A 144,179-nucleotide genomic window follows, 5' to 3' on the forward strand; every position below is an offset into this window, starting at 1 on the left:
AGAAACGTTACTCGATTTAGAAGGAAATGTCTTAGAACACATAGTACTCGTATTTCATAGCGACGCAATTTCCGTGTGAATTCGTCAATGTGTGGGAGTGAGGGATGCAGTAAAGAAGGATTAGTGGATCGGAAATGAGATTGTCGTATCCCAAAAGAAAATCCTGTCGTTTCCATAGAAACGTTACTCGATTTAGAAGGAAATGTCTTAGAACACATAGTACTCGTATTTCATAGCGACGGAATTTCCGTGTGAATTCGTCAATGTTTGGGAGTTAGGGATGCAGTAAAGAAGGATTAGTGGATCGGAAATGTGATTGTCGTATCCCAAAAGAAAATCCTGTCGTTTCCATAGAAACGTTACTCGATTTAGAAGGAAATGTCTTAGAACACATAGTATTTCATAGCGACGCAATTTCCGTGTGAATTCGTCAATGTTTGGGAGTGAGGGATGCAGTAAAGAAGGATTAGTGGATCTGAAATGTGATTGTCGTATTCCAAAAGAAAATCCTGTCGTTTCCATAGAAAAGTTACTCTATTTAGAAGGAAATGTCTTAGAAGACATAGTACTCGTATTTCATAGCGACGGAATTTCCGTGTGAATTCGTCAATGTTTGGGAGTGAGGGATGCAGTAAAGAAGGAGTAGTGGATCGGAAATGTGATTGTCGTATCCCAAAAGAAAATCCTGTCGTTTCCATAGAAACGTTACTCGATTTAGAAGGAATTGTCTTAGAACACATAGTACTCGTATTTCATAGCGACGGAATTTCCGTGTGAATTCGTCAATGTTTGGGAGTGAGGGATGCAGTGAAGAAGGATTTGTGGATCGGAAATGTGATTGACGTATCCCAAAAGAAAATCCTGTCGTTTCCATAGAAACGTTACTCGATTTAGAAGGAAATGTCTTAGAACACATAGTATTTCATAGCGACGCAATTTCCGTGTGAATTCGTCAATGTTTGGGAGTGAGGGATGCAGTAAAGAAGGATTAGTGGATCGGAAATGAGATTGTCGTATCCCAAAAAAAAGTCCTGTCGTTTCCATAGAAATGTTACTTGATTTAGAAGAGAAGTCATACAACCCACAGTAATTCAAAGCGACGGAATTTCCGTGTGAATTCGTCAATGTGTGGGAGTGAGGGATGCAGTAAAGAAGGATTAGTGGATCGGAAATGTCATTGTCGTATCCCAAAAGAAAATCCTGTCGTTTCCATAGAAACGTTACTCGATTTAGAAGGAAATGTTTTAGAACACATAGTATTTCATAGCGTCGCAATTTCCATGAGAATTCGTCAATGCTTGGGAGTGAGGGATGCAGTAAAGAAGGATTAGTGGATCGGAAATGTGATTGTCGTATCCCAAAAGAAAATCCTGTCGTTTCCATAGAAACGTTACTCGATTTAGAAGGAAATGTCTTAGAACACATAGTATTTCATAGCGACGGAATTTCCGTGTGAATTCGTCAATGTGTGGGAGTGTGGGATGCAGTAAGGAAGGATTAGTGGATCGGAAATGAGATTGTCGTATCCCAAAAGAAAATCCTGTCGTTTCCATAGAAACGTTACTCGATTTAGAAGGAAATGTCTTCTAACACATAGTATTTCATAGCGACGCAATTTCCGTGTGAATTCGTCAATGTTTGGGAGTGAGGGTTGCAGTAAAGGAGGTTTAGTGGATCGGAAAAGTGATTGTCGTATCCCAAAAGAAAATCCTGTCGTTTCCATAGAAATGTTACTCGATTTAGTAGGAAATGTCTTAGAACACATAGTACTCGTATTTCTTAGCGACGGAATTAGCGTGTGAATTCGTCAATGTTTGGGAGTGAGGGATGCAGTAAAGAAGGATTAGTGGATCGGAAATGTGATTGTCGTATCCCAAAAGAAAATCCTGTCGTTTCCATAGAAACGTTACTCGATTTAGAAGGAAATGTCTTAGAACACATAGTACTCGTATTTCATAGCTACGGAATTTCCGTGTGAATTCGTCAATGTGTGGGAGAGAGGGATGCAGTAAAGAAGGATTAGTGGATCGGAAATGAGATTCTCGTATCCCAAAAGAAAATCCTGTCGTTACCATAGAAACGTTACTCTATTTAGAAGGAAATGTCTTAGAAGACATAGTACTCGTATTTCATAGCGACGGAATTTCCGTGTGAATTCGTCAATGTTTGGGAGTGAGGGATGCAGTAAAGAAGGAGTAGTGGATCGGAAATGTGATTGCCGTATCCCAAAAGAAAATCCTGTCGTTTCCATAGAAACGTTACTCGATTTAGAAGGAAATGTCTTAGAACACATAGTATTTCATAGCGACGCAATTTCCGTGTGAATTCGTCAATGTTTGGGAGTGAGGGATGCAGTAAAGAAGGATTAGTGGATCGGAAATGAGATTGTCGTATCCCAAAAAAAAGTCCTGTCGTTTCCATAGAAATGTTACTTGATTTAGAAGAGAAGTCATAGAACCCATAGTAATTCAAAGCGACGGAATTTCCGTGTGAATCCGTCAATGTGTGGGAGTGAGGGATGCAGTAAAGAAGGATTAGTGGATCGGAAATGTCATTGTCGTATCCCAAAAGAAAATCCTGTCGTTTCCATAGAAACGTTACTCGATTTAGAAGGAAATGTCTTAGAACACATAGTATTGCATAGCGACGCAATTTCCATGTGAATTCGTAAATGTTTGGGAGTGAGGGATGCAGTAAAGAAGGATTAGTGGATCGGAAATGTGATTGTCGTATCACAAAAGAAAATCCTGTCGTTTCCATAGAAACGTTACTCGATTTAGAAGGAAATGTCTTAGAACACATAGTACTCGTATTTCATAGCGACGGAATTTCCGTGTGAATTCGTCAATGTTTGGGAGTGAGGGATGCAGTAAAGAAGGATTAGTGGATCGGAAATGTGATTGTCGTATCCCAAAAGAAAATCCTGTCGTTTCCATAGAAACGTTACTCGATTTAGAAGGAAATGTCTTAGAACACATAGTACTCGTATTTCATAGCGACGCAATTTCCGTGTGAATTCGTCAATGTGTGGGAGTGAGGGATGCAGTAAAGAAGGATTAGTGGATCGGAAATGAGATTGTCGTATCCCAAAAGAAAATCCTGTCGTTTCCATAGAAACGTTACTCGATTTAGAAGGAAATGTCTTAGAACACATAGTACTCGTATTTCATAGCGACGGAATTTCCGTGTGAATTCGTCAATGTTTGGGAGTTAGGGATGCAGTAAAGAAGGATTAGTGGATCGGAAATGTGATTGTCGTATCCCAAAAGAAAATCCTGTCGTTTCCATAGAAACGTTACTCGATTTAGAAGGAAATGTCTTAGAACACATAGTATTTCATAGCGACGCAATTTCCGTGTGAATTCGTCAATGTTTGGGAGTGAGGGATGCAGTAAAGAAGGATTAGTGGATCTGAAATGTGATTGTCGTATTCCAAAAGAAAATCCTGTCGTTTCCATAGAAAAGTTACTCTATTTAGAAGGAAATGTCTTAGAAGACATAGTACTCGTATTTCATAGCGACGGAATTTCCGTGTGAATTCGTCAATGTTTGGGAGTGAGGGATGCAGTAAAGAAGGAGTAGTGGATCGGAAATGTGATTGTCGTATCCCAAAAGAAAATCCTGTCGTTTCCATAGAAACGTTACTCGATTTAGAAGGAATTGTCTTAGAACACATAGTACTCGTATTTCATAGCGACGGAATTTCCGTGTGAATTCGTCAATGTTTGGGAGTGAGGGATGCAGTGAAGAAGGATTTGTGGATCGGAAATGTGATTGACGTATCCCAAAAGAAAATCCTGTCGTTTCCATAGAAACGTTACTCGATTTAGAAGGAAATGTCTTAGAACACATAGTATTTCATAGCGACGCAATTTCCGTGTGAATTCGTCAATGTTTGGGAGTGAGGGATGCAGTAAAGAAGGATTAGTGGATCGGAAATGAGATTGTCGTATCCCAAAAAAAAGTCCTGTCGTTTCCATAGAAATGTTACTTGATTTAGAAGAGAAGTCATACAACCCACAGTAATTCAAAGCGACGGAATTTCCGTGTGAATTCGTCAATGTGTGGGAGTGAGGGATGCAGTAAAGAAGGATTAGTGGATCGGAAATGTCATTGTCGTATCCCAAAAGAAAATCCTGTCGTTTCCATAGAAACGTTACTCGATTTAGAAGGAAATGTTTTAGAACACATAGTATTTCATAGCGTCGCAATTTCCATGAGAATTCGTCAATGCTTGGGAGTGAGGGATGCAGTAAAGAAGGATTAGTGGATCGGAAATGTGATTGTCGTATCCCAAAAGAAAATCCTGTCGTTTCCATAGAAACGTTACTCGATTTAGAAGGAAATGTCTTAGAACACATAGTATTTCATAGCGACGGAATTTCCGTGTGAATTCGTCAATGTGTGGGAGTGTGGGATGCAGTAAGGAAGGATTAGTGGATCGGAAATGAGATTGTCGTATCCCAAAAGAAAATCCTGTCGTTTCCATAGAAACGTTACTCGATTTAGAAGGAAATGTCTTCTAACACATAGTATTTCATAGCGACGCAATTTCCGTGTGAATTCGTCAATGTTTGGGAGTGAGGGTTGCAGTAAAGGAGGTTTAGTGGATCGGAAAAGTGATTGTCGTATCCCAAAAGAAAATCCTGTCGTTTCCATAGAAATGTTACTCGATTTAGTAGGAAATGTCTTAGAACACATAGTACTCGTATTTCTTAGCGACGGAATTAGCGTGTGAATTCGTCAATGTTTGGGAGTGAGGGATGCAGTAAAGAAGGATTAGTGGATCGGAAATGTGATTGTCGTATCCCAAAAGAAAATCCTGTCGTTTCCATAGAAACGTTACTCGATTTAGAAGGAAATGTCTTAGAACACATAGTACTCGTATTTCATAGCTACGGAATTTCCGTGTGAATTCGTCAATGTGTGGGAGAGAGGGATGCAGTAAAGAAGGATTAGTGGATCGGAAATGAGATTCTCGTATCCCAATAGAAAATCCTGTCGTTACCATAGAAACGTTACTCTATTTAGAAGGAAATGTCTTAGAAGACATAGTACTCGTATTTCATAGCGACGGAATTTCCGTGTGAATTCGTCAATGTTTGGGAGTGAGGGATGCAGTAAAGAAGGAGTAGTGGATCGGAAATGTGATTGCCGTATCCCAAAAGAAAATCCTGTCGTTTCCATAGAAACGTTACTCGATTTAGAAGGAAATGTCTTAGAACACATAGTATTTCATAGCGACGCAATTTCCGTGTGAATTCGTCAATGTTTGGGAGTGAGGGATGCAGTAAAGAAGGATTAGTGGATCGGAAATGAGATTGTCGTATCCCAAAAAAAAGTCCTGTCGTTTCCATAGAAATGTTACTTGATTTAGAAGAGAAGTCATAGAACCCATAGTAATTCAAAGCGACGGAATTTCCGTGTGAATCCGTCAATGTGTGGGAGTGAGGGATGCAGTAAAGAAGGATTAGTGGATCGGAAATGTCATTGTCGTATCCCAAAAGAAAATCCTGTCGTTTCCATAGAAACGTTACTCGATTTAGAAGGAAATGTCTTAGAACACATAGTATTGCATAGCGACGCAATTTCCATGTGAATTCGTCAATGCTTGGGAGTGAGGGATGCAGTAAAGAAGGATTAGTGGATCGGAAATGTGATTGTCGTATCCCAACAGAAAATCCTGTCGTTTCCATAGAAACGTTACTCGATTTAGAAGGAAATGTCTTAGAACACATAGTACTCGTATTTCATAGCTACGGAATTTCCGTGTGAATTCGTCAATGTGTGGGAGTGAGGGATGCAGTAATGAAGGATTAGTGGATCGGAAATGAGATTCTCGTATCCCAAAAGAAAATCCTGTCGTTACCATAGAAACGTTACTCGATTCAGAAGGAAATGTCTTAGAACACATAGTATTTCATAGCGATGCATTTTCCTTGTGAATTCGTCAATTTTTGGGAGTGAGGGTTGCAGTAAAGGAGGATTAGTGGATCGGAAATGTGATTGTCGTATCCCAAAAGAAAATCCTGTGTTTCCATAGAAATGTTACTCGATTTAGAAGGAAATGTCTTAGAACACATAGTACTCGTATTTCATAGCGACGGAATTTCCGTGTGAATTCGTCAATGTTTGGGAGTGAGGGATGCAGTAAAGAAGGATTAGTGGATCGGAAATGTGATTGTCGTATCCCATAAGAAAATCCTGTCGTTTCCATAGAAACGTTACTCGATTTAGAAGGAAATGTCTTAGAACACATAGTATTTCATAGCGACGGAATTTCCGTGTGAATTCGTCAATGTGTGGGAGTGAGGGATGCAGTAAGGAAGGATTAGTGGATCGGAAATGAGATTGTCGTATCCCAAAAGAAAATCCTGTCGTTTCCATAGAAACGTTACTCGATTCAGAAGGAAATGTCTTCTAACACATAGTATTTCATAGCGACGCAATTTCCGTGTGAATTCGTCAATGTTTGGGAGTGAGGGTTGCAGTAAAGGAGGATTAGTGGATCGGAAAAGTGATTGTCGTATCCCAAAAGAAAATCCTGTCGTTTCCATAGAAATGTTACTCGATTTAGAAGGAAATGTCTTAGAACACATAGTACTCGTATTTCTTAGCGACGGAATTAGCGTGTGAATTCGTCAATGTTTGGGAGTGAGGGATGCAGTAAAGAAGGATTAGTGGATCGGAAATGTGATTGTCGTATCACAAAAGAAAATCCTGTCGTTTCCATAGAAACGTTACTCGATTTAGAAGGAAATGTCTTAGAACACGTAGTACTCGTATTTCATAGCGACAGAATTTCCGTGTGAATTCGTCAATGTTTGGGAGTGAGGGATGCAGTAAAGAAGGATTAGTGGATCGGAAATGTGATTGTCGTATCCCAAAAGAAAATCCTGTCGTTTCCATAGAAACGTTACTCGATTTAGAAGGAAATGTCTTAGAACACATAGTACTCGTATTTCATAGCGTCGCAATTTCCGTGTAAATTCGTCAATGTGTGGGAGTGAGGGATGCAGTAAAGAAGGATTAGTGGATCGGAAATGAGACTGTCGTATCCCAAAAGAAAATCCTGTCGTTTCCATAGAAACGTTACTCGATTTAGAAGGAAATGTCTTAGAACACATAGTACTCGTATTTCATAGCGACGGAATTTCCGTGTGAATTCGTCAATGTTTGGGAGTGAGGGATGCAGTAAAGAAGGATTAGTGGATCGGAAATGTTATTGTCGTATCCCAAAAGAAAATCCTGTCGTTTCCATAGAAACGTTACTCGATTTAGAAGGAAATGTCTTAGAACACATAGTACTCGTATTTCATAGCGACGGAATTTCCGTGTGAATTCGTCAATGTTTGGGAGTGAGGGACGCAGTAAAGAAATATTAGTGGATCGGAAATGTGATTGTCGTATCCCAAAAGAAAATCCTGTCGTTTCCATAGAAACGTTACTCGATTTAGATGGAAATGTCTTAGAACACATAGTATTTCATAGCGACGCAATTTCCGTGTGAATTCGTCAATGTTTGGGAGTGAGGGATGCAGTAAAGAAGGATTAGTGGATCTGAAATGTGATTGTCGTATTCCAAAAGAAAATCCTGTCGTTTCCATAGAAACGTTACTCGATTTAGAAGGAAATGTCTTAGAACACATAGTATTTCATAGCGACGCAATTTCCGTGTGAATTCGTCAATGTTTGGGAGTGAGGGATGCAGTAAAGAAGGATTAGTGGATCGGAAATGAGATTGTCGTATCACGAAAATAAGTCCTGTCGTTTCCATAGAAATGTTACTTGATTGAGAAGGAGAAGCCATAGAACCAATAGTAATTCATAGCGACGGAATTTCCGTGAGAATTCGTCAATGTGTGGGAGTGAGGGATGCAGTAAAGAAGGAATAGTGGATCGGAAATGTGATTGTCGTATCCCAAAAGAAAATCCTGTCGTTTCCATAGAAACGTTACTCGATTTAGAAGGAAATGTCTTAGAACACATAGTACTCGTATTTCATAGCGACACAATTTCCGTGTGAATTCGTCAATGTTTGGGAGTGAGGGATGCAGTAAAGAAGGATTAGTGGATCGGAAATGTGATTGTCGTATCCCAAAAGCAAATCCTGTCGTTACCGTAGAAACGTTACTCGATTTAGAAGGAAATGTCTTAGAACACGTAGTACTCGTATTTCATAGCGACGCAATTTCCGTGTGAATTCGCCAATGTGTGGGAGTGAGGGATGCAGTAAAGAAGGATTTGTGGATCGGAAATTAGATTGTCGTATCCCAAAAGATAATCCTGTCGTTTCCATAGAAACGTTACTCGATTTAGAAGGAAATGTCTTAGAACACATAGTATTTCATAGCGACGCAATTTGCGTGTGAATTCGTCAATGTTTGGGAGTGAGGGATGCAGTAAAGAAGGATTACTGGATCGGAAATGAGATTGTCGTATCCCAAAAAAAAGTCCTGTCGTTTCCATAGAAATGTTACTTGATTTAGAAGGAGAAGTCATAGAACCCATAGTAATTCATAGCGACGGATTTTCCGTGTGAATTCGTCAATGTGTGGGAGTGAGGGATGCAGTAAAGAAGGATTAGTGGATCGGAAATGTGATTGTCGTATCCCTAAAGAAAATCCTGTCGTTTCCATAGAAACGTTACTCGATTTAGAAGGAAATGTCTTAGAACACATAGTACTCGTATTTCATAGCGACGGAATTTCCGTGTGAATTCGTCAATGTTTGGGAGTGAGGGATGCAGTAAAGAAGAATTAGTGGATCGGGATTGAGATTGTCGTATCCCAAAAGAAAATCCTGTCGTTTCCATAGAAACGTTACTCGATTTAGAAGGAAATGTCTTAGAACACATAGTATTTCATAGCGACGCAATTTCCGTGTGAATTCGTCAATGTTTGGGAGTGAGGGATGCAGTATAGAAGGATTAGTGGATCGGAAATGAAATTGTCGTATCCCAAAAAAAAGTCCTGTCGTTTCCATAGAAATGTTACTTGATTTAGAAGGAGAAGTCATAGAACCCATAGTAATTCATAGCGACGGAATGTCCGTGTGAATTCGTCAATGTTTGGGAGTGAGGGATGCAGTAAAGAAGGATTAGTGGATCGGAAATGCGATCGTCGAATCCCAAAAGAAAATCCTGTCGTTTCCATAGAAACGTTACTCGATTTAGAAGGAAATGTCTTAGAACACATAGTACTCGTATTTCATAGCGACGCAATTTCCGTGTGAATTCGTCAATGTTTGGGAGTGAGGGATGCAGTAAAGAAGGATTAGTGGATCGGAAATGTGATTGTCGTATCCCAAAAGAAAATCCTGTCGTTTGTATAGAAACGTTTCTCGATTTAGAAGGAAATGTCTTAGAACACATAGTATTTCATAGCGACGCAATTTCCGTGTGAATTCGTCAATGTTTGGGAGTGAGGGTTGCAGTAAAGAAGGATTAGTGGATCGGAAATGAGATTGTCGTATCCCAAAAAAAAGTCCTGTCGTTTCCATAGAAATGTTACTTGATTTAGAAGGAGATGTCATAGAACACATAGTACTCGTATTTCATAGCGACGGAATTTCCGTGTGAATTCGTCAGTGTTTGGGATTGAGGGATGCAGTAAAGAAGGATTAGTGGATCGGAAATGTGATTGTCGTATCCCAAAAGAAAATCCTGTCGTTTCCATAAAAACGTTACTCGATTTAGAAGGAAATGTCTTAGAACACATAGTATTCGTATTTCATAGCGACGCAATTTCCGTGTGAATTCGTCAATGTGTGGGAGTGAGGGATGCAGTAAAGAAGGATTAGTGGATCGGAAATGAGATTGTCGTATCCCAAAAGAAAATCCTGTCGTTTCTATAGAAACGTTACTCGATTTAGAAGGAAATTTCTTAGAACACATAATATTTCATAGCGACGCAATTTCCGTGTCAATTCGTCAATGTTTGTGAGTGAGGGATGCAGTAAAGAAGGATTAGTGGATCGGAAATTAGATTGTCGTATCCCAAAAAAAAAGTCCTGTCGTTTCCATAGAAACGTTACTTGATTTAGAAGGAGAAGTCATAGAACCCATAGTAATTCATAGCGACGAAATTTCCGTGTGAATTCGTCAATGTGTGGGAGTGAGGGATGCAGTAAAGAAGGATTAGTGGATCGCAAATGTGATTGTCGTATCCCAAAAGAAAATCCTGTCGTTTCCATAGAAACGTTACTCGATTTAGAGTGAAATGTCTTAGAACACATAGTATTTCATAGCGACGGAATTTCCGTGTGAATTCGTCAATGTGTGGGAGTGAGGGATGCAGTAAAGAAGGATTAGTGGATCGGAAATGTGATTATCGTATCCCAAAAGAAAATCCTGTCGTTTCCATAGAAACGTTACTCGATTTAGAAGGAAATGTCTTAGAACACATAGTACTCGTATTTCATAGCGACGCAATTTCCGTGTGAATTCGTCAATGTGTGTTAGTGAGGGATGCAGTAAAGAAGGATTAGTGGATCGGAAATGTGATTGTCGTATCCCAAAAGAAAATCCTGTCGTTTCCATCGAAACGTTACTCGCTTTAGAAGGAAATGTCTTAGAACACATAGTACTCGTATTTCATAGCGACGCAATTTCCGTGTGAATTCGTCAATGTGTGGGAGTGAGGGATGCAGTAAAGAAGGATTAGTGGATCGGAAATGTGATTGTCGTATCCCAAAAGAAAATCCTGTCGTTTCCATAGAAACGTTACCCGATTTAGAAGGAAATGTCTTAGAACACATAGTACTCGTATTTCATAGCGACACAATTTCCGTGTGAATTCGTCAATATTTGGGAGTGAGGGATGCAGTAAAGAAGGATTAGTGGATCGGAAATGAGATTGTCGTATCACGAAAATAAGTCCTGTCGTTTCCATAGAAATGTTACTTGATTGAGAAGGAGAAGCCATAGAACCCATAGTAATTCATAGCGACGGAATTTCCGTGAGAATTCGTCAATGTGTGGGAGTGAGGGATGCAGTAAAGAAGGAATAGTGGATCGGAAATGTGATTGTCGTATCCCAAAAGAAAATCCTGTCGTTTCCATAGAAACGTTACCCGATTTAGAAGGAAATGTCTTAGAACACATAGTACTCGTATTTCATAGCGACACAATTTCCGTATGAATTCGTCAATGTTTGGGAGTGAGGGATGCAGTAAAGAAGGATTAGTGGATCGGAAATGTGATTGTCGTATCCCAAAAGCAAATCCTGTCGTTACCGTAGAAACGTTACTCGATTTAGAAGGAAATGTCTTAGAACACATAGTACTCGTATTTCATAGCGACGCAATTTCCGTGTGAATTCGCCAATGTGTGGGAGTGAGGGATGCAGTAAAGAAGGATTTGTGGATCGGAAATTAGATTGTCGTATCCCAAAAGAAAATCCTGTCGTTTCCATAGAAACGTTACCCGATTTAGAAGGAAATGTCTTAGAACACATAGTACTCGTATTTCATAGCGACACAATTTCCGTGTGAATTCGTCAATGTTTGGGAGTGAGGGATGCAGTAAAGAAAGATTAGTGGATCGGAAATGAGATTGTCGTATCCCAAAAGAAAATCCTGTCGTTTCCATTGAAACGTTACTCGATTTAGAAGGAAATGTCTTAGAACACATAGTACTCGTATTTCATAGCGACACAATTTCCGTGTGAATTCGTCAATGTTTGGGAGTGAGGGATGCAGTAAAGAAGGATTAGTGGATCGGAAATGTGATTGTCGTATCCCAAAAGCAAATCCTGTCGTTACCGTAGAAACGTTACTCGATTTAGAAGGAAATGTCTTAGAACACATAGTTGTTCATAGCGACGCAATTTCCGTGTGAATTCGTCAATGTTTGGGAGTGAGGGATGCAGTAAAGAAGGATTAGTGGATCGGAAATGAGATTGTCGTATCACGAAAATAAGTCCTGTCGTTTCCATAGAAATGTTACTTGATTGAGAAGGAGAAGCCATAGAACCCATAGTAATTCATAGCGACGGAATTTCCGTGAGAATTCGTCAATGTGTGGGAGTGAGGGATGCAGTAAAGAAGGAATAGTGGATCGGAAATGTGATTGTCGTATCCCAAAAGAAAATCCTGTCGTTTCCATAGAAACGTTACCCGATTTAGAAGGAAATGTCTTAGAACACATAGTACTCGTATTTCATAGCGACACAATTTCCGTGTGAATTCGTCAATGTTTGGGAGTGAGGGATGCAGTAAAGAAGGATTAGTGGATCGGAAATGTGATTGTCGTATCCCAAAAGCAAATCCTGTCGTTACCGTAGAAACGTTACTCGATTTAGAAGGAAATGTCTTAGAACACATAGTACTCGTATTTCATAGCGACGCAATTTCCGTGTGAATTCGCCAATGTGTGGGAGTGAGGGATGCAGTAAAGAAGGATTTGTGGATCGGAAATTAGATTGTCGTATCCCAAAAGATAATCCTGTCGTTTCCATAGAAACGTTACTCGATTTAGAAGGAAATGTCTTAGAACACATAGTACTCGTATTTCATAGCGACACAATTTCCGTGTGAATTCGTCAATGTTTGGGAGTGAGGGATGCAGTAAAGAAGGATTAGTGGATCGGAAATGTGATTGTCGTATCCCAAAAGCAAATCCTGTCGTTACCGTAGAAACGTTACTCGATTTAGAAGGAAATGTCTTAGAACACATAGTACTCGTATTTCATAGCGACGCAATTTCCGTGTGAATTCGCCAATGTGTGGGAGTGAGGGATGCAGTAAAGAAGGATTTGTGGATCGGAAATTAGATTGTCGTATCCCAAAAGAAAATCCTGTCGTTTCCATAGAAACGTTACCCGATTTAGAAGGAAATGTCTTAGAACACATAGTACTCGTATTTCATAGCGACACAATTTCCGTGTGAATTCGTCAATGTTTGGGAGTGAGGGATGCAGTAAAGAAGGATTAGTGGATCGGAAATGAGATTGTCGTATCACGAAAATAAGTCCTGTCGTTTCCATAGAAATGTTACTTGATTGAGAAGGAGAAGCCATAGAACCCATAGTAATTCATAGCGACGGAATTTCCGTGAGAATTCGTCAATGTGTGGGAGTGAGGGATGCAGTAAAGAAGGAATAGTGGATCGGAAATGTGATTGTCGTATCCCAAAAGAAAATCCTGTCGTTTCCATAGAAACGTTACCCGATTTAGAAGGAAATGTCTTAGAACACATAGTACTCGTATTTCATAGCGACACAATTTCCGTGTGAATTCGTCAATGTTTGGGAGTGAGGGATGCAGTAAAGAAGGATTAGTGGATCGGAAATGTGATTGTCGTATCCCAAAAGCAAATCCTGTCGTTACCGTAGAAACGTTACTCGATTTAGAAGGAAATGTCTTAGAACACATAGTACTCGTATTTCATAGCGACGCAATTTCCGTGTGAATTCGCCAATGTGTGGGAGTGAGGGATGCAGTAAAGAAGGATTTGTGGATCGGAAATTAGATTGTCGTATCCCAAAAGAAAATCCTGTCGTTTCCATAGAAACGTTACCCGATTTAGAAGGATATGTCTTAGAACACATAGTACTCGTATTTCATAGCGACACAATTTCCGTGTGAATTCGTCAATGTTTGGGAGTGAGGGATGCAGTAAAGAAGGATTAGTGGATCGGAAATGTGATTGTCGTATCCCAAAAGCAAATCCTGTCGTTACCGTAGAAACGTTACTCGATTTAGAAGGAAATGTCTTAGAACACATAGTACTCGTATTTCATAGCGACGCAATTTCCGTGTGAATTCGCCAATGTGTGGGAGTGAGGGATGCAGTAAAGAAGGATTTGTGGATCGGAAATTAGATTGTCGTATCCCAAAAGATAATCCTATCGTTTCCATAGAAACGTTACTCGATTTAGAAGGAAATGTCTTAGAACACATAGTATTTCATAGCGACGCAATTTGCGTGTGAATTCGTCAATGTTTGGGAGTGAGGGATGCAGTAAAGAAGGATTAGTGGATCGGAAATGAGATTGTCGTATCCCAAAAAAAAGTCCTGTCGTTTCCATAGAAATGTTACTTGATTTAGAAGGAGAAGTCATAGAACCCATAGTAATTCATAGCGACGGAATTTCCGTGTGAATTCGTCAATGTGTGGGAGTGAGGGATGCAGTAAAGAAGGATTAGTGGATCGGAAATGTGATTGTCGTATCCCAAAAGAAAATCCTGTCGTTTCCATAGAAACGTTACCCGATTTAGAAGGAAATGTCTTAGAACACATAGTACTCGTATTTCATAGCGACACAATTTCCGTGTGAATTCGTCAATGTTTGGGAGTGAGGGATGCAGTAAAGAAGGATTAGTGGATCGGAAATGAGATTGTCGTATCACGAAAATAAGTCCTGTCGTTTCCATAGAAATGTTACTTGATTGAGAAGGAGAAGCCATAGAACCCATAGTAATTCATAGCGACGGAATTTCCGTGAGAATTCGTCAATGTGTGGGAGTGAGGGATGCAGTAAAGAAGGAATAGTGGATCGGAAATGTGATTGTCGTATCCCAAAAGAAAATCCTGTCGTTTCCATAGAAACGTTACCCGATTTAGAAGGAAATGTCTTAGAACACATAGTACTCGTATTTCATAGCGACACAATTTCCGTGTGAATTCGTCAATGTTTGGGAGTGAGGGATGCAGTAAAGAAGGATTAGTGGATCGGAAATGTGATTGTCGTATCCCAAAAGCAAATCCTGTCGTTACCGTAGAAACGTTACTCGATTTAGAAGGAAATGTCTTAGAACACATAGTACTCGTATTTCATAGCGACGCAATTTCCGTGTGAATTCGCCAATGTGTGGGAGTGAGGGATGCAGTAAAGAAGGATTTGTGGATCGGAAATTAGATTGTCGTATCCCAAAAGAAAATCCTGTCGTTTCCATAGAAACGTTACCCGATTTAGAAGGAAATGTCTTAGAACACATAGTACTCGTATTTCATAGCGACACAATTTCCGTGTGAATTCGTCAATGTTTGGGAGTGAGGGATGCAGTAAAGAAGGATTAGTGGATCGGAAATGTGATTGTCGTATCCCAAAAGCAAATCCTGTCGTTACCGTAGAAACGTTACTCGATTTAGAAGGAAATTTCTTAGAACACATAGTACTCGTATTTCATAGCGACGCAATTTCCGTGTGAATTCGCCAATGTGTGGGAGTGAGGGATGCAGTAAAGAAGGATTTGTGGATCGGAAATTAGATTGTCGTATCCCAAAAGATAATCCTGTCGTTTCCATAGAAACGTTACTCGATTTAGAAGGAAATGTCTTAGAACACATAGTATTTCATAGCGACGCAATTTGCGTGTGAATTCGTCAATGTTTGGGAGTGAGGGATGCAGTAAAGAAGGATTAGTGGATCGGAAATGAGATTGTCGTATCCCAAAAAAAAGTCCTGTCGTTTCCATAGAAATGTTACTTGATTTAGAAGGAGAAGTCATAGAACCCATAGTAATTCATAGCGACGGAATTTCCGTGTGAATTCGTCAATGTGTGGGAGTGAGGGATGCAGTAAAGAAGGATTAGTGGATCGGAAATGTGATTGTCGTATCCCAAAAGCAAATCCTGTCGTTACCGTAGAAACGTTACTCGATTTAGAAGGAAATGTCTTAGAACACATAGTATTTCATAGCGACGCAATTTCCGTGTGAATTCGTCAATGTTTGGGAGTGAGGGATGCAGTAAAGAACGATTAGTGGATCGGAAATGAGATTGTCGTATCACGAAAATAAGTCCTGTCGTTTCCATAGAAATGTTACTTGATTGAGAAGGAGAAGCCATAGAACCCATAGTAATTCATAGCGACGGAATTTCCGTGAGAATTCGTCAATGTGTGGGAGTGAGGGATGCAGTAAAGAAGGAATAGTGGATCGGAAATGTGATTGTCGTATCCCAAAAGAAAATCCTGTCGTTTCCATAGAAACGTTACCCGATTTAGAAGGAAATGTCTTAGAACACATAGTACTCGTATTTCATAGCGACACAATTTCCGTGTGAATTCGTCAATGTTTGGGAGTGAGGGATGCAGTAAAGAAGGATTAGTGGATCGGAAATGTGATTGTCGTATCCCAAAAGCAAATCCTGTCGTTACCGTAGAAACGTTACTCGATTTAGAAGGAAATGTCTTAGAACACATAGTACTCGTATTTCATAGCGACGCAATTTCCGTGTGAATTCGCCAATGTGTGGGAGTAAGGGATGCAGTAAAGAAGGATTTGTGGATCGGAAATTAGATTGTCGTATCCCAAAAGAAAATCCTGTCGTTTCCATAGAAACGTTACCCGATTTAGAAGGAAATGTCTTAGAACACATAGTACTCGTATTTCATAGCGACACAATTTCCGTGTGAATTCGTCAATGTTTGGGAGTGAGGGATGCAGTAAAGAAGGATTAGTGGATCGGAAATGTGATTGTCGTATCCCAAAAGCAAATCCTGTCGTTACCGTAGAAACGTTACTCGATTTAGAAGGAAATGTCTTAGAACACATAGTACTCGTATTTCATAGCGACGCAATTTCCGTGTGAATTCGCCAATGTGTGGGAGTGAGGGATGCAGTAAAGAAGGATTTGTGGATCGGAAATTAGATTGTCGTATCCCAAAAGATAATCCTGTCGTTTCCATAGAAACGTTACTCGATTTAGAAGTAAATGTCTTAGAACACATAGTATTTCATAGCGACGCAATTTGCGTGTGAATTCGTCAATGTTTGGGAGTGAGGGATGCAGTAAAGAAGGATTAGTGGATCGGAAATGAGATTGTCGTATCCCAAAAAAAAGTCCTGTCGTTTCCATAGAAATCTTACTTGATTTAGAAGGAGATGTCATAGAACACATAGTACTCGTATTTCATAGCGACGGAATTTCCGTGTGAATTCGTCAATGTTTGGGATTGAGGGATGCAGTAAAGAAGGATTAGTGGATCGGAAATGTGATTGTCGTATCCCAAAAGAAAATCCTGTCGTTTCCATAAAAACGTTACTCGATTTAGAAGGAAATGTCTTAGAACACATAGTATTCGTATTTCATAGCGACGCAATTTCCGTGTGAATTCGTCAATGTGTGGGAGTGAGGGATGCAGTAAAGAAGGATTAGTGGATCGGAAATGAGATTGTCGTATCCCAAAAGAAAATCCTGTCGTTTCTATAGAAACGTTACTCGATTTAGAAGGAAATGTCTTAGAACACATAATATTTCATAGCGACGCAATTTCCGTGTCAATTCGTCAATGTTTGTGAGTGAGGGATGCAGTAAAGAAGGATTAGTGGATCGGAAATTAGATTGTCGTATCCCAAAAGAAAAGTCCTGTCGTTTCCATAGAAACGTTACTTGATTTACAAGGAGAAGTCATAGAACCCATAGTAATTCATAGCGACGAAATTTCCGTGTGAATTCGTCAATGTGTGGGAGTGAGGGATGCAGTAAAGAAGGATTAGTGGATCGCAAATGTGATTGTCGTACCCCAAAAGAAAATCCTGTCGTTTCCATAGAAACGTTACTCGATTTAGAAGGAAATGTCTTAGAACACATAGTACTCGTATTTCATAGCGACGGAATTTCCGTGTGAATTCGTCAATGTTTGTAAGTGAGGGATGCAGTAAAGAAGGATTAGTGGATCGGAAATGAGATTGTCGTATCCCAAAAGAAATTCCTGTCGTTTCCATAGAAACGTTACTCGATTTAGAAGGAAATGTCTTAGAACACATAGTATTTCATAGCGACGGAATTTCCGTGTGAATTCGTCAATGTGTGGGAGTGAGGGATGCAGTAAAGAAGGATTAGTGGATCGGAAATGTGATTATCGTATCCCAAAAGAAAATCCTGTCGTTTCCATAGAAACGTTACTCGATTTAGAAGGAAATGTCTTAGAACACATAGTACTCGTATTTCATAGCGACGCAATTTCCGTGTGAATTCGTCAATGTGTGTTAGTGAGGGATGCAGTAAAGAAGGATTAGTGGATCGGAAATGTGATTGTCGTATCCCAAAAGAAAATCCTGTCGTTTCCATAGAAACGTTACTCGATTTAGAAGGAAATGTCTTAGAACACATAGAACTCGTATTTCATAGCGACGCAATTTCCGTGTGAATTCGTCAATGTGTGGGAGTGAGGGATGCAGTAAAGAAAGATTAGTGGATCGGAAATGAGATTGTCGTATCCCAAAAGAAAATCCTGTCGTTTCCATTGAAACGTTACTCGATGTAGAAGGAAATGTCTTAGAACACATAGTACTCGTATTTCATAGCGACGCAATTTCCGTGTGAATTCGTCAATGTTTGGGAGTGAGGGATGCAGTAAAGAAGGATTAGTGGATCGGAAATGTGATTGTCGTATCCCAAAAGAAAATCCTGTCGTTTCCATAGAAACGTTACTCGATTTAGAAGGAAATGTCTTAGAACACATAGTATTTCATAGCGACGAAATTTCCGTGTGAATTCGTCAATGTTTGTGAGTGAGGGATGCAGTAAAGAAGGATTAGTGGATCGGAAATGAGATTGTCGTATCCCAAAAAAAAGTCCTGTCGTTTCCATAGAAATGTTACTTGATTTAGAAGGAGAAGTCATAGAACCCATAGTAATTCATAGCGACGGAATTTCCGTGTGAATTCGTCAATGTGTGGGAGTGAGGGATGCAGTAAAGAAGGATTAGTGGATCGGAAATGTGATTGTCGTATCCTAAAAGAAAATCCTGTCGTTTCCATAGAAACGTTACTCGATTTAGAAGGAAATGTCTTAGACCACATAGTACTCGTATTTCATAGCGACGGAATTTCCGTGTGAATTCGTCAATGTTTGGGAGTGAGGGATGCAGTAAAGAAGGATTAGTGGATCGGAAATGTGATTGTCGTATCCCAAAAGAAAATCCTGTCGTTTCCATAGAAACGTTACTCGATTTAGAAGGAAATGTCTTAGAACACATAGTACTCGTATTTCATAGCGACGGAATTTCCGTGTGAATTCGTCAATGTTTGTAAGTGAGGGATGCAGTAAAGAAGGATTAGTGGATCGGAAATGAGATTGTCGTATCCCAAAAGAAAATCCTGTCGTTCCGATAGAAACGTTACTCGATTTAGAAGGAAATGTCTTAGAACACATAGTATTTCATAGCGACGGAATTTCCGTGTGAATTCATCAACGTGTGGGAGTGAGGGATGCAGTAAAGAAGGATTAGTGGATCGGAAATGAGATTGTCGTATCCCAAAAGAAAATCCTGTCGTTTCCATAGAAACGTTACTCGATTTAGAAGGAAATGTCTTTGAACACATAGTACTCGTATTTCATAGCGACGCAATTTCCGTGTGAATTCGTCAATGTGTGGGAATGAGGGATGCAGTAAAGAAAGATTAGTGGATCGGAAATGAGATTGTCGTATCCCAAAAGAAAATCCTGTCGTTTCCATTGAAACGTTACTCGATTCAGAAGGAAATATCTTAGAAAACATAGTACTCGTATTTCATAGCGACGCAATTTCCGTGTGAATTCGTCAATGTTTGGGAGTGAGGGATGCAGTAAAGATGGATTAGTGGATCGGAAATGTGATTGTCGTATCCCAAAAGAAAATCCTGTCGTTTCCATAGAAACGTTACTCGATTTAGAAGGAAATGTCTTAGAACACATAGTATTTCATAGCGACGCAATTTCCGTGTGAATTCGTCAATGTTTGGGAGTGAGGGATGCAGTAAAGAAGGATTAGTGGATCGGAAATGAGATTGTCGTATCCCAAAAAAAAGTCCTGTCGTTTCCTTAGAAATGTTACTTGATTTAGAAGGAGAAGTCATAGAACCCATAGTATTTCATAGCGACGGAATTTCCGTGTGAATTCGTCAATGTGTGGGAGTGAGGGATGCAGTAAAGAAGGATTAGTGGATCGGAAATGTGATTGTCGTATCTCAAAAGAAAATCCTGTCGTTTCCATAGAAACGTAACTCGATTTAGAAGGAAATGTCTTAGACCACATAGTACTCGTATTTCATAGCGACGGAATTTCCGTGTGAATTCGTCAATGTTTGGGAGTGAGGGATGCAGTAAAGAAGGATTAGTGGATCGGAAATGTGATTGTCGTATCCCAAAAGAAAATCCTGTCGTTTCCATAGAAACGTTACTCGATTTAGAAGGAAATATCTTAGAACACATAGTACTCGTATTTCATAGCGACGGAATTTCCGTGTGAATTCGTCAATGTATGGGAGTGAGGGATGCAGTAAAGAAGGATTAGTGGATCGGAAATGAGATTGTCGTATCCCAAAAGAAAATCCTGTCGTTTCCATAGAAACGTTACTCGATTTAGAAGGAAATGTCTTTGAACACATTGTACTCGTATTTCATAGCGACGCAATTTCCGTGTCAATTCGTCAATGTGTGGGAGTGAGGGATGCTGTAAAGAAGGAATAGTGGATCGGAAATGAGATTGTCGTATCCCAAAAGAAAATCCTGTCGTTTCCATAGAAACGTTACTCGATTTAGAAGGAAATGTCTTAGAACACATAGTATTTCATAGCGACGCAATTTCCGTGTGAATTCGTCAATGTTTGGGAGTGAGGGATGCAGTAAAGAAGGATTAGTGGATCGGAAATGAGATTGTCGTATCCCAAAAAAAAGTCCTGTCGTTTCCACTGAAACGTTACTTGATTTAGAAGGAGAAGTCATAGAACCCATAGTAATTCATAGCGACGCAATTTCCGTGTGAATTCGTCAATGTGTGGGAGTGAGGAAAGCAGTAAAGAAGGATTAGTGTCTCGGAAATGTGATTGTCGTATCCCAAAAGAAAATCCTGTCGTTTCCATAGAAACGTTACTCGATTTAGAAGGAAATGTCTTAGAACACATAGTACTCGTATTTCATAGCGACATAATTTCCGTGTGAATTCGTCAATGTGTGGGAGTGAGGGATGCAGTAAAGAAGGATTAGTGGATAGGAAATGAGATTGTCGTATCCCAAAAGAAAATCCTGTCGTTTCCATAGAAACGTTACTCGATTTAGAAGGAAATGTCTTAGAACACATAGTATTTCATAGCGACGGAATTTCCGTGTGAATTCGTCAATGTGTGGGAGTGAGGGATGCAGTAAAGAAGGATTAGTGGAACGGAAATGAGATTGTAGTATCCCAAAAGAAAATCCTGTCGTTTCCATAGAAACGTTACTCGATTTAGAAGGAAATGTTTTAGAACACATAGTACTCGTATTTCATAGCGACGCAATTTCCGTGTGAATTCGTCAATGTGTGGGAGTGAGGGATGCAGTAAAGAAGGATTAGTGGATCGGAAATGAGATTGTCGTATCCCAAAAGAACATCCTGTCGTTTCCATAGAAACGTTACTCGATTTAGAAGGAATTGTCTTAGAACACATAGTACTCGTATTTCATAGCGACGCAATTTCCGTGTGAATTCGTCAATGTGTGGGAGTGAGGGATGCAGTAAAGAAGGATTAGTGGATCGGAAATGAGATTGTCGTATCCCAAAAGAAATTCCTGTCGTTTCCATAGAAACGTTACTTGATTTAGAAGGAGAAGTCATACAACCCACAGTAATTCATTGCGACGCAATTTCCGTGTGAATTCGTCAATGTGTAGGAGTGAGGGATGCAGTAAAGAAGGATTAGTGGATCGGAAATGAGATTGTCGTATCCCAAAAGAACATCCTGTCGTTTCCATAGAAACGTTACTCGATTTAGAAGGAATTGTCTTAGAACACATAGTACTCGTATTTCATAGCGACGTAATTTCCGTGTGAATTCGTCAATGTGTGGGAGTGAGGGATGCAGTAAAGAAGGATTAGTGGATCGGAAATGAGATTGTCGTATCCCAAAAGAAATTCCTGTCGTTTCCATAGAAACGTTACTTGATTTAGAAGGAGAAGTCATACAACCCAAAGTAATTCATTGCGACGCAATTTCCGTGTGAATTCGTCAATGTGTGGGAGTGAGGGATGCAGTAAAGAAGGATTAGTGGATCGGAAATGAGATTGTCGTATCCCAAAAGAAAATCCTGTCGTTTCCATAGAAACGTTACTCGATTTAGAAGGAAATGTCTTAGAACACATAGTACTCGTATTTTATAACGACGCAATTTCCGTGTGAATTCGTCAATGTGTGGGAGTGAGGGATGCAGTAAAGAAGGATTAGTGGATCGGAAATGAGATTGTCGTATCCCAAAAGAAAATCCTGTCGTTTCCATAGAAACGTTACTCGATTTAGAAGGAAATGTCTTAGAACACATAGTACTCTTATTTCATAGCGACGCAATTTCCGTGTGCATTCGTCAATGTGTGGGAGTGAGGGATGCAGTAAAGAAGGATTAGTGGATCGGAAATGAGATTGTCGTATCCCAAAAGAAAATCCTGTCGTTTCCATAGAAACGTTACTCGATTTAGAAGGAAATATCTTAGAACACATATTACTCGTATTTCATAGCGACGCAATTTCCGTGTGAATTCGTCAATGTGTGGGAGTGAGGGATGCAGTAAAGAAGGATTAGTGGATCGGAAATGAGATTGTCGTATCCCAAAAGAAAATCCTGTCGTTTCCATAGAAACGTTACTCGATTTGGAAGGAAATGTCTTAGAACACATAGTACTCGTATTTCATAGCGACGCAATTTCCGTGTGAATTCGTCAATGTGTGGGAGTGAGGGATGCAGTAAAGATGGATTAGTGGATCGGAAATGAGATTGTCGTATCCCAAAAGAAAATCCTGTCGTTTCCATAGAAACGTTACTCGATTTAGAAGGAAATGTCTTAGAACACATAGTACTCGTATTTCATAGCGACGCAATTTCCGTGTGAATTCGTCAATGTGTGGGAGTGAGGGATGCAGTAAAGAAGGATTAGTGGATCGGAAATGAGATTGTCGTATCCCAAAAGAAAATCCTGTCGTTTCCATAGAAACGTTACTCGATTTAGAAGGAAATGTCTTAGAACACATAGTACTCGTATTTCATAGCGACGGAATTTCCGTGTGAATTCGTCAATGTGTGGGAGTGAGGGATGCAGTAAAGAAGGATTAGTGGATCGGAAATGAGATTGTCGTATCCCAAAAGAAAATCCTGTCGTTTCCATAGAAACGTTACTCGATTTAAAAGGGGAAGTAATAGAACCCATAGTAATTCATAGCGACGCAATTTCCGTGTGAATTCGTCAATGTTTGGGAGTGAGGGATGCAGTTAAGAAGAATTAGTGGATCGGAAATGAGATTGTCGGATCCCAAAAAAATGTACTGTCGTTTCCATAGAAACGTTACTTGATTTAGAAGGAGAAGTCATAGAACCCACAGTAACTCATAGCGACACAATTTCCGTGTGAATTCGTCAATGTGTGGGAGTGAGGGATGCAGTAAAGTAGGATTAGTGGATCGGAAATGTGATTGTCGTATCCCAAAAGAAAATCCTGTCGTTTCCATAGTAACGTTACTCGATTTAGAAGGAAATGTCTTAGAACACATAGTACTCGTATTTCATAGCGACGGAATTTCCGTGTGAATTCGTACATGTGTGGGAGTGAGGGATGCAGTAAAGAAGGATTAGTGGATCGGAAATGAGATTGTCGTATCCCAAAAGAAAATCCTGTCGTTTCCATAGAAACGTTACTCAATTTAGAAGGAAATGTCTTAGAACAAATGGTATTTCATAGCGACGCAATTTCCGTGTGAATTCGTCAATGTTTGGGAGTGAGGGATGCAGTAAAGAAGGATTAGTGGATCGGAAATGTGATTGTCGTATCCCAAAAGAAAATCCTGTCGTTTCCATAGAAACGTTACTCGATTTAGAAGGAAATGTCTTAGAACACATAGTACTCGTATTTCATAGCGACGGAATTTCCGTGTGAATTCGTCAATGTGTGGGAGTGAGGGATGCAGTAAAGAAGGATTAGTGGATCGGAAATGAGATTGTCGTATCGCAAAAGAAAATCCTGTCGTTTCCATAGAAACGTTACTCGATTTAGAAGGAAATGTCTTAGAAGACATAGTATTTCATAGCGACGCAATTTCCGTGTGAATTCGTCAATGTGTGGGAGTGAGGGATGCAGTAAAGAAGGATTAGTGGATCGGAAATGAGATTGTCGTATCCCAAAAGAAATTCCTGTCGTTTCCATAGAAACGTTACTTGATTTAGAAGGAGAAGTCATACAACCCACAGTAATTCATTGCGACGCAATTTCCGTGTGAATTCGTCAATGTGTGGGAGTGAGGGATGCAGTAAAGAAGGATTAGTGGATCGGAAATGAGATTGTCGTATCCCAAAAGAACATCCTGTCGTTTCCATAGAAACGTTACTCGATTTAGAAGGAATTGTCTTAGAACACATAGTACTCGTATTTCATAGCGACGCAATTTCCGTGTGAATTCGTCAATGTGTGGGAGTGAGGGATGCAGTAAAGAAGGATTAGTGGATCGGAAATGTGATTGTCGTATCCCAAAAGAAATTCCTGTCGTTTCCATAGAAACGTTACTTGATTTAGAAGGAGAAGTCATACAACCCACAGTAATTCATAGCGACGCAATTTCCGTGTGAATTCGTCAATGTGTGGGAGTGAGGGATGCAGTAAAGAAGGATTAGTGGATCGGAAATGAGATTGTCGTATCCCAAAAGAAAATCCTGTCGTTTCCATAGAAACGTTACTCGATTTAGAAGGAAATGTCTTAGAACACATAGTACTCGTATTTTATAACGACGCAATTTCCGTGTGAATTCGTCAATGTGTGGGAGTGAGGGATGCAGTAAAGAAGGATTAGTGGATCGGAAATGAGATTGTCGTATCCCAAAAGAAAATCCTGTCGTTTCCATAGAAACGTTACTCGATTTAGAAGGAAATGTCTTAGAACACATAGTACTCGTATTTCATAGCGACGCAATTTCCGTGTGCATTCGTCAATGTGTGGGAGTGAGGGATGCAGTAAAGAAGGATTAGTGGATCGGAAATGAGATTGTCGTATCCCAAAAGAAAATCCTGTCGTTTCCATAGAAACGTTACTCGATTTAGAAGGAAATGTCTTAGAACACATAGTACTCGTATTTCATAGCGACGCAATTTCCGTGTGAATTCGTCAATGTGTGGGAGTGAGGGATGCAGTAAAGAAGGATTAGTGGATCGGAAATGAGATTGTCGTATCCCAAAAGAAAATCCTGTCGTTTCCATAGAAACGTTACTCGATTTGGAAGGAAATGTCTTAGAACACATAGTACTCGTATTTCATAGCGACGGAATTTCCGTGTGAATTCGTCAATGTGTGGGAGTGAGGGATGCAGTAAAGATGGATTAGTGGATCGGAAATGAGATTGTCGTATCCCAAAAGAAAATCCTGTCGTTTCCATAGAAACGTTACTCGATTTAGAAGGAAATGTCTTAGAACACATAGTACTCGTATTTCATAGCGACGCAATTTCCGTGTGAATTCGTCAATGTGTGGGAGTGAGGGATGCAGTAAAGAAGGATTAGTGGATCGGAAATGAGATTGTCGTATCCCAAAAGAAAATCCTGTCGTTTCCATAGAAACGTTACTCGATTTAGAAGGAAATGTCTTAGAACACATTGTACTCGTATTTCATAGCGACGGAATTTCCGTGTGAATTCGTCAATGTGTGGGAGTGAGGGATGCAGTAAAGAAGGATTAGTGGATCGGAAATGAGATTGTCGTATCCCAAAAGAAAATCCTGTCGTTTCCATAGAAACGTTACTCGATTCAAAAGGAGAAGTAATAGAACCCATAGTAATTCATAGCGACGCAATTTCCGTGTGAATTCGTCAATGTTTGGGAGTGAGGGATGCAGTAAAGAAGAATTAGTGGATCGGAAATGAGATTGTCGGATCCCAAAAAAATGTACTGTCGTTTCCATAGAAACGTTACTTGATTTAGAAGGAGAAGTCATAGAACCCACAGTAATTCATAGCGACACAATTTCCGTGTGAATTCGTCAATGTGTGGGAGTGAGGGATGCAGTAAAGTAGGATTAGTGGATCGGAAATGTGATTGTCGTATCCCAAAAGAAAATCCTGTCGTTTCCATAGTAACGTTACTCGATTTAGAAGGAAATGTCTTAGAACACATAGTACTCGTATTTCATAGCGACGGAATTTCCGTGTGAATTCGTCAATGTGTGGGAGTGAGGGATGCAGTAAAGAAGGATTAGTGGATCGGAAATGAGATTGTCGTATCCCAAAAGAAAATCCTGTCGTTTCCATAGAAACGTTACTCGATTTAGAAGGAAATGTCTTAGAACAAATGGTATTTCATAGCGACGCAATTTCCGTGTGAATTCGTCAATGTTTGGGAGTGACGGATGCAGTAAAGAAGGATTAGTGGATCGGAAATGTGATTGTCGTATCCCAAAAGAAAATCCTGTCGTTTCCATAGAAACGTTACTCGATTTAGAAGGAAATGTCTTAGAACACATAGTCCTCGTATTTCATAGCGACGCAATTTCCGTGTGAATTCGTCAATGTGTGGGAGTGAGGGATGCAGTAAAGAAGGATTAGTGGATCGGAAATGAGATTGTCGTATCCCAAAAGAAAATCCTGTCGTTTCCGTAGAAACGTTACTCGATTTAGAAGGAAATGTCTTAGAAGACATAGTGTTTCATAGCGACGCAATTTCCGTGTGAATTCGTCAATGTTTGGGAGTGAGGGATGCAGTAAAGAAGGATTAGTGGATCGGAAATGAGATTGTCGTATCCCAAAAGAAAATCCTGTCGTTTCCATAGAAACGTTACTCGATTTAGAAGGAAATGTCTTAGAACACATAGTACTCGTATTTCATAGCGACGGAATTTCCGTGTGAATTCGTCAATGTGTGGGAGTGAGGGATGCAGTAAAGAAGGATTAGTGGGACCGAAATGAGATTGTCGTATCCCAAAAGAAAATCCTGTCGTTTCCATAGAAACGTTACTCGATTTAGAAGGAAATGTCTTAGAACAAATAGTATTTCATAGCGACGCAATTTCCGTGTGAATTCGTCATTGTTTGGGAGTGAGGGATGCAGTAAAGAAGGATTAGTGGATCGGAAATGTGATTGTCGTATCCCAAAAGAAAATCCTGTCGTTTCCATAGAAACGTTACTCGATTTAGAAGGAAATGTCTTAGAACACATAGTACTCGTATTTCATAGCGACGGAATTTCCGTGTGAATTCGCCTATGTGTGGGAGTGAGGGATGCAGTAAAGAAGGATTAGTGGATCGGAAATGTGATTGTCGTATCCCAAAAGAAAATCCTGTCGTCTCCATAGAAACGTTACTCGATTTAGAACGAAATGTCTTAGAACACATAGTATTTCATAGCGACGCAATTTCCGTGTGAATTCGTCAATGTTTGGGAGTGAGGGATGCAGTAAAGAAGGATTAGTGGATCGGAAATGTGATTGTCGTATCCCAAAAGAAAATCCTGTCGTTTCCATAGAAACGTTACTCGATTTAGAAGGAAATGTCTTAGAACACATAGTATTTCATAGCGACGCAATTTCCGTGTGAATTCGTCAATGTTTGGGAGTGAGGGATGCATAAAAGAAGGATTAGTGGATCGGAAATGAGATTGTCGTATCCCTAAAGAAAATCCTGTCGTCTCCATAGAAACGTTACTCGATTTAGAAGGAAATGTCTTAGAACACATAGTATTTCATAGCGACGCAATTTCCGTATGAATTCGTCAATGTTTGGGAGTGAGGGATGCAGTAAAGAAGGATTAGTGGATCGGAAATGTGATTGTCGTATCCCAAAAGAAAATCCAGTCGTTTCCATAGAAACGTTGCTCGATTTAGAAGGAAATGTCTTAGAACACATAGTACTCGTATTTCATAGCGACACAATTTCCGTGTGAGTACGTCTATGTGTGGGAGTGAGGGATGGAGTAATGAAGGATTAGTGGATCGGAAATGTGATTGTCGTATCCCAAAAGAAAATCCTGTCGTTTCCATAGAAACGTTACTCGATTTAGAAGGAAATGTCTTAGAACACATAGTATTTCATAGCGACGCAATTTCCGTGTGAATTCGTCAATGTTTGGGTGTGAGGGATGCGGTAAAGAAGGATTAGTGGATCGGAAATGTGATTGTCGTATCCCAAATGAAAATCCTGTCGTTTCCATAAAAACGTTACTCGATTTAGAAGGAAATGTCTTAGAACACATAGTACTCGTATTTCATAGCGACGGAATTTCCGTGTGAATTCGTCAATGTGTGGAAGTGGGTGATGCAGTAAAGTAGGATTAGTGGATCGGAAATGAGATTGTCGTATCCCAATAGAAAATCCTGTCGTTTCCATTGAAACGTTACTCGATTTAGAAGGAAATGTCTTAGAACACATAGTATTTCATAGCGACGCAATTTCCGTGTGAATTCGTCAATGTTTGGGAGTGAAGGATGCAGTAAAGAAGGATTAGTGGATCGGAAATGTGATTGTCGTATCCCAAAAGAAAATCCTGTCGTTTCCATAGAAACGATACTCGATTTAGAAGGAAATGTCTTAGAACACATAGTGCTCGTATTTCATAGCGACGGAATTTCCGTGTGAATTCGTCAATGTGTGGGAGTGAGGGATGCAGTAAAGAAGGATTAGTGGATCGGAAATGAGATTGTCGTATCCCAAAAGAAAATCCTGTCGTCTCCATAGAAACGTTACTCGATTTAGAAGGAAATGTCCTAGTACAAATAGTATTTCATAGCGACGCAATTTCCGTGTGAATTCGTCAATGTGTGGGAGTGAGGGATGCAGTAAAGAAGGATTAGTAGATCGGAAATGTGATTGTCGTATCCCAAAAGAAAATCCTGTCGTTTCCATAGAAACGTTACTCGATTTAGAAGGAAATGTCTTAGAACACATAGTACTCGTATTTCATAGCGACGGAATTTCCGTGTGAATTCGTCAATGTGTGGGAGTGAGGGATGCAGTAAAGAAGGATTAGTGGATCGGAAATGTGATTGTCGTATCCCAAAAGAAAATCCTGTCGTTTCCATAGAAACGTTACTCGATTTAGAAGGAAATGTCTTAGAACACATAGTACACTCCTGGAAATTGAAATAGGAACACCGTGAATTCATTGTCCCAGGAAGGGGAAACTTTATTGACACATTCCTGGGGTCAGATACATCACATGATCACACTGACAGAACCACAGGCACATAGACACAGGCAACAGAGCATGCACAATATCGGCACTAGTACAGTGTATATCCACCTTTCGCAGCAATGCAGGCTGCTATTGTCCCATGGAGACGATCGTAGAGATGCTGGATGTAGTCCTGTGGAATGGCTTGCCATCCCATTTCCACCTGGCGCCTCAGTTGGACCAGCGTTCGTGCTGGACGTGCAGACCGCGTGAGACGACGCTTTATCCAGTCCCAAACATGCTCAATGGGGGACAGATCCGGAGATTTGCTGGCCAGGGTAGTTGACTTACACCTTCTAGAGCACGTTGGGTGGCACGGGATACATGCGGACGTGCATTGTCCTGTTGGAACAGCAAGTTACCTTGCCGGTCTAGGAACGGTAGAACGACGGGTTCGATGATGGTTTGGATGTACCGTGCACTATTCAGTGTCCCCTCCACGATCACCAGTGGTGTACGGCCAGTGTAGGAGATCGCTCCCCACACCATTATGCCGGGTGTTGGCCCTGTGTGCCTCGGTCGTATGCAGTCCTGATTGTGGCGCTCACCTGCACGGCGCCAAACACGCATACGACCATCATTGGCACCAAGGCAGAAGCGACTCTCATCGCTGAAGACGACACGTCTCCATGCGTCCCTCCATTCACGCCTGTCGCGACACCACTGGAGGCGGGCTGCACGATGTTGGGGCGTGAGCGGAAGACGGCCTAACGGTGTGCGGGACCGTAGCCCAGCTTCATGGAGACGGTTGCGAATGGTCCTCGCCGATACCCCAGGAGCAACAGTGTCCCTAAATTGCTGGGAAGTGGCGGTGCGGTCCCCTACGCACTGCGTAGGTTCCTACGGTCTTGGCGTGCATCCGTGCGTCGCTGCGGTCCGGTCCCAGGTCGACGGGGACGTGCACCTTCCGCCGACCACTGGCGACAACAACGATGTACTGTGGAGACCTCACGCCCCACGTGTTGAGCAATTCGGCGGTACGTCCACCCGGCCTCCCGCATGCCCACTATACGCCCTCGCTCAAAGTCCGTCAACTGCACATACGGTTCACGTCCACGCTGTCGCGGCATGCTACCAGTGTTAAAGACTGCGATGGAGCTCCGTATGCCACGGCAAACTGGCTGACACTGACGGCGGCGGTGCACAAATGCTGCACAGCTAGCGGCATTCGACGGCCAACACCGCGGTTCCTGGTGTGTCCGCTGTGCCGTGCGTGTGATCATTGCTTGTACAGCCCTCTCGCAGTGTCCGGAGCAAGTATGGTGGGTCTGACACACCGGTGTCAGTGTGTTCTTTTTTCCATTTCCAGAAGTGTATTTCATAGCGACGAAATTTCCGTGTGAATTCGTCAATGTTTGGGAGTGAGGGATGGAGTAAAGAAGGATTAGTGGAACCGAAATGAGATTGTCGTATTCCAAAAGAAAATCCTGTCGTTTCCATAGAAACGTTACTCGATTTAGAAAAAAATGTCTTAGAACACATAGTACTCGTATTTCATAGCGACACAATTTCCGTGTGAGTACGTCAATGTGTGGGAGTGAGGGATGCAGTAAAGAAGGATTAGTGGATCGGAAATGTGATTGTCGTATCCCAAAAGAAAATCCTGTCGTTTCCATAGAAACGTTACTCGATTTAGAAGGAAATGTCTTAGAACACATAGTATTTCATAGCGATGCAATTTCCGTGTGAATTCGTAAATGTTTGGGAGTGAGGGATGCATAAAAGAAGGATTAGTGGATCGGAAATGAGATTGTCGTATCCCTAAAGAAAATCCTGTCGTCTCCATAGAAACGTTACTCGATTTAGAAGGAAATGTCTTAGAACACATAGTATTTCATAGCGACGCAATTTCCGCGTGAATTCGTCAATGTTTGGGAGTGAGGGATGAAGTAAAGAAGGATTAGTGGATCGGAAATGTGATTGTCGTATCCCAAAAGAAAATCCTGTCGTTTCCATAGAAACGTTACTCGATTTAGAAGGAAATGTCTTAGAACACATAGTACTCGTATTTCATAGCGACGGAATTTCCGTGTGAATTCGTCAATGTGTGGGAGTGAGAGATGCAGTAAAGAAGGATTAGTGGAACGGAAATGAGATTGTCGTATCCCAAAAGAAAATCCTGTCGTTTCCATAGAAACGTTACTCGATTTAGAAGGAAATGTCTTAGAACACATAGTACACTCCTGGAAATTGAAATAGGAACACCGTGAATTCATTGTCCCAGGAAGGGGAAACTTTATTGACACATTCCTGGGGTCAGATACATCACATGATCACACTGACAGAACCACAGGCACATAGACACAGGCAACAGAGCATGCACAATATCGGCACTAGTACAGTGTATATCCACCTTTCGCAGCAATGCAGGCTGCTATTGTCCCATGGAGACGATCGTAGAGATGCTGGATGTAGTCCTGTGGAATGGCTTGCCATCCCATTTCCACCTGGCGCCTCAGTTGGACCAGCGTTCGTGCTGGACGTGCAGACCGCGTGAGACGACGCTTTATCCAGTCCCAAACATGCTCAATGGGGGACAGATCCGGAGATTTGCTGGCCAGGGTAGTTGACTTACACCTTCTAGAGCACGTTGGGTGGCACGGGATACATGCGGACGTGCATTGTCCTGTTGGAACAGCAAGTTACCTTGCCGGTCTAGGAACGGTAGAACGACGGGTTCGATGATGGTTTGGATGTACCGTGCACTATTCAGTGTCCCCTCCACGATCACCAGTGGTGTACGGCCAGTGTAGGAGATCGCTCCCCACACCATGATGCCGGGTGTTGGCCCTGTGTGCCTCGGTCGTATGCAGTCCTGATTGTGGCGCTCACCTGCATGGCGCCAAACACGCATACGACCATCATTGGCACCAAGGCAGAAGCGACTCTCATCGCTGAAGACGACACGTCTCCATTCGTCCCTCCATTCACGCCTGTCGCGACACCACTGGAGGCGGGCTGCACGATGTTGGGGCGTGAGCGGAAGACGGCCTAACGGTGTGCGGGACCGTAGCCCAGCTTCATGGAGACGGTTGCGAATGGTCCTCGCCGATACCCCAGGAGCAACAGTGTCCCTAAATTGCTGGGAAGTGGCGGTGCGGTCCCCTACGCACTGCGTAGGTTCCTACGGTCTTGGCGTGCATCCGTGCGTCGCTGCGGTCCGGTCCCAGGTCGACGGGGACGTGCACCTTCCGCCGACCACTGGCGACAACATCGATGTACTGTGGAGACCTCACGCCCCACGTGTTGAGCAATTCGGCGGTACGTCCACCCGGCCTCCCGCATGCCCACTATACGCCCTCGCTCAAAGTCCGTCAACTGCACATACGGTTCACGTCCACGCTGTCGCGGCATGCTACCAGTGTTAAAGACTGCGATGGAGCTCCGTATGCCACGGCAAACTGGCTGACACTGACGGCGGCGGTGCACAAATGCTGCACAGCTAGCGGCATTCGACGGCCAACACCGCGGTTCCTGGTGTGTCCGCTGTGCCGTGCGTGTGATCATTGCTTGTACAGCCCTCTCGCAGTGTCCGGAGCAAGTATGGTGGGTCTGACACACCGGTGTCAGTGTGTTCTTTTTTCCATTTCCAGAAGTGTATTTCATAGCGACGAAATTTCCGTGTGAATTCGTCAATGTTTGGGAGTGAGGGATGGAGTAAAGAAGGATTAGTGGAACCGAAATGAGATTGTCGTATTCCAAAAGAAAATCCTGTCGTTTCCATAGAAACGTTACTCGATTTAGAAAAAAATGTCTTAGAACACATAGTACTCGTATTTCATAGCGACACAATTTCCGTGTGAGTACGTCAATGTGTGGGAGTGAGGGATGGAGTAAAGAAGGATTAGTGGATCGGAAATGTGATTGTCGTATCCCAAAAGAAAATCCTGTCGTTTCCATAGAAACGTTACTCGATTTAGAAGGAAATGTCTTAGAACACATAGTACTCGTATTTCATAGCAACGGAATTTCCGTGTGAATTCGTCAATGTGTGGGAGTGAGGGATGCAGTAAAGAAGGATTAGTGGAACCGAAATGAGATTGTCGTATCCCAAAAGAAAATCCTGTCGTTTCCATAGAAACGTTACTCGATTTAGAAAGAAATGTCTTAGAACAAATAGTATTTCATAGCGACGCAATTTCCGTGTGAATTCGTCATTGTTTGGGAGTGAGGGATGCAGTAAAGAAGGATTAGTGGAACCGAAATGAGATTGTCGTATCCCAAAAGAAAATCCTGTCGTTTCCATAGAAACGTTACTCGATTTAGAAGGAAATGTCTTAGAACAAATAGTATTTCATAGCGACGCAATTTCCGTGTGAATTCGTCATTGTTTGGGAGTGAGGGATGCAGTAAAGATGGATTAGTGGATCGGAAATGTGATTGTCGTATCCCAAAAGAAAATCCTGTCGTTTCCATAGAAACGTTACTCGATTTAGAAGGAAATGTCTTAGAACACATAGTACTCGTATTTCATAGCGACGGAATTTCCGTGTGAATTCGTCAATGTGTGGGAGTGAGGGATGCAGTAAAGAAGGATTAGTGGATCGGAAATGTGATTGTCGTATCCTAAAAGAAAATCCTGTCGTTTCCAAAGAAACGTTACTCGATTTAGAACGAAATGTCTTAGAACACATAGTATTTCAAAGCGACGCAATTTCCGTGTGAATTCGTCAATGTTTGGGAGTGAGGGATGAAGTAAAGAAGGATTAGTGGATCGGAAATGTGATTGTCGTATCCCAAAAGAAAATCCTGTCGTTTCCATAGAAACGTTACTCGATTTAGAGGGAAATGTCTTAGAACACATAGTACTCGTATTTCATAGCGACGGAATTTCCGTGTGAATTCGTCAATGTGTGGGAGTGAGAGATGCAGTAAAGAAGGATTAGTGGAACCGAAATGAGATTGTCGTATCCCAAAAGAAAATCCTGTCGTTTCCATAGAAACGTTACTCGATTTAGAAGGAAATGTCTTAGAACACATAGTACACTCCTGGAAATTGAAATAGGAACACCGTGAATTCATTGTCCCAGGAAGGGGAAACTTTATTGACACATTCCTGGGGTCAGATACATCACATGATCACACTGACAGAACCACAGGCACATAGACACAGGCAACAGAGCATGCACAATATCGGCACTAGTACAGTGTATATCCACCTTTCGCAGCAATGCAGGCTGCTATTGTCCCATGGAGACGATCGTAGAGATGCTGGATGTAGTCCTGTGGAATGGCTTGCCATGCCATTTCCACCTGGCGCCTCAGTTGGACCAGCGTTCGTGCTGGACGTGCAGACCGCGTGAGACGACGCTTTATCCAGTCCCAAACATGCTCAATGGGGGACAGATCCGGAGATTTGCTGGCCAGGGTAGTTGACTTACACCTTCTAGAGCACGTTGGGTGGCACGGGATACATGCGGACGTGCATTGTCCTGTTGGAACAGCAAGTTACCTTGCCGGTCTAGGAACGGTAGAACGACGGGTTCGATGATGGTTTGGATGTACCGTGCACTATTCAGTGTCCCCTCCACGATCACCAGTGGTGTACGGCCAGTGTAGGAGATCGCTCCCCACACCATGATGCCGGGTGTTGGCCCTGTGTGCCTCGGTCGTATGCAGTCCTGATTGTGGCGCTCACCTGCACGGCGCCAAACACGCATACGACCATCATTGGCACCAAGGCAGAAGCGACTCTCATCGCTGAAGACGACACGTCTCCATTCGTCCCTCCATTCACGCCTGTCGCGACACCACTGGAGGCGGGCTGCACGATGTTGGGACGTGAGCGGAAGACGGCCTAACGGTGTGCGGGACCGTAGCCCAGCTTCATGGAACGGTTGCGAATGGTCCTCGCCGATACCCCAGGAGCAACAGTGTCCCTAAATTGCTGGGAAGTGGCGGTGCGGTCCCCTACGGCACTGCGTAGGTTCCTACGGCATTGGCGTGCATCCGTGCGTCGCTGCGGTCCGGTCCCAGGTCGACGGGCAAGTGCACCTTCCGCCGACCACTGGCGACAACATCGATGTACTGTGGAGACCTCACGCCCCACGTGTTGAGCAATTCAGCGGTACGTCCACCCGGCCTCCCGCATGCCCACTATACGCCCTCGCTCAAAGTCCGTCAACTGCACATACGGTTCACGTCCACGCTGTCGCGGCATGCTACCAGTGTTAAAGACTGCGATGGAGCTCCGTATGCCACGGCAAACTGGCTGACACTGACGGCGGCGGTGCACAAATGCTGCACAGTTAGCGGCATTCGACGGCCAACACCGCGGTTCCTGGTGTGTCCGCTGTGCCGTGCGTGTGATCATTGCTTGTACAGCCCTCTCGCAGTGTCCGGAGCAAGTATGGTGGGTCTGACACACCGGTGTCAGTGTGTTCGTTTTTCCATTTCCAGAAGTGTATTTCATAGCGACGCAATTCCCGTGTGAATTCGTCAATGTTTGGGAGTGAGGGATGGAGTAAAGAAGGATTAGTGGATCGGAAATGTGATTGTCGTATCCCAAAAGAAAATCCTGTCGTTTCCATAGAAACGTTACTCGATTTAGAAGGAAATGTCTTAGAACACATAGTATTTCATAGCGACGCAATTTCCGTGTGAATTCGTCAATGTTTGGGAGTGAGGGATGCAGTAAAGAAGGATTAGTGGATCGGAAAAGAGATTGTCGTATCCCAAAAGAAAATCCTGTCGTTTCCATAGAAACGTTACTCGATTTAGAAGGAAATGTCTTAGAACACATAGTATTTCATAGCGACGCAATTTCCGTGTGAATTCGTCAATGTTTGGGAGTGAGGGATGGAGTAAAGAAGGATTAGTGGATCGGAAATGTGATTGTCGTATTCCAAAAGAAAATCCTGTTGTTTCCATAGAAACGTTACTCGATTTAGAAGGAAATGTCTTAGAACACATAGTATTTCATAGCGACGCAATTTCCGTGTGAATTCGTCAATGTTTGGGAGTGAGGGATGCAGTAAAGAAGGATTAGTGGATCGGAAATGTGATTGTCGTATTCCAAAAGAAAATCCTGTCGTTTCCATAGAAACGTTACTCGATTTAGAAGGAAATGTCTTAGAACACATAGTACTCGTATTTCATAGCGACACAATTTCCGTGTGAATTCGTCAATGTGTGGGAGTGAGGGATGCAGTAAAGAAGGATTAGTGGAATCGAAATGAGATTGTCGTATCCCAAAAGAAAATCCTGTCGTTTCCATAGAAACGTTACTCGATTTAGAAAGAAATGTCTTAGAACAAATAGTATTTCATAGCGACGCAATTTCCGTGTGAATTCGTCATTGTTTGGGAGTGAGGGATGCAGTAAAGAAGGATTAGTGGAACCGAAATGAGATTGTCGTATCCCAAAGGAAAATGCTGTCGTTTCCATAGAAACGTTACTCGATTTAGAAGGAAATGTCTTAGAACACATAGTATTTCATAGCAACGCAATTTCCGTGTGAATTCGTCAATGTTTGGGAGTGAGGGATGCGGTAAAAAAGGATTAGTGGATCGGAAATGTGATTGTCGTATCCCAAATGAAAATCCTGTCGTTTCCATAAAAACGTTACTCGATTTAGAAGGAAATGTCTTAGAACACATAGTACTCGTATTTCATAGCGACGGAATTTCCGTGTGAATTCGTCAATGTGTGGGAGTGGGTGATGCAGTAAAGAAGGATTAGTGGATCGGAAATGAGATTGTCGTATCCCAAAAGAAAATCCTGTCGTTTCCACAGAAACGTTACTCGATTTAGAAGGAAATGCCTTAGAACACATAGTATTTCATAGCGACGCAATTTCCGTGTGAATTCGTCAATGTTTGGGAGTGAGGGATGCAGTAAAGAAGGATTAGTGGATCGGAAATGTGATTGTCGTATCCCAAAAGAAAATCCTGTCGTTTCCATAGAAACGATACTCGATTTAGAAGGAAATGTCTTAGAACACATAGTACTCGTATTTCATAGCGACGGAATTTCCGTGTGAATTCGTCAATGTGTGGGAGTGAGGGATGCAGTAAAGAAGGATTAGTGGATCGGAAATGAGATTGTCGTATCCCAAAAGAAAATCCTGTCGTTTCCATAGAAACGTTACTCGATTTAGAAGGAAATGTCCTAGAACAAATAGTATTTCATAGCGACGCAATTTCCGTGTGAATTCGTCAATGTGTGGGAGTGAGGGATGCAGTAAAGAAGGATTAGGGGATCGGAAATGTGATTGTCGTATCCCAAGAGAAAATCCTGTCGTTTCCATAGAAACGTTACTCGATTTAGAAGGAAATGTCTTAGAACACATAGTACTCGTATTTCATAGCGACGGAATTTCCGTGTGAATTCGTCAATGTGTGGGAGTGAGGGATGCAGTAAAGAAGGATTAGTGGATCGGAAATGTGATTGTCGTATCCCAAAAGAAAATCCTGTCGTTTCCATAGAAACGTTACTCGATTTAGAAGGAAATGTCTTAGAACACATAGTACACCCCTGGAAATTGAAATAGGAACACCGTGAATTCATTGTCCCAGGAAGGGGAAACTTTATTGTCACATTCCTGGGGTCAGATACATCACATGATCACACTGACAGAACCACAGGCACATAGACACAGGCAACAGAGCATGCACAATATCGGCACTAGTACAGTGTATATCCACCTTTCGCAGCAATGCAGGCTGCTATTGTCCCATGGAGACGATCGTAGAGATGCTGGATGTAGTCCTGTGGAATGGCTTGCCATCCCATTTCCACCTGGCGCCTCAGTTGGACCAGCGTTCGTGCTGGACGTGCAGACCGCGTGAGACGAAGCTTTATCCAGTCCCAAACATGCTCAATGGGGGACAGATCCGGAGATATGCTGGCCAGGGTAGTTGACTTACACCTTCTAGAGCACGTTGGGTGGCACGGGATACATGCGGACGTGCATTGTCCTGTTGGAACAGCAAGTTACCTTGCCGGTCTAGGAACGGTAGAACGACGGGTTCGATGATGGTTTGGATGTACCGTGCACTATTCAGTGTCCCCTCCACGATCACCAGTGGTGTACGGCCAGTGTAGGAGATCGCTCCCCACACCATGATGCCGGGTGTTGGCCCTGTGTGCCTCGGTCGTATGCAGTCCTGATTGTGGCGCTCACCTGCACGGCGCCAAACACGCATACAACCATCATTGGCACCAAGGCAGAAGCGACTCTCATCGCTGAAGACGACACGTCTCCATTCGTCCCTCCATTCACACCTGTCGCGACACCACTGGAGGCGGGCTGCACGATGTTGGGGCGTGAGCGGAAGACGGCCTAACAGTGTGCGGGACCGTAGCCCAGCTTCATGGAGACGGTTGCGAATGGTCCTCGCCGATACCCCAGGAGCAACAGTGTCCCTAAATTGCTGGGAAGTGGCTGTGCGGTCCCCTACGGCACTGCGTAGGTTCCTACGGTCTTGGCGTGCATCCGTGCGTCGCTGCGGTCCGGTCCCAGGTCGACGGGCACGTGCACCTTCCGCCGACAACTGGCGACAACATCGATGTACTGTGGAGACCTCACGCCCCACGTGTTGAGCAATTCGGCGGTACGTCCACCCGGCCTCCCGCATGCCCACTATACGCCCTCGCTCAAAGTCCGTCAACTGCACATACGGTTCACGTCCACGCTGTCGCGGCATGCTACCAGTGTTAAAGACTGCGATGGAGCTCCGTATGCCACGGCAAACTGGCTGACACTGACGGCGGCGGTGCACAAATGCTGCACAGCTAGCGGCATTCGACGGCCAACACCGCGGTTCCTGGTGTGTCCGCTGTGCCGTGCGTGTGATCATTGCTTGTACAGCCCTCTCGCAGTGTCCGGAGCAAGTATGGTGGGTCTGACACACCGGTGTCAGTGTGTTCTTTTTTCCATTTCCAGAAGTGTATTTCATAGCGACGCAATTTCCGTGTGAATTCGTCAATGTGTGTGAGTGAGGGATGCAGTAAAGAACAATTAGTGGATCGGAAATGTGATTGTCGTATCCTAAAAGAAAATCCTGTCGTTTCCATAGAAACGTTACTCGATTTAGAAGGAAATGTCTTAGAACACATAGTACTCGTATTTCATAGCGACGCAATTTCCGTGTGAATCCGTCAATGTGTGGGAGTGAGGGATGCAGTAAAGAAGGATTAGTGGATCGGAAATGTGATTGTCGTATCCCAAAAGAAAATCCTGTCGTTTCCATAGAAACGTTACTCGATTTAGAAGGAAATGTCTTAGAACACATAGTATTTCATAGCGACGCAATTTCCGTGTGAATTCGTCAATGTTTGGGAGTGAGGGATGCAGTAAAGGAGGATTAGTGGATCGGAAATGTGATTGTCGTATGCCAAAAGAAAATCCTGTCGTTTAGATAGAAACGTTACTCGATTTAGAAGGAAATGTCTTAGAACACATAGTATTTCATAGCGACGCAATTTCCGTGTGAATTCGTCAATGTTTGAGAGTGAGGGATGGAGTAAAGAAGGATTAGTGGATCGGAAATGTGATTGTCGTATCCCAAAAGAAAATCCTGTCGTTTCCATAGAAACGTTACTCGATTTAGAACGAAATGTCTTAGAACACATAGTATTTCATAGCGACGCATTTTCCGTGTGAATTCGTCAATGTTTGGGAGTGAGGGATGCAGTAAAGTAGGCTTAGTGGATCGGAATTTGAGATTGTCGTATCCCAAAAGAAAATCCTGTCGTTTCCATAGAAACGTTACTCGATTTAGAAGGAAATGTCTTAGAACACATAGTATTTCATAGCGACGCAATTGCCGTGTGAATTCGTCAATGTTTGGGAGTGAGGGATGCAGTAAAGAAGGATTAGTGGATCGGAAATGTGATTGTCGTATCCCAAAAGAAAATCCTATCGTTTCCATAGAAACGTTACTCGATTTAGAAGGAAATGTCTTAGAACTCATAGTATTTCATAGCGACGCAAATTCCGTGTGAATTCGTCAATGTTTGGGATTGAGGGATGCAGTAAAGAAGGATTAGTGGATCGGAAATGTGATTGTCGTATCCCAAAAGAAAATCCTGTCGTTTCCATAGAAACGTTACTCGATTTAGAAGGAAATGTCTTAGAACACATAGTACTCGTATTTCATAACGACACAATTTCCGTGTGAGTACGTCAATGTGTGGGAGTGAGTGATGGAGTAAAAAAGGATTAGTGGATCGGAAATGTGATTGTCGTATCCCAAAAGAAAATCCTGTCGTTACCATAGAAACGTTACTCGATTTAGAAGGAAATGTCTTAGAACACATAGTATTTCATAGCGACGCAATTTCCGTGTGAATTCGTCAATGTTTGGGAGTGAGGCATGCAGTAAAGAAGGATTAGTGGATCGGAAATGTGATTGTCGTATCCCAAAAGAAAATCCTGTCGTTTCCATAGAAACGTTTCTCGATTTAGAAGGAAATGTCTTAGAACACATAGTATTTCATAGCGACGCAATTTCCGTGTGAATTCGTCAAAGTTTGGGAGTGAGGGATGCAGTAAAGAAGGATTAGTGGATCGGAAATGAGATTGTCGTATCCCAGAAGAAAATCCTGTCGTTTCCATAGAAACGTTACTCGTTTTAGAAGGAAATGTCTTAGAACACATAGTATTTCATAGCGACGCAATTTCCGTGTGGATTCGTCAATGTTTGGGAGTGAGGGATGCAGTAAAGAAGGATTAGTGGATCGGAAATGTGATTGTCGTATCCCAAAAGAAAATCCTGTCGTTTCCATAGAAACGATACTCGATTTAGAAGGAAATGTCTTAGAACACATAGTACTCGTATTTCATAGCGACGGAATTTCCGTGTGAATTCGTTAGTGTGTGGGAGTGAGGGATGCAGTAAAGAAGGATTAGTGGATCGGAAATGAGATTGCCGTTTCAAAAAGAAAATCCTGTCGTTTCCATAGAAACGTTACTCGATTTAGAAGGAAATGTCTTAGAACAAATAGTATTTCATAGCGACGCAATTTCCGTGTGAATTCGTCAATGTTTGGGAGTGAGGGATGCAGTAAAGAAGGATTAGTGGATCGGAAATATAATGGTCGTATCCCAAAAGAAAATCCTGTCGTTTCTATAGAAACGTTACTCGATTTAGAAGGAAATGTCTTAGAACACATAGTACTCGTATTTCATAGCGACGGAATTTCCGTGTGAATTCGTCAATGTGTGGGAGTCTGGGATGCAGTAAAGAAGGATTAGTGGATCGGAAATGTGATTGTCGTATCCCAAAAGAAAATCCTGTCGTTTCCATAGAAACGTTACTCGATTTAGAAGGAAATGTCTTAGAACACATAGTATTACATAGCGATGCAATTTCCGTGTGAATTCGTCAATGTTTGGGAGGGAGGGATGCAGTAAAGAACGATTAGCGGATCGGAAATGTGATTGTCGTATCCCAAAAGAAAATCCTGTCGTTTCCATAGAAACGTTACTCGATTTAGAAGGAAATGTCTTAGAACACATAGTATTTCGTAGCAACGCAATTTCCGTGTGAATTCGTCAATGTTTGGGAGTGAGGGATGGAGTAAAGAAGGATTAGTGGATCGGAAATGTGATTGTCGTATCCCAAAAGAAAATCCTGTCGTTTCCATTAAAACGTTACTCGATTTAGAAGGAAATGTCTTAGAACACATAGTATTTCATAGCGACGCAATTTCCGTTGAATTCGTCAATGTTTGGGAGTGAGGGATGCAGTAAAGAAGGATTAGTGGATCGGAAATGAGATTGTCGTATCCCAAAAGAAAATCCTGTCGTTTCTATAGAAACATTACTCGATTTAGAAGGAAATGTCTTAGAACACATAGTATTTCATAGCGACGCAATTTCCGTGTGAATTCGTCAATGTTTGGGAGTGAGGGATGCAGTAAAGAAGGATTAGTGGATCGGAAATGTGATTGTCGTATCCCAAAAGAAAATCCTGTCGTTTCCATAGAAACGTTACTCGATTTAGAAGGAAATGTCTTAGAACACATAGTACTCGTATTTCATAGCGACACAAATTCCGTGTGAGTACGTCAATGTGTGGGAGTGAGGGATGGAGTAAAGAAGGATTAGTGGATCGGAAATGTGATTGTCGTATCCCAAAAGAAAATCCTGTCGTTTCCATAGAAACGTTACTCGGTGTAGAAGGAAATGTCTTAGAACACATAGTATTTCATAGCGACGCAATTTCCGTGTGAATTCGTCAATGTTTGGGAGTGAGGGATGCAGTAAAGGAGGATTAGTGGATCGGAAATGTGATTGTCGTATCCCAAAAGAAAATCCTGTCGTTTAGATAGAAACGTTACTCGATTTATAAGGAAATGTCTTAGAACACATAGTATTTCATAGCGACGCAATTTCCGTGTGAATTCGTCAATGTTTGAGAGTGAGGGATGGAGTAAAGAAGGATTAGTGGATCGGAATTGTGATTGTCGTATCCCAAAAGAAAATCCTTTCGTTTCCATAGAAACGTTACTCGATTTAGAAGGAAATGTCTTAGAACACATAGTATTTCATAGCGACGCAATTTCCGTGTGAATTCGTCAATGTTTGGGAGTGAGGGATGCAGTAAAGTAGGCTTAGTGGGTCGGAATTTGAGATTGTCGTATCCCAAAAGAAAATCCTGTCGTTTCCATAGAAACGTTACTCGATTTAGAAGGAAATGTCTTAGAACACATAGTATTTCATAGCGACGCAATTTCCGTGTGAATTCGTCAATGTTTGGGAGTGAGGGACGCAATAAAGAAGGATTAGTGGATCGGAAATGTGATTGTCGTATCCCAAAAGAAAATCCTGTCGTTTCCATAGAAACGTTACTCGATTTAGAAGAAAATGTCTTAGAACACATAGTATTTCATAGCGACGCAAATTCCGTGTGAATTCGTCAATGTTTGGGATTGAGGGATGCAGTAAAGAAGGATTAGTGGATCGGAAATGTGATTGTCGTATCCCAAAAGAAAATCCTGTCGTTTCCATAGAAACGTTACTCGATTTAGAAGGAAATGTCTTAGAACACATAGTATTTCATAGCGACGCAATTTCCGTGTGAATTCGTCAATGTTTGGGAGGGAGGGATGCAGTAAAGAAGGATTAGTGGATCGGAAATGTGATTGTCGTATTCCAAAAGAAAATCCTGTCGTTTCCATAGAAACGTTACTCGATTTAGAAGGAAATGTCTTGGAACACATAGTACTCGTATTTCATAGCGACACAATTTCCGTGTGAGTACGTCAATGTGTGGGAGTGAGGGATGGAGTAAAGAAGGATTAGTGGATCGGAAATGTGATTGTCGTATCCCAAAAGAAAATCCTGTCGTTTCCATAGAAACGTTACTCGATTTAGAAGGAAATGTCTTAGAACACATAGTACTCGTATTTCATAGCAACGGAATTTCCGTGTGAATTCGTCAATGTGTGGGAGTGAGGGATGCAGTAAAGAAGGATTAGTGGATCGGAAATGAGATTGTCGTATCCCAAAACAAAATCCTGTCGTTTCCATAGAAACGTTACTCGATTTAGAAGGAAATGTCTTAGAACAAATGGTATTTCATAGCGACGCAATTTCCGTGTGAATTCGTCAATGTGTGTGAGTGAGGGATGCAGTAAAGAACAATTAGTGGATCGGAAATGTGATTGTCGTATCCTAAAAGAAAATCCTGTCGTTTCCATAGAAACGTTACTCGATTTAGAAGGAAATGTCTTAGAACACATAGTACTCGTATTTCATAGCGACGCAATTTCCGTGTGAATCCGTCAATGTGTGGGAGTGAGGGATGCAGTAAAGAAGGATTAGTGGATCGGAAATGTGATTGTCGTATCCCAAAAGAAAATCCTGTCGTTTCCATAGAAACGTTACTCGATTTAGAAGGAAATGTCTTAGAACACATAGTATTTCATAGCGACGCAATTTCCGTGTGAATTCGTCAATGTTTGGGAGTGAGGGATGCAGTAAAGGTGGATTAGTGGATCGGAAATGTGATTGTCGTATGCCAAAAGAAAATCCTGTCGTTTAGATAGAAACGTTACTCGATTTAGAAGGAAATGTCTTAGAACACATAGTATTTCATAGCGACGCAATTTCCGTGTGAATTCGTCAATGTTTGAGAGTGAGGGATGGAGTAAAGAAGGATTAGTGGATCGGAAATGTGATTGTCGTATCCCAAAAGAAAATCCTGTCGTTTCCATAGAAACGTTACTCGATTTAGAACGAAATGTCTTAGAACACATAGTATTTCATAGCGACGCATTTTCCGTGTGAATTCGTCAATGTTTGGGAGTGAGGGATGCAGTAAAGTAGGCTTAGTGGATCGGAATTTGAGATTGTCGTATCCCAAAAGAAAATCCTGTCGTTTCCATAGAAACGTTACTCGATTTAGAAGGAAATGTCTTAGAACACATAGTATTTCATAGCGACGCAATTGCCGTGTGAATTCGTCAATGTTTGGGAGTGAGGGATGCAGTAAAGAAGGATTAGTGGATCGGAAATGTGATTGTCGTATCCCAAAAGAAAATCCTATCGTTTCCATAGAAACGTTACTCGATTTAGAAGGAAATGTCTTAGAACTCATAGTATTTCATAGCGACGCAAATACCGTGTGAATTCGTCAATGTTTGGGATTGAGGGATGCAGTAAAGAAGGATTAGTGGATCGGAAATGTGATTGTCGTATCCCAAAAGAAAATCCTGTCGTTTCCATAGAAACGTTACTCGATTTAGAAGGAAATGTCTTAGAACACATAGTACTCGTATTTCATAACGACACAATTTCCGTGTGAGTACGTCAATGTGTGGGAGTGAGGGATGGAGTAAAAAAGGATTAGTGGATCGGAAATGTGATTGTCGTATCCCAAAAGAAAATCCTGTCGTTACCATAGAAACGTTACTCGATTTAGAAGGAAATGTCTTAGAACACATAGTATTTCATAGCGACGCAATTTCCGTGTGAATTCGTCAATGTTTGGGAGTGAGGCATGCAGTAAAGAAGGATTAGTGGATCGGAAATGTGATTGTCGTATCCCAAAAGAAAATCCTGTCGTTTCCATAGAAACGTTTCTCGATTTAGAAGGAAATGTCTTAGAACACATACTATTTCATAGCGACGCAATTTCCGTGTGAATTCGTCAAAGTTTGGGAGTGAGGGATGCAGTAAAGAAGGATTAGTGGATCGGAAATGAGATTGTCGTATCCCAGAAGAAAATCCTGTCGTTTCCATAGAAACGTTACTCGTTTTAGAAGGAAATGTCTTAGAACACATAGTATTTCATAGCGACGCAATTTCCGTGTGGATTCGTCAATGTTTGGGAGTGAGGGATGCAGTAAAGAAGGATTAGTGGATCGGAAATGTGATTGTCGTATCCCAAAAGAAAATCCTGTCGTTTCCATAGAAACGATACTCGATTTAGAAGGAAATGTCTTAGAACACATAGTACTCGTATTTCATAGCGACGGAATTTCCGTGTGAATTCGTTAGTGTGTGGGAGTGAGGGATGCAGTAAAGAAGGATTAGTGGATCGGAAATGAGATTGCCGTTTCAAAAAGAAAATCCTGTCGTTTCCATAGAAACGTTACTCGATTTAGAAGGAAATGTCTTAGAACAAATAGTATTTCATAGCGACGCAATTTCCGTGTGAATTCGTCAATGTTTGGGAGTGAGGGATGCAGTAAAGAAGGATTAGTGGATCGGAAATATAATGGTCGTATCCCAAAAGAAAATCCTGTCGTTTCTATAGAAACGTTACTCGATTTAGAAGGAAATGTCTTAGAACACATAGTACTCGTATTTCATAGCGACGGAATTTCCGTGTGAATTCGTCAATGTGTGGGAGTCTGGGATGCAGTAAAGAAGGATTAGTGGATCGGAAATGTGATTGTCGTATCCCAAAAGAAAATCCTGTAGTTTCCATAGAAACGTTACTCGATTTAGAAGGAAATGTCTTAGAACACATAGTATTACATAGCGATGCAATTTCCGTGTGAATTCGTCAATGTTTGGGAGGGAGGGATGCAGTAAAGAAGGATTAGCGGATCGGAAATGTGATTGTCGTATCCCAAAAGAAAATCCTGTCGTTTCCATAGAAACGTTACTCGATTTAGAAGGAAATGTCTTAGAACACATAGTATTTCATAGCAACGCAATTTCCGTGTGAATTCGTCAATGTTTGGGAGTGAGGGATGCAGTAAAGAAGGATTAGTGGATCGGAAATGTGATTGTCGTATCCCAAAAGAAAATCCTGTCGTTTCCATTGAAACGTTACTCGATTTAGAAGGAAATGTCTTAGAACACATAGTATTTCATAGCGACGCAATTTCCGTTGAATTCGTCAATGTTTGGGAGTGAGGGATGCAGTAAAGAAGGATTAGTGGATCGGAAATGAGATTGTCGTATCCCAAAAGAAAATCCTGTCGTTTCTATAGAAACATTACTCGATTTAGAAGGAAATGTCTTAGAACACATAGTATTTCATAGCGACGCAATTTCCGTGTGAATTCGTCAATGTTTGGGAGTGAGGGATGCAGTAAAGAAGGATTAGTGGATCGGAAATGTGATTGTCGTATCCCAAAAGAAAATCCTGTCGTTTCCATAGAAACGTTACTCGATTTAGAAGGAAATGTCTTAGAACACATAGTACTCGTATTTCATAGCGACACAAATTCCGTGTGAGTACGTCAATGTGTGGGAGTGAGGGATGGAGTAAAGGAGGATTAGTGGATCGGAAATGTGATTGTCGTATCCCAAAAGAAAATCCTGTCGTTTAGATAGAAACGTTACTCGATTTATAAGGAAATGTCTTAGAACACATAGTATTTCATAGCGACGCAATTTCCGTGTGAATTCGTCAATGTTTGAGAGTGAGGGATGGAGTAAAGAAGGATTAGTGGATCGGAATTGTGATTGTCGTATCCCAAAAGAAAATCCTTTCGTTTCCATAGAAACGTTACTCGATTTAGAAGGAAATGTCTTAGAACACATAGTATTTCATAGCGACGCAATTTCCGTGTGAATTCGTCAATGTTTGGGAGTGAGGGATGCAGTAAAGGAGGATTAGTGGATCGGAAATGTGATTGTCGTATGCCAAAAGAAAATCCTGTCGTTTAGATAGAAACGTTACTCGATTTAGAAGGAAATGTCTTAGAACACATAGTATTTCATAGCGACGCAATTTCCGTGTGAATTCGTCAATGTTTGAGAGTGAGGGATGGAGTAAAGAAGGATTAGTGGATCGGAAATGTGATTGTCGTATCCCAAAAGAAAATCCTGTCGTTTCCATAGAAACGTTACTCGATTTAGAACGAAATGTCTTAGAACACATAGTATTTCATAGCGACGCATTTTCCGTGTGAATTCGTCAATGTTTGGGAGTGAGGGATGCAGTAAAGTAGGCTTAGTGGATCGGAATTTGAGATTGTCGTATCCCAAAAGAAAATCCTGTCGTTTCCATAGAAACGTTACTCGATTTAGAAGGAAATGTCTTAGAACACATAGTATTTCATAGCGACGCAATTGCCGTGTGAATTCGTCAATGTTTGGGAGTGAGGGATGCAGTAAAGAAGGATTAGTGGATCGGAAATGTGATTGTCGTATCCCAAAAGAAAATCCTATCGTTTCCATAGAAACGTTACTCGATTTAGAAGGAAATGTCTTAGAACTCATAGTATTTCATAGCGACGCAAATTCCGTGTGAATTCGTCAATGTTTGGGATTGAGGGATGCAGTAAAGAAGGATTAGTGGATCGGAAATGTGATTGTCGTATCCCAAAAGAAAATCCTGTCGTTTCCATAGAAACGTTACTCGATTTAGAAGGAAATGTCTTAGAACACATAGTACTCGTATTTCATAGCGACGGAATTTCCGTGTGAATTCGTTAGTGTGTGGGAGTGAGGGATGCAGTAAAGAAGGAGTAGTGGATCGGAAATGAGATTGCCGTTTCAAAAAGAAAATCCTGTCGTTTCCATAGAAACGTTACTCGATTTAGAAGGAAATGTCTTAGAACAAATAGTATTTCATAGCGACGCAATTTCCGTGTGAATTCGTCAATGTTTGGGAGTGAGGGATGCAGTAAAGAAGGATTAGTGGATCGGAAATATAATGGTCGTATCCCAAAAGAAAATCCTGTCGTTTCTATAGAAACGTTACTCGATTTAGAAGGAAATGTCTTAGAACACATAGTACTCGTATTTCATAGCGACGGAATTTCCGTGTGAATTCGTCAATGTGTGGGAGTCTGGGATGCAGTAAAGAAGGATTAGTGGATCGGAAATGTGATTGTCGTATCCCAAAAGAAAATCCTGTCGTTTCCATAGAAACGTTACTCGATTTAGAAGGAAATGTCTTAGAACACATAGTATTACATAGCGATGCAATTTCCGTGTGAATTCGTCAATGTTTGGGAGGGAGGGATGCAGTAAAGAAGGATTAGCGGATCGGAAATGTGATTGTCGTATCCCAAAAGAAAATCCTGTCGTTTCCATAGAAACGTTACTCGATTTAGAAGGAAATGTCTTAGAACACATAGTATTTCATAGCAACGCAATTTCCGTGTGAATTCGTCAATGTTTGGGAGTGAGGGATGGAGTAAAGAAGGATTAGTGGATCGGAAATGTGATTGTCGTATCCCAAAAGAAAATCCTGTCGTTTCCATTGAAACGTTACTCGATTTAGAAGGAAATGTCTTAGAACACATAGTATTTCATAGCGACGCAATTTCCGTTGAATTCGTCAATGTTTGGGAGTGCGGGATGCAGTAAAGAAGGATTAGTGGATCGGAAATGAGATTGTCGTATCCCAAAAGAAAATCCTGTCGTTTCTATAGAAACATTACTCGATTTAGAAGGAAATGTCTTAGAACACATAGTATTTCATAGCGACGCAATTTCCGTGTGAATTCGTCAATGTTTGGGAGTGAGGGATGCAGTAAAGAAGGATTAGTGGATCGGAAATGTGATTGTCGTATCCCAAAAGAAAATCCTGTCGTTTCCATAGAAACGTTACTCGATTTAGAAGGAAATGTCTTAGAACACATAGTACTCGTATTTCATAGCGACACAAATTCCGTGTGAGTACGTCAATGTGTGGGAGTGAGGGATGGATTAAAGAAGGATTAGTGGATCGGAAATGTGATTGTCGTATCCCAAAAGAAAATCCTGTCGTTTCCATAGAAACGTTACTCGGTGTAGAAGGAAATGTCATAGAACACATAGTATTTCATAGCGACGCAATTTCCGTGTGAATTCGTCAATGTTTGGGAGTGAGGGATGCAGTAAAGGAGGATTAGTGGATCGGAAATGTGATTGTCGTATCCCAAAAGAAAATCCTGTCGTTTAGATAGAAACGTTACTCGATTTATAAGGAAATGTCTTAGAACACATAGTATTTCATAGCGACGCAATTTCCGTGTGAATTCGTCAATGTTTGAGAGTGAGGGATGAAGTAAAGAAGGATTAGTGGATCGGAATTGTGATTGTCGTATCCCAAAAGAAAATCCTTTCGTTTCCATAGAAACGTTACTCGATTTAGAAGGAAATGTCTTAGAACACATAGTATTTCATAGCGACGCAATTTCCGTGTGAATTCGTCAATGTTTGGGAGTGAGGGATGCAGTAAAGTAGGCTTAGTGGGTCGGAATTTGAGATTGTCGTATCCCAAAAGAAAATCCTGTCGTTTCCATAGAAACGTTACTCGATTTAGAAGGAAATGTCTTAGAACACATAGTATTTCATAGCGACGCAATTTCCGTGTGAATTCGTCAATGTTTGGGAGTGAGGGACGCAATAAAGAAGGATTAGTGGATCGGAAATGTGATTGTCGTATCCCAAAAGAAAATCCTGTCGTTTCCATAGAAACGTTACTCGATTTAGAAGAAAATGTCTTAGAACACATAGTATTTCATAGCGACGCAAATTCCGTGTGAATTTGTCAATGTTTGGGATTGAGGGATGCAGTAAAGAAGGATTAGTGGATCGGAAATGTGATTGTCGTATCCCAAAAGAAAATCCTGTCGTTTCCATAGAAACGTTACTCGATTTAGAAGGAAATGTCTTAGAACACATAGTACTCGTATTTCATAACGACACAATTTCCGTGTGAGTACGTCAATGTGTGGGAGTGAGGGATGGAGTAAAGAAGGATTAGTGGATCGGAAATGTGATTGTCGTATCCCAAAAGAAAATCCTGTCGTTACCATAGAAACGTTACTCGATTTAGAAGGAAATGTCTTAGAACACATAGTATTTCATAGCGACGCAATTTCCGTGTGAATTCGTCAATGTTTGGGAGTGAGGGATGCAGTAAAGAAGGATTAGTGGATCGGAAATGTGATTGTCGTATCCCAAAAGAAAATCCTGTCGTTTCCATAGAAACGTTTCTCGATTTAGAAGGAAATGTCTTAGAACACATAGTACTCGTATTTCATAGCGACGGAATTTCCGTGTGAATTCGTCAATGTGTGGGAGTGAGGGATGCAGTAAAGAAGGATTAGTGGATCGGAAATGAGATTGTCGTATCCCAGAAGAAAATCCTGTCGTTTCCATAGAAACGTTACTCGTTTTAGAAGGAAATGTCTTAGAACACATAGTATTTCATAGCGACGCAATTTCCGTGTGGATTCGTCAATGTTAGGGAGTGAGGGATGCAGTTAAGAAGGATTAGTGGATCGGAAATGTGATTGTCGTATCCCAAAAGAAAATCCTGTCGTTTCGATAGAAACGATACTCGATTTAGAAGGAAATGTCTTAGAACACATAGTACTCGTATTTCATAGCGACGGAATTTCCGTGTGAATTCGTCAGAGTGTGGGAGTGAGGGATGCAGTAAAGAAGGATTAGTGGATCGGAAATGAGATTGTCGTTTCAAAAAGAAAATCCTGTCGTTTCCATAGAAACGTTACTCGATTTAGAAGGAAATGTCTTAGAACAAATAGTATTTCATAGCGACGCAATTTCCGTGTGAATTCGTCAATGTTTGGGAGTGAGGGATGCAGTAAAGAAGGATTAGTGGATCGGAAATATGATTGTCGTATCCCAAAAGAAAGTCCTGTCGTTTCTATAGAAACGTTACTCGATTTAGAAGGAAATGTCTTAGAACACATAGTACTCGTATTTCATAGCGACGGAATTTCCGTGTGAATTCGTCAATGTGTGGGAGTCTGGGAAGCAGTAAAGAAGGATTAGTGGATCGGAAATGTGATTGTCGTATCCCAAAAAAAATCCTGTCGTTTCCATAGAAACGTTACTCGATTTAGAAGGAAATGTCTTAGAACACATAGTATTTCATAGCGACGCAATTTCCGTGTGAATTCGTCAATGTTTGGGAGTGAGGGATGCAGTAAAGAAGGATTAGCGGATCGGAAATGCGATTGTCGTATCCCAAAAGAAAATCCTGTCGTTTCCATAGAAACGTTACTCGATTTAGAAGGAAATGTCTTAGAACACATAGTATTTCATAGCAACGCAATTTCCGTGTGAAGTCGTCAATGTTTGGGAGTGAGGGATGGAGTAAAGAAGGATTAGTGGATCGGAAATGTGATTGTCGTATCCCAAAAGAAAATCCTGTCGTTTCCATTGAAACGTTACTCGATTTAGAAGGGAATGTCTTAGAACACATTGTATTTCATAGCGACGCAATTTCCGTGTGAATTCGTCAATGTTTGGGAGTGAGGGATGCAGTAAAGAAGGATTAGTGGATCGGAAACGAGATTGTCGTGTCCCAAAAGAAAATCCTGTCGTTTCCATAGAAACGTTACTCGATTTAGAAGGAAATGTCTTAGAACGCATAGTATTTCATAGCGACGCAATTTCCGTGTGAATTCGTCAATGTTTGGGAGTGAGGGATGCAGTAAAGTAGGATTAGTGGATCGGAAATGTGATTGTCGTATCCCAAAAGAAAATCCTGTCGTTTCCATAGAAACGTTACTCGATTTAGAAGGAAATGTCTTAGAACACATAGTACTCGTATTTCATAGCGACATAATTTCCGTGTGAGTACGTCAATGTGTCTGAGTGAGGGATGGAGTAAAGAAGGATTAGAGGATCGGAAATGTGATTGTCGTATCCCAAAAGAAAATCCTGTCGTTTCCATAGAAACGTTACTCGATTTAGAAGGAAATGTCTTAGAACACATAGTACTCGTATTTCATAGCGACACAATTTCCGTGTGAAATCGTCAATGTGTGGGAGTGAGGGATGCAGTAAAGAAGGATTAGTGGATCGGAAATGTGATTGTCGTATCCCAAAAGAAAATCCTGTCGTTTCCATAGAAACGTTACTCGATTTAGAAGGAAATGTCTTAGAACACATAGTACACGTATTTCATAGCGACGGAATTTCCGTGTGAATTCGTTAATGTGTGGGAGTGAGGGATGCAGTAAAGAAGGATTAGTGGATCGGAAATGAGATTGTCGTATCCCAAAAGAAAATCCTGTCGTTTCCATAGAAACGTTACTCGATTTAGAAGGAAATGTCGTAGAACACATAGTACTCGTATTTCATAGCGACACAATTTCCGTGTGAGTACGTCAATGTGTGGGAGTGAGGGATGGAGTAAAGAAGGATTAGTGGATCGGAAATGTGATTGTCGTATCCCAAAAGAAAATCCTGTCGTTTCCATAGAAACGTTACTCGATTTAGAAGGAAATGTCTTAGAACACATAGTATTTCATAGCGACGCAATTTCCGTGTGAATTCGTCAATGTTTGGGAGTGAGGGATGCAGTAAAGAAGGATTAGTGGATCGGAAATGTGATTGTCGTATCCCAAAAGAAAATCCTGTCGTTTCCATAGAAACGTTTCTCGATTTAGAAGGAAATGTCTTAGAACACATAGTACTCGTATTTCATAGCGACGGAATTTCCGTGTGAATTCGTCAATGTGTGGGAGTGAGGGATGCAGTAAAGAAGGATTAGTGGATCGGAAATGAGATTGTCGTATCCCAGAAGAAAATCCTGTCGTTTCCATAGAAACGTTACTCGTTTTAGAAGGAAATGTCTTAGAACACATAGTATTTCATAGCGACGCAATTTCCGTGTGAATTCGTCAATGTTTGGGAGTGAGGGATGCAGTAAAGAAGGATTAGTGGATCGGAAATGTGATTGTCGTATCCCAAAAGAAAATCCTGTCGTTTCCATAGAAACGATACTCGATTTAGAAGGAAATGTCTTAGAACACATAGTACTCGTATTTCATAGCGACACAATTTCCGTGTGAGTACGTCAATGTGTGGGAGTGAGGGATGGAGTAGAGAAGGATTAGAGGATCGGAAATGTGATTGTCGTATCCCAAAAGAAAATCCTGTCGTTTCCATAGAAACGTTACTCGATTTAGAAGGAAATGTCTTAGAACACATAGTACTCGTATTTCATAGCGACACAATTTCCGTGTGAAATCGTCAATGTGTGGGAGTGAGGGATGCAGTAAAGAAGGATTAGTGGATCGGAAATGTGATTGTCGTATCCCAAAAGAAAATCCTGTCGTTTCCATAGAAACGTTACTCGATTTAGAAGGAAATGTCTTAGAACACATAGTACACGTATTTCATAGCGACAGAATTTCCGTGTGAATTCGTTAATGTGTGGGAGTGAGGGATGCAGTAAAGAAGGATTAGTGGATCGGAAATGAGATTGTCGTATCCCAAAAGAAAATCCTGTCGTTTCCATAGAAACGTTACTCGATTTAGAAGGAAATGTCTTAGAACACATAGTACTCGTATTTCATAGCGACACAATTTCCGTGTGAGTACGTCAATGTGTGGGAGTGAGGGATGCAGTAAAGAAGGATTAGTGGATCGGAAATGTGATTGTCGTATCCCAAAAGAAAATCCTGTCGTTTCCTTAGACACGTTACTCGATTTAGAAGGAAATGTCTTAGAACACATAGTATTTCATAGCGACGCAATTTCCGTGTGAATTCGTCAATGTTTGGGAGTGAGGGATGCAGTAAAGAAGGATTAGTGGATCGGAAATGTGATTGTCGTATCCCAAAAGAAAATCCTGTCGTTTCCATAGAAACGTTTCACGATTTAGAAGGAAATGTCTTAGAACACATAGTACTCGTATTTCATAGCGACGGAATTTCCGTGTGAATTCGTCAATGTGTGGGAGTGAGGGATGCGGTAAAGAAGGATTAGTGGATCGGAAATGAGATTGTCGTATCCCAGAAGAAAATCCTGTCGTTTCCATAGAAACGTTACTCGTTTTAGAAGGAAATGTCTTAGAACTCATAGTATTTCATAGCGACGCAATATCCGTGTGAATTCGTCAATGTTTGGGAGTGAGGGATGCAGTAAAGAAGGATTAGTGGATCGGAAATGAGATTGTCGTTTCAAAAAGAAAATCCTGTCGTTTAAAAAAGAAAATCCTGTCGTTTCCATAGAAACGTTACTCGATTTAGAAGGAAATGTCTTAGAACAAATAGTATTTCATAGCGACGCAATTTCCGTGTGAATTCGTCATTGTTTGGGAGTGAGGGATGCAGTAAAGAAGGATTGGTGGATCGGAAATGTTATTGTCGTATCCCAAAAGAAAATCCTGTCGTTTCTATAGAAACGTTAATCGATTTAGAAGGAAATGTCTTAGAACCCATAGTACTCGTATTTCATAGCGACGGAATTTCCGTGTGAATTCGTCAATGTGTGGGAGTCTGGGATGCAGTAAAGAAGGATTAGTGGATCGGAAATGTGATTGTCGTATCCCAAAAGAAAATCCTGTCGTTTCCATTGAAACGTTACTCGATTTAGAAGGAAATGTCTTAGAACACATAGTATTTCATAGCGACGCAATTTCGGTGTGAATTCGTCAATGTTTGGGAGTGAGGGATGCAGTAAAGAAGGATTAGTGGATCGGAAACGTGATTGTCGTATCCCAAAAGAAAATCCTGTCGTTTCCATAGAAACGTTTCTCGATTTAGAAGGAAATGTCTTAGAACACATAGTACTCGTATTTCATAGCGACGGAATTTCCGTGTGAATTCGTCAATGTGTGGGAGTGAGGGATGCAGTAAAGAAGGATTAGTGGATCGGAAATGAGATTGTCGTATCCCAGAAGAAAATCCTCTCGTTTCCATAGAAACGTTACTCGTTTTAGAAGGAAATGTCTTAGAACACATAATATTTCATAGCGACGCAATTTCCGTGTGGATTCGTCAATGTTAGGGAGTGAGGGATGCAGTAAAGAAGGATTAGTGGATCGGAAATGTGATTGTCGTATCCCAAAAGAAAATCCTGTCGTTTCCATAGAAATGATACTCGATTTAGAAGGAAATGTCTTAGAACACATAGTACTCGTATTTCATAGCGACGGAATTTCCGTGTGAATTCGTCAGTGTGTGGGAGTGAGGGATGCAGTAAAGAAGGATTAGTGGATCGGAAATGAGATTGTCGTTTCAAAAAGAAAATCCTGTCGTTTCCATAGAAACGTTACTCGATTTAGAAGGAAATGTCTTAGAACAAATAGTATTTCATAGCGACGCAATTTCCGTGTGAATTCGTCAATGTTTGGGAGTGAGGGATGCAGTAAAGAAGGATTAGTGGATCGGAAATATGATTGTCGTATCCCAAAAGAAAGTAATGTCGTTTCTATAGAAACGTTACTCGATTTAGAAGGAAATGTCTTAGAACACATAGTACTCGTATTTCATAGCGACGGAATTTCCGTGTGAATTCGTCAATGTGTGGGAGTCTGGGATGCAGTAAAGAAGGATTAGTGGATCGGAAATGTGATTGTCGTATCCCAAAAAAAATCCTGTCGTTTCCATAGAAACGTTACTCGATTTAGAAGGAAATGTCTTAGAACACATAGTATTTCATAGCGACGCAATTTCCGTGTGAATTCGTCAATGTTTGGGAGTGAGGGATGCAGTAAAGAAGGATTAGCGGATCGGAAATGTGATTGTCGTATCCCAAAAGAAAATCCTGTCGTTTCCATAGAAACGTTACTCGATTTAGAAGGAAATGTCTTAGAACACATAGTATTTCATAGCAACGCAATTTCCGTGTGAATTCGTCAATGTTTGGGAGTGAGGGATGGAGTAAAGAAGGATTAGTGGATCGGAAATGTGATTGTCGTATCCCAAAAGAAAATCCTGTCGTTTCCATTGAAACGTTACTCGATTTAGAAGGAAATGTCTTAGAACACATAGTATTTCATAGCGACGCAATTTCCGTGTGAATTCGTCAATGTTTGGGAGTGAGGGATGCAGTAGAGAAGGATTAGTGGATCGGAAACGAGATTGTCGTATCCCAAAAGAAAATCCTGTCGTTTCCATAGAAACGTTACTAGATTTAGAAGGAAATGTCTTAGAACGCATAGTATTTCATAGCGACGCAATTTCCGTGTGAATTCGTCAATGTTTGGGAGTGAGGGATGCAGTAAAGTAGGATTAGTGGATCGGAAATGTGATTGTCGTATCCCAAAAGAAAATCCTGTCGTTTCCATAGAAACGTTACTCGATTTAGAAGGAAATGTCTTAGAACACATAGTACTCGTATTTCATAGCGACACAATTTCCGTGTGAGTACGTCAATGTGTGGGAGTGAGGGATGGAGTAAAGAAGGATTAGAGGATCGGAAATGTGATTGTCGTATCCCAAAAGAAAATCCTGTCGTTTCCATAGAAACGTTACTCGATTTAGAAGGAAATGTCTTAGAACACATAGTACTCGTATTTCATAGCGACACAATTTCCGTGTGAAATCGTCAATGTGTGGGAGTGAGGGATGCAGTAAAGAAGGATTAGTGGATCGGAAATGTGATTGTCGTATCCCAAAAGAAAATCCTGTCGTTTCCATAGAAACGTTACTCGATTTAGAAGGAAATGTCTTAGAACACATAGTACACGTATTTCATAGCGACGGAATTTCCGTGTGAATTCGTTAATGTGTGGGAGTGAGGGATGCAGTAAAGAAGGATTAGTGGATCGGAAATGAGATTGTCGTATCCCAAAAGAAATTCCTGTCGTTTCCATAGAAACGTTACTCGATTTAGAAGGAAATGTCTTAGAACACATAGTACTCGTATTTCATAGCGACACAATTTCCGTGTGAGTACGTCAATGTGTGGGAGTGAGGGATGGAGAAAAGAAGGATTAGTGGATCGGAAATGTGATTGTCGTATCCCAAAAGAAAATCCTGTCGTTTCCATAGAAACGTTACTCGGTGTAGAAGGAAATGTCTTAGAACACATAGTATTTCATAGCGACGCAATTTCCGTGTGAATTCGTCAATGTTTGGGAGTGAGGGATGCAGTAAAGGAGGATTAGTGGATCGGAAATGTGATTGTCGTATCCCAAAAGAAAATCCTGTCGTTTAGATAGAAACGTTTCTCGATTTATAAGGAAATGTCTTAGAACACATAGTATTTCATAGCGACGCAATTTCCGTGTGAATTCGTCAATGTTTGAGAGTGAGGGATGGAGTAAAGAAGGATTAGTGGATCGGAATTGTGATTGTCGTATCCCAAAAGAAAATCCTGTCGTTTCCATAGAAACGTTACTCGATTTAGAAGGAAATGTCTTAGAACACATAGTATTTCATAGCGACGCAATTTCCGTGTGAATTCGTCAATGTTTGGGAGTGAGGGATGCAGTAAAGTAGGCTTAGTGGGTCGGAATTTGAGATTGTCGTATCCCAAAAGAAAATCCTGTCGTTTCCATAGAAACGTTACTCGATTTAGAAGGAAATGTCTTAGAACACATAGTATTTCATAGCGACGCAATTTCCGTGTGAATTCGTCAATGTTTGGGAGTGAGGGACGCAATAAAGAAGGATTAGTGGATCGGAAATATGATTGTCGTATCCCAAAAGAAAATCCTGTCGTTTCCATAGAAACGTTACTCGATTTAGAAGAAAATGTCTTAGAACACATAGTATTTCATAGCGACGCAAATTCCGTGTGAATTCGTCAATGTTTGGGATTGAGGGATGCAGTAAAGAAGGATTAGTGGATCGGAAATGTGATTGTCGTATCCCAAAAGAAAATCCTGTCGTTTCCATAGAAACGTTACTCGATTTAGAAGGAAATGTCTTAGAACACATAGTACTCGTATTTCATAACGACACAATTTCCGTGTGAGTACGTCAATGTGTGGGAGTGAGGGATGGAGTAAAGAAGGATTAGTGGATCGGAAATGTGATTGTCGTATCCCAAAAGAAAATCCTGTCGTTACCATAGAAACGTTACTCGATTTAGAAGGAAATGTCTTAGAACACATAGTATTTCATAGCGACGCAATTTCCGTGTGAATTCGTCAATGTTTGGGAGTGAGGGATGCAGTAAAGTAGGCTTAGTGGGTCGGAATTTGAGATTGTCGTATCCCAAAAGAAAATCCTGTCGTTTCCATAGAAACGTTACTCGATTTAGAAGGAAATGTCTTAGAACACATAGTATTTCATAGCGACGCAATTTCCGTGTGAATTCGTCAATGTTTGGGAGTGAGGGACGCAATAAAGAAGGATTAGTGGATCGGAAATATGATTGTCGTATCCCAAAAGAAAATCCTGTCGTTTCCATAGAAACGTTACCCGATTTAGAAGAAAATGTCTTAGAACACATAGTATTTCATAGCGACGCAAATTCCGTGTGAATTCGTCAATGTTTGGGATTGAGGGATGCAGTAAAGAAGGATTAGTGGATCGGAAATGTGATTGTCGTATCCCAAAAGAAAATCCTGTCGTTTCCATAGAAACGTTACTCGATTTAGAAGGAAATGTCTTAGAACACATAGTACTCGTATTTCATAACGACACAATTTCCGTGTGAGTACGTCAATGTGTGGGAGTGAGGGATGGAGTAAAGAAGGATTAGTGGATCGGAAATGTGATTGTCGTATCCCAAAAGAAAATCCTGTCGTTACCATAGAAACGTTACTCGATTTAGAAGGAAATGTCTTAGAACACATAGTATTTCATAGCGACGCAATTTCCGTGTGAATTCGTCAATGTTTGGGAGTGAGGGATGCAGTAAAGAAGGATTAGTGGATCGGAAATGTGATTGTCGTATCCCAAAAGAAAATCCTGTCGTTTCCATAGAAACGTTTCTCGATTTAGAAGGAAATGTCTTAGAACACATAGTACTCGTATTTCATAGCGACGGAATTTCCGTGTGAATTCGTCAATGTGTGGGAGTCTGGGATGCAGTAAAGAAGGATTAGTGGATCGGAAATGTGATTGTCGTATCCCAAAAAAAATCCTGTCGTTTCCATAGAAACGTTACTCGATTTAGAAGGAAATGTCTTAGAACACATAGTATTTCATAGCGACGCAATTTCCGTGTGAATTCGTCAATGTTTGGGAGTGAGGGATGCAGTAAAGAAGGATTAGCGGATCGGAAATATGATTGTCGTATCCCAAAAGAAAATCCTGTCGTTTCCATAGAAACGTTACTCGATTTAGAAGGAAATGTCTTAGAACACATAGTATTTCATAGCAACGCAATTTCCGTGTGAATTCGTCAATGTTTGGGAGTGAGGGATGGAGTAAAGAAGGATTAGTGGATCGGAAATGTGATTGTCGTATCCCAAAAGAAAATCCTGTCGTTTCCATTGAAACGTTACTCGATTTAGAAGGAAATGTCTTAGAACACATAGTATTTCATAGCGACGCAATTTCCGTGTGAATTCGTCAATGTTTGGGAGTGAGGGATGCGGTAAAGAAGGATTAGTGGATCGGAAACGAGATTGTCGTATCCCAAAAGAAAATCCTGTCGTTTCCATAGAAACGTTACTCGATTTAGAAGGAAATGTCTTAGAACGCATAGTATTTCATAGCGACGCAATTTCCGTGTGAATTCGTCAATGTTTGGGAGTGAGGGATGCAGTAAAGTAGGATTAGTGGATCGGAAATGTGATTGTCGTATCCCAAAAGAAAATCCTGTCGTTTCCATAGAAACGTTACTCGATTTAGAAGGAAATGTCTTAGAACACATAGTACTCGTATTTCATAGCGACACAATTTCCGTGTGAGTACGTCAATGTGTGGGAGTGAGGGATGGAGTAAAGAAGGATTAGAGGATCGGAAATGTGATTGTCGTATCCCAAAAGAAAATCCTGTCGTTTCCATAGAAACGTTACTCGATTTAGAAGGAAATGTCTCAGAACACATAGTACTCGTATTTCATAGCGACACAATTTCCGTGTGAAATCGTCAATGTGTGGGAGTGAGGGATGCAGTAAAGAAGGATTAGTGGATCGGAAATGTGATTGTCGGATCCCAAAAGAGAATCCTGTCGTTTCCATAGAAACGTTACTCGATTTAGAAGGAAATGTCTTAGAACACATAGTACACGTATTTCATAGCGACGGAATTTCCGTGTGAATTCGTTAATGTGTGGGAGTGAGGGATGCAGTAAAGAAGGATTAGTGGATCGGAAATGAGATTGTCGTATCCCAAAAGAAAATCCTGTCGTTTCCATAGAAACGTTACTCGATTTAGAAGGAAATGTCATAGAACACATAGTACTCGTATTTCTTAGCGACACAATTTCCGTGTGAGTACGTCAATGTGTGGGAGTGAGGGATGGAGTAAAGAAGGATTAGTGGATCGGAAATGTGATTGTCGTATCCCAAAAGAAAATCCTGTCGTTTCCATAGAAACGTTACTCGATTTAGAAGGAAATGTCTTAGAACACATAGTATTTCATAGCGACGCAATTTCCGTGTGAATTCGTCAATGTTTGGGAGTGAGGGATGCAGTAAAGAAGGATTAGTGGATCGGAAATGTGATTGTCGTATCCCAAAAGAAAATCCTGTCGTTTCCATAGAAACGTTTCTCGATTTAGAAGGAAATGTCTTAGAACACATAGTACTCGTATTTCATAGCGACGGAATTTCCGTGTGAATTCGTCAATGTGTGGGAGTGAGGGATGCAGTAAAGAAGGATTAGTGGATCGGTAATGAGATTGTCGTATCCCAGAAGAAAATCCTGTCGTTTCCATAGAAACGTTACTCGTTTTAGAAGGAAATGTCTTAGAACACATAGTATTTCATAGCGACGCAAATTCCGTGTGAATTCGTCAATGTTTGGGAGTGAGGGATGCAGTAAAGAAGGATTAGTGGATCGGAAATGTGATTGTCGTATCCCAAAAGAAAATCCTGTCGTTTCCATAGAAACGATACTCGATTTAGAAGGAAATGTCTTAGAACACATAGTACTCGTATTTCATAGCGACACAATTTCCGTGTGAGTACGTCAATGTGTGGGAGTGAGGGATGGAGTAAAGAAGGATTAGAGGATCGGATATGTGATTGTCGTATCCCAAAAGAAAATCCTGTCGTTTCCATAGAAACGTTACTCGATTTAGAAGGAAATGTCTTAGAACACATAGTACTCGTATTTCATAGCGACACAATTTCCGTGTGAAATCGTCAATGTGTGGGAGTGAGGGATGCAGTAAAGAAGGATTAGTGGATCGGAAATGTGATTGTCGTATCCCAAAAGAAAATCCTGTCGTTTCCATAGAAACGTTACTCGATTTAGAAGGAAATGTCTTAGAACACATAGTACACGTATTTCATAGCGACGGAATTTCCGTGTGAATTCGTTAATGTGTGGGAGTGAGGGATGCAGTAAAGAAGGATTAGTGGATCGGAAATGAGATTGTCGTATCCCAAAAGAAAATCCTGTCGTTTCCATAGAAACGTTACTCGATTTAGAAGGAAATGTCTTAGAACACATAGTACTCGTATTTCATAGCGACACAATTTCCGTGTGAGTACGTCAATGTGTGGGAGTGAGGGATGGAGTAAAGAAGGGTAAGTGGATCGGAAATGTGATTGTCGTATCCCAAAAGAAAATCCTGTCGTTTCCATAGAAACGTTACTCGATTTAGAAGGAAATGTCTTAGAACACATAGTATTTCATAGCGACGCAATTTCCGTGTGAATTCGTCAATGTTTGGGAGTGAGGGATGCAGTAAAGAAGGATTAGTGGATCGGAAATGTGATTGTCGTATCCCAAAAGAAAATCCTTTCGTTTCCATAGAAACGTTTCACGATTTAGAAGGAAATGTCTTAGAACACATAGTACTCGTATTTCATAGCGACGGAATTTCCGTGTGAATTCGTCAATGTGTGGGAGTGAGGGATGCAGTAAAGAAGGATTAGTGGATCGGAAATGAGATTGTCGTATCCCAGAAGAAAATCCTGTCGTTTCCATAGAAACGTTACTCGTTTTAGAAGGAAATGTCTTAGAACACATAGTATTTCATAGCGACGCAATTTCCGTGTGAATTCGTCAATGTTTGGGAGTGAGGGATGCAGTAAAGAAGGATTAGTGGATCGGAAATGTGATTGTCGTATCCCAAAAGAAAATCCTGTCGTTTCCATAGAAACGATACTCGATTTAGAAGGAAATGTCTTAGAACACATAGTACTCGTATTTCATAGCGACGGAATTTCCGTGTGAATTCGTCAATGTGTGGGAGTGAGGGATGCAGTAAAGAAGTATTAGTGGATCGGAAATGAGATTGTCGTTTCAAAAAGAAAATCCTGTCGTTTCAAAAAGAAAATCCTGTCGTTTCCATAGAAACGTTACTCGATTTAGAAGGAAATGTCTTAGAAAAAATAGTATTTCATAGCGACGCAATTTCCGTGTGAATTCGTCATTGTTTGGGAGTGAGGGATGCAGTAAAGAAGGATTGGTGGATCGGAAATGTGATTGTCGTATCCCAAAAGAAAATCCTGTCGTTTCTATAGAAACGTTAATCGATTTAGAAGGAAATGTCTTAGAACCCATAGTACTCTTATTTCATAGCGACGGAATTTCCGTGTGAATTCGTCAATGTGTGGGAGTCTGGGATGCAGTAAAGAAGGATTAGTGGATCGGAAATGTGATTGTCGTATCCCAAAAGAATATCCTGTCGTTTCCATTGAAACGTTACTCGATTTAGAAGGAAATGTCTTAGAACACATAGTATTTCATAGCGACGCAATTTCGGTGTGAATTCGTCAATGTTTGGGAGTGAGGGATGCAGTAAAGGAGGATTAGTGGATCGGAAATGTGATTGTCGTATCCCAAAAGAAAATCCTGTCGTTTCCATAGAAACGTTACTCGTTTTAGAAGGAAATGTCTTAGAACACATAGTACTCGTATTTCATAGCGACGGAATTTCCGTGTGAATTCGTCAATGTGTGGGAGTGAGGGATGCAGTAAAGAAGGATTAGTGGATCGGAAATGAGATTGTCGTATCCCAGAAGAAAATCCTCTCGTTTCCATAGAAACGTTACTCGTTTTAGAAGGAAATGTCTTAGAACACATAGTATTTCATAGCGACGCAATTTCCGTGTGGATTCGTCAATGTTAGGGAGTGAGGGATGCAGTAAAGAAGGATTAGTGGATCGGAAATGTGATTGTCGTATCCCAAAAGAAAATCCTGTCGTTTCCATAGAAACGATACTCGATTTAGAAGGAAATGTCTTAGAACACATAGTACTCGTATTTCATAGCGACGGAATTTCCGTGTGAATTCGTCAGTGTGTGGGAGTGAGGGATGCAGTAAAGAAGGATTAGTGGATCGGAAATGAGATTGTCGTTTCAAAAAGAAAATCCTGTCGTTTCCATAGAAACGTTACTCGATTTAGAAGGAAATGTCTTAGAACAAATAGTATTTCATAGCGACACAATTTCCGTGTGAAATCGTCAATGTGTGGGAGTGAGGGATGCAGTAAAGAAGGATTAGTGGATCGGAAATGTGATTGTCGTATCCCAAAAGAAAATCCTGTCGTTTCCATAGAAACGTTACTCGATTTAGAAGGAAATGTCTTAGAACACATAGTACACGTATTTCATAGCGACGGAATTTCCGTGTGAATTCGTTAATGTGTGGGAGTGAGGGATGCAGTAAAGAAGGGTTAGTGGATCGGAAATGAGATTGTCGTATCCCAAAAGAAAATCCTGTCGTTTCCATAGAAACGTTACTCGATTTAGAAGGAAATGTCTTAGAACACATAGTACTCGTATTTCATAGCGACACAATTTCCGTGTGAGTACGTCAATGTTTGGGAGTGAGGGATGGAGTAAAGAAGGATTAGTGGATCGGAAATGTGATTGTCGTATCCCAAAAGAAAATCCTGTCGTTTCCATAGAAACGTTACTCGATTTAGAAGGAAATGTCTTAGAACACATAGTATTTCATAGCGACGCAATTTCCGTGTGAATTCGTCAATGTTTGGGAGTGAGGGATGCAGTAAAGAAGGATTAGTGGATCGGAAATGTGATTGTCGTATCCCAAAGGAAAATCCTGTCGTTTCCATAGAAACGTTTCTCGATTTAGAAGGAAATGTCTTAGAACACATAGTACTCGTATTTCATAGCGACGGAATTTCCGTGTGAATTCGTCAATGTGTGGGAGTGAGGGATGCAGTAAAGAAGGATTAGTGGATCGGAAATGAGATTGTCGTATCCCAGAAGAAAATCGTGTCGTTTCCATAGAAACGTTACTCGTTTTAGAAGGAAATGTCTTAGAACACATAGTATTTCATAGCGACGCAATTTCCGTGTGAATTCGTCAATGTTTGGGAGTGAGGGATGCAGTAAAGAAGGATTAGTGGATCGGAAATGTGATTGTCGTATCCCAAAAGAAAATCCTGTCGTTTCCATAGAAACGATACTCGATTTAGAAGGAAATGTCTTAGAACACATAGTACTCGTATTTCATAGCGACGGAATTTCCGTGTGAATTCGTCAATGTGTGGGAGTGAGGGATGCAGTAAAGAAGTATTAGTGGATTGGAAATGAGATTGTCGTTTCAAAAAGAAAATCCTGTCGTTTCCTTAGAAACGTTACTCGATTTAGAAGGAAATGTCTTAGAACAAATAGTATTTCATAGCGACGCAATTTCCGTGTGAATTCGTCATTGTTTGGGAGTGAGGGATGCAGTAAAGAAGGATTGGTGGATCGGAAATGTGATTGTCGTATCCCAAAAGAAAATCCTGTCGTTTCTATAGAAACGTTAATCGATTTAGAAGGAAATGTCTTAGAACCCAATGTACTCGTATTTCATAGCGACGAAATTTCCGTGTGAATTCGTCAATGTGTGGGAGTCTGGGATGCAGTAAAGAAGGATTAGTGGATCGGAAATGTCATTGTCGTATCCCAAAAGAAAATCCTGTCGTTTCCATTGAAACGTTACTCGATTTAGAAGGAAATGTCTTAGAACACATAGTATTTCATAGCGACGCAATTTCGGTGTGAATTCGTCAATGTTTGGGAGTGAGGGATGCAGTAAAGAAGGATTAGTGGATCGGAAATGTGATTGTCGTATCCCAAAAGAAAATCCTGTCGTTTCCATAGAAACGTTTCTCGATTTACAAGGAAATGTCTTAGAACACATAGTACTCGTATTTCATAGCGACGGAATTTCCGTGTGAATTCGTCAATGTGTGGGAGTGGGGGATGCAGTAAAGAAGGATTAGTGGATCGGAAATGAGATTGTCGTATCCCAGAAGAAAATCCTCTCGTTTCCATAGAAACGTTACTCGTTTTAGAAGGAAATGTCTTAGAACACATAATATTTCATAGCGACGCAATTTCCGTGTGGATTCGTCAATGTTAGGGAGTGAGGGATGCAGTAAAGAAGGATTAGTGGATCGGAAATGTGATTGTCGTATCCCAAAAGAAAATCCTGTCGTTTCCATAGAAACGATACTCGATTTAGAAGGAAATGTCTTAGAACACATAGTACTCGTATTTCATAGCGACGGAATTTGCGTGTGAATTCGTCAGTGTGTGGGAGTGAGGGATGCAGTAAAGAAGGATTAGTGGATCGGAAATGAGATTGTCGTTTCAAAAAGAAAATCCTGTCGTTTCCATAGAAACGTTACTCGATTTAGAAGGAAATGTCTTAGAACAAATAGTATTTCATAGCGACGCAATTTCCGTGTGAATTCGTCAATGTTTGGGAGTGAGGGATGCAGTAAAGAAGGATTAGTGGATCGGAAATATGATTGTCGTATCCCAAAAGAAAGTCCTGTCGTTTCTATAGAAACGTTACTCGATTTAGAAGGAAATGTCTTAGAACACATAGTACTCGTATTTCATAGCGACGGAATTTCCGTGTGAATTCGTCAATGTGTGGGAGTCTGGGATGCAGTAAAGAAGGATTAGTGGATCGGAAATGTGATTGTCGTATCCCAAAAAAAATCCTGTCGTTTCCATAGAAACGTTACTCGATTTAGAAGGAAATGTCTTAGAACACATAGTATTTCATAGCGACGCAATTTCCGTGTGAATTCGTCAATGTTTGGGAGGGAGGGATGCAGTAAAGGAGGATTAGCGGATCGGAAATGTGATTGTCGTATCCCAAAAGAAAATCCTGTCGTTTCCATAGAAACGTTACTCGATTTAGAAGGAAATGTCTTAGAACACATAGTATTTCATAGCAACGCAATTTCCGTGTGAATTCGTCAATGTTTGGGAGTGAGGGATGGAGTAAAGAAGGATTAGTGGATCGGAAATGTGATTGTCGTATCCCAAAAGAAAATCCTGTCGTTTCCATTGAAACGTTACTCGATTTAGAAGGAAATGTCTTAGAACACATAGTATTTCATAGCGACGCAATTTCCGTGTGAATTCGTCAATGTTTGGGAGTGAGGGATGCAGTAGAGAAGGATTAGTGGATCGGAAACGAGATTGTCGTATCCCAAAAGAAAATCCTGTCGTTTCCATAGAAACGTTACTCGATTTAGAAGGAAATGTCTTAGAACGCATAGTATTTCATAGCGACGCAATTTCCGTGTGAATTCGTCAATGTTTGGGAGTGAGGGATGCAGTAGAGAAGGATTAGTGGATCGGAAACGAGATTGTCGTATCCCAAAAGAAAATCCTGTCGTTTCCATAGAAACGTTACTCGATTTAGAAGGAAATGTCTTAGAACACATAGTACTCGTACTTCATAGCGACACAATTTCCGTGTGAAATCGTCAATGTGTGGATGTGAGGGATGCAGTAAAGAAGGATTAGTGGATCGGAAATGTGATTGTCGTATCCCAAAAGAAAATCCTGTCGTTTCCATAGAAACGTTACTCGATTTAGAAGGAAATGTCTTAGAACACATAGTACACGTGTTTCATAGCGACGGAATTTCCGTGTGAATTCGTTAATGTGTGGGAGTGAGGGATGCAGTAAAGAAGGATTAGTGGATCGGAAATGAGATTGTCGTATCCCAAAAGAAAATCCTGTCGTTTCCATAGAAACGTTACTCGATTTAGAAGGAAATGTCTTAGAACACATAGTACTCGTATTTCATAGCGACACAATTTCCGTGTGAGTACGTCAATGTGTGGGAGTGAGGGATGGAGTAAAGAAGGATTAGTGGATCGGAAATGTGATTGTCGTATCCCAAAAGAAAATCCTGTCGTTTCCATAGAAACGTTACTCGATTTAGAAGGAAATGTCTTAGAACACATAGTATTTCATAGCGACGCAATTTCCGTGTGAATTCGTCAATGTTTGGGAGTGAGGGATGCAGTAAAAAAGGATTAGTGGATCGGAAATGTGATTGTCGTATCCCAAAAGAAAATCCTGTCGTTTCCATAGAAACGTTTCTCGATTTAGAAGGAAATGTCTTAGAACACATAGTACTCGTATTTCATAGCGACGGAATTTCCGTGTGAATTCGTCAATGTGTGGGAGTGAGGGATGCAGTAAAGAAGGATTAGTGGATCGGAAATGAGATTGTCGTATCCCAGAAGAAAATCCTGTCGTTTCCATAGAAACGTTACTCGTTTTAGAAGGAAATGTCTTAGAACACATAGTATTTCATAGCGACGCAATTTCCGTGTGAATTCGTCAATGTTTGGGAGTGAGGGATGCAGTAAAGAAGGATTAGTGGATCGGTAATGTGATTGTCGTATCCCAAAAGAAAATCCTGTCGTTTCCATAGAAACGATACTCGATTTAGAAGGAAATGTCTTAGAACACATAGTACTCGTATTTCATAGCTACGGAATTTCCGTGTGAATTCGTCAATGTGTGGGAGTGATTGATGCAGTAAAGAAGTATTAGTGGATCGGAAATGAGATTGTCGTTTCAAAAAGAAAATCCTGTCGTTTCCATAGAAACGTTACTCGATTTAGAAGGAAATGTCTTAGAACAAATAGTATTTCATAGCGACGCAATTTCCGTGTGAATTCGTCATTGTTTGGGAGTGAGGGATGCAGTAAAGAAGGATTGGTGGATCGGAAATGTGATTGTCGTATCCCAAAAGAAAATCCTGTCGTTTCTATAGAAACGTTACTCGATTTAGAAGGAAATGTCTTAGAACCCATAGTACTCGTATTTCATAGCGACGGAATTTCCGTGTGAATTCGTCAATGTGTGGGAGTCTGGGATGCAGTAAAGAAGGATTAGTGGATCGGAAATGTGATTGTCGTATCCCAAAAGAAAATCCTGTCGTTTCCATTGAAACGTTACTCGATTTAGAAGGAAATGTCTTAGAACACATAGTATTTCATAGCGACGCAATTTCGGTGTGAATTCGTCAATGTTTGGGAGTGAGGGATGCAGTAAAGAAGGATTAGTTGATAGGAAATGAGATTGTCGTATCCCAAAAGAAAATCCTGTCGTTTCCATAGAAACGTTACTCGATTTAGAAGGAAATGTCATTGAACACATAGTATTTCATAGCGTCGAAATTTCCGTGTGAATTCGTCAATGTTTGGGAGTGAGGGATGCAGTAAAGAAGGATTAGTGGATCGGAAATGTGATTGTCGTATCCCAAAAGAAAATCCTGTCATTTCCATAGAAACGTTACTCGATTTAGAAGGAAATGTCTTAGAACACATAGTACTCGTATTTCATAGCGACACAATTTCCGTGTGAGTACGTCAATGTGTTAGAGTGAGGGATGGAGTAAAGAAGGATTAGTGGATCGGAAATGTGATTGTCGTATCTCAAAAGAAAATCCTGTCGTTTCCATAGAAACGTTACTCGATTTAGAAGGAAATGTCTTAGAACACATAGTACTCGTATTTCATAGCGACAGAATTTCCGTGTGAATTCGTCAATGTGTGGGAGTGAGGGATGCAGTAAAGAAGGATTAGTGGATCGGAAATGTGATTGTCGTATCCCAAAAGAAAATCCTGTCGTTTCCATAGAAACGTTACTCGATTTAGAAGGAAATGTCTTAGAACACATAGTACTCGTATTTCATAGCGACGGAATTTCCGTGTGATTTCGTCAATGTGTGGGAGTTAGGGATGCAGTAAAGAAGGATTAGTGGATCGGAAATGAGACTGTCGTATCCCAAAATAAAATCCTGTCGTTTCCATAGAAACGTTACTCGATTTAGAAGGAAATGTCTTAGAACACATAGTACTCGTATTTCATAGCGACGCAATTTCCGTGTGAATTCGTCAATGTTTGGGAGTGAGGGATGCAGTATAGAAGGATTAGTGGATCGAAATGTGATTGTCGTATCCCAAAAGAAAATCCTGTCGTTTCTACAGAAACGTTACTCGATTTATAAGGAAATGTCTTAGAACACATAGTACTCGTATTTCATAGCGACGGAATTTCCGTGTGAATTCGTCAATGTGTGGGAGTCTGGGATGCAGTAAAGAAGGATTAGTGGATCGGAAATGTGATTGTCGTATCCCAAAAGAAAATTATGTCGCCTCCATAGAAACGTTACTCGATTTAGAAGGAAATGTCTTAGAACACATAGTATTGCATAGCGACGCAATTTCCGTGTGAATTTGTCAATGTTTGGGAGTGAGGGATGCAGTAAAGAATTATTAGCGGATCGGAAATGTGATTGTCGTATCCCAAAAGAAAATCCTGTCGTTTCCATAGAAACGTTACTCGATTTAGAAGGAAATGTCTTAGAACACATAGTATTTCATAGCGACGGAATTTCCGTGTGAATTCGTCAATGTGTGGGAGTGAGGGATGCAGTAAAGAAGTATTAGTGTATCGGAAATGAGATTGTCGTTTCAAAAAGAAAATCCTGTCGTTTCCATAGAAACGTTACTCGATTTAGAAGGAAATGTCTTAAAACACATAGTACACGTATTTCATAGCGACGGAATTTCCGTGTGAATTCGTCAATGTGTGGGAGTGAGGGATGCAGTAAAGAAGGATTAGTGGATCGGAAATGTGATTGTCGTTTCCCAAAAGAAAATCCTGTCGTTTCCATAGAAACGTTACTCGATTTAGAATGAAATGTCTTAGATCACATAGTACTCGTATTTCATAGCGACGCAATTTCCGTGTGAATTCGTCAATGTTTGGGAGTGAGGGATGCAGTAAAGAAGGATTAGTGGTTCGGAAATGAGATTGTCGTATCCCAAAAGAAAATCCTGTCGTTTACATAGAAACGTTACTTGATTTAGAGGGAAATGTCTTAGAACACATAGTATTTCATAGCGACGCAGTTTCCGTGTGAATTCGTCAATGTTTGGGAGTGAGGGATGCAGTAAAGGAGGATTAGTGGATCGGAAATGTGATTGTCGTATCCCAAAAGAACATCCTGTCGTTTCCATTGAAACGTTACTCGATTTAGAAGGAAATGTCTTAGAACACATAGTACTCGTACTTCATAGCGACGGAATTTCCGTGTGAATTCGTCAATGTGGGGGAGTGAGGGATGCAGTAAAGAAGGATTAGTGGATCGGTAATGAGACTGTCGTATCCCAAAATAAAATCCTGTCGTTTCCATAGAAACGTTACTCGATTTAGAAGGAAATGTCTTAGAACACATAGTACTCGTATTTCATAGCGACTCAATTTCCGTGTGAGTTCGTCAATGTTTGGGAGTGAGGGATGCAGTAAAGAAGGATTAGTGGATCGGAAATGTGATTGTCGTATCCCAAAAGAAAATCCTGTCGTTTCTATAGAAACGTTACTCGATTTAGTAGGAAATGTCTTAGAACACATAGTACTCGTATTTCATAACGACGGAATTTCCGTGTGAAGTCGTCAATGTGGGGGAGTGAGGGATGCAGTAAAGAAGGATTAGTGGATCGGTAATGAGACTGTCGTATCCCAAAATAAAATCCTGTCGTTTCCATAGAAACGTTACTCGATTTAGAAGGAAATGTCTTAGAACACATAGTACTCGTATTTCATAGCGACTCAATTTCCGTGTGAGTTCGTCAATGTTTGGGAGTGAGGGATGCAGTAAAGAAGGATTAGTGGATCGGAAATGAGATTGTCGTTTCAAAAAGAAAATCCTGTCGTTTCCATAGAAACGTTACTCGATTTAGAAGGAAATGTCTTAGAACAAATAGTATTTCATAGCGACGCAATTTCCGTGTGAATTCGTCAATGTTTGGGAGTGCGGGATGCAGTAAAGAAGGATTAGTGGTTCGGAAATGAGATTGTCGTATCCCAAAAGAAAATCCTGTCGTTTACATAGAAACGTTACTTGATTTAGAGGGAAATGTCTTAGAACACATAGTATTTCATAGCGACGCAGTTTCCGTGTGAATTCGTCAATGTTTGGGAGTGAGGGATGCAGTAAAGGAGGATTAGTGGATCGGAAATGTGATTGTCGTATCCCAAAAGAACATCCTGTCGTTTCCATTGAAACGTTACTCGATTTAGAAGGAAATGTCTTAGAACACATAGTACTCGTACTTCATAGCGACGGAATTTCCGTGTGAATTCGTCAATGTGGGGGAGTGAGGGATGCAGTAAAGAAGGATTAGTGGATCGGTAATGAGACTGTCGTATCCCAAAATAAAATCCTGTCGTTTCCATAGAAACGTTACTCGATTTAGAAGGAAATGTCTTAGAACACATAGTACTCGTATTTCATAGCGACTCAATTTCCGTGTGAGTTCGTCAATGTTTGGGAGTGAGGGATGCAGTAAAGAAGGATTAGTGGATCGGAAATGTGATTGTCGTATCCCAAAAGAAAATCCTGTCGTTTCTATAGAAACGTTACTCGATTTAGTAGGAAATGTCTTAGAACACATAGTACTCGTATTTCATAACGACGGAATTTCCGTGTGAAGTCGTCAATGTGGGGGAGTGAGGGATGCAGTAAAGAAGGATTAGTGGATCGGTAATGAGACTGTCGTATCCCAAAATAAAATCCTGTCGTTTCCATAGAAACGTTACTCGATTTAGAAGGAAATGTCTTAGAACACATAGTACTCGTATTTCATAGCGACTCAATTTCCGTGTGAGTTCGTCAATGTTTGGGAGTGAGGGATGCAGTAAAGAAGGATTAGTGGATCGGAAATGAGATTGTCGTTTCAAAAAGAAAATCCTGTCGTTTCCATAGAAACGTTACTCGATTTAGAAGGAAATGTCTTAGAACAAATAGTATTTCATAGCGACGCAATTTCCGTGTGAATTCGTCAATGTTTGGGAGTGAGGGATGCAGTAAAGAAGGATTAGTGGATCGGAAATATGATTGTCGTATCCCAAAAGAAAGTCCTGTCGTTTCTATAGAAACGTTACTCGATATAGAAAGAAATGTCTTAGAACACATAGTACTCGTATTTCATAGCGACGGAATTTCCGTGTGAATTCGTCAATGTGTGGGAGTCTGGGATGCAGTAAAGAAGGATTAGTGGATCGGAAATGTGATTGTCGTATCCCAAAAAAAATCCTGTCGTTTCCATAGAAACGTTACTCGATTTAGAAGGAAATGTCTTAGAACACATAGTATTTCATAGCGACGCAATTTCCGTGTGAATTCGTCAATGTTTGGGAGGGAGGGATGCAGTAAAGGAGGATTAGCGGATCGGAAATGTGATTGTCGTATCCCAAAAGAAAATCCTGTCGTTTCCATAGAAACGTTACTCGATTTAGAAGGAAATGTCTTAGAACACATAGTATTTCATAGCAACGCAATTTCCGTGTGAATTCGTCAATGTTTGGGAGTGAGGGATGGAGTAAAGAAGGATTAGTGGATCGGAAATGTGATTGTCGTATCCCAAAAGAAAATCCTGTCGTTTCCATTGAAACGTTACTCGATTTAGAAGGAAATGTCTTAGAACACATAGTATTTCATAGCGACGCAATTTCCGTGTGAATTCGTCAATGTTTGGGAGTGAGGGATGCAGTAGAGAAGGATTAGTGGATCGGAAACGAGATTGTCGTATCCCAAAAGAAAATCCTGTCGTTTCCATAGAAACGTTACTCGATTTAGAAGGAAATGTCTTAGAACGCATAGTATTTCATAGCGACGCAATTTCCGTGTGAATTCGTCAATGTTTGGGAGTGAGGGATGCAGTAAAGTAGGATTAGTGGATCGGAAATGTGATTGTCGTATCCCAAAAGAAAATCCTGTCGTTTCCATAGAAACGTTACTCGATTTAGAAGGAAATGTCTTAGAACACATAGTACTCGTATTTCGTAGCGACACAATTTCCGTGTGAGTACGTCAATGTGTGGGAGTGAGGGATGGAGTAAAGAAGGATTAGAGGATCGGAAATGTGATTGTCGTATCCCAAAAGAAAATCCTGTCGTTTCCATAGAAACGTTACTCGATTTAGAAGGAAATGTCTTAGAACACATAGTACTCGTATTTCATAGCGACACAATTTCCGTGTGAAATCGTCAATGTGTGGGAGTGAGGGATGCAGTAAAGAAGGATTAGTGGATCGGAAATGTGATTGTCGTATCCCAAAAGAAAATCCTGTCGTTTCCATAGAAACGTTACTCGATTTAGAAGGAAATGTCTTAGAACACATAGTACACGTGTTTCATAGCGACGGAATTTCCGTGTGAATTCGTTAATGTGTGGGAGTGAGGGATGCAGTAAAGAAGGATTAGTGGATCGGAAATGAGATTGTCGTATCCCAAAAGAAAATCCTGTCGTTTCCATAGAAACGTTACTCGATTTAGAAGGAAATGTCTTAGAACACATAGTACTCGTATTTCATAGCGACACAATTTCCGTGTGAGTACGTCAATGTGTGGGAGTGACTGATGGAGTAAAGAAGGATTAGTGGATCGGAAATGTGATTGTCGTATCCCAAAAGAAAATCCTGTCGTTTCCATAGAAACGTTACTCGATTTAGAAGGAAATGTCTTAGAACACATAGTATTTCATAGCGACGCAATTTCCGTGTGAATTCGTCAATGTTTGGGAGTGAGGGATGCAGTAAAAAAGGATTAGTGGATCGGAAATGTGATTGTCGTATCCCAAAAGAAAATCCTGTCGTTTCCATAGAAACGTTTCTCGATTTAGAAGGAAATGTCTTAGAACACATAGTACTCGTATTTCATAGCGACGGAATTTCCGTGTGAATTCGTCAATGTGTGGGAGTGAGGGATGCAGTAAAGAAGGATTAGTGGATCGGAAATGAGATTGTCGTATCCCAGAAGAAAATCCTGTCGTTTCCATAGAAACGTTACTCGTTTTAGAAGGAAATGTCTTAGAACACATAGTATTTCATAGCGACGCAATTTCCGTGTGAATTCGTCAATGTTTGGGAGTGAGGGATGCAGTAAAGAAGGATTAGTGGATCGGTAATATGATTGTCGTATCCCAAAAGAAAATCCTGTCGTTTCCATAGAAACGATACTCGATTTAGAAGGAAATGTCTTAGAACACATAGTACTCGTATTTCATAGCTACGGAATTTCCGTGTGAATTCGTCAATGTGTGGGAGTGATTGATGCAGTAAAGAAGTATTAGTGGATCGGAAATGAGATTGTCGTTTCAAAAAGAAAATCCTGTCGTTTCCATAGAAACGTTACTCGATTTAGAAGGAAATGTCTTAGAACAAATAGTATTTCATAGCGACGCAATTTCCGTGTGAATTCGTCATTGTTTGGGAGTGAGGGATGCAGTAAAGAAGGATTGGTGGATCGGAAATGTGATTGTCGTATCCCAAAAGAAAATCCTGTCGTTTCCATTGAAACGTTACTCGATTTAGAAGGAAATGTCTTAGAACACATAGTATTTCATAGCGACGCAATTTCGGTGTGAATTCGTCAATGTTTGGGAGTGAGGGATGCAGTAAAGAAGGATTAGTTGATAGGAAATGAGATTGTCGTATCCCAAAAGAAAATCCTGTCGTTTCCATAGAAACGTTACTCGATTTAGAAGGAAATGTCATTGAACACATAGTATTTCATAGCGTCGAAATTTCCGTGTGAATTCGTCAATGTTTGGGAGTGAGGGATGCAGTAAAGAAGGATTAGTGGATCGGAAATGTGATTGTCGTATCCCAAAAGAAAATCCTGTCATTTCCATAGAAACGTTACTCGATTTAGAAGGAAATGTCTTAGAACACATAGTACTCGTATTTCATAGCGACACAATTTCCGTGTGAGTACGTCAATGTGTTAGAGTGAGGGATGGAGTAAAGAAGGATTAGTGGATCGGAAATGTGATTGTCGTATCTCAAAAGAAAATCCTGTCGTTTCCATAGAAACGTTACTCGATTTAGAAGGAAATGTCTTAGAACACATAGTACTCGTATTTCATAGCGACAGAATTTCCGTGTGAATTCGTCAATGTGTGGGAGTGAGGGATGCAGTAAAGAAGGATTAGTGGATCGGAAATGTGATTGTCGTATCCCAAAAGAAAATCCTGTCGTTTCCATAGAAACGTTACTCGATTTAGAAGGAAATGTCTTAGAACACATAGTACTCGTATTTCATAGCGACGGAATTTCCGTGTGATTTCGTCAATGTGTGGGAGTTAGGGATGCAGTAAAGAAGGATTAGTGGATCGGAAATGAGACTGTCGTATCCCAAAATAAAATCCTGTCGTTTCCATAGAAACGTTACTCGATTTAGAAGGAAATGTCTTAGAACACATAGTACTCGTATTTCATAGCGACGCAATTTCCGTGTGAATTCGTCAATGTTTGGGAGTGAGGGATGCAGTATAGAAGGATTAGTGGATCGAAATGTGATTGTCGTATCCCAAAAGAAAATCCTGTCGTTTCTACAGAAACGTTACTCGATTTAGAAGGAAATGTCTTAGAACACATAGTACTCGTATTTCATAGCGACGGAATTTCCGTGTGAATTCGTCAATGTGTGGGAGTCTGGGATGCAGTAAAGAAGGATTAGTGGATCGGAAATGTGATTGTCGTATCCCAAAAGAAAATTATGTCGCCTCCATAGAAACGTTACTCGATTTAGAAGGAAATGTCTTAGAACACATAGTATTGCATAGCGACGCAATTTCCGTGTGAATTCGTCAATGTTTGGGAGTGAGGGATGCAGTAAAGAATTATTAGCGGATCGGAAATGTGATTGTCGTATCCCAAAAGAAAATCCTGTCGTTTCCATAGAAACGTTACTCGATTTAGAAGGAAATGTCTTAGAACACATAGTATTTCATAGCGACGGAATTTCCGTGTGAATTCGTCAATGTGTGGGAGTGAGGGATGCAGTAAAGAAGTATTAGTGTATCGGAAATGAGATTGTCGTTTCAAAAAGAAAATCCTGTCGTTTCCATAGAAACGTTACTCGATTTAGAAGGAAATGTCTTAAAACACATAGTACACGTATTTCATAGCGACGGAATTTCCGTGTGAATTCGTCAATGTGTGGGAGTGAGGGATGCAGTAAAGAAGGATTAGTGGATCGGAAATGTGATTGTCGTTTCCCAAAAGAAAATCCTGTCGTTTCCATAGAAACGTTACTCGATTTAGAATGAAATGTCTTAGATCACATAGTACTCGTATTTCATAGCGACGCAATTTCCGTGTGAATTCGTCAATGTTTGGGAGTGAGGGATGCAGTAAAGAAGGATTAGTGGTTCGGAAATGAGATTGTCGTATCCCAAAAGAAAATCCTGTCGTTTACATAGAAACGTTACTTGATTTAGAGGGAAATGTCTTAGAACACATAGTATTTCATAGCGACGCAGTTTCCGTGTGAATTCGTCAATGTTTGGGAGTGAGGGATGCAGTAAAGGAGGATTAGTGGATCGGAAATGTGATTGTCGTATCCCAAAAGAACATCCTGTCGTTTCCATTGAAACGTTACTCGATTTAGAAGGAAATGTCTTAGAACACATAGTACTCGTATTTCATAGCGACTCAATTTCCGTGTGAGTTCGTCAATGTTTGGGAGTGAGGGATGCAGTAAAGAAGGATTAGTGGATCGGAAATGTGATTGTCGTATCCCAAAAGAAAATCCTGTCGTTTCTATAGAAACGTTACTCGATTTAGTAGGAAATGTCTTAGAACACATAGTACACGTATTTCATAGCGACGGAATTTCCGTGTGAATTCGTCAATGTGTGGGAGTGAGGGATGCAGTAAAGAAGGATTAGTGGATCGGAAATGTGATTGTCGTTTCCCAAAAGAAAATCCTGTCGTTTCCATAGAAACGTTACTCTATTTAGAATGAAATGTCTTAGATCACATAGTACTCGTATTTCATAGCGACGCAGTTTCCGTGTGAATTCGTCAATGTTTGGGAGTGAGGGATGCAGTAAAGAAGGATTAGTGGTTCGGAAATGAGATTGTCGTATCCCAAAAGAAAATCCTGTCGTTTACATAGAAACGTTACTTGATTTAGAGGGAAATGTCTTAGAACACATAGTATTTCATAGCGACGCAGTTTCCGTGTGAATTCGTCAATGTTTGGGAGTGAGGGATGCAGTAAAGGAGGATTAGTGGATCGGAAATGTGATTGTCGTATCCCAAAAGAACATCCTGTCGTTTCCATTGAAACGTTACTCGATTTAGAAGGAAATGTCTTAGAACACATAGTACTCGTACTTCATAGCGACGGAATTTCCGTGTGAATTCGTCAATGTGGGGGAGTGAGGGATGCAGTAAAGAAGGATTAGTGGATCGGTAATGAGACTGTCGTATCCCAAAATAAAATCCTGTCGTTTCCATAGAAACGTTACTCGATTTAGAAGGAAATGTCTTAGAACACATAGTACTCGTATTTCATAGCGACTCAATTTCCGTGTGAGTTCGTCAATGTTTGGGAGTGAGGGATGCAGTAAAGAAGGATTAGTGGATCGGAAATGTGATTGTCGTATCCCAAAAGAAAATCCTGTCGTTTCTATAGAAACGTTACTCGATTTAGTAGGAAATGTCTTAGAACACATAGTACTCGTATTTCATAACGACGGAATTTCCGTGTGAATTCGTCAATGTGTGGGAGTCTGGGATGCAGTAAAGAAGGATTAGTGGATCAGAAATGTGATTGTCGTATCCCAAAAGAAAATTATGTCGTTTCCATAGAAACGTTACTCGATTTAGAAGGAAATGTCTTAGAACACATAGTATTTCATAGCGACGCAATTTCCGTGTGAATTCGTCAATGTTTGGGAGTGAGGGATGCAGTAAAGAAGGATTAGCGGATCGGAAATGTGATTGTCGTATCCCAAAAGAAAATCCTGTCGTTTCCATAGAAACGTTACTCAATTTAGAAGGAAATGTCTTAGAACACATAGTATTTCATAGCAACGCAATTTCCGTGTGAATTCGTCAGTGTTTGGGAGTGAGGGATGGAGTAAAGAAGGATTAGTGGATCGTAAATGTGATTGTCGTATCCCAAAAGAAAATCCTGTCGTTTCCACTGAAACGTTACTCGATTTAGAAGGAAATGTCTTAGAACACATAGTATTTCATAGCGACGCAATTTCCGTGTGAATTCGTCAATGTTTGGGAGTGAGGGATGCAGTAAAGAGGGATTAGTGGATCGGAAATGAGACTGTCGTATCCCAAAAGAAAATCCTGTCGTTTCCATAGAAACGTTACTCGATTTAGAAGGAAATGTCTTAGAACACATAGTATTTCATAGCGACGCAATTTCCGTGTGAATTCGTCAATGTTTGGGAGTGAGGGATGCAGTAAAGAAGGATTAGTGGATCGGAAATGTGATTGTCGTATCCCAAAAGAAAATCCTGTCGTTTCCATAGAAACGTTACTCGATTTAGAAGGAAATGTCTTAGAACACATAGTACTCGTATTTCATAGCGACACAATTTCCGTGTGAAATCGTCAATGTGTGGGAGTGAGGGATGCAGTAAATAAGGATTAGTGGATCGGAAATGTGATTGTCGTATCCCAAAAGAAAATCCTGTCGTTTCCATAGAAACGCTACTTGATTTAGAAGGAAATGTCTTAGAACACATATTACACGTATTTCATAGCGACGGAATTTCCGTGTGTATTCGTCAATGTGTGGGAGTGAGGGATGCAGTAAAGAAGGATTAGTGGATCGGAAATGAGATTGTCGTATCCCAAAAGAAAATCCTGTCGTTTCCATAGAAACGTTACTCGATTTAGAAGGAAATGTCTTAGAACACATAGTACTCGTATTTCATAGCGACACAATTTCCGTGTGAGTACGTCGATGTGTGGGAGCGAGGGATGGAGTAAAAAAGGATTAGTGGATCGAAAATGTGATTGTCGTATTCCAAAAGAAAATCCTGTCGTTTCCATAGAAACGTTACTCGATTTAGAAGGAAATGTCTTAGAACACATAGTATTTCATAGCGACGTAATTTCCGTGTGAATTCGTCAATGTTTGGGAGTGAGGGATGCAGTAAAGAACGATTAGTGGATCGGAAATGTGATTGTCGTATCCCAAAAAAAATTCCTGTCGTTTCCATAGAAACGTTTCTCGATGTAGAAGGAAATATCTTAGAACACATAGTACTCGTATTTCATAGCGACGGAATTTCCGTGTGAATTCGTCAATGTGTGGGAGTGAGGGATGCAGTAAAGAAGGATTAGTGGATCGGAAATGAGATTGTCGTATCCCAGAAGAAAATCCTGTCGTTTCCATAGAAACGTTACTCGTTTTAGAAGGAAATGTCTTAGAACACATAGTATTTCATAGCGACGCAATTTCCGTGTGAATTCGTCAATGTTTGGGAGTGAGGGATGCAGTAAAGAAGGATTAGTGGATCGGAAATGTGATTGTCGTATCCCAAAAGAAAATCCTGTCGTTTCCATAGAAACGATACTCGATTTAGAAGGTAATGTCTTAGAACACATAGTACTCGTATTTCATAGCGACGGAATTTCCGTGTGAATTCGTCAATGTGTGGGAGTGAGGGATGCAGTAAAGAAGGATTAGTGGATCAGAAATGTGATTGTCGTATCCCAAAAGAAAATCCTGTCGTTTCCATAGAAACGTTACTCGATTTAGAAGGAAATGTCTTAGAACACATAGTACTCGTATTTCATAGCGACACAATTTCCGTGTGAGTACGTCAATGTGTGGGAGTGAGGGATGGAGTAAAGAAGGATTAGTGGATCGGAAATGTAATTGTCGTATCCCAAAAGAAAATCCTGTCGTTTCCATAGAAACGTTACTCGATTTAGAAGGAAATGTCTTAGAACACATAGTACTCGGATTTCATAGCGACACAATTTCCGTGTGAAATCGTCAATGTGTGGGAGTGAGGGATGCAGTAAAGAAGGATTAGTGGATCGGAAATGTGATTGTCGTATCCCAAAAGAAAATCCTGTCGTTTCCATAGAAACGTTACTCGATTTAGAAGGAAATGTCTTATAACACATAGTATTTCATAGCGACGCAATTTCCGTGTGAATTCGTCAATGTTTGGGAGTGAGGGATGCAGTAAAGAGGGATTAGTGGATCGGAAATGTGATTGTCGTATCCGAAAAGAAAATCCTGTCGTTTCCATAGAAACGTTTCTCGATTTAGAAGGAAATGTCTTAGAACACATAGTACTCGTATTTCATAGCGACGGAATTTCCGTGTGAATTCGTCAATGTGTGGGAGTGAGGGATGCAGTAAAGAAGGATTAGTGGATCGGAAATGAGATTGTCGTATCCCAGAAGAAAATCCTGTCGTTTCCATAGAAACGTAACTCGTTTTAGAAGGAAATGTCTTAGAACACATAGTATTTCATAGCGACGCAATTTCCGTGTGAATTCGTCAATGTTTGGGAGTGAGGGATGCAGTAAAGAAGGATTAGTGGATCGGAAATGTGATTGTCGTATCCCAAAAGAAAATCCTGTCGTTTCCATAGAAACGATACTCGATTTAGAAGGTAATGTCTTAGAACACATAGTACTCGTATTTCATAGCGACGGAATTTCCGTGTGAATTCGTCAATGTGTGGGAGTGAGGGATGCAGTAAAGAAGGATTAGTGGATCGGAAATGAGATTGTCGTTTCAAAAAGAAAATCCTGTCGTTTCCATAGAAACGTTACTCGATTTAGAAGGAAATGTCTTAGAACCAATAGTATTTCATAGCGACGCAATTTCCGTGTGAATTCGTCAATGTTTGGGAGTGAGGGTTGCAGTAAAGAAGGATTAGTGGATCGGAAATGTGATTGTCGTATCCCAAAAGAAAATCCTGTCGTTTCTATAGAAACGTTACTCGATTTAGAAGGAAATGTCTTAGAACACATAGTACTCGTATTTCATAGCGACGGAATTTCTGTGTGAATTCGTCAATGTGTGGGAGTGTGGGATGCTGTAAAGAAGGATTAGTGGATCGGAAATGTGATTGTCGTATCCCAAAAGAAAATTATGTCGTTTCCATAGAAACGTTACTCGATTTAGAAGGAAATGTCTTAGAACACATAATATTTCATAGCGACGCAATTTACGTGTGAATTCGTCAATGTTTGGGAGTGAGGGATGCAGTAAAGAAGGATTAGCGGATCGGAAATGTGATTGTCGTATCCCAAAAGAAAATCCTGTCGTTTCCATAGAAACGTTACTCGATTTAGAAGGAAATGTCTTAGAACACATAGTATTTCATAGCAACGCAATTTCCGTGTGAATTCGTCAATGTTTGGGAGTGAGGGATGGAGTAAAGAAGGATTAATGGATCGGAAATGAGATTGTCGTATCCCAAAAGAAAATCCTGTCGTTTCCATTGAAACGTTACTCGATTTAGAAGGAAATGTCTTAGAACACATAGTATTTCATAGCGACGCAATTTCCGTGTGAATTCGTCAATGTTTGGGAGTGAGGGATGCAGTAAAGAAGGATTAGTGGATCGGAAATGAGATTGTCGTATCCCAAAAGAAAATCCTGTCGTTTCCATAGAAACGTTACTCGATTTAGAAGGAAATGTCTTAGAACACATAGTATTTCGTAGCGACGCAATTTCCGTGTGAATTCGTCAATGTTTGGGAGTGAGGGATGCAGTAAAGAAGGATTAGTGGATCGGAAATGCGATTGTCGTATCCCAAAAGAGAATCCTGTCGTTTCCATAGAAACGTTACTCGATTTAGAAGGGAATGTCTTTAGAACACATTGTACTAGTATTTCATAGCGACACAATTTCCGTGTGAGTACGTCAATGTGTGGGAGTGAGGGATGGAGTAAAGAAGGATTTGTGGATCGGAAATGTGATTGTCGTATCCCAAAAGAAAATCCTGTCGTTTTCATAGAAACGTTACTCGATTTAGAAGGAAATGTCTTAGAACACATAGTACTCGTATTTCATAGCGACACAATTTCCGTGTGAAATCGTCAATGTGTGGGAGTGAGGGATGCAGTAAAGAAGGATTAGTGGATCGGAAATGTGATTGTCGTATCCCAAAAGAAAATCCTGTCGTTTCCATAGAAACGTTACTCGATTTAGAAGGAAATGTCTTAGAACACATAGTACACGTATTTCATAGCAACGGAATTTCCGTGTGAATTCGTCAATGTGTGGGAGTGAGGGATGCAGTAAAGAAGGATTAGTGGATCGGAAATGAGATTGTCGTATCTCAAAAGAAAATCCTGTCGTTTCCATAGAAACGTTACTCGATTTAGAAGGAAATGTCTTAGAACACATAGTACTCGTATTTCATAGCGACGGAATTTCCGTGTGAATTCGACAATGTGTGGGAGTGAGGGATGCAGTAAAGAAGGATTAGTGGATCGGAAATGTGATTGTCGTTTCCCAAAAGAAAATCCTCTCGTTTCCATAGAAACGTTACTCGATTTAGAATGAAATGTCTTAGAACAAATAGTATTTCATAGCGACGCAATTTCCGTGTGAATTCGTCAAGGTTTGGGAGTGAGGGATGCAGTAAAGAAGGATTAGTGGTTCGGAAATGAGATTGTCGTATCCCAAAAGAAAATCCTGTCGTTTCCATAGAAACGTTACTTGATTTAGAGGGAAATGTCTTAGAACACATAGTATTTCATAGCGACGCAATTTCCGTGTGAATTCGTCAATGTTTGGGAGTGAGGGATGCAGTAAAGAAGGATTAGTGGATCGGTAATGTGATTGTCGTATCCCAAAAGAAAATCCTGTCGTTTCCATAGAAACGTTTCTCGATTTAGAAGGAAATGTCTTAGAACACATAGTACTCGTATTTCATAGCGACGGAATTTCCGTGTGAATTCGTCAATGTGTGGGAGTGAGGGATGCAGTAAAGAAGGATTAGTGGATCGGAAATGTGATTGTCGTTTCCCAAAAGAAAATCCTGTCGTTTCCATAGAAACGTTACTCGATTTAGAATGAAATGTCTTAGATCACATAGTACTCGTATTTCATAGCGACGCAATTTCCGTGTGAATTCGTCAATGTTTGGGAGTGAGGGATGCAGTAAAGAAGGATTAGTGGTTCGGAAATGAGATTGTCGTATCCCAAAAGAAAATCCTGTCGTTTACATAGAAACGTTACTTGATTTAGAGGGAAATGTCTTAGAACACATAGTATTTCATAGCGACGCAGTTTCCGTGTGAATTCGTCAATGTTTGGGAGTGAGGGATGCAGTAAAGGAGGATTAGTGGATCGGAAATGTGATTGTCGTATCCCAAAAGAACATCCTGTCGTTTCCATTGAAACGTTACTCGATTTAGAAGGAAATGTCTTAGAACACATAGTATTTCATAGCAACGCAATTTCCGTGTGAATTCGCCAATGTTTGGGAGTGAGGGATGCAGTAAAGAAGGATTAGTGGATCGGAAATGAGACTGTCGTATCCCAAAATAAAATCCTGTCGCTTCCATAGAAACGTTACTCGATTTAGAAGGAAATGTCTTAGAACACATAGTACTCGTATTTCATAGCGACTCAATTTCCGTGTGAGTTCGTCAATGTTTGGGAGTGAGGGATGCAGTAAAGAAGGATTAGTGGATCGGAAATGTGATTGTCGTATCCCAAAAGAACATCCTGTCGTTTCCATTGAAACGTTACTCGATTTAGAAGGAAATGTCTTAGAACACATAGTACTCGTACTTCATAGCGACGGAATTTCCGTGTGAATTCGTCAATGTGTGGGAGTCTGGGATGCAGTAAAGAAGGATTAGTGGATCAGAAATGTGATTGTCGTATCCCAAAAGAAAATCCTGTCGCTTCCATAGAAACGTTACTCGATTTAGAAGGAAATGTCTTAGAACACATAGTATTTCATAGCAACGCAATTTCCGTGTGAATTCGCCAATGTTTGGGAGTGAGGGATGCAGTAAAGAAGGATTAGTGGATCGGAAATGAGACTGTCGTATCCCAAAATAAAATCCTGTCGCTTCCATAGAAACGTTACTCGATTTAGAAGGAAATGTCTTAGAACACATAGTACTCGTATTTCATAGCGACTCAATTTCCGTGTGAGTTCGTCAATGTTTGGGAGTGAGGGATGCAGTAAAGAAGGATTAGTGGATCGGAAATGTGATTGTCGTATCCCAAAAGAAAATCCTGTCGTTTCTATAGAAACGTTACTCGATTTAGTAGGAAATGTCTTAGAACACATAGTACTCGTATTTCATAGCGACGGAATTTCCGTGTGAATTCGTCAATGTGTGGGAGTCTGGGATGCAGTAAAGAAGGATTAGTGGATCAGAAATGTGATTGTCGTATCCCAAAAGAAAATTTTGTCGTTTCCATAGAAACGTTGTTCGATTTAGAAGGAAATGTCTTAGAACACATAGTATTTCATAGCGACGCAATTTCCGTGTGAATTCGTCAATGTTTGGGAGTGAGGGATGCAGTAAAGAAGGATTAGCGGATCGGAAATGTGATTGTCGTATCCCAAAAGAAAATCCTGTCGTTTCCATAGAAACGTTACTCGATTTAGAAGGAAATGTCTTAGAACACATAGTATTTCATAGCAACGCAATTTCCGTGTGAATTCGTCAGTGTTTGGGAGTGAGGGATGGAGTAAAGAAGGATTAGTGGATCGGAAATGTGATTGTCGTATCCCAAAAGAAAATCCTGTCGTTTCCACTGAAACGTTACTCGATTTAGAAGGAAATGTCTTAGAACACATAGTATTTCATAGCGACGCAATTTCCGTGTGAATTCGCCAATGTTTGGGAGTGAGGGATGCAGTAAAGAAGGATTAGTGGATCGGAAATGAGACTGTCGTATCCCAAAAGAAAATCCTGTCGTTTCCATAGAAACGTTACTCGATTTAGAAGGAAATGTCTTAGAACACATAGTATTTCATAGCGACGCAATTTCCGTGTGAATTCGTCAATGTTTGGGATTGAGGGATGCAGTAAAGAAGGATTAGTGGATCGGAAATGTGATTGTCGTATCCCAAAAGAAAATCCTGTCGTTTCCATAGAAACGTTACTCGATTTAGAAGGAAATGTCTTAGAACACATAGTACTCGTATTTCATAGCGACACAATTTCCGTGTGAAATCGTCAATGTGTGGGAGTGAGGGATGCAGTAAATAAGGATTAGTGGATCGGAAATGTGATTGTCGTATCCCAAAAGAAAATCCTGTCGTTTCCATAGAAACGCTACTTAATTTAGAAGGAAATGTCTTAGAACACATAGTATTTCATAGCGACGTAATTTCCGTGTGAATTCGTCAATGTGTGGGAGTGAGGGATGCAGTAAAGAAGGATTAGTGGATCGGAAATGAGATTGTCGTATCCCAAAAGAAAATCCTGTCGTTTCCATAGAAACGTTACTCGATTTAGAAGGAAATGTCTTAGAACACATAGTACTCGTATTTCATAGCGACACAATTTCCGTGTGAGTACGTCGATGTGTGGGAGTGAGGGATGGAGTAAAGAAGGATTAGTGGATCGGAAATGTGATTGTCGTATTCCAAAAGAAAATCCTGTCGTTTCCATAGAAACGTTACTCGATTTAGAAGGAAATGTCTTAGAACACATAGTATTTCATAGCGACGTAATTTCCGTGTGAATTCGTCAATGTTTGGGAGTGAGGGATGCAGTAAAGAAGGATTAGTGGATCGGAAATGTGATTGTCGTATCCCAAAAAAAATTCCTGTCGTTTCCATAGAAACGTTTCTCGATGTAGAAGGAAATATCTTAGAACACATAGTACTCGTATTTCATAGCGACGGAATTTCCGTGTGAATTCGTCAATGTGTGGGAGTGAGGGATGCAGTAAAGAAGGATTAGTGGATCGGAAATGAGATTGTCGTATCCCAGAAGAAAATCCTGTCGTTTCCATAGAAACGTTACTCGTTTTAGAAGGAAATGTCTTAGAACACATAGTATTTCATAGCGACGCAATTTCCGTGTGAATTCGTCAATGTTTGGGAGTGAGGGATGCAGTAAAGAAGGATTAGTGGATCGGAAATGTGATTGTCGTATCCCAAAAGAAAATCCTGTCGTATCCATAGAAACGATACTCGATTTAGAAGGTAATGTCTTAGAACACATAGTACTCGTATTTCATAGCGACGGAACTTCCGTGTGAATTCGTCAATGTGTGGGAGTGAGGGATGCAGTAAAGAAGGATTAGTGGATCAGAAATGTGATTGTCGTATCCCAAAAGAAAATCCTGTCGTTTCCATAGAAACGTTACTCGATTTAGAAGGAAATGTCTTAGAACACATAGTACTCGAATTTCATAGCGACACAATTTCCGTGTGAGTACGTCAATGTGTGGGAGTGAGGGATGGAGTAAAGAAGGATTAGTGGATCGGAAATGTAATTGTCGTATCCCAAAAGAAAATCCTGTCGTTTCCATAGAAACGTTACTCGATTTAGAAGGAAATGTCTTAGAACACATAGTACTCGGATTTCATAGCGATACAATTTCCGTGTGAAATCGTCAATGTGTGGGAGTGAGGGATGCAGTAAAGAAGGATTAGTGGATCGGAAATGTCATTGTCGTATCCCAAAAGAAAATCCTGTCGTTTCCATAGAAACGATATTCGATTTAGAAGGAAATGTCTTATAACACATAGTATTTCATAGCGACGCAATTTCCGTGTGAATTCGTCAATGTTTGGGAGTGAGGGATGCAGTAAAGAAGGATTAGTGGATCGGAAATGTGATTGTCGTATCCCAAAAGAAAATCCTCTCGTTTCCATAGAAACGTTTCTCGATTTAGAAGGAAATGTCTTAGAACACATAGTACTCGTATTTCATAGCGACGGAATTTCCGTGTGAATTCGTCAATGTGTGGGAGTGAGGGATGCAGTAAAGAAGGATTAGTGGATCGGAAATGAGATTGTCGTATCCCAGAAGAAAATCCTGTAGTTTCCATAGAAACGTAACTCGTTTTAGAAGGAAATGTCTTAGAACACATAGTATTTCATAGCGACGCAATTTCCGTGTGAATTCGTCAATGTTTGGGAGTGAGGGATGCAGTAAAGAAGGATTAGTGGATCGGAAATGTGATTGTCGTATCCCAAAAGAAAATCCTGTCGTTTCCATAGAAACGATACTCGATTTAGAAGGTCATGTCTTAGAACACATAGTACTCGTATTTCATAGCGAAGGAATTTCCGTGTGAATTCGTCAATGTGTGGGAGTGAGGGATGCAGTAAAGAAGGATTAGTGGATCGGAAATGAGATTGTCGTTTCAAAAAGAAAATCCTGTCGTTTCCATAGAAACGTTACTCGATTTAGAAGGAAATGTCTTAGAACCAATAGTATTTCATAGCGACGCAATTTCCGTGTGAATTCGTCAATGTTTGGGAGTGAGGGTTGCAGTAAAGAAGGATTAGTGGATCGGAAATGTGATTGTCGTATCCCAAAAGAAAATCCTGTCGTTTCTATAGAAACGTTACTCGATTTAGATGGAAATGTCTTAGAACACATAGTACTCGTATTTCATAGCGACGGAATTTCTGTGTGAATTCGTCAATGTGTGGGAGTCTGGGATGCTGTAAAGAAGGATTAGTGGATCGGAAATGTGATTGTCGTATCCCAAAAGAAAATTATGTCGTTTCCATAGAAACGTTACTCGATTTAGAAGGAAATGTCTTAGAACACATAATATTTCATAGCGACGCAATTTCCGTGTGAATTCGTCAATGTTTGGGAGTGAGGGATGCAGTAAAGAAGGATTAGCGGATCGGAAATGTGATTGTCGTATCCCAAAAGAAAAACCTGTCGTTTCCATAGAAACGTTACTCGATTTAGAAGGAAATGTCTTAGAACACATAGTATTTCATAGCAACGCAATTTCCGTGTGAATTCGTCAATGTTTGGGAGTGAGGGATGGAGTAAAGAAGGATTAATGGATCGGAAATGAGATTGTCGTATCCCAAAAGAAAATCCTGTCGTTTCCATTGAAACGTTACTCGATTTAGAAGGAAATGTCTTAGAACACATAGTATTTCATAGCGACGCAATTTCCGTGTGAATTCGTCAATGTTTGTTAGTGAGGGATGCAGTAAAGAAGGATTAGTGGATCGGAAATGAGATTGTCGTATCCCAAAAGAAAATCCTGTCGTTTCCATAGAAACGTTACTCGATTTAGAAGGAAATGTCTTAGAACACATAGTATTTCGTAGCGACGCAATTTCCGTGTGAATTCGTCAATGTTTGGGAGTGAGGGATGCAGTAAAGAACGATTAGTGGATCGGAAATGCGATTGTCGTATCCCAAAAGAGAATCCTGTCGTTTCCATAGAAACGTTACTCGATTTAGAAGGGAATGTCTTAGAACACATTGTACTCGCATTTCATAGCGACACAATTTCCGTGTGAGTACGTCAATGTGTGGGAGTGTGGGATGGAGTAAAGAAGGATTAGTGGATCGGAAATGTGATTGTCGTATCCCAAAAGAAAATCCTGTCGTTTCCATAGAAACGTTACTCGATTTAGAGGGAAATGTCTTAGAACACGTAGTACGCGTATTTCATAGCGACACAATTTCCGTGTGAAATCGTCAATGTGTGGGAGTGAGGGATGCAGTAAAGAAGGATTAGTGGATCGGAAATGTGATTGTCGTATCCCAAAAGAAAATCCTGTCGTTTCCATAGAAACGTTACTCGATTTAGAAGGAAATGTCTTAGAACACATAGTACACGTATTTCATAGCAACGGAATTTCCGTGTGAATTCGTCAATGTGTGGGAGTGAGGGATGCAGTAAAGAAGGATTAGTGGATCGGAAATGAGATTGTCGTATCTCAAAAGAAAATCCTGTCGTTTCCATAGAAACGTTACTCGATTTAGAAGGAAATGTCTTAGAACACATAGTACTCGTATTTCATAGCGACGGAATTTCCGTGTGAATTCGACAATGTGTGGGAGTGAGGGATGCAGTAAAGAAGGATTAGTGGATCGGAAATGTGATTGTCGTTTCCCAAAAGAAAATCCTCTCGTTTCCATAGAAACGTTGCTCGATTTAGAATGAAATGTCTTAGAACAAATAGTATTTCATAGCGACGCAATTTCCGTGTGAATTCGTCAATGTTTGGGAGTGAGGGATGCAGTAAAGAAGGATTAGTGGTTCGGAAATGAGATTGTCGTATCCCAAAAGAAAATCCTGTCGTTTCCATAGAAACGTTACTTGATTTAGAGGGAAATGTCTTAGAACACATAGTATTTCATAGCGACGCAATTTCCGTGTGAATTCGTCAATGTTTGGGAGTGAGGGATGCAGTAAAGAAGGATTAGTGGATCGGTAATGTGATTGTCGTATCCCAAAAGAAAATCCTGTCGTTTCCATAGAAACGTTTCTCGATTTAGAAGGAAATGTCTTAGAACACATAGTACTCGTATTTCATAGCGACGGAATTTCCGTGTGAATTCGTCAATGTGTGGGAGTGAGGGATGCAGTAAAGAAGGATTAGTGGATCGGAAATGTGATTGTCGTATCCCAAAAGAAAATCCTGTCGTTTCCATAGAAACGTTACTCGATTTAGAAGGAAATGTCTTAGAACACATATTACACGTATTTCATAGCGACGGAATTTCCGTGTGAATTCGTCAATGTGTGGGAGTGAGGGATGCAGTAAAGAAGGATTAGTGGATCGGAAATGAGATTGTCGTATCCCAAAAGAAAATCCTGTCGTTTCCATAGAAACGTTACTCGATTTAGAAGGAAATGTCTTAGAACACATAGTACTCGTATTTCATAGCGACACAATTTCCGTGTGAGTACGTCAATGTGTGGGAGTGAGGGATACAGTAAAGAAGGATTAGTGGATCGGAAATGTGATTGTCGTATCCCAAAAGAAAATCCTGTCGTTTCCATAGAAACGTTACTCGATTTAGAAGAAAATGTCTTAGAACACATAGTATTTCATAGCGACGCAATTTCCGAGTGAATTCGTCAATGTTTGGGAGTGAGGGATGCAGTAAAGAAGGATTAGTGGATCGGAATTGTGATTGTCGTATCCCAAAAGAAAATCCTGTCGTTTCCATAGAAACGTTTCTCGATTTAGAAGGAAATGTCTTAGAACACATAGTACTCGTATTTCATAGCGACGGAATTTCTGTGTGAATTCGTCAATGTGTGGGAGTGAGGGATGCAGTAAAGAAGGATTAGTGGATCGGAAATGAGATTGTCGTATCCCAGAAGAAAATCCTGTCGTTTCCATAGAAACGTAACTCGTTTTAGAAGGAAATGTCTTAGAACACATAGTATATCATAGCGACGCAATTTCCGTGTGAATTCGTCAATGTTTGGGAGTGAGGGATGCAGTAAAGAAGGATTAGTGGATCGGAAATGTGATTGTCGTATCCGAAAGAAAATCCTGTCGTTTCCATAGAAACGATACTCGATTTAGCAGGTAATGTCTCAGAACACATAGTACTCGTATTTCATAGCGACGGAATTTCCGTGTGAATTCGTCAATGTGTGGGAGTGAGGGATGCAGTAAAGAAGGATTAGTGGATCAGAAATGTGATTGTCGTATCCCAAAAGAAAATCCTGTCGTTTCCATAGAAACGTTACTCGATTTAGAAGGAAATGTCTTAGAACACATAGTACTCGTATTTCATAGCGACACAATTTCCGTGTGAGTACGTCAATGTGTGGGAGTGAGGGATGGAGTAAAGAAGGATTAGTGGATCGGAAATGTAATTGTCGTATCCCAAAAGAAAATCCTGTCGTTTCCATAGAAACGTTACTCGATTTAGAAGGAAATGTCTTAGAACACATAGTACTCGGATTTCATAGCGACACAATTTCCGTGTGAAATCGTCAATGTGTGGGAGTGAGGGATGCAGTAAAGAAGGATTAGTGGATCGGAAATGTGATTGTCGTATCCCAAAAGAAAATCCTGTCGTTTCCATAGAAACGTTACTCGATTTAGAAGGAAATGTCTTAGAACACATATTACACGTATTTCATAGCGACGGAATTTCCGCGTGGATTCGTCAATGTGTGGGTGTGAGGGATGCAGTAAAGAAGGATTAGTGGATCGGAAATGAGATTGTCGTATCCCAAAAGAAAATCCTGTCGTTTCCATAGAAACGTTACTCGATTTAGAAGGAAATGTCTTAGAACACATAGTACTCGTATTTCATAGCGACACAATTTCCGTGTGAGTACGTCAATGTGTGGGAGTGAGGGATGGAGTAAAGAAGGATTAGTGGATCGGAAATGTGATTGTCGTATCCCAAAAGAAAATCCTGTCGTTTCCATAGAAACGTTACTCGATTTAGAAGGAAATGTCTTATAACACATAGTATTTCATAGCGACGCAATTTCCGTGTGAATTCGTCAATGTTTGGGAGTGAGGGATGCAGTAAAGAAGGATTAGTGGATCGGAAATGTGATTGTCGTATCCCAAAAGAAAATCCTGTCGTTTCCATAGAAACGTTTCTCGATTTAGAAGGAAATGTCTTAGAACACATAGTACTCGTATTTCATAGCGACGGAATTTCCGTGTGAATTCGTCAATGTGTGGGAGTGAGGGATGCAGTAAAGAAGGATTAGTGGATCGGAAATGAGATTGTCGTATCCCAGAAGAAAATCCTGTCGTTTCCATAGAAACGTAACTCGTTTTAGAAGGAAATGTCTTAGAACACATAGTATTTCATGGCGACGCAATTTTTGTGTGAATTCGTCAATGTTTGGGAGTGAGGGATGCAGTAAAGAAGGATTAGTGGATCGGAAATGTGATTGTCGTATCCCAAAAGAAAATCCTGTCGTTTCCATAGAAACGATACTCGATTTAGAAGGTAATGTCTTAGAACACATAGTACTCGTATTTCATAGCGACGGAATTTCCGTGTGAATTCGTCAATGTGTGGGAGTGAGGGATGCAGTAAAGAAGGATTTGTGGATCGGAAATGAGATTGTCGTTTCAAAAAGAAAATCCTGTCGTTTCCATAGAAACGTTACTCGATTTAGAAGGAAATGTCTTAGAACCAATAGTATTTCATAGCGACGCAATTTCCGTGTGAATTCGTCAATGTTTGGGAGTGAGGGTTGCAGTAAAGAAGGATTAGTGGATCGGAAATGTGATTGTCGTATCCCAAAAGAAAATCCTGTCGTTTCTATAGAAACGTTACTCGATTTAGAAGGAAATGTCTTAGAACACATAGTACTCGTATTTCATAGCGACGGAATTTCTGTGTGAATTCGTCAATGTGTGGGAGTCTGGGATGCTGTAAAGAAGGATTAGTGGATCGGAAATGTGATTGTCGTATCCCAAAAGAAAATTATGTCGTTTCCATAGAAACGTTACTCGATTTAGAAGGAAATGTCTTAGAACACATAGTATTTCATAGCGACGCAATTTCCGTGTGAATTCGTCAATGTTTGGGAGTGAGGGATGCAGTAAAGAAGGATTAGCGGATCGGAAATGTGATTGTCGTATCCCAAAAGAAAATCCTGTCGTTTCCATAGAAACGTTACTCGATTTAGAAGGAAATGTCTTAGAACACATAGTATTTCATAGCAACGCAATTTCCGTGTGAATTCGTCAATGTTTGGGAGTGAGGGATGGAGTAAAGAAGGATTAATGGATCGGAAATGAGATTGTCGTATCCCAAAAGAAAATCCTGTCGTTTCCATTGAAACGTTACTCCATTTAGAAGGAAATGTCTTAGAACACATAGTATTTCATAGCGACGCAATTTCCGTGTGAATTCGTCAATGTTTGGGAGTGAGGGATGCAGTAAAGAAGGATTAGTGGATCGGAAATGAGATTGTCGTATCCCAAAAGAAAATCCTGTCGTTTCCATAGAAACGTTACTCGATTTAGAAGGAAATGTCTTAGAACACATAGTATTTCGTAGCGACGCAATTTCCGTGTGAATTCGTCAATGTTTGGGAGTGAGGGATGCAGTAAAGAAGGATTAGTGGATCGGAAATGCGATTGTCGTATCCCAAAAGAGAATCCTGTCGTTTCCATAGAAACGTTACTCGATTTACATGGGAATGTCTTAGAACACATTGTACTCGTATTTCATAGCGACACAATTTCCGTGTGAGTACGTCAATGTGTGGGAGTGAGGGATGGAGTAAAGAAGGATTAGTGGATCGGAAATGTGATTGTCGTATCCCAAAAGAAAATCCTGTCGTTTCCACAGAAACGTTACTCGATTTAGAAGGAAATGTCTTAGAACACATAGTACTCGTATTTCATAGCGACACAATTTCCGTGTGAAATCGTCAATGTGTGGGAGTGAGGGATGCAGTAAAGAAGGATTAGTGGATCGGAAATGTGATTGTCGTATCCCAAAAGAAAATCCTGTCGTTTCCATAGAAACGTTACTCGATTTAGAAGGAAATGTCTTAGAACACATAGCACACGTATTTCATAGCAACGGAATTTCCGTGTGAATTCGTCAATGTGTGGGAGTGAGGGATGCAGTAAAGAAGGATTAGTGGATCGGAAATGAGATTGTCGTATCTCAAAAGAAAATCCTGTCGTTTCCATAGAAACGTTACTCGATTTAGAAGGAAATGTCTTAGAACACATAGTACTCGTATTTCATAGCGACGGAATTTCCGTGTGAATTCGACAATGTGTGGGAGTGAGGGATGCAGTAAAGAAGGATTAGTGGATCGGAAATGTGATTGTCGTTTCCCAAAAGAAAATCCTCTCGTTTCCATAGAAACGTTACTCGATTTAGAATGAAATGTCTTAGAACAAATAGTATTTCATAGCGACGCAATTTCCGTGTGAATTCGTCAATGTTTGGGAGTGAGGGATGCAGTAAAGGAGGATTAGTGGTTCGGAAATGAGATTGTCGTATCCCAAAAGAAAATCCTGTCGTTTCCATAGAAACGTTACTTGATTTAGAGGGAAATGTCTTAGAACACATAGTATTTCATAGCGACGCAATTTCCGTGTGAATTCGTCAATGTTTGGGAGTGAGGGATGCAGTAAAGAAGGATTAGTGGATCGGTAATGTGATTGTCGTATCCCAAAAGAAAATCCTGTCGTTTCCATAGAAACGTTTCTCGATTTAGAAGGAAATGTCTTAGAACACATAGTACTCGTATTTCATAATGACGGAATTTCCGTGTGAATTCGTCAATGTGTGGGAGTGAGGGATGCAGTAAAGAAGGATTAGTGGATCGGAAATGTGATTGTCGTATCCCAAAAGAAAATCCTGTCGTTTCCATAGAAACGTTACTCGATTTAGAAGGAAATGTCTTAGAACACATATTACACGTATTTCATAGCGACGGAATTTCCGTGTGAATTCGTCAATGTGTGGGAGTGAGGGATGCAGTAAAGAAGGATTAGTGGATCGGAAATGAGATTGTCGTATCCCAAAAGAAAATCCTGTCGTTTCCATAGAAACGTTACTCGATTTAGAAGGAAATGTCTTAGAACACATAGTACTCGTATTTCATAGCGACACAATTTCCGTGTGAGTACGTCAATGTGTGGGAGTGAGGGATGGAGTAAAGAAGGATTAGTGGATCGGAAATGTGATTGTCGTATCCCAAAAGAAAATCCTGTCGTTTCCATAGAAACGTTACTCGATTTAGAAGGAAATGTCTTAGAACACATAGTATTTCATAGCGACGCAATTTCCGTGTGAATTCGTCAATGTTTGGGAGTGAGGGATGCAGTAAAGAAGGATTAGTGGATCGGAATTGTGATTGTCGTATCCCAAAAGAAAATCCTGTCGTTTCCATAGAAACGTTTCTCGATTTAGAAGGAAATGTCTTAGAACACATAGTACTCGTATTTCACAGCGACGGAATTTCTGTGTGAATTCGTCAATGTGTGGGAGTGAGGGATGCAGTAAAGAAGGATTAGTGGATCGGAAATGAGATTGTCGTATCCCAGAAGAAAATCCTGTCGTTTCCATAGAAACGTAACTCGTTTTAGAAGGAAATGTCATAGAACACATAGTATATCATAGCGACGCAATTTCCGTGTGAATTCGTCAATGTTTGGGAGTGAGCGATGCAGTAAAGAAGGATTAGTGGATCGGAAATGTGATTGTCGTATCCGAAACAAAATCCTGTCGTTTCCATAGAAACGATACTCGATTTAGCAGGTAATGTCTCAGAACACATAGTACTCGTATTTCATAGCGACGGAATTTCCGTGTGAATTCGTCAATGTGTGGGAGTGAGGGATGCAGTAAAGAAGGATTAGTGGATCAGAAATGTGATTGTCGTATCCCAAAAGAAAATCCTGTCGTTTCCATAGAAACGTTTCTCGATTTAGAAGGAAATGTCTTAGAACACATAGTACTCGTATTTCATAGCGACACAATTTCCGTGTGAGTACGTCAATGTGTGGGAGTGAGGGATGGAGTAAAGAAGGATTAGTGGATCGGAAATGTAATTGTCGTATCCCAAAAGAAAATCCTGTCGTTTCCATAGAAACGTTACTCGATTTAGAAGGAAATGTCTTAGAACACATAGTACTCGGATTTCATAGCGACACAATTTCCGTGTGAAATCGTCAATGTGTGGGAGTGAGGGATGCAGTAAAGAAGGATTAGTGGATCGGAAATGTGATTGTCGTATCCCAAAAGAAAATCCTGTCGTTTCCATAGAAACGTTACTCGATTTAGAAGGAAATGTCTTAGAACACATATTACACGTATTTCATAGCGACGGAATTTCCGTGTGGATTCGTCAATGTGTGGGAGTGAGGGATGCAGTAAAGAAGGATTAGTGGATCGGAAATGAGATTGTCGTATCCCAAAAGAAAATCCTGTCGTTTCCATAGAAACGTTACTCGATTTAGAAGGAAATGTCTTAGAACACATAGTACTCGCATTTCATAGCGACACAATTTCCGTGTGAGTACGTCAATGTGTGGGAGTGAGGGATGCAGTAAAGAAGGATTAGTGGATCGGAAATGTGATTGTCGTATCCCAAAAGAAAATCCTGTCGTTTCCATAGAAACGTTACTCGATTTAGAAGGAAATGTCTTATAACACATAGTATTTCATAGCGACGCAATTTCCGTGTGAATTCGTCAATGTTTGGGAGTGAGGGATGCAGTAAAGAAGGATTAGTGGATCGGAAATGTGATTGTCGTATCCCAAAAGAAAATCCTGTCGTTTCCATAGAAACGTTTCTCGATTTAGAAGGAAATGTCTTAGAACACATAGTACTCGTATTTCATAGCGACGGAATTTCCGTGTGAATTCGTCAATGTGTGGGAGTGAGGGATGCAGTAAAGAAGGATTAGTGGATCGGAAATGAGATTGTCGTATCCCAGAAGAAAATCCTGTCGTTTCCATAGAAACGTAACTCGTTTTAGAAGGAAATGTCTTAGAACACATAGTATTTCATAGCGACGCAATTTCCGTGTGAATTCGTCAATGTTTGGGAGTGAGGGATGCAGTAAAGAAGGATTAGTGGATCGGAAATGTGATTGTCGTATCCCAAAAGAAAATCCTGTCGTTTCCATAGAAACGATACTCGATTTAGAAGGTAATGTCTTAGAACACATAGTACTCGTATTTCACAGCGACGGAATTTCCGTGTGAATTCGTCAATGTGTGGGAGTGAGGGATGCAGTAAAGAAGGATTTGTGGATCGGAAATGAGATTGTCGTTTCAAAAAGAAAATCCTGTCGTTTCCATAGAAACGTTACTCGATTTAGAAGGAAATGTCTTAGAACCAATAGTATTTCATAGCGACGCAATTTCCGTCTGAATTCGTCAATGTTTGGGAGTGAGGGTTGCAGTAAAGAAGGATTAGTGGATCGGAAATGTGATTGTCATATCCCAAAAGAAAATCCTGTCGTTTCTATAGAAACGTTACTCGATTTAGAAGGAAATGTCTTAGAACACATAGTACTCGTATTTCATAGCGACGGAATTTCTGTGTGAATTCGTCAATGTGTGGGAGTCTGGGATGCTGTAAAGAAGGATTAGTGGATCGGAAATGTGATTGTCGTATCCCAAAAGAAAATTATGTCGTTTCCATAGAAACGTTACTCGATTTAGAAGGAAATGTCTTAGAACACATAGTATTTCATAGCGACGCAATTTCCGTGTGAATTCGTCAATGTTTGGGAGTGAGGGATGCAGTAAAGAAGGATTAGCGGATCGGAAATGTGATTGTCGTATCCCAAAAGAAAATCCTGTCGTTTCCATAGAAACGTTACTCGATTTAGAAGGAAATGTCTTAGAACACATAGTATTTCATAGCAACGCAATTTCCGTGTGAATTCGTCAATGTTTGGGAGTGAGGGATGGAGTAAAGAAGGATTAATGGATCGGAAATGAGATTGTCGTATCCCAAAAGAAAATCCTGTCGTTTCCATTGAAACGTTACTCGATTTAGAAGGAAATGTCTTAGAACACATAGTATTTCATAGCGACGCAATTTCCGTGTGAATTCGTCAATGTTTGGGAGTGAGGGATGCAGTAAAGAAGGATTAGTGGATCGGAAATGAGATTGTCGTATCCCAAAAGAAAATCCTGTCGTTTCCATAGAAACGTTACTCGATTTAGAAGGAAATGTCTTAGAACACATAGTATTTCGTAGCGACGCAATTTCCGTGTGAATTCGTCATTGTTTGGGAGTGAGGGATGCAGTAAAGAAGGATTAGTGGATCGGAAATGCGATTGTCGTATCCCAAAAGAGAATCCTGTCGTTTCCATAGAAACGTTACTCGATTTAGAAGGGAATGTCTTAGAACACATTGTACTCGTATTTCATAGCGACACAATTTCCGTGTGAGTACGTCAATGTGTGGGAGTGAGGGATGGAGTAAAGAAGGATTAGTGGATCGGAAATGTGATTGTCGTATCCCAAAAGAAAATCCTTTCGTTTCCATAGAAACGTTACTCGATTTAGAAGGAAATGTCTTAGAACACATAGTACTCGTATTTCATAGCGACACAATTTCCGTGTGAAATCGTCAATGTGTGGGAGTGAGGGATGCAGTAAAGAAGGATTAGTGGATCGGAAATGTGATTGTCGTATCCCAAAAGAAAATCCTGTCGTTTCCATAGAAACGTTACTCGATTTAGAAGGAAATGTCTTAGAACACATAGTACACGTATTTCATAGCAACGGAATTTCCGTGTGAATTCGTCAATGTGTGGGAGTGAGGGATGCAGTAAAGAAGGATTAGTGGATCGGAAATGAGATTGTCGTATCTCAAAAGAAAATCCTGTCGTTTCCATAGAAACGTTACTCGATTTAGAAGGAAATGTCTTAGAACACATAGTACTCGTATTTCATAGCGACGGAATTTCCGTGTGAATTCGACAATGTGTGGGAGTGAGGGATGCAGTAAAGAAGGATTAGTGGATCGGAAATGTGATTGTCGTTTCCCAAAAGAAAATCCTCTCGTTTCCATAGAAACGTTACTCGATTTAGAATGAAATGTCTTAGAACAAATAGTATTTCATAGCGACGCAATTTCCGTGTGAATTCGTCAATGTTTGGGAGTGAGGGATGCAGTAAAGAAGGATTAGTGGTTCGGAAATGAGATTGTCGTATCCCAAAAGAAAATCCTGTCGTTTCCATAGAAACGTTACTTGATTTAGAGGGAAATGTCTTAGAACACATAGTATTTCATAGCGACGCAATTTCCGTGTGAATTCGTCAATGTTTGGGAGTGAGGGATGCAGTAAAGAAGGATTAGTGGATCGGTAATGTGATTGTCGTATCCCAAAAGAAAATCCTGTCGTTTCCATAGAAACGTTTCTCGATTTAGAAGGAAATGTCTTAGAACACATAGTACTCGTATTTCATAGCGACGGAATTTCCGTGTGAATTCGTCAATGTGTGGGAGTGAGGGATGCAGTAAAGAAGGATTAGTGGATCGGAAATGTGATTGTCGTATCCCAAAAGAAAATCCTGTCGTTTCCATAGAAACGTTACTCGATTTAGAAGGAAATGTCTTAGAACACATATTACACGTATTTCATAGCGTCGGAATTTCCGTGTGAATTCGTCAATGTGTGGGAGTGAGGGATGCAGTAAAGAAGGATTAGTGGATCGGAAATGAGATTGTCGTATCCCAAAAGAAAATCCTGTCGTTTCCATAGAAACGTTACTCGATTTAGAAGGAAATGTCTTAGAACACATAGTACTCGTATTTCATAGCGACACAATTTCCGTGTGAGTACGTCAATGTGTGGGAGTGAGGGATGGAGTAAAGAAGGATTAGTGGATCGGAAATGTGATTGTCGTATCCCAAAAGAAAATCCTGCCGTTTCCATAGAAACGTTACTCGATTTAGAAGGAAATGTCTTAGAACACATAGTATTTCATAGCGACGCAATTTCCGTGTGAATTCGTCAATGTTTGGGAGTGAGGGATGCAGTAAAGAAGGATTAGTGGATCGGAATTGTGATTGTCGTATCCCAAAAGAAAATCCTGTCGTTTCCATAGAAACGTTTCTCGATTTAGAGGGAAATGTCTTAGAACACATAGTACTCGTATTTCATAGCGACGGAATTTCTGTGTGAATTCGTCAATGTGTGGGAGTGAGGGATGCAGTAAAGAAGGATTAGTGGATCGGAAATGAGATTGTCGTATCCCAGAAGAAAATCCTGTCGTTTCCATAGAAACGTAACTCGTTTTAGAAGGAAATGTCTTAGAACACATAGTATATCATAGCGACGCAATTTCCGTGTGAATTCGTCAATGTTTGGGAGTGAGGGATGCAGTAAAGAAGGATTAGTGGATCGGAAATGTGATTGTCGTATCCCAAAAGAAAATCCTGTCGTTTCCATAGAAACGATACTCGATTTAGAAGGTAATGTTCAGAACACATAGTACTCGTATTTCATAGCGGCGGAATTTCCGTGTGAATTCGTCAATGTGTGGGAGTGAGGGATGCAGTAAAGAAGGATTAGTGGATCGGAAATCAGATTGTCGTTTCAAAAAGAAAATCCTGTCGTTTCCATAGAAACGTTACTCGATTTAGGAGGAAATGTCTTAGAACCAATAGTATTTCATAGCGACGCAATTTCCGTGTGAATTCGTCAATGTTTGGGAGTGAGGGATGCAGTAAAGAAGGATTAGTGGATCGGAAATGTGATTGTCGTATCCCAAAAGAAAATCCTGTCGTTTCTATAGAAACGTTACTCGATTTAGAAGGAAATGTCTTAGAACACATAGTACTCGTATTTCATAGCGACGGAATTTCTGTGTGAATTCGTCAATGTGTGGGAGTCTGGGATGCTGTAAAGAAGGATTAGTGAATCGGAAATGTGATTGTCGTATCCCAAAAGAAAATTATGTCGTTTCCATAGAAACGTTACTCGATTTAGAAGGAAATGTCTTAGAACACATAGTATTTCATAGCGACGCAATTTCCGTGTGAATTCGTCAATGTTTGGGAGTGAGGGATGCAGTAAAGAAGGATTAGCGGATCGGAAATGTGATTGTCGTATCCCAAAAGAAAATCCTTTCGTTTCCATAGAAACGTTACTCGATTTAGAAGGAAATGTCTTAGAACACATAGTATTTCATAGCAACGCAATTTCCGTGTGAATTCGTCAATGTTTGGGAGTGAGGGATGGAGTAAAGAAGGATTAGTGGATCGGAAATGTGATTGTCGTATCCCAAAAGAAAATCCTGTCGTTTCCATTGAAACGTTACTCGATTTAGAAGGAAATGTCTTAGAACACATAGTATTTCATAGCGACGCAATTTCCGTGTGAATTCGTCAATGTTTGGGAGTGAGGGATGCAGTAAAGAAGGATTAGTGGATCAGAAATGAGATTGTCGTATCCCAAAAGAAAATCCTGTCGTTTCCATAGAAACGTTACTCGATTTAGAAGGAAATGTCTTAGAACACATAGTATTTCGTAGCGACGTAATTTCCGTGTGAATTCGTCAATGTTTGGGAGTGAGGGATGCAGTAAAGAAGGATTAGTGGATCGGAAATGTGATTGTCGTATCCCAAAAGAAAATCCTGTCGTTTCCATAGAAACGTTATCGATTTAGAAGGGAATGTCTTAGAACACATTGTACTCGTATTTCATAGCGACACAATTTCCGTGTGAGTATGTCAATGTGTGGGAGTGAGGGATGGAGTAAAGAAGGATTAGTGGATCGGAAATGTGATTGTCGTATCCCAAAAGAAAATCCTGTCGTTTCCATAGAAACGTTACTCGATTTAGAAGGAAATGTCTTAGAACACATAGTACTCGTATTTCATAGCGTCACAATTTCCGTGTGAAATCGTCAATGTGTGGGAGTGAGGGATGCAGTAAAGAAGGATTAGTGGATCGGAAATGTGATTGTCGTATCCCAAAAGAAAATCCTGTCGTTTCCATAGAAACGTTACTCGATTTAGAAGGAAATGTCTTAGAACACATAGTACACGTATTTCATAGCAACGGAATTTCCGTGTGAATTCGTCAATGTGTGGGAGTGAGGGATGCAGTAAAGAAGGATTAGTGGATCGGAAATGAGATTGTTGTATCCCAAAAGAAAATCCTGTCGTTTCCACAGAAACGTTACTCGATTTAGAAGGAAATGTCTTAGAACACATAGTACTCGTATTTCATAGCGACGGAATTTCCGTGTGAATTCGTCAATGTGTGGGAGTGAGGGATGCAGTAAAGAAGGATTAGTGGATCGGAAATGTGATTGTCGTTTCCCAAAAGAAAATCGTCTCGTTTCCATAGAAACGTAACTCGATTTAGAATGAAATGTCTTAGAACAAATAGTATTTCATAGCGACGCAATTTCCGTGTGAATTCGTCAATGTTTGGAAGTGAGGGATGCAGTAAAGAAGGATTAGTGGTTCGGAAATGAGATTGTCGTATCCCAAAAGAAAATCCTGTCGTTTCCATAGAAACGTTCCTTGATTTAGAGGGAAATGTCTTAGAACACATAGTATTTCATAGCGACGCAATTTCCGTGTGAATTCGTCAATGTTTGGGAGTGAGGGATGCGATAAAGAAGGATTAGTGGATCGGAAATGTGATTGTCGTATCCCAAAAGAAAATCCTGTCGTTTCCATAGAAACGTTTCTCGATTTAGAAGGAAATGTCTTAGAACACATAGTACTCGTATTTCATAGCGACGGAATTTCCGTGTGAATTCGTCAATGTGAGGGAGTGAGGGATGCAGTAAAGAAGGATTAGTCGATCGGAAATGAGATTGTCGTATCCCAGAAGAAAATCCTGTCGTTTCCATAGAAACGTTACTCTATTTAGAAGGAAATGTCTTAGAACACGTAGTATTTCATAGCGACGCAATTTCCGTGTGAATACGTCAATGTTTGGGAGTGAGGGATGCAGTAAAGAAGGATTAGTGGATCGGAAATGTGATTGTCGTATCCCAAAAGAAAATCCTGTCGTTTCCATTGAAACGTTACTCGATTTAGAAGGAAATGTCTAAGAACACATAGTATTTCATAGCGACGCAATTTCCGTGTGAATTCGTCAATGTTTGGGAGTGAGGGATGCAGTAAAGAAGGATTAGTGGATCGGAAATGAGATTGTCGTATCCCAAAAGAAAATCCTGTCGTTTCCATAGAAACGTTACTCTATTTAGAAGGAAATGTCTTAGAACACATAGTATTTCATAGCGACGCAATTTCCGTGTGAATACGTCAATGTTTGGGAGTGAGGGATGCAGTAAAGAAGGATTAGTGGATCGGAAATGTGATTGTCGTATCCCAAAAGAAAATCCTGTCGTTTCCATTGAAACGTTACTCGATTTAGAAGGAAATGTCTTAGAACACATAGTATTTCATAGCGACGCAATTTCCGTGTGAATTCGTCAATGTTTGGGAGTGAGGGATGCGATAAAGAAGGATTAGTGGATCGGAAATGTGATTGTCGTATCCCAAAAGAAAATCCTGTCGTTTCCATAGAAACGTTTCTCGATTTAGAAGGAAATGTCTTAGAACACATAGTACTCGTATTTCATAGCGACGGAATTTCCGTGTGAATTCGTCAATGTGAGGGAGTGAGGGATGCAGTAAAGAAGGATTAGTCGATCGGAAATGAGATTGTCGTATCCCAGAAGAAAATCCTGTCGTTTCCATAGAAACGTTACTCTATTTAGAAGGAAATGTCTTAGAACACATAGTATTTCATAGCGACACAATTTCCGTGTGAAATCGTCAATGTGTGGGAGTGAGGGATGCAGCAAAGAAGGATTAGTGGATCGGAAATGTGATTGTCGTATCCCAAAAGAAAATCCTGTCGTTTCCATAGAAACGTTACTCGATTTAGAAGGAAATGTCTTAGAACACATAGTACTCGTATTTCATAGCGACGGAATTTCTGTGTGAATTCGTCAATGTTTGGGAGTGAGGGATGCAGTAAAGAAGGATTAGCGGATCGGAAATGTGATTGTCGTATCCCAAAAGAAAATCCTGTCGTTTCCATAGAATCGTTACTCGATGTAGAAGGAAATGTCTTAGAACACATAGTATTTCATAGCAACGCAATTTCCGTGTGAATTCGTCAATGTTTGGGAGTGAGGGATGGAGTAAAGAAGGATTAGTGGATCGGAAATGTGATTGTCGTATCCCAAAAGAAAATCCTGTCGTTTCCATTGAAACGTTACTCGATTTAGAAGGAAATGTCTTAGAACACATAGTATTTCATAGCGACGCAATTTCCGTGTGAATTCGTCAATGTTTGGGAGTGAGGGATGCAGTAAAGAAGGATTAGTGGATCAGAAATGAGATTGTCGTATCCCAAAAGAAAATCCTGTCGTTTCCATAGAAACGTTACTCGATTTAGAAGGAAATGTCTTAGAACACATAGTATTTCGTAGCGACGTAATTTCCGTGTGAATTCGTCAATGTTTGGGAGTGAGGGATGCAGTAAAGAAGGATTAGTGGATCGGAAATGTGATTGTCGTATCCCAAAAGAAAATCCTGTCGTTTCCATAGAAACGTTATCGATTTAGAAGGGAATGTCTTAGAACACATTGTACTCGTATTTCATAGCGACACAATTTCCGTGTGAGTACGTCAATGTGTGGGAGTGAGGGATGGAGTAAAGAAGGATTAGTGGATCGGAAATGTGATTGTCGTATCCCAAAAGAAAATCCTGTCGTTTCCATAGAAACGTTACTCGATTTAGAAGGAAATGTCTTAGAACACATAGTACTCGTATTTCATAGCGACACAATTTCCGTGTGAAATCGTCAATGTGTGGGAGTGAGGGATGCAGAAAAGAAGGATTAGTGGATCGGAAATGTGATTGTCGTATCCCAAAAGAAAATCCTGTCGTTTCCATAGAAACGTTACTCGATTTAGAAGGAAATGTCTTAGAACACATAGTACACGTATTTCATAGCAACGGAATTTCCGTGTGAATTCGTCAATGTGTGGGAGTGAGGGATGCAGTAAAGAAGGATTAGTGGATCGGAAATGTGATTGTCGTTTCCCAAAAGAAAATCGTCTCGTTTCCATAGAAACGTAACTCGATTTAGAATGAAATGTCTTAGAACAAATAGTATTTCATAGCGACGCAATTTCCGTGTGAATTCGTCAATGTTTGGGAGTGAGGGATGCAGTAAAGAAGGATTAGTGGTTCGGAAATGAGATTGTCCTATCCCAAAAGAAAATCCTGTCGTTTCCATAGAAACGTTACTTGATTTAGAGGGAAATGTCTTAGAACACATAGTATTTCATAGCGACGCAATTTCCGTGTGAATTCGTCAATGTTTGGGAGTGAGGGATGCGATAAAGAAGGATTAGTGGATCGGAAATGTGATTGTCGTATCCCAAAAGAAAATCCTGTCGTTTCCATAGAAACGTTTCTCGATTTAGAAGGAAATGTCTTAGAACACATAGTACTCGTATTTCATAGCGACGGAATTTCCGTGTGAATTCGTCAATGTGAGGGAGTGAGGGATGCAGTAAAGAAGGATTAGTCGATCGGAAATGAGATTGTCGTATCCCAGAAGAAAATCCTGTCGTTTCCATAGAAACGTTACTCTATTTAGAAGGAAATGTCTTAGAACACATAGTATTTCATAGCGACGCAATTTCCGTGTGAATACGTCAATGTTTGGGCGTGAGGGATGCAGTAAAGAAGGATTAGTGGATCGGAAATGTGATTGTCGTATCCCAAAAGAAAATCCTGTCGTTTCCATTGAAACGTTACTCGATTTAGAAGGAAATGTCTAAGAACACATAGTATTTCATAGCGACGCAATTTCCGTGTGAATTCGTCAATGTTTGGGAGTGAGGGATGCAGTAAAGAAGGATTAGTGGATCGGAAATGAGATTGTCGTATCCCAAAAGAAAATCCTGTCGTTTCCATAGAAACGTTACTCTATTTAGAAGGAAATGTCTTAGAACACATAGTATTTCATAGCGACGCAATTTCCGTGTGAATACGTCAATGTTTGGGAGTGAGGGATGCAGTAAAGAAGGATTAGTGGATCGGAAATGTGATTGTCGTATCCCAAAAGAAAATCCTGTCGTTTCCATTGAAACGTTACTCGATTTAGAAGGAAATGTCTTAGAACACATAGTATTTCATAGCGACGCAATTTCCGTGTGAATTCGTCAATGTTTGGGAGTGAGGGATGCGATAAAGAAGGATTAGTGGATCGGAAATGTGATTGTCGTATCCCAAAAGAAAATCCTGTCGTTTCCATAGAAACGTTTCTCGATTTAGAAGGAAATGTCTTAGAACACATAGTACTCGTATTTCATAGCGACGGAATTTCCGTGTGAATTCGTCAATGTGAGGGAGTGAGGGATGCAGTAAAGAAGGATTAGTCGATCGGAAATGAGATTGTCGTATCCCAGAAGAAAATCCTGTCGTTTCCATAGAAACGTTACTCTATTTAGAAGGAAATGTCTTAGAACACATAGTATTTCATAGCGACACAATTTCCGTGTGAAATCGTCAATTTGTGGGAGTGAGGGATGCAGCAAAGAAGGATTAGTGGATCGGAAATGTGATTGTCGTATCCCAAAAGAAAATCCTGTCGTTTCCATAGAAACGTTACTCGATTTAGAAGGAAATGTCTTAGAACACATAGTACTCGTATTTCATAGCGACGGAATTTCTGTGTGAATTCGTCAATGTTTGGGAGTGAGGGATGCAGTAAAGAAGGATTAGCGGATCGGAAATGTGATTGTCGTATCCCAAAAGAAAATCCTGTCGTTTCCATAGAATCGTTACTCGATTTAGAAGGAAATGTCTTAGAACACATAGTATTTCATAGCAACGCAATTTCCGTGTGAATTCGTCAATGTTTGGGAGTGAGGGATGAGGTAAAGAAGGATTAGTGGATCGGAAATGTGATTGTCGTATCCCAAAAGAAAATCCTGTCGTTTCCATTGAAACGTTACTCGATTTAGAAGGAAATGTCTTAGAACACATAGTATTTCATAGCGACGCAATTTCCGTGTGAATTCGTCAATGTTTGGGAGTGAGGGATGCAGTAAAGAAGGATTAGTGGATCAGAAATGAGATTGTCGTATCCCAAAAGAAAATCCTGTCGTTTCCATAGAAACGTTACTCGATTTAGAAGGAAATGTCTTAGAACACATAGTATTTCGTAGCGACGTAATTTCCGTGTGAATTCGTCAATGTTTGGGAGTGAGGGATGCAGTAAAGAAGGATTAGTGGATCGGAAATGTGATTGTCGTATCCCAAAAGAAAATCCTGTCGTTTCCATAGAAACGTTATCGATTTAGAAGGGAATGTCTTAGAACACATTGTACTCGTATTTCATAGCGACACAATTTCCGTGTGAGTACGTCAATGTGTGGGAGTGAGGGATGGAGTAAAGAAGGATTAGTGGATCGGAAATGTGATTGTCGTATCCCAAAAGAAAATCCTGTCGTTTCCATAGAAACGTTACTCGATTTAGAAGGAAATGTCTTAGAACACATAGTACTCGTATTTCATAGCGACACAATTTCCGTATGAAATCGTCAATGTGTGGGAGTGAGGGATGCAGAAAAGAAGGATTAGTGGATCGGAAATGTGATTGTCGTATCCCAAAAGAAAATCCTGTCGTTTCCATAGAAACGTTACTCGATTTAGAAGGAAATGTCTTAGAACACATAGTACACGTATTTCATAGCAACGGAATTTCCGTGTGAATTCGTCAATGTGTGGGAGTGAGGGATGCAGTAAAGAAGGATTAGTGGATCGGAAATGAGATTGTCGTATCCCAAAAGAAAATCCTGTCGTTTCCATAGAAACGTTACTCGATTTACAAGGAAATGTCTTAGAACACATAGTACTCGTATTTCATAGCGACGGAATTTCCGTGTGAATTCGTCAATGTGTGGGAGTGAGGGATGCAGTAAAGAAGGATTAGTGGATCGGAAATGTGATTGTCGTTTCCCAAAAGAAAATCCTCTCGTTTCCATAGAAACGTTACTCGATTTAGAATGAAATGTCTTAGAACAAATAGTATTTCATAGCGACGGAATTTCCGTGTGAATTCGTCAATGTGTGGGAGTGAGGGATGCAGTAAAGAAGGATTAGTGGATCGGAAATGTGATTGTCGTATCCCAAAAGAAAATCCTGTCGTTTCTACAGAAACGTTACTCGATTTAGAAGGAAATGTCTTAGAACACATAGTACTCGTATTTCATAGCGACGGAATTTCCGTGTGAATTCGTCAATGTGTGGGAGTCTGGGATGCAGTAAAGAAGGATTTGTGGATCGGAAATGTGATTGTCGTGTCCCAAAGGAAAATTATGTCGTTTCCATAGAAACGTTACTCGATTTAGAAGGTAATGTCTTAGAACACATAGTATTTCATAGCGATGCAATTTCCGTGTGAATTCGTCAATGTTTGGGAGTGAGGGATGCAGTAAAGAAGGATTAGCGGATCGGAAATGTGATTGTCGTATCCCAAAAGAAAATCCTGTCGTTTCCATAGAAACGTTACTCGATTTAGAAGGAAATGTCTTAGAACACATAGTACTCGTATTTCATAGCGACGGAATTTCCGTGTGAGTACGTCAATGTGTGGGAGTGAGGGATGGAGTAAAGAAGGATTAGTGGATCGGAAATGTGATTGTCGTATCCCAAAAGAAAATCCTGTCGTTTCTATAGAAACGTTACTCAATTTAGAAGGAAATGTCTTAGGACACATAGTACTCGTATTTCATAGCGACGGAATTTCTGTGTGAATTCGTCAATGTGTGGGAGTCTGGGATGCTGTAAAGAAGGATTAGTGGATCGGAAATGTGATTGTCGTATCCCAAAAGAAAATTATGTCGTTTCCATAGAAACGTTACTCGATTTAGAAGGAAATGTCTTAGAACACATAGTATTTCATAGCGACGCAATTTCCGTGTGAATTCGTCAATGTTTGGGAGTGAGGGATGCAGTAAAGAAGGATTAGCGGATCGGAAATGTGATTGTCGTATCCCAAAAGAAAATCCTGTCGTTTCCATAGAAACGTTACTCGATTTAGAAGGAAATGTCTTAGAACACATAGTATTTCATAGCAACGCAATTTCCGTGTGAATTCGTCAATGTTTGGGAGTGAGGGATGGAGTAAAGAAGGATTAGTGGATCGGAAATGTGATTGTCGTATCCCAAAAGAAAATCCTGTCGTTTCCATTGAAACGTTTCTCGATTTAGAAGGAAATGTCTTAGAACACATAGTATTTCATAGCGACGCAATTTCCGTGTGAATTCGTCAATGTTTGGGAGTGAGGGATGCAGTAAAGAAGGATTAGTGGATCAGAAATGAGATTGTCGTATCCCAAAAGAAAATCCTGTCGTTTCCATAGAAACGTTACTCGATTTAGAAGGAAATGTCTTAGAACACATAGTATTTCGTAGCGACGTAATTTCCGTGTGAATTCGTCAATGTTTGGGAGTGAGAGATGCAGTAAAGAAAAATTAGTGGATCGGAAATGTGATTGTCGTATCCCAAAAGAAAATCCTGTCGTTTCCATAGAAACGTTATCGATTTAGAAGGGAATGTCTTAGAACACATTGTACTCGTATTTCATAGCGACACAATTTCCGTGTGAGTACGTCAATGTGTGGGAGTGAGGGGTGGAGTAAAGAAGGATTAGTGGATCGGAAATGTGATTGTCGTATCCCAAAAGAAAATCCTGTCGTTTCCATAGAAACGTTACTCGATTTAGAAGGAAATGTCTTAGAACACATAGTACTCGTATTTCATAGCGACACAATTTCCGTGTGAAATCGTTAATGTGTGGGAGTGAGGGATGCAGTAAAGAAGGATTAGTGGATCGGAAATGTGATTGTCGTATCCCAAAAGAAAATCCTGTCGTTTCCATAGAAACGTTACTCGATTTAGAAGGAAATGTCTTAGAACACATAGTACACGTATTTCATAGCAACGGAATTTCCGTGTGAATTCGTCAATGTGTGGGAGTGAGGGATGCAGTAAAGAAGGATTAGTGGATCGGAAATGAGATTGTCGTATCCCAAAAGAAAATCCTGTCGTTTCCATAGAAACGTTACTCGATTTAGAAGGAAATGTCTTAGAACACATAGTACTCGTATTTCATAGCGACGGAATTTCCGTGTGAATTCGTCAATGTGTGGGAGTGAGGGATGCAGTAAAGAAGGATTAGTGGATCGGAAATGTGATTGTCGTTTCCCAAAAGAAAATCCTCTCGTTTCCATAGAAACGTTACTCGATTTAGAATGAAATGTCTTAGAACAAATAGTATTTCATAGCGATGCAATTTCCGTGTGAATTCGTCAATGTTTGGGAGTGAGGGATGCAGTAAAGAAGGATTAGTGGTTCGGAAATGAGATTGTCGTATCCCAAAAGAAAATCCTGTCGTTTCCATAGAAACGTTACTTGATTTAGAGGGAAATGTCTTAGAACACATAGTATTTCATAGCGACGCAATTTCCGTGTGAATTCGTCAATGTTTGGGAGTGAGGGATGCAGTAAAGAAGGATTAGTGGATCGGAAATGTGATTGTCGTATCCCAAAAGAAAATCCTGTCGTTTCCATAGAAACGTTTCTCGATTTAGAAGGAAATGTCTTAGAACACATAGTACTCGTATTTCATAGCGACGGAATTTCCGTGTGAATTCGTCAATGTGAGGGAGTGAGGGATGCAGTAAAGAAGGATTAGTCGATCGGAAATGAGATTATCGTATCCCAGAAGAAAATCCTGTCGTTTCCATAGAAACGTTACTCGTTTTAGAAGGAAATGTCTTAGAACACACTGTATTTCATAGCGACGCAATTTCCGTGTGAATTCGTCAATGTTTGGGAGTGAGGGATGCAGTAAAGAAGGATTAGTGGATCGGAAATGTGATTGTCGTATCCCAAAAGAAAATCCTGTCGTTTCCATAGGAACGATACTCGATGTAGAAGGAAATGTCTTAGAACACATAGTACTCGTATTTCATAGCGACGGAATTTCCGTGTGAATTCGTCAATGTGTGGGAGTGAGGGATGCAGTAAAGAAGGATTAGTGGATCGGAAATGAGATTGTCGTTTCAAAAAGAAAATCCTGTCGTTTCCATAGAAACGTTACTCGATTTAGAAGGAAATGTCTTAGAACAAATAGTATTTCATAGCGACGCAATTTCCGTGTGAATTCGTCAATGTTTGGGAGTGAGGGATGCAGTAAAGTAGGATTAGTGGATCGGAAATGTGATTGTCGTATCCCAAAAGAAAATCCTGTCGTTTCTATAGAAACGTTACTCGATTTAGAAGGAAATGTCTTAGAACACATAGTGCTCGTATTTCATAGCGACGGAATTTCTGTGTGAATTCGTCAATGTGTGGGAGTCTGGGATGCAGTAAAGAAGGATTAGTGGATCGGAAGTGTGATTGTCGTATCCCAAAAGAAAATTATGTCGTTTCCATAGAAACGTTACTCTATTTAGAAGGAAATGTCTTAGAACACATAGTATTTCATAGCGACGCAATTTCCGTGTGAATTCGTCAATGTTTGGGAGTGAGGGATGCAGTAAAGAAGGATTAGTGGATCGGAAATGTGATTGTCGTATCCCAATAGAAAATCCTGTCGTTTCCATTGAAACGTTACTCGATTTAGAAGGAAATGTCTAAGAACACATAGTATTTCATAGCGACGCAATTTCCGTGTGAATTCGTCAATGTTTGGGAGTGAGGGATGCAGTAAAGAAGGATTAGTGGATCGGAAATGAGATTGTCGTATCCCAAAAGAAAATCCTGTCGTTTCCATAGAAACGTTACTCGATTTAGAAGGAAATGTCTTAGAACACATAGTATTTCGTAGCGACGCAATTTCCGTGTGAATTCGTCAATGTTTGGGAGTGAGGGATGCAGTAAAGAAGGATTAGTGGATCGGAAATGTGATTGTCGTATCCCAAAAGAAAATCCTGTCGTTTCCATAGAAACGTTACTCGATTTAGAAGGGAATGTCTTAGAACACATAGTACTCGTATTTCATAGCGACACAATTTCCGTGTGAGTACGTCAATGTGTGGGAGTGAGGGATGGAGTAAAGAAGGATTAGTGGATCGGAAATGTGATTGTCGTATCCCAAAAGAAAATCCTGTCGTTTCCATAGAAACGTTACTCGATTTAGAAGGAAATGTCTTAGAACACATAGTACTCGTGTTTCATAGTGACACAATTTCCGTGTGAAATCGTCAATGTGTGGGAGTGAGGGATGCAGTAAAGAAGGATTAGTGGATCGGAAATGTGATTGTCGTATCCCAAAAGAAAATCCTGTCGTTTCCATAGAAACGTTACTCGATTTAGAAAGAAATGTCTTAGAACACATAGTACACGTATTTCATAGCAACGGAATTTCCGTGTGAATTCGTCAATGTGTGGGAGTGAGGGATGCAGTAAAGAAGGATTAGTGGATCGGAAATGAGATTGTCGTATCCCAAAAGAAAATCCTGTCGTTTCCATAGAAACGTAACTCGATTTAGAAGGAAATGTCTTAGAACACATAGTATTTCATAGCGATGCAATTTCCGTGTGAATTCGTCAATGTTTTGGAGTGAGGGATGCAGTAAAGAAGGATTAGCGGATCGGAAATGTGATTGTCGTATCCCAAAAGAAAATCCTGTCGTTTCCATAGAAACGTTACTCGATTTAGAAGGAAATGTCTTAGAACACATAGTACTCGTATTTCATAGCGACGGAATTTCCGTGTGAGTACGTCAATGTGTGGGAGTGAGGGATGGAGTAAAGAAGGATTAGTGGATCGGAAATGTGATTGTCGTATCCCAAAAGAAAATCCTGTCGTTTCCGTAGAAACGTTACTTGATTTAGAAGGAAATGTCTTAGAACACATAGTATTTCATAGCGACGCAATTTCCGTGTGAATTCGTCAATGTTTGGGAGTGAGGGATGCAGTAAAGAAGGATTAGTGGATCGGAAATGTGATTGTCGTATCCCAAAAGAAAATCCTGTCGTTTCCATAGAAACGATACTCGATTTAGAAGGTAATGTCTTAGAACACATAGTACTCGTATTTCATAGCGACGGAATTTCCGTGTGAATTCGTCAATGTGTGGGAGTGAGGGATGCATTAAAGAAGGATTAGTGGATCGGAAATGAGATTGTCGTTTCAAAAAGAAAATCCTGTCGTTTCCATAGAAACGTTACTCGATTTAGAAGGAAATGTCTTAGAACAAATAGTATTTCATAGCGACGCAATTTCCGTGTGAATTCGTCAATGTTTGGGAGTGAGGGATGCATTAAAGAAGGATTAGTGGATCGGAAATGTGATTGTCGTATCCCAAAAGAAAATCCTGTCGTTTCTATAGAAACGTTACTCGATTTAGAAGGAAATGTCTTAGAACACATAGTACTCGTATTTCATAGCGACGGAATTTCTGTGTGAATTCGTCAATGTGTGGGAGTCTGGGATGCAGTAAAGAAGGATTAGTGGATCGGAAATGTGATTGTCGTATCCCAAAAGAAAATTATGTCGTTTCCATAGAAACGTTACTCGATTTAGAAGGAAATGTCTTAGAACACATAGTATTTCATAGCGACGCAATTTCCGTGTGAAATCGTCAATGTTTGGGAGTGAGGGATGCAGTAAAGAAGGATTAGCGGATCGGAAATGTGATTGTCGTATCCCAAAAGAAAATCCTGTCGTTTCCATAGAAACGTTACTCGATTTAGAAGGAAATGTCTTAGAACACATAGTATTTCATAGCAACGCAATTTCCGTGTGAATTCGTCAATGTTTGGGAGTGAGGGATGGAGTAAAGAAGGATTAGTGGATCGGAAATGTGATTGTCGTATCCCAAATGAAAATCCTATCGTTTCCATTGAAACGTTACTCAATTTAGAAGGAAATGTCTTAGAACACAAAGTACTCGTATTTCATAGCGACGGAATATCCGTGTGAATTCGTCAATGTGTGGGAGTGAGGGATGCAGTAAAGAAGGATTAGTGGATCGGAAATGTGATTGTCGTTTCCCAAAAGAAATTCCTGTCGTTTCCATAGAAACGTTACTCGATTTAAAATGAAATGTCTTAGAACAAATAGTATTTCATAGCGACGCAATTTCCGTGTGAATTCGTCAATGTTTGGGAGTGAGGGATGCAGTAAAGAAGGATTAGTGGATCGGAAATGTGATTGTCGTATCCCAAAAGAAAATCCTGTCGTTTCTATAGAAACGTTACTCGATTTAGAAGGAAATGTCTTAGAACACATAGTACTCGTATTTCATAGCGACAGAATTTTTGTGTGAATTCGTCAATGTGTGGGAGTCTGGGATGCAGTAAAGAAGGATTAGGGGATCGGAAATGTGACTGTCGTATCCCAAAAGAAAATCCTGTCGTTTCCATAGAAACGTTACTCGATTTAGATGGAAATGTCTTAGAACACATAGTATTTCATAGCAACGCAATTTCCGTGTGAAGTCGTCAATGTTTGGGAGTGAGGGATGGAGTAAAAAAGGATTAGTGGATCGGAAATGTGATTGTCGTATCCCAAAAGAAAATCCTGTCGTTTCCATTGAAACGTTACTCGATTTAGAAGGAAATGTCTTAGAACACATAGTATTTCATAGCGACGCAATTTCCGTGTGAATTCGTCAATGTTTGGGAGTGAGGGATGCAGTAAAGAAGGATTAGTGGATCGGAAATGAGATTGTCGTATCCCAAAAGAAAATCCTGTCGTTTCCATAGAAACGTTACTCGATTTAGAAGGTAATGTCTTAGAACACATAGTACTCGTATTTCATAGCGACACAATTTCCGTGTGAGTACGTCAATGTGTGGGAGTGAGGGATGGAGTAAAGAAGGATTAGTGGATCGGAAATGTGATTGTCGTATCCCAAAAGAAAATCCTGTCGTTTCCATAGAAACGTTACTCGATTTAGAAGGAAATGTCTTAGAACACATAGTATTTCATAGCAACGGAATTTCCGTGTGAATTCGTCAATGTGTGGGAGTGAGGGTTGCAGTAAAGAAGGATTAGTGGATCGGAAATGAGATTGTCGTATCCCAAAAGAAAATCCTGTCGTTTCCATAGAAACGTTACTCGATTTAGAAGGAAATGTCTTAGATCACATAGTACTCGTATTTAATAGCGACGGAATTTCCGTGTGAATTCGTCAATGTGTGGGAGTGAGGGATGCAGTAAAGAAGGATTAGTGGATCGGAAATGTGATTGTCGTTTCCCAAAAGAAAATCCTGTCGTTTCCATAGAAACGTTACTCGATTTAGAATGAAATGTCTTAGAACAAATAGTATTTCATAGCGACGCAATTTCCGTGTGAATTCGTCAATGTTTGGCAGTGAGGGATGCAGTAAAGAAGGATTAGTGGTTCGGAAATGAGATTGTCGTATCCCAAAAGAAAATCCTGTCGCTTGCATAGAAACGTTACTTGATTTATAGGGAAATGTCTTAGAACACATAGTATTTCATAGCGACGCAGTTTCCGTGTGAATTCGTCAATGTTTGGGAGTGAGGGATGCAGTAAAGGAGGATTAGTGGATCGGAAATATGATTGTCGTATCCCAAAAGAAAATCCTGTCGTTTCCATAGAAACGTTACTCGATTTAGAAGGAAATGTCTTAGAACACATAGTACTCGTATTTCATAGCGGCGGAATTTCCGTGTGAATTCGTCAATGTGTGGGAGTGAGGGATGCAGTAAAGAAGGATTAGTGGATCGGAAATGAGACTGTCGTATCCCAAAATAAAATCCTGTCGTTTCCATAGAAACGTTACTCGATTTAGAAGGAAATGTCTTAGAACACATAGTATTTCATAGCGACGCAATTTCCGTGTGAATTCGTCAATGTGTGGGAGTGAGGGATGCAGTAAAGAAATATTAGTGGATCGGAAATGAGATTGTCGTATCCCAAAAGAAAATCCTGTCGTTTCCATAGAAACGATACTCGATTTCAAAGGAAATGTCTTAGAACACATAGTATTTCATAGCGACGCAATTTCCGTGTGAATTCGTCAATGTTTGGGAGTGAGGGATGCAGTAAAGAAGGATTAGTGGATCGGAAATGTGATTGTCGAATCCCAAAAGAAAATCCTGTCGTTTCCATAGGAACGTTACTCGATTTAGAAGGAAATGTCTTAGAACACATATACTCGTTTTTCATAGCGATGGAATTTCCGTGTGAATTCGTCAATGTTTGGGAGTGAGGGATGCAGTAAAGAAGGATTAGTGGATCGGAAATGTGATTGTCGAATCCCAAAAGAAAATCCTGTCGTTTCCATAGGAACTTTACTCGATTTAGAAGGAAATGTCTTAGAACACATAGTACTCGTTTTTCATAGCGACGGAATTTGTGTGTGAATTCGTCAATGTGTGGGAGTGAGGGATGCAGTAAAGAAGGATTAGTGGATCGGAAATGTGATTGTCGTATCCCAAAAGAAAATCCTGTCGTTTCCATAGAAACGTTACTCGATTTAGAAGGGAATGTCTTAGAACACATAGTACTCGTATTTCATAGCGACGCAATTTCCGTGTGAGTACGTCAATGTGTGGGAGTGAGGGATGGAGTAAAGAAGGATTAGTGGATCGGAAATGTGATTGTCGTATCCCAAAAGAAAATCCTGTCGTTTCCATAGAAACGTTACTCGATTTAGAAGGAAATGTCTTAGAACACATAGTACTCGTATTTCATAGCGACACAATTTCCGTGTGAAATCGTCAATGTGTGGGAGTGAGGGATACAGTAAAGAAGGATTAGTGGATCGGAAATGTGATTGTCGTATCCCAAAAGAAAATCCTGTCGTTTCCATAGAAACGTTACTTGATTTAGAGGGAAATGTCTTAGAACACATAGTATTTCATAGCGACGCAATTTCCGTGTGAATTCGTCAATGTTTGGGAGTGAGGGAAGCAGTAAAGAAGGATTAGTGGATCGGAAATGTGATTGTCGTATCCCAAAAGAAAATCCTGTCGTTTCCACAGAGACGTTTCTCGATTTAGAAGGAAATGTCTTAGAACACATAGTACTCGTATTTCATAGCGACGGAATTTCCGTGTGAATTCGTCAATGTGTGGGAGTGAGGGATGCAGTAAAGAAGGATTAGTGGATCGGAAATGAGATTGTCGTATCCCAGAAGAAAATCCTGTCGTTTCCATAGAAACGTTACTCGTTTTAGAAGGAAATGTCTTAGAACACATAGTATTTCATAGCGACGCAATTTCCGTGTGAATTCGTCAATGTTTGGGAGTGAGGGATGCAGTAAAGAAGGATTAGGGGATCGGAAATGAGATTGTCGTTTCAAAAAGAAAATCCTGTCGTTTCCATAGAAACGTTACTCGATTTAGAAGGAAATGTCTTAGAACACATAGTACTCGTATTTCATAGCGACGGAATTTCCGTGTGAATTCGTCAATGTGTGGGGGTGAGGGATGCAGTAAAGAAGGATTAGTGGATCGGAAATGAGATTGTCGTTTCAAAAAGAAAATCCTGTCGTTACCATAGAAACGTTACTCGATTTAGAAGGAAATGTCTTAGAACAAATAGTATTTCATAGCGACGCAATTTCCGTGTGAATTCGTCAATGTTTGGGAGTGAGGGATGCAGTAAAGAAGGATTAGTGGATCGGAAATGTGATTGTCGTATCCCAAAAGAAAAACCTGTCGTTTCTATAGAAACGTTACTCGATTTAGAAGGAAATGTCTTAGAACACATGGTACTCGTATTTCATAGCGACGGAATTTCTGTGTGAATTCGTCAATGTGTGGGAGTCTGGGATGCAGTAAAGAAGGATTAGTGGATCGGAAATGTGATTGTCGTATCCCAAAAGAAAATCCTGTCGTTTCCATAGAAACGTTACTCGATTTAGAAGGAAATGTCTTAGAACACATAGTATTTCATAGCAACGCAATTTCCGTGTGAATTCGTCAATGTTTGGGAGTGAGGGATGGAGTAAAGAAGGATTAGTGGACCGGAAATGTGATTGTCGTAACCCAAAAGAAAATCCTGTCGTTTCCATTGAAACGTTACTCGATTTAGAAGGAAATGTCTTAGAACACATAGTATTTCATAGCGACGCAATTTCCGTGTGAATTCGTCAATGTTTGGGAGTGAGGGATGCAGTAAAGAAGGATTAGTGGATCGGAAATGAGATTGTCGTATCCCAAAAGAAAATGCTGTCGTTTCCATAGAAACGTTACTCGATTTAGAAGGAAATGTCTTAGAACACATAGTATTTCGTAGCGACGCAATTTCCGTGTGAATTCGTCAATGTTTGGGAGTGAGGGATGCAGTAAAGAAGGATTAGTGGATCGGAAGTGTGATTGTCGTATCCCAAAAGAAAATCCTGTCGTTTCCATAGAAACGTTACTCGATTTAGAAGGGAATGTCTTAGAACACATTGTACTCGTATTTCATACCGACACAATTTCCGTGTGAGTACGTCAATGTGTGGGAGTGAGGGATGGAGTAAAGAAGGATTAGTGGATCGGAAATGTGATTGTCGTATCCCAAAAGAAAATCCAGTCGTTTCCATAGAAACCTTACTCGTTTTAGAAGGAAATGTCTTAGAACACATAGTACTCGTATTTCATAGCGACACAATTTCCGTGTGAAATCGTCAATGTGTGGGAGTGAGGGATGCAGTAAAGAAGGATTAGTGGATCGGAAATGTGATTGTCGTATCCCAAAAGAAAATCCTGTCGTTTCCATAGAAACGTTACTCGATTTAGAAGGAAATGTCTTAGAACACATAGTACACGTATTTCATAGCAACGGAATTTCCGTGTGAATTCGTCAATGTGTGGGAGTGAGGGTTGCAGTAAAGAAGGATTAGTGGATCGGAAATGAGATTGTCGTATCCCAAAAGAAAATCCTGTCGTTTCCATAGAAACGTTACTCGATTTAGAAGGAAATGTCTTAGATCACATAGTAGTCGTATTTCATAGCGACGGAATTTCCGTGTGAATTCGTCAATGTGTGGGAGTGAGGGATGCAGTAAAGAAGGATTAGAGGATCGGAACTGTGATTGTCGTATCCCAAAAGAAAATCCTGTCGTTTCCATAGAAACGTTACTCGATTTAGAAGGAAATGTCTTAGAACACATAGTATTTCATAGCAACGCAATTTCCGTGTGAATTCGTCAATGTTTGGGAGTGAGGGATGGAGTAAAGAAGGATTAGTGGACCGGAAATGTGATTGTCGTAGCCCAAAAGAAAATCCTGTCGTTTCCATTGAAACGTTACTCGATTTAGAAGGAAATGTCTTAGAACACATAGTATTTCATAGCGACGCAATTTCCGTGTGAATTCGTCAATGTTTGGGAGTGAGGGATGCAGTAAAGAAGGATTAGTGGATCGGAAATGAGATTGTCGTATCCCAAAAGAAAATGCTGTCGTTTCCATAGAAACGTTACTCGATTTAGAAGGAAATGTCTTAGAACACATAGTATTTCGTAGCGACGCAATTTCCGTGTGAATTCGTCAATGTTTGGGAGTGAGGGATGCAGTAAAGAAGGATTAGTGGATCGGAAATGTGATTGTCGTATCCCAAAAGAAAATCCTGTCGTTTCCATAGAAACGTTACTCGATTTAGAAGGGAATGTCTTAGAACACATTGTACTCGTATTTCATACCGACACAATTTCCGTGTGAGTACGTCAATGTGTGGGAGTGAGGGATGGAGTAAAGAAGGATTAGTGGATCGGAAATGTGATTGTCGTATCCCAAAAGAAAATCCTGTCGTTTCCATAGAAACCTTACTCGTTTTAGAAGGAAATGTCTTAGAACACATAGTACTCGTATTTCATAGCGACACAATTTCCGTGTGAAATCGTCAATGTGTGGGAGTGAGGGATGCAGTAAAGAAGGATTAGTGGATCGGAAATGTGATTGTCGTATCCCAAAAGAAAATCCTGTCGTTTCCATAGAAACGTTACTCGATTTAGAAGGAAATGTCTTAGAACACATAGTACACGTATTTCATAGCAACGGAATTTCCGTGTGAATTCGTCAATGTGTGGGAGTGAGGGTTGCAGTAAAGAAGGATTAGTCGATCGGAAATGAGATTGACGTATCCCAAAAGAAAATCCTGTCGTTTCCATAGAAACGTTACTCGATTTAGAAGGAAATGTCTTAGAACACATAGTACTCGTATTTCATAGCGACGGAATTTCCGTGTGACTTCGTCAATGTGTGGGAGTGAGGGATGCAGTAAAGAAGGATTAGTGGATCGGAAATGAGACTGTCGTATCCCAAAATAAAATCCTGTCGTTTCCATAGAAACGTTACTCGATTTAGAAGGAAATGTCTTAGAACACATAGTACTCGTATTTCATAGCGACGCAATTTCCGTGTGAATTCGTCAATGTTTGGGAGTGAGGGATGCAGTAAAGAAGGATTAGTGGATCGGAAATGTGATTGTTGTATCCCAAAAGAAAATCCTGTCGTTTCCATAGAAACGTTACTCCATTTAGAAGGAAATGTCTTAGAACACATAGTATTTCATAGCGACGCAATTTCCGTGTGAATTCGTCAATGTGTGGGAGTGAGGGATGCAGTAAAGAAATATTAGTGGATCGGAAGTGAGATTGCCGTATCCCAAAAGAAAATCCTGTCGTTTCCATAGAAACGTTACTCGATTTGGAAGGAAATGTCTTAGAACACATAGTATTTCATAGCGACGCAATTTCCGTGTGAATTCGTCGTTGTTTGGGAGTGAGGGATGCAGTAAAGAAGGATTAGTGGATCGGAAATGTGATTGTCGAATCCCAAAAGAAAATCCTGTCGTTTCCATAGGAACGTTACTCGATTTAGAAGGAAATGTCTTAGAACACATAGTACTCGTTTTTCATAGCGACGGAATTTCCGTGTGAATTCGTCAATGTGTGGGAGTCAGGGATGCAGTAAAGAAGGATTAGTGGATCGGAAATGAGGTTGTCGTATCCCAAAAGAAAATCCTGTCGTTTCCATAGAAACGTTACTCGATTTAGAAGGAAATGTCTTAGAACTCATAGTACTCGTATTTCATGGCGACGGAATTTCCGTGTGAATTCGTCAATGTGTGGGAGTGAGGGATACAGTAAAGAAGGACTAGTGGATCGGAAATGTGATTGTCGTATCCCAAAAGAAAATCCTGTCGTTTCCATAGAAACGTTACTCGATTTAGAAGGAAATGTCTTCGAACACATAGTACTCGTATTTCATAGCGACGCAATTTCCGTGTGAATTCGTCAATGTGTGGGAGTGAGGGATGCAGTAAAGAAAGATTAGTGGATCGGAAATGAGATTGTCGTATCCCAAAAGATAATGCTGTCGTTTCCATAGAAACGTTACTCGATTTAGAAGGAAATGTCTTAGAACACATAGTACTCGTATTTCATAGCGACGGAATTTCCGTGTGAATTCGTCAATGTTTGGGAGTGAGGGATGCAGTAAAGAAGGATTAGTGGATTGGAAATGAGATTGTCGTGTCGCAAAAGAAAATCCTGTCGTTTCCATAGAAACGTTACTCGATTTAGAAGTAAATGTCTTAGAACACATAGTACTCGTATTTCATTGCGACGGAATTTCCGAGTGAATTCGTCAATGAGTGTTACAGGGTTTAGGTTAGCATCTCACTATTGTAGATCAGAAATGGAGAAAGGAGGAGTTGCCACATTCATCAGGAACTGTCATAAATTTAAGAACATAGACATTCATAAATTTTGCCTAGAACAGCATATGGAAGCATGTGCAACAGAATTAGAATTTCACAAAAAATCTTTCATAATATTAAGTGTATATCGAGCACCTGCAGGTAACTTTAATCTGTTTGTAAATCACGTTGAAGCTGTACTGGCCCATTTAACAACCAAAAACAAAGAAATAGTGGTTGCTGGTGATTTCAATGTAGATTTCCTTAAAGACTCTCCCAATAAGAACCTATTTGAGTTAGTAACACTATCATTCAACTTAATTCCCACAGTAAAGTTCCCCACTAGGATAACCACTTGCTCACAAACAGCCATTGATAATATCTTTATAGAAAAGTCAAATGAACAAAATTATATTACAAAACCAATAGTCAATGGCCTCTCAGACCATGACATGCAGTTCCTTCTGTTAAATGTTAATACTGAACAAGATATAAAATCTGTTAAATCTGAGCTCAAGAGGGTAATCAGTAAGCCAAAAATTGATTAATTTAGGACACTCCTCAGAGACATTCACTGGACTGATGTTTACAGTGCTCGTGGCATGAATGAAAAATATAACATTTTTGCTAATAAAGTGCTTACCTTATTTGAACACTGCTTTCCCCCAAAACTTACCAAGGTTAGAGCAAAGTCTACAAAGAAGCCATGGATTACTCGAGGAATAGGGGTATCTTGTAAAACAAAAAGAAAACTGTATCTGTCAATCCGAAACATTTCCAATGTTGATGCTATAGCACATTATAAGAAATACTGCAAAATATTAAAGACTGTAATACGGATGTCAAAACAAATATATTACAAGGAAAAGATAGTCATATCAGATAACAAAATAAAGACAATATGGGATATAGTGAAGGAGGAGACCGGTAGAACCAGACATGAAGAGGAACAAATAGCATTAAGAGTAAATGATGCATTGGTGACAAATGTGTATAGTGTTGCAGAACTTTTTAACAAACATTTTATAACTGTTACTGAAAAGATGGGGTTGTCAGGTTCGGTAGATGCTGCTATGGATTACCTTAGACCAGACATTTCAAGTAACTTCCATAATATGAATTTGACCCTCACTACCCCAACAGAAATAATGTCCATCATAAAATCTTTAAAATCAAAAACATCTAGTGGGTATGATGAAATATCAACAAAGTTAATTAAAGAATGTGATTCTGAGCTAAGTAACATATTAAGCTATCTGTGTAACCAGTCGTTTATCAGTGGAATATTTCCCGAATGGCTGAAATATGCTGAAGTTAAGCCACTGTTTAAGAAGGGAGATAAAGAAATAGCATCAAATTTCCATCCAATTTCACTGTTGCCAGCATTCTCAAAAATTTTCGAAAAAGTAATGTACAGTCGTCTTTATAACCATCTTATCTCAAATAACATACTGTCAAAGTCACAGTTTGGATTTCTAAAAGGTTCTGTTATTGAGAAGGCTATCTACACTTACAGTGAAAATGTACTTAATTCATTAGACAAAAAATTGCAGGCAACTGGTATATTTTGTGATCTGTCAAAGGCATTTGACTGTGTAAATCACAATATCCTTTTAAGTAAACTAGAATATTATAGTGTAACAGGAAATGCTGCAAAATGGTTCAAATCTTATATCTCTGGCAGGAAACAAAGGGTGTTATTAGGAAAGAGACATGTATCAAGCTATCAGGCATCATCCAACTGGGAACTAATTACATGTGGGGTCCCACAAGGTTCCATTTTGGAGCCCTTACTTTTTCTTGTGTATATCAATGACCTTTCATCAGTAACATTACCAGATGCCAAGTTTGTTTTGTTTGCTGATGATACAAACATTGCAATAAATAGCAAATCAAGTGTAGTCTTAGAAAGATCAGCCAATAAACTATTTGTAGACATTAATCACTGGTTCCTAGCCAATTCTTTGTCACTAAACTTTGAAAAAACACACTACATGCAGTTCAGAACTTGTAAGGGGTGTCCCAAGAGTATATGTCTAACATATGATGACAAGAAGATAGAAGAAGTGGACGGTGTTAAATTCTTGGGATTACAGCTTGATAATAAATTCAACTGGGAGGAGCACACCACAGAACTGCTGAAGCGTCTTAACAAATCTCTGTTTGCAATGCGAATTTTGTCAGACATAGGGGATATAAAAATGAAAAAGCTGGCATACTATGCTTACTTTCATTCCATAATGTCATATGGGATTATTTTCTGGGGTAATTCATCAAGCCAAGCTAAAGTTTTCCGGGCACAAAAACGTGCAGTAAGAATTATATGTGGTGTGAACTCAAGAACATCCTGCAGAAGCCTGTTTAGGGAACTAGGGATACTAACTACAGCTTCCCAATATATTTATTCCTTAATGAAATTTGTCATTAAAAATATATCACTTTTTCAAACCAATAGCTCAATTCATGGAATCAATACTAGAAATAAGAATAATCTTCACAAGGATTTAAAGTCACTTAGTCTTGTACAAAAAGGTGTGCATTATTCAGGAACACACATTTTCAATAACTTGCCAGCAACCATAAAAAGCTTAACAACCAATGAAATTCAGTTTAAGAGAAGCCTAAAGGATTTATTGGTGGCCAACTCCTTCTACTCCATTGATGAATTTCTGAGGAAAACCAACTGATTTGTATATAAGTACAACATATCTTCTGCACAATTTCAGTGCAGTAATGTGTTCACTGAAAATTTGTGTGTGTGTGTGTGTGTGTGTGTGTGTGTGTGTGTGTGTGCGTGTGTGTGTAAGTATAATCTAACTTCTGCATCATTTCAGTGCAGTAATGTGTTCATTGTAAATAAGTATTACAGTAGTTGTATTACATGTTTCTTACCTTATAAATAATTAAAAAACTTTTTTATTTTAAATTCAGTGCAATAGTATTTGTAAAATGACTCTTAGTGTTCATTAAAAAATGACGATCATTCCACTTGGGACCTGTGGAATGGTACATTAGCTTATTTGTTTTAGTTTAAATATTTGTCATGTATTGTTGTTCTTCTGACATGTTCCACATCCTGGAGGACCTCCTCACTACGGATCAATTGGAATGAAAGTAAATCTAATCTAATCTAAAAGAACACATAGTACTCGTATTTCATAGCGACGGAATTTCCGTGTGAATTCGTCAATGTTTGGGAGTGAGGGATGCAGTAAAGAAGGATTAGTGGATCGGAAATGTGAATGTCGTAATTCAAAAGAAAATCCTGTCGTTTCCATAGAAACGTTACTCGATTTAGAAGGAAATGTCTTAGAACACATAGTACTCGTATTTCATAGCGACGGAATTTCCGTGTGAATTCGTCAATGTTTGGGACTGTGGGATGCAGTAAAGAAGGATTAGTGGATCGGAAATGAGATTGTCGTATCCCAAAAGAAAATCCTGTCGTTTCCATAGAAACGTTACTCGATTTAGAAGGAAATGTCTTAGAACACATAGTACTCGTATTTCACAGCGACGGAATTTCCGTGTGAATTCGTCAATGTGTGGGAGTGAAGGATGCAGTAAAGAAGGAATAGTGGATCGGAAATGTGATTGTCGTATCCCAAAAGAAAATCCTGTCGTTTCCATAGAAACGTTACTCGATTTAGAAGGAAATGTCTTAGAACACATAGTACTCGTATTTCATAGCGACGCAATTTCCGTGTGAATTCGTCAATGTTTGGGAGTGAGGGATGCAGTAAAGAAGGATTAGAGGATCGGAAATGAGATTGTCGTATCCCAAAAGAAAATCCTGTCGTTTCCATAGAAACGTTACTCGATTTAGAAGGAAATGTCATAGAACACATAGTACTCGTATTTCTTAGCGACGCAATTTCCGTGTGAATTCGTCAATGTTTGGGAGTGAGGGATGCAGTAAAGAAGGATTAGTGGATCGGAAATGAGATTGTCGTATCCCAAAAGAAAATCCTGTCGTTTCCATAGAAACGTTACTCGATTTAGAAGGAAATGTCATAGAACACATAGTACTCGTATTTCATAGCGACGCAATTTCCGTGTGAACTCGTCAATGTGTGGGAGTGAGGGATGCAGTAAAGAAGGATTAGTGGATCGGAAATGAGACTGTCGTATCCCAAAAGAAAATCCTGTCGTTTCCATAGAAACGTTACTCAATTTAGAAGGAAATGTCTTAGAACACATAGTACTCGTATTTCATAGCGACGGAATTTCCGTGTGAATTCGTCAATGTGTGGGAGTGAGGGATGCAGTGAAGAAGGATTAGTGGATCGGAAATGTGATTGTCGTATCCCAAAAGAAAATCCAGTCGTTTCCATAGAAACGTTACTCGATTTAGAAGGAAATGTCTTAGAACACATAGTACTCGTATTTCATAGCGAAGCAATTTCCGTGTGAATTGGTCAATGTTTGGGAGTGAGGGATGCAGTAAAGAAGGATTAGAGGATCGGAAATGAGATTGTCGTATCCCAAAAGAAAATCCTGTCGTTTCCATAGAAACGTTACTCGATTTAGAAGGAAATGTCATAGAACACATAGTACTCGTATTTCATAGCGACGCAATTTCCGTGTGAATTCGTCAATGTGTGGGAGTGAGGGATGCAGTAAAGAAGGATTAGTGGATCGGAAATGAGATTGTCGTATCCCAAAAGAAAATCCTGTCGTTTCCATAGAAACGTTACTCGATTTAGAAAGAAGTGTCTTAGAACACATAGTACTCGTATTTCATAGCGACGCAATTTCCGTGTGAATTCGTCAATGTGTGGGAGTGAGGGATGCAGTAAAGAAGGATTAGTGGATCGGAAATGAGATTGTCGTATCCCAAAAGAAAATCCTGTCGTTTCCAAAGAAACGTTACTCGATTTAGAAGGAAATGTCTTAGAACACATAGTACTCGTATTTCATAGCGACGCAATTTCCGTGTGAATTCGTCAATGTGTGGGAGTGAGGGATGCAGTAAAGAAGGATTAGTGGATCGGAAATGAGATTGTCGTATCCCAAAAGAAAATCCTGTCGTTTCCATACAAACGTTACTCGATTTAGAAGAAGTGTCTTAGAACACATAGTACTCGTATTTCATAGCGACGCAATTTCCGTGTGAATTCGTCAATGTGTGGCAGTGAGGGATGCAGTAAAGAAGGATTAGTGGATCGGAAATGAGATTGTCGTATCCCAAAAGAAAATCCTGTCGTTTCCATAGAACCGTTACTCGATTTAGAAAGAAGTGTCTTAGAACACATAGTACTCGTATTTCATAGCGACGCAATTTCCGTGTGAATTCGTCAATGTGTGGGAGTGAGGGATGCAGTAAAGAAGGATTAGTGGATCGGAATTGAGATTGTCGTATCCCAAGAGAAAATCCTGTCGTTTCCATAGAAACGTTACTCGATTTAGAAAGAAGTGTCTTAGAACACATAGTACTCGTATTTCATAGCGACGCAATTTCCGTGTGAATTCGTCAATGTGTGGGAGTGAGGGATGCAGTAAAGAAGGATTAGTGGATCGGAAATGTGATTGTCGTATCCCAAAAGAAAATCCTGTCGTTTCCATAGAAACGTTACTCGATTTAGAAGGAAATGTCTTAGAACACATAGTACTCGTATTTCATAGCGACGCAATTTCGCGTGAATTCGTCAATGTGTGGGAGTGAGGGATGCAGTAAAGAAGGATAAGTGGATCGGAAATATGATTATCATATCCCAAAAAAAAAATCCTGTCGTTTCCATAGAAACTTTACTCGATTTAGAAGGGAATGTCTTAGAATACATAGTACTCGTATTTCATAGCGACGCAATTTCCGTGTGAATTCGCCAATGTGTGGGAGTGAGGGATGCAGTAAAGAAGGATTAGTGGATCGGAAATGTGATTGTCGTATCCCAAAAGAAAATCCTGTCGTTTCCATAGAAACGTTACTCGATTTAGAAGGAAATGTATTAGAACACATAGTACTCGTATTTCATAGCGACGCAATTTCCATGTGAATTCGTCAATGTTTGGGAGTGAGGGATGCAGTAAAGGAGGATTAGTGGATCGGAAATGAGATTGTCGTATCCCCAAAGAAAATCCTGTCGTTTCCATAGAAACGTTACTCGATTTAGAAGGAAATGTCTTAGAACACATAGTACTCGTATTTCATAGCGACGGAATTTCCGTGTGAATTCGTCAATGTTTGGGAGTTAGGGATGCAGTAAAGAAGGATTAGTGGTTCCGAAATGTGAATGTCGTAATTCAAAGGAAAATCCAGTCGTTTCCATAGAAACGTTACTCGATTTAGAAGGAAATGTCTTAGAACACATAGTACTCGTATTTCATAGCGACGGAATTTCCGTGTGAATTCGTCAATGTTTGGGACTGTGGGATGCAGTAAAGAAGGATTAGTGGATCGGAAATGAGATTGTCGTATCCCAAAAGAAAATCCTGTCGTTTCCATAGAAACGTTACTCGATTTAGAAGGAAATGTCTTAGAACACATAGTACTCGTATTTCATAGCGACGGAATTCCCGTGTGAATTCGTCAATGTGTGGGAGTGAGGGATGCAGTAAAGAAGGAATAGTGGATCGGAAATATGATTGTCGTATCCCAAAAGAAAATCCTGTCGTTTCCATAGAAACGTTACTCGATTTAGAAGGAAATGTCTTAGAACACATAGTACTCGTATTTCATAGCGACGAAATTTCCGTGTGAATTCGTCAATGTTTGGGAGTGAGGGATGCAGTAAAGAAGGATTAGAGGATCGGAAATGAGATTGTCGTATCCCAAAAGAAAATCCTGTCGTTTCCATAGAAACGTTACTCGATTTAGAAGGAAATGTCATAGAACACATAGTACTCGTATTTCATAGCGACGCAATTTCCGTGTGAATTCGTCAATGTGTGGGAGTGAGGGATGCAGTAAAGAAGGATTAGTGGATCGGAAATGAGACTGTCGTATCCCAAAAGAAAATCCTGTCGTTTCCATAGAAACGTTACTCGATTTAGAAGGAAATGTCTTAGAACACATAGTACTCGTATTTCATAGCGACGAAATTTCCGTGTGAATTCGTCAATGTTTGGGAGTGAGGGATGCAGTAAAGAAGGATTAGTGGATCGGAAATGAGATTGTCGTATCCCAAAAGAAAATCCTGTCGTTTCCATAGAAACGTTACTCGAATTAGAAGGAAATGTCTTAGAACACATAGTACTCGTATTTCATAGCGACGCAATTTCCGTGTGAATTCGTCAATGTTTTTGAGTGAGGGATGCAGTAAAGAAGGATTAGTGGATCGGAAATGTGATTGTCGTATCCCAAAAGAAAATCCTGTCGTTTCCATAGAAACGTTACTCGATTTAGAAGGAAATGTCTTAGAACACATAGTACTCGTATTTCATAGCGACGGAATTTCCGTGCGAATTCGTCAATGTGTGGGAGTGAGGGATGCAGTAAAGGAGGATTAGTGGATCGGAAATGTGATTGTCGTATCCCAAAAGAAAATCCTGTCGTTTCCATAGAAACGTTACTCGATTTAGAAGGAAATGTCTTAGAACACATAGTACTCGTATTTCATAGCGACGCAATTTCCGTGTGAATTCGTCAATGTGTGGGAGTGAGGGATGCAGTAAAGAAAGAGTAGTGGATCGGAATTGAGATTGTCGTATCTCCAACGAAAATCCTGTCGTTTCCATAGAAACGTTATTCGATTTAGAAAGAAGTGTCTTAGAACACATAGTACTCGTATTTCATAGCGACGCAATTTCCGTGTGAATTCGTCAATGTGTGGGAGTGAGGGATGCAGTAAAGAAGGATTAGTGGATCGGAAATGTGATTGTCGCATCCCAAAAGAAAATCCTGTCGTTTCAATAGAAACGTTACTCGATTTAGAAGGAAATGTCTTAGAACACATAGTACTCGTATATCATAGCGACGCAATTTCCGTGTGAATTCGTCAATGTGTGGGAGTGAGGGATGCAGTAAAGAAGGATTAGTGGATCGGAAATGTGATTATCGTATATTAAAGGAAAATCCTGTCGTTTCCATAGACACGTTACTCGATTTAGAAGGAAATGTCTTAGAACACATAGTACTCGTATTTGATAGCGACGCAATTTCCGTGTGAATTCGTCAATGTGTGGGAGTGAGGGATGCAGTAAAGAAGGATTAGTAGATCGGAAATGAGATTGTCGTATCCCAAAAGAAAATCCTGTCGTTTCCATAGAAACGTTACTCGATTTACAGGGAAATGTCTTAGAACACATAGTACTCGTATTTCCTAGCGACGCAATAACCGTGTGAATTCTTCAATGTGTGGGTGTGAGGGATGCAGTAAAGAAGGATTAGTGGATCGGAAATGAGATTGTCGTATCCCAAAAGAAAATCCTGTCGTTTCCATAGAAACGCTACTCGATTTAGAAGGAAATGTCTTAGAACACATAATACTCGTATTTCGTAGCGACGGAATTTCCGTGTGAATTCGTCAATGTGTGGGAGTGAGGGATGCAGTAAAGAAGGATTAGTGGATCGGAAATGTGATTGTCGTATCCCAAAAGAAAATCCTGTCGTTTCCATAGAAACGTTACTCGATTTAGAAGGAAATGTCTTAGAACACATAGTACTCGTATTTCATAGCGACGCAATTTCCGTGTGAATTAGTCAATGTTTGGGAGTGAGGGATGCAGTAAAGAAGGATTAGTGGATCGGAAATGAGATTGTCGTATCCCAAAAGAAAATCCTGTCGTTTCCATAGAAATGTTACTCGATTTTGAAGGAAATGTCTTAGAACACAAAGTACGCGTATTTCATAGCGAAGCAATTTCCGTGTGAAATCGTCAATGTTTGGGAGTGAGGGATGCAGTAAAGAAGGATTAGTGAATCGGAAATGTGATTGTCGTATACCAAAAGAAAATCCTGTCGTTTCCATAGAAACGTTACTCGATTTAGAAGGAAATGTCTTAGAACACATAGTACTCGTATTTCATAGCGACAGAAGTTCCGTGTGAATTCATCAATGTTTGGGAGTGAGGGATGCAGTAAAGAAGGATTAGTGGATCGGAAATGAGATTGTCGTATCCCAAAAGAAAATCCCGTCGTTTCCATAGAAACGTTACTCAATTTAGAAGGAAATGTCTTAGAACACATAGTACACGTGTTTCATAACGAAGCAATTTCCGTGTGAATTCGTCAATGTGTGGGAGTGAGGGATGCAGTAAAGAAGGATTAGTGGATCGGAAATGAGATTGTCGTATCCCAAAAGAAAATCCTGTCGTTTCCATAGTAACGTTAGTCGATTTAGAAGGAAATGTCTTAGAACTCATAGTACTCGTATTTCGTAGCGACGGAATTTCCGTGTGAATTCGTCAATGTGTGGGAGTGAGGGATGCAGTAAAGAAGGATTAGTGGATCGGAAATGTGATTGTCGTATCCCAAAAGAAAATCCTGTCGTTTCCATGGAAACGTTACTCGATTTAGAAGGAAATGTCTTAGAACACATAGTACTCGTATTTCATAGCGACGCAATTTCCGTGTGAATTAGTCAATGTTTGGGAGTGAGGGATGCAGTAAAGAAGGATTAGTGGATCGGAAATGAGATTGTCGTATCCCAAAAGAAAATCCTGTCGTTTCCATAGAAACGTTACTCGATTTTGTAGGAAATGTCTTAGAACACAAAGTACTCGTATTTCATAGCGAAGCAATTTCCGTGTGAATTCGTCAATGTTTGGGAGTGAGGGATGCAGTAAAGAAGGATTAGTGAATCGGAAATGTGATTGTCGTATACCAAAAGAAAATCCTGTCGTTTCCATAGAAACGTTACTCGATTTAGAGGGAAATGTCTTAGAACACATAGTACTCGTATTTCATAGCGACAGAAGTTCCGTGTGAATTCATCAATGTTTGGGAGTGAGGGATGCAGTAAAGAAGGATTAGTGGATCGGAAATGAGATTGTCGTATCCCAAAAGAAAATCCTGTCGTTTCCATAGAAACGTTACTCAATTTAGAAGAAAATGTCTTAGAACACATAGTACACGTGTTTCATAGCGAAGCAATTTCCGTGTGAATTCGTCAATGTGTGGGAGTGAGGGATGCAGTAAAGAAGGATTAGTGGATCGGAAATGAGATTGTCGTATCCCAAAAGAAAATCCTGTCGTTTCCATAGTAACGTTAGTCGATTTAGAAGGAAATGTCTTAGAACTCATAGTACTCGTATTTCGTAGCGACGGAATTTCCGTGTGAATTCGTCAATGTGTGGGAGTGAGGGATGCAGTAAAGAAGGATTAGTGGATCGGAAATGTGATTGTCGTATCCCAGAAGCAAATCCTGTCGTTTCCATAGAAACGTTACTCGATTTAGAAGGAAATGTCTTAGAACACATAGTACTCGTATTTCATAGCGACGCAATTTCCGTGTGAATTAGTCAATGTTTGGGAGTGAGGGATGCAGTAAAGAAGGATTAGTGGATCGGAAATGAGATTGTCGTATCCCAAAAGAAAATCCTGTCGTTTCCATTGAAACGTTACTCGATTTTGAAGGAAATGTCTTAGAACACAAAGGTCTCGTATTTCATAGCGAAGCAATTTCCGTGTGAATTCGTCAATGTTTGGGAGTGAGGGATGCAGTAAAGAAGGATTAGTGAATCGGAAATATGATTGTCGTATACCAAAAGAAAATCCTGTCATTTCCATAGAAACGTTACTCGATTTAGAGGGAAATGTCTTAGAACACATAGTACTCGTATTTCATAGCGACAGAAGTTCCGTGTGAATTCATCAATGTTTGGGAGTGAGGGATGCAGTAAAGAAGGATTAGTGGATCGGAAATGAGATTGTCGTATCCCAAAAGAAAATCCTGTCGTTTCCATAGAAACGTTACTCAATTTAGAAGGAAATGTCTTAGAACACATAGTACACGTGTTTCATAGCGAAGCAATTTCCGTGTGAATTCGTCAATGTGTGGGAGTGAGGGATGCAGTAAAGAAGGATTAGTGGATCGGAAATGAGATTGTCGTATCCCAAAAGAAAATCCTGTCGTTTCCATAGAAACGTTAGTCGATTTAGAAGGAAATGTCTTAGAACTCATAGTACTCGTATTTCATAGCGACGGAATTTCCGTGTGAATTCGTCAATGTGTGGGAGTGAGGGATGCAGTAAAGAAGGATTAGTGGATCGGAAATGAGATAGTCGTATCCCAAAAGAAAATCCTGTCGTTTCCATAGAAACGTTACCCGATTTAGAAGGAAATGTCTTAGAACACATAGTACTCGTATTTCATAGTGACGCAATTTCCGTGTGAATTCGTCAATGTTTGGGAGTGAGGGATGCAGTAAAGAAGGATTAGTGGATCGGAAATGAGATTGTCGTATCCCAAAAGAAAATCCTGTCATTTCCGTAGAAACGTTACTCGATTTAGAAGGAAATGTCTTACAACACATAGTACTCGTATTTGATAGCGACGCAATTTCCGTGTGAATTCGTCAATGTGTGGGAGTGAGGGATGCAGTAAAGAAGGATTAGTGGATCGGAAATGAGATTGTCGTATCCCAAAAGAAAATCCTGTCGTTCCCATAGAAACGTTACTCGATTTACAAGGATATGTCTTAGAACACATAGTACTCGTATATCATAGCGACGCAATTTCCGTGTGAATTAGTCAATGTGTGGGAGTGAGGGATGCAGTAAAGAAGGATTAGTGGATCGGAAATGTGATTGTCGTATCCCAAAAGAAAATCCTGTCGTTTCCATAGAAACGTTACTCGATTTAGATGGAAATGTCTTAGAACACATAGTACTCGTATTTTATAGCGACGCAATTTCCGTGTGAATTCGTCAAAGTTTGGGAGTGAGGGATGCAGTAAAGAAGGATTAGTGGATCGGAAATGTGATTGTCGTATCCCAAAAGAAAATCCTGTCGTTTCCATAGAAACGTTACTCGATTTACAAGGAAATGTCTTAGAACACATAGTATTTCATAGCGACGCAATGTCCGTGTGAATTCGTCAATGTGTGGGAGTGAGGGATGCAGTAAAGAAGGATTAGTGGATCGGAAATGAGATTGTCGTATCCCAAAAGAAAATCCTGTCGTATCCATAGAAACGTTACTCGATTTAGAAGGAAATGTCTTGGAACACATAGTATTTCATAGCGACGCAATTTCCGTGTGAATTCGTCAATGTTTGGGAGTGAGGGATGCAGTAAAGAAGGATTAGTGGATCGGAAATGTGATTGTCGTATCCCAAAAGAAAATCCTGTCGTTTCCATAGAAACATTACTCGATTTAGAAGGAAATGTCTTAGAACACATAGTATTTCATAGCGACGCAATTTCCGTGTGAATTCGTCAATGTGTGGGAGTGAGGGATGCAGTAAAGAAGGATTAGTGGATCGGAAATGAGATTGTCGTATCCCAAAAGAAAATCCTGTCGTTTCCATAGAAACGTTACTCGATTTGGAAGGAAATGTCTTGGAACACATAGTATTTCATAGCGACGGAATTTCCGTGTGAATTCGTCAATGTTTGGGAGTGAGGGATGCGGTAAAGAAGGCTTAGTGGATTGGAAATGAGATTGTCGTATCGCAAAAGAAAATCCTGTCGTTTCCATAGAAACGTTACTTGATTTAGAAGTAAATGTCTTAGAACACATAGTACTCGTATTTCATTGCGACGGAATTTCCGAGTGAATTCGTCAATGAGTGGGAGTGAGGGATGCAGTAAAGAAGGATTAGTGGATCGGAAATGAGATTGTCGTATCCCAAAAGAAAATCCTGTCGTTTCCATTGAAACGTTAGTCGATTTAGAAGGAAATGTCTTAGAACTCATAGTACTCGTATTTCATAGCGACGGAATTTCCGTGTGAATTCGTCAATGTGTGGGAGTGATGGATGCAGTAAAGAAGGATTAGTGGATCGGAAATGAGATTGTCGTATCCCAAAAGAAAATCCTGTCGTTTCCATAGAAACGTTACTCGATTTAGAAGGAAATGTCTTGGAACACATAGTACTCGTATTTCATAGCGACGCAATTTCCGTGTGAATTCGTCAATGTGTGGGAGTGAGGGATGCAGTAAGGAAGGATTAGTGGATCGGAAATGAGATTGTCGTATCCCAAAAGAAAATCCTTTCGTTCCCATAGAAACGTTACTCGATTTAGAAGGAAATGTCTTAGAACACATAGTATTTCATAGCGACGCAATTTCCGTGTGAATTCGTCAATGTTTGGGATGAGGGATGCAGTAAAGAAGGATTAGTGGATCGGAAATGTGATTGTCGTATCGCAAAAGAAAATCCTATCGTTTCCATAGAAGCGTTACTCGATTTAGAAGGAACTGTCTTAGAACACATAGTACTCGTATTTCATAGCGACGGAATTTCCGTGTGAATTCGTCAATGTGTGGGAGTGAGGGATGCAGTAAAGAAGGATTAGTGGGTCGGAAATGAGATTCTCGTATCCCAAAAGAATATCCTGTCGTTTCCATAGAAACGTTACTCGATTTAGAAGGAAATGTCTTGGAACACATAGTATTTCATAGCGACGCAATTTCCGTGTGAATTCGTCAATGTTTGGGAGTGAGGGATGCAGTAAAGAAGGATTAGTGGATCGGAAATGTGATTTTCGTATCCCAAAAGAAAATCCTGTCGTTTCCATAGAAACGTTACTCGATTTAGAAGGAAATGTCTTAGAACACATAGTATTTCATAGCGACGCAATCTCCGTGTGAATTCGTCAATGTGTGGGAGTGAGGGATGCAGTAAAGAAGGATTAGTGGATCGGAAATGAGATTGTCGTATCCCAAAAGAAAATCCTGTCGTTTCCATAGAAACGTTACTCGATTTGGAAGGAAATGTCTTGGAACACATAGTATTTCATAGCGACGGAATTTCCGTGTGAATTCGTCAATGTTTGGGAGTGAGGGATGCAGTAAAGAAGGATTAGTGGATTGGAAATGAGATTGTCGTATCGCAAAAGAAAATCCTGTCGTTTCCATATAAACGTTACTCGATTTAGAAGGAAATGTCTTAGAACACATAGTATTTCATAGCGACGCAATTTCCGTGTGAATTCGACAATGGGTGGGAGTGAAGGATGCAGTAAAGAAGGATTAGTGGATCGGAAATGTGATTGTCGTATCCCAAAAATAAAATCCTGTCGTTTCCATAGAAACGTTACTCGATTTAGAAGGAAATGTCTTAGAACACATAGTACTCGTATTTCATAGCGACGCAATTTCCGTGTGAATTCGTCAATGTTTGGGAGTGAGGGATGCAGTAAAGAAGGATTAGTGGATCGGAAATGAGATTGTCGTATCCCAAAAGAAAATCCTGTCGTTTCCAGAGAAACGTTAGTCGATTTAGAAGGAAATGTCTTAGAACTCATAGTACTCGTATTTCATAGCGACGGAATTTCCGTCTGAATTCGTCAATGTGTGGGAGTGAGGGATGCAGTAAAGAAGGATTAGTGGATCGGAAATGAGATTGTCGTATCCCAAAAGAAAATCCTGTCGTTTCCATAGAAACGTTACTCGATTTAGAAGGAAATGTCTTAGAACACATAGTACCCGTATTTCATAGCGACGGAATTTCCGTGTGAATTCGTCAATGTATGGGAGTGAGGTATGCAGTAAAGAAGGTATAGTGGATCGGAAATGTGATTGTCGTATCCCAAAAGAGAATCCTGTCGTTTCGACAGAAAAGTTACTCGATTTACAAGGAAATGTCTTAGAACACATAGTACCCGTAATTCATAGCGACGGAATTTCCGTGTGAATTCGTCAGTGTTTGGGAGTGAGGGATGCAGTAAAGAAGGATTAGTGGATCGGAAATGTGATTGTCGTATCCCAAAAGAAAATCCTGTCGTTTCCATAGAAACGTTACTCGATTTAGAAGGAAATGTCTTAGAACATATAGTACTCGTATTTCATAGCGACGCAATTTCCGTGTGAATTCGTCAATGTTTGGGAGTGAGGGATGCAGTAAAGAAGGATTAGGGGATCGGAAATGAGATTGTCGTATCCCAAAAGAAAATCCTGTCGTTTCCATAGAAACGTTACTCGATTTAGAAGGAAATGTCTTAGAACACATAGTATTTCATAGCGACGCAATTTCCGTGTGACTTCGTCAATGTTTGGGAGTGAGGGATGCAGTAAAGAAGGATTAGTGGATCGGAAATGAGATTGTCGTATCGCAAACAAAAGTCCTGTCGTTTCCATAGAAACGTTACTTGATTTAGAAGGAGAAGTCATAGAACCCATAGTAATTCATAGCGACGAAATTTCCGTGTGAATTCGTCAATGTGTGGGAGTGAGGGATGCAGTAAAGAAGGATTAGTAGTTCGGAAATGTGATTGTCGTATCCCAAAAGAAAATCCCTTCGTTTCCATAGAAACGTCACTCGATTTAGAAGGAAATCTCTTAGAACACAGAGTACTCGTATTTCATAGCGACGGAATTTCCGTGTGAATGCGTCAATGTTTGGGAGTGAGGGATGCAGTAAAGAAGGATTAGTGGATCGGAAATGTGAATGTCTTATCCCACAAGAAAATCCTGTCGTTTCCATAGAAACGTTACTCGATTTAGAAGGAAATGTCTTAGAACACATAGTACTCGTATTTCATAGCGACGGAATTTCCGTGTGAATTCGTCAATGTTTGGGAGTTTGGGATGCAGAAAAGAAGGATTAGTGGATCGGAAATGAGATTGTCGTATCCCAAAAGAAAATCCTGTCGTTTCCATAGAAACGTTACTCAATTTAGAAGGAAATGTCTTAGAACACATAGTACTCGTATTTCATAGCGACGGAATTCCCGTGTGAATTCGTCAATGTGTGGGAGTGAGGGATGCAGTAAAGAAGGATTAGTGGATCGGAAATGTGATTCTCGTATCCCAAAAGAAAATCCTGTCGTTTCCATAGAAACGTTACTCGATTTAGAAGGAAATGTCTTAGAACACATAGTATTTCATAGCGACGCAATGTCCGTGTGAATTCGTCAATGTGTGGGAGTGAGGGATGCAGTAAAGAAGGATTAGTGGATCGGAAATGAGATTGTCGTATCCCAAAAGAAAATCCTGTCGTATCCATAGAAACGTTACTCGATTTAGAAGGAAATGTCTTGGAACACATAGTATTTCATAGCGACGCAATTTCCGTGTGAATTCGTCAATGTTTGGGAGTGAGGGATGCAGTAAAGAAGGATTAGTGGATCGGAAATGTGATTGTCGTATCCCAAAAGAAAATCCTGTCGTTTCCATAGAAACATTACTCGATTTAGAAGGAAATGTCTTAGAACACATAGTATTTCATAGCGACGCAATTTCCGTGTGAATTCGTCAATGTGTGGGAGTGAGGGATGCAGTAAAGAAGGATTAGTGGATCGGAAATGAGATTGTCGTATCCCAAAAGAAAATCCTGTCGTTTCCATAGAAACGTTACTCGATTTGGAAGGAAATGTCTTGGAACACATAGTATTTCATAGCGACGGAATTTCCGTGTGAATTCGTCAATGTTTGGGAGTGAGGGATGCGGTAAAGAAGGCTTAGTGGATTGGAAATGAGATTGTCGTATCGCAAAAGAAAATCCTGTCGTTTCCATAGAAACGTTACTCGATTTAGAAGTAAATGTCTTAGAACACATAGTACTCGTATTTCATTGCGACGGAATTTCCGAGTGAATTCGTCAATGAGTGGGAGTGAGGGATGCAGTAAAGAAGGATTAGTGGATCGGAAATGAGATTGTCGTATCCCAAAAGAAAATCTTGTCGTTTCCATTGAAACGTTAGTCGATTTAGAAGGAAATGTCTTAGAACTCATAGTACTCGTATTTCATAGCGACGGAATTTCCGTGTGAATTCGTCAATGTGTGGGAGTGATGGATGCAGTAAAGAAGGATTAGTGGATCGGAAATGAGATTGTCGTATCCCAAAAGAAAATCCTGTCGTTTCCATAGAAACGTTACTCGATTTAGAAGGAAATGTCTTGGAACACATAGTACTCGTATTTCATAGCGACGCAATTTCCGTGTGAATTCGTCAATGTGTGGGAGTGAGGGATGCAGTAAGGAAGGATTAGTGGATCGGAAATGAGATTGTCGTATCCCAAAAGAAAATCCTTTCGTTTCCATAGAAACGTTACTCGATTTAGAAGGAAATGTCTTAGAACACATAGTATTTCATAGCGACGCAATTTCCGTGTGAATTCGTCAATGTTTGGGAGTGAGGGATGCAGTAAAGAAGGATTAGTGGATCGGAAATGTGATTGTCGTATCGCAAAAGAAAATCCTGTCGTTTCCATAGAAGCGTTACTCGATTTAGAAGGAACTGTCTTAGAACACATAGTACTCGTATTTCATAGCGACGGAATTTCCGTGTGAATTCGTCAATGTGTGGGAGTGAGGGATGCAGTAAAGAAGGATTAGTGGATCGGAAATGAGATTGTCGTATCCCAAAAGAAAATCCTGTCGTTTCCATAGAAACGTTACTCGATTTAGAAGGAAATGTCTTGGAACACATAGTATTTCATAGCGACGCAATTTCCGTGTGAATTCGTCAATGTTTGGGAGTGAGGGATGCAGTAAAGAAGGATTAGTGGATCGGAAATGTGATTTTCGTATCCCAAAAGAAAATCCTGTCGTTTCCATAGAAACGTTACTCGATTTAGAAGGAAATGTCTTAGAACACATAGTATTTCATAGCGACGCAATCTCCGTGTGAATTCGTCAATGTGTGGGAGTGAGGGATGCAGTAAAGAAGGATTAGTGGATCGGAAATGAGATTGTCGTATCCCAAAAGAAAATCCTGTCGTTTCCATAGAAACGTTACTCGATTTGGAAGGAAATGTCTTGGAACACATAGTATTTCATAGCGACGGAATTTCCGTGTGAATTCGTCAATGTTTGGGAGTGAGGGATGCAGTAAAGAAGGATTAGTGGATTGGAAATGAGATTGTCGTATCGCAAAAGAAAATCCTGTCGTTTCCATAGAAACGTTACTCGATTTAGAAGGAAATGTCTTAGAACACATAGTATTTCATAGCGACGCAATTTCCGTGTGAATTCGACAATGGGTGGGAGTGAAGGATGCAGTAAAGAAGGATTAGTGGATCGGAAATGTGATTGTCGTATCCCGAAAAAAAAATCCTGTCGTTTCCATAGAAACGTTACTCGATTTAGAAGGAAATGTCTTAGAACACATAGTACTCGTATTTCATAGCGACGCAATTTCCGTGTGAATTCGTCAATGTTTGGGAGTGAGGGATGCAGTAAAGAAGGATTAGTGGATCGGAAATGAGATTGTCGTATCCCAAAAGAAAATCCTGTCGTTTCCAGAGAAACGTTAGTCGATTTAGAAGGAAATGTCTTAGAACTCATAGTACTCGTATTTCATAGCGACGGAATTTCCGTTTGAATTCGTCAATGTGTGGGAGTGAGGGATGCAGTAAAGAAGGATTAGTGGATCGGAAATGAGATTGTCGTATCCCAAAAGAAAATCCTGTCGTTTCCATAGAAACGTTACTCGATTTAGAAGGAAATGTCTTAGAACACATAGTACCCGTATTTCATAGCGACGGAATATCCGTGTGAATTCGTCAATGTATGGGAGTGAGGTATGCAGTAAAGAAGGTATAGTGGATCGGAAATGTGATTGTCGTATCCCAAAAGAGAATCCTGTCGTTTCGACAGAAAAGTTACTCGATTTACAAGGAAATGTCTTAGAACACATAGTACCCGTAATTCATAGCGACGGAATTTCCGTGTGAATTCGTCAGTGTTTGGGAGTGAGGGATGCAGTAAAGAAGGATTAGTGGATCGGAAATGTGATTGTCGTATCCCAAAAGAAAATCCTGTCGTTTCCATAGAAACGTTACTCGATTTAGAAGGAAATGTCTTAGAACATATAGTACTCGTATTTCATAGCGACGCAATTTCCGTGTGAATTCGTCAATGTTTGGGAGTGAGGGATGCAGTAAAGAAGGATTAGTGGATCGGAAATGAGATTGTCGTATCCCAAAAGAAAATCCTGTCGTTTCCATAGAAACGTTACTCGATTTAGAAGGAAATGTCTTAGAACACATAGTATTTCATAGCGACGCAATTTCCGTGTGACTTCGTCAAAGTTTGGGAGTGAGGGATGCAGTAAAGAAGGATTAGTGGATCGGAAATGAGATTGTCGTATCGCAAACAAAAGTCCTGTCGTTTCCATAGAAACGTTACTTGATTTAGAAGGAGAAGTCATAGAACCCATAGTAATTCATAGCGACGAAATTTCCGTGTGAATTCGTCAATGTGTGGGAGTGAGGGATGCAGTAAAGAAGGATTAGTAGTTCGGAAATGTGAATGTCTTATCCCACAAGAAAATCCTGTCGTTTCCATAGAAACGTTACTCGATTTAGAAGGAAATGTCTTAGAACACATAGTACTCGTATTTCATAGCGACGGAATTTCCGTGTGAATTCGTCAATGTTTGGGAGTTTGGGATGCAGAAAAGAAGGATTAGTGGATCGGAAATGAGATTGTCGTATCCCAAAAGAAAATCCTGTCGTTTCCATAGAAACGTTACTCAATTTAGAAGGAAATGTCTTAGAACACATAGTACTCGTATTTCATAGCGACGGAATTCCCGTGTGAATTCGTCAATGTGTGGGAGTGAGGGATGCAGTAAAGAAGGATTAGTAGTTCGGAAATGTGATTGTCGTATCCCAAAAGAAAATCCTGTCGTTTCCATAGAAACGTTACTCGATTTAGAAGGAAATGTCTTAGAACACATAGTACTCGTATTTCATAGCGAAGCAATTTCCGTGTGAATTCGTCAATGTTTGGGAGTGAGGGATGCAGTAAAGAAGGATTAGAGGATCGGAAATGAGATTGTCGTATCCCAAAAGAAAATCCTGTCGTTTCCATTGAAACGTTACTCGATTTAGAAGGAAATGTCATAGAACACATAGTACTCGTATTTCATAGCGACGCAATTTCCGTGTGAATTCGTCAATGTGTGGGAGTGAGGGATGCAGTAAAGAAGGATTAGTGGATCGGAAATGAGATTGTCGTATCCCAAAAGAAAATCCTGTCGTTTCCATAGAAACGTTACTCGATTTAGAAAGAAGTGTCTTAGAACACATAGTACTCGTATTTCATAGCGACGCAATTTCCGTGTGAATTCGTCAATGTGTGGGAGTGAGGGATGCAGTAAAGAAGGATTAGTGGATCGGAAATGAGATTGTCGTATCCCAAAAGAAAATCCTGTCGTTTCCATAGAAACGTTACTCGATTTAGAAGGAAATGTTTTAGAACACATAGTACTCGTATTTCATAGCGACGCAATTTCCGTGTGAATTCGTCAATGTGTGGGAGTGAGGGATGCAGTAAAGAAGGATTAGTGGATCGGAAATGAGATTGTCGTATCCCAAAAGAAAATCCTGTCGTTTCCATACAAACGTTACTCGATTTAGAAAGAAGTGTCTTAGAACACATAGTACTCGTATTTCATAGCGACGCAATTTCCGTGTGAATTCGTCTATGTGTGGCAGTGAGGGATGCAGTATAGAAGGATTAGTGGATCGGAAATGAGATTGTCGTATCCCAAAAGAAAATCCTGTCGTTTCCATAGAAACGTTACTCGATTTAGAATGAAGTGTCTTAGAACACATAGTACTCGTATTTCATAGCGACGCAATTTCCGTGTGAATTCGTCAATGTGTGGGAGTGAGGGATGCAGTAAAGAAGGATTAGTGGATCGGAATTGAGATTGTCGTATCCCAAGAGAAAATCCTGTCGTTTCCATAGAAACGTTACTCGATTTAGAAAGAAGTGTCTTAGAACACATAATACTCGTATTTCATAGCGACGCAATTTACGTGTGAATTCGTCAATGTGTGGGAGTGAGGGATGCAGTAAAGAAGGATTAGTGGATCGGAAATGTGATTGTCATATCCCAAAAGAAAATCCTGTCGTTTCCATAGAAACGTTACTCGATTTAGAAGGAAATGTCTTAGAACACATAGTACTCGTATTTCATAGCGACGCAATTTCCGTGTGAATTCGTCAATGTGTGGGAGTGAGGGATGCAGTAAAGAAGGATTAGTGGATCGGAAATGAGATTGTCGTATCCCAAAAGAAAATCCTGTCGTTTCCATAGAAACGTTACTCGATTTAGAAGGAAATGTTTTAGAACACATAGTACTCGTATTTCATAGCGACGCAATTTCCGTGTGAATTCGTCAATGTGTGGGAGTGAGGGATGCAGTAAAGAAGGATTAGTGGATCGGAAATGAGATTGTCGTATCCCAAAAGACAATCCTGTCGTTTCCATACAAACGTTACTCGATTTAGAAAGAAGTGTCTTAGAACACATAGTACTCGTATTTCATAGCGACGCAATTTCCGTGTGAATTCGTCTATGTGTGGCAGTGAGGGATGCAGTATAGAAGGATTAGTGGATCGGAAATGAGATTGTCGTATCCCAAAAGAAAATCCTGTCGTTTCCATAGAAACGTTACTCGATTAAGAAAGAAGTGTCTTAGAACACATAGTACTCGTATTTCATAGCGATGCAATTTCCGTGTGAATTCGTCAATGTGTGGGAGTGAGGGATGCAGTAAAGAAGGATTAGTGGATCGGAATTGAGATTGTCGTATCCCAAGAGAAAATCCTGTCGTTTCCATAGAAACGTTACTCGATTTAGAAAGAAGTGTCTTAGAACACATAGTACTCGTATTTCATAGCGACGCAATTTCCGTGTGAATTCGTCTATGTGTGGCAGTGAGGGATGCAGTATAGAAGGATTAGTGGATCGGAAATGAGATTGTCGTATCCCAAAAGAAAATCCTGTCGTTTCCATAGAAACGTTACTCGATTAAGAAAGAAGTGTCTTAGAACACATAGTACTCGTATTTCATAGCGATGCAATTTCCGTGTGAATTCGTCAATGTGTGGGAGTGAGGGATGCAGTAAAGAAGGATTAGTGGATCGGAAATGAGATTGTCGTATCCCAAAAGAAAATCCTGTCGTTTCCATAGAAACGTTACTCGATTTAGAAGGAAATGTCTTGGAACACATAGTATTTCATAGCGACGCAATTTCCGTGTGAATTCGTCAATGTTTGGGAGTGAGGGATGCAGTAAAGAAGGATTAGTGGATCGGAAATGTGATTTTCGTATCCCAAAAGAAAATCCTGTCGTTTCCATAGAAACGTTACTCGATTTAGAAGGAAATGTCTTAGAACACATAGTATTTCATAGCGACGCAATCTCCGTGTGAATTCGTCAATGTGTGGGAGTGAGGGATGCAGTAAAGAAGGATTAGTGGATCGGAAATGAGATTGTCGTATCCCAAAAGAAAATCCTGTCGTTTCCATAGAAACGTTACTCGATTTGGAAGGAAATGTCTTGGAACACATAGTATTTCATAGCGACGGAATTTCCGTGTGAATTCGTCAATGTTTGGGAGTGAGGGATGCAGTAAAGAAGGATTAGTGGATTGGAAATGAGATTGTCGTATCGCAAAAGAAAATCCTGTCGTTTCCATAGAAACGTTACTCGATTTAGAAGGAAATGTCTTAGAACACATAGTATTTCATAGCGACGCAATTTCCGTGTGAATTCGACAATGGGTGGGAGTGAAGGATGCAGTAAAGAAGGATTAGTGGATCGGAAATGTGATTGTCGTATCCCAAAAAAAAAATCCTGTCGTTTCCATAGAAACGTTACTCGATTTAGAAGGAAATGTCTTAGAACACATAGTACTCGTATTTCATAGCGACGCAATTTCCGCGTGAATTCGTCAATGTTTGGGAGTGAGGGATGCAGTAAAGAAGG

Source organism: Schistocerca americana, chromosome 5 (assembly GCF_021461395.2).
Source record: "Schistocerca americana isolate TAMUIC-IGC-003095 chromosome 5, iqSchAmer2.1, whole genome shotgun sequence".
NCBI classification, from domain to species: domain Eukaryota; kingdom Metazoa; phylum Arthropoda; class Insecta; order Orthoptera; family Acrididae; genus Schistocerca; species Schistocerca americana.